Below are 106,956 nucleotides of genomic sequence, written 5' to 3'. Positions count from 1 at the left end.
AACAATTCTTTATCAGGAAATACGCTTATCATAAAATTTTGGAAAATGGGCGTGGCACCGCCCACTTATGATCACATATATGTATCTCGGCAACCGTTCTACCAATTTGTACCAAACTCGGTATGGTTATTGTGCTTGCCACATAAAAGCGAAACGTTCAAAATTATTGAAATCGGACTAAAATCACGGCTTTTCATATAACGGTAAATTTTAGAAATGCTCGAAACGTCAATATTTCGAAATTTAAGGACGCTAATTTATTCAAAATTGATACACCCCGGCTTACCATGTAGCGGTAGCTTTCGGAAAGGTGAAAAGGCATATATGTAATACTTGCGCCGGGTATTTAATGTTCGGCCACGCCCGAACTTAGACTTTCTTACTTGTTATTTATCAACCGATGTTTTTCTTTTCAAATTACTACTTGTTTTTTTTTTTTTTTGTAAAAAAGCAGGCTTTAATACAAATAAAAAAATTTAAAAAAATCTATGATTTCTTAAATTTTTTCTCTCTGTTGCTTTATTCCGACACTATAGAACTTGATGTTTTTTGAAATGTTTTAAGTTTTTATTTGCCTTAACGTATGTATTTGACAAAAAAAATAATAATTTTTGATATTCCAATAATTAGATTTGTGTTATAACGTTAGATAAGTAGTTATAGTTTCCCTCACTACCAGCCTAATACTTTTCAGCTTTAAATCGGCCTGGATCTTGCTTGAGCAACCGAACTAATGTCTGGCAAATTAATTTTAGATTCATTAGAACTTAAACAACATCATATTAAATTTTGAGCTTTACTAAAATGATTTGAAAAATCTTTTTTTTTTTATAAAAAATAACGTCTGGCACAATGTTAGCAACAACGGAAAAGTCTGGCAATAATAAATCTATGTTTCTAAAAGTTAGTTAAAGCTAATGAAAGGAAAATTTGCCTTACTAAAATGACTTAAAAAATTAGCATTTTTAACTGTAAAGATACGATGCGCACTAGTCAACGCACCCATTACCGCCTGCCAGATGGTACTCACGCTAACCGAGGTAGTGAGAGAGATATCATATCAAAAAATCCAGCTGACCTGAAATTCCTGCTAGAAAACGTTGCTAGCTCTTAGACTATTAGCAAAATCCCTTAAACTCCATATCTTGACTAATTTAGATACACTTCAATAACTGTGCGTTTCAAGGGCTTGATAAATTTATATAACTCCAAACTGTATATATGTATGTCGATATAAATCGATAACTCGATAAACTTTGGATACCTTATAAATGTCGATAACTCGGTTAATTTTGATAGCTAAATATTTTTCGAAACCTATCGCAATTTCTCTGGTAGCACGATAAAATTCGATAAGCAGTGATAACTCGATAAACTTATATAACCTTGAAATTTCGATGACACGATATATTTTGAAAATATCATGTGTTGTCATATCATGCCATGTGATATCATGTGATGTGATAACAAATTATGTGCTGTCATATCATGTGATGCCATATCATATCACGTGATTTAATGTGATCTGATGTCATATAATGTGCTTATATGCCATGTGCCGATTATTGTATCGATTACAGCGACAATTATATCGAAAAATAAAACGATTGCAAAATCGATTAGTTTATCGATAAATATGTCGATAACAGTATTTATTATTATATCGATAACAATTGCCATTATTATACCGATAACAATATCGATTATTGTACCGATAACAGTATCGATTATTATACTGATAACAATATCGATTATTATATGGATAATAACATCGATTATTATATCGACAACAATATCGATTATTAATTGATAACAATATCGAGTAATATTGATCTTCATCCCCATCCCTTTCTTCATATTTATCTTTATTTTTGAATATTCCCTTTCCCCTTGATATCGAAGTGTTTAAATTTAACTTGGTCTTCGATTTTGCCTATATCTTTACGCATCTTTGTTTTGGTTTTTTAGTTTTAGCTTTGCCTTTATCCTTTTCTTCATCTATGTACGTACTAACCCTTACCAACCAACCACCCGCCGCTAAAGGAGTTTCACTTCAAAAATTCAATAAATTTGCTTACCCTTTCAGTTACCCTAATTCTTATGGACTTCTCATTGTGTTCATTTTCGTCTTTGTCTTTAACTTTGCCTTCACTTTTTTGTCTAAATCGTTATCGTTTATTTCTTCCTCATCACATTTATCTTTATTACAAATTTTTTAACCATAAAAACTCTCATCTGCAGAAAACTACCTTTCCAATGGTGTTCGTGGTCTTGGAATCGATTCGATACAATCGCCAAACTAAGGCGAACACAATTCATGTTATCGTATTACCTAATATATATATATAGATTTGTAATCATAATGTCCGAACTACCGTCAACATCGACCGAGTCATCGATTCAAACAGAGTTACAAAAGAAGGGCCCGAATTGCTGCTAGATGCAAGTGGGCATGATTTTTCGGTCACCGCTAAATGAAAAAATTAACACTTTATTACCCCGGCTTTACCTCCTGCTCTCGAAAATGCTAAAGTTTCCGATGGAAAAGCAATCCTTATTTTAATTGCGGCTGTCAAAGCATTAGGACATCCACTCTTCATCGTTTTCGTCAAGAAAATCTTCTGCAAGAACTCGAGAGAATTCAATTGGGATGGAAAATTGGTGCGAGACTTTACCGGCGAAACCAAAGTTGAGAGAATTATAGTTCTGTATTCTGTTCTATATTTAACACCAAGTCATAAAATTTGTATCGTTCGTTCAATTTAAAAAAAATTAAGTGTCAAATTCAAATAATCGCTTCCGCAGATTTTTACGTTAAAAATTTAACACCAAGTCATAAAATCTGTATCGTTCGTTCGATTTTCAAAAAGGATGGAGGTGTCAAATGAAAGGGCTTGCCCTGTACATGTGTAATATGGTTTTAGTTTTGTGCCATATGTATGTAAGAAAATCAAAATCAAATTATTTAATAAGTTAAATAAATTACCCCAATATGGGTATGAATCGAAATGGTTTTGAATAAACTTTATTTTTTAATTACATTTAGGAGGGGTTCCACCTGTTTGAAAAGTCGAATATAATTAAAAAGTGTTGTGCTTACATTACTATGCAACAATTAAAATATTTTTGAGGTGCTTCAAGAGAGTGGCCACCTGTCTAAAAAGTTAAACTCAAACTACACTATGGCTCAGCCGAAACCAGCCCGGACTTTGTTAACATTCTCTGAAAGTATACCCAGCCAGTAATAAAACACTCGGTGGATTTGCGAAAATTAGCTCGTAGTTTTATTTCATGGCCTACTAAAGTTTTCATGTCTTGGCCTAAGTAGTTTTCAAAAAAGTCGAAAAAATTGTTAAAATAAATGTCTGAGCGAAATCAAAGTTTAAGACATATATAACAAAATTTCATGGGAAATATTTTTGTAGGACATTTTAACCCATTAGCTCGCGCCTAAAAGGCTTATTTTGACCCTTACTTCAAGAAATCCCGCCAAAAGCAAATTTGGAAGGTCGTTAGAGGATTTATATATTCTAGAAAATTATTCTCTGGGAAATTTTACTAGCGGTATTCTCAGGTGAAAGCTTCGTGGCACCAACGTAAAAGCCTCTACACATTTAAAATAAAAAATCAACAAAAAAACTAGTTTTGTACAAAAAAAAATTTAAATTTGAGTTTGGAATAACAGTTCCTTCTAGGCACAGATTTTTTGTCCCGATGCATCAGTTCGAAACACACACACACACAGTGATGACAAATTTTGTCAGAAAGAATAAAGTTGAAGAGTTGATTTTTTTGGAAATAAAGATGAAATTCGATTTTTTTTTCTAGAAATTTCGATTTTATCCGAATTTTAGCAACACAAAGTTCGATTTCAAAAATTCGCCATTTCGGAGCTAAAATTCGATTAAAATCCGAATATCGAAGCTTCGAATATCGAATTTACCCATCCCTATTCTGGTCACCATCATGGATTATGGAAATTTCTTGGTTCTCTAAAACTTATTTCGTCAAGCGGATTAAAAATAGCTGAATCCGATTACGATTTATTGCTCAAATGGAACATTTGTAATCGAATTCTCATAAAGCAATACGTTTCCTTATAATGGTGCGGGATTTCACTTACAACGAATACTAAATATAAAATTAATCAACTTACCATGTCGTCATCACATATATCAGATCTACTTGCTTAGCGTGTTTGATGTAAATTTCAAAGTGACCTAAGCCCCGAGGTTCCTATATTCGACAGATTTGCTAAAGCATGAAAAAATCTCGATCATACTTCAATCAAAAGTGGCCTCGACGATGAGTTTATTCGCTCTAAATTAAGGGATCAAGAATGAATATGAAGACGTGAAACAACTTTGATGTTCACAACTGGAAATGAATCATAGCCGTGCGGACTATGACAAGTTTTTAAAATTAGTTAGTTAGTGGTGATGGAGGTAAATTCGAGCGCCTGGTTGGATGTCTAAGGACATTTATTCGTTAACAATTTTATTATTTCGAGAACAATATAATTTTACGAAAATACAATTGGAGGGACTATCAAAAATATGTATTTTTAAATGTACGACTCTACATAAAAGCTTGGTTTGAATGCTCCAGGGCAATTGAAGCTCCAAATCAAGATCTTACATTTATAAAAGTAACAGTTGCCTATACATATTTGGCAGAAGAAACAATAGCATTAGCATTTTTCGATTCAAATGTTTCATCAAATGTTAAGAAAACAAGTAAGAAAGTCTAAGTTCGGGCGGAGCCGAAAATTAAATACCCGGCGCAAGTATTAAATATATGATTTTTCACGTTTCCGAAACCTAACGCTAGATGGTAAGCCGGGGTGTATAAATATTAAGTAAATTAGCGTCCTTAAATTTCGAAATATTGCAGTTTCAAGCATTTATGAAATTTACCGTTATATGAAAAGCGGCCGTAATTTTAGTCCGATTTCAATAATTTTCAACATTTTGCTTTTATGTGGCAAGCACAATAACCATACCGAGTTTGCTACAAATTGCTAGAACGGTTAGCGAGATACATATATGTGATCATAAGTGGGCCGTGCCACGCTCATTTTCCAAAATTTTATCATAAACGTATTTCTTGGTAAAGAATTGTTGCAACCATCAATTTCGAATAAATTAGCTTTAATATTTACTGATTTATCGAAGATTTGTATTTCTCTAAATTACCGTTATATGGGATGTGGGCGTGGTTATTGTCCGATTTTAAAGAATTTCGGCCATTCGGTATGCTTTACCAAGGCCAATAACTGTGCCAAGTTTGGAAGAAATTGGTGCAGCGGTTACCAAGATATACACATGTAACCATAAGTGGGCGTGGCTACGCCCATTTGCCAAAAATTTGTAATATTCTTATTTTTCGTCTAAAACTCATTGCAAATATCAATTTTGAGTGAATTATCTTCAGTAGTTACTAAAATATCGCAGTTTTCGTATTTCTTAAAATTACCGTTATATGGGAAGTAGGCGTGGTTATTATCCGATTTCGCCCATTTTCAATACCATCCGTCCCACGCCCAAAAGAAGTTCACGTACCAAGTTTCGTTAAGATATCTCAATTTTTACTCGAGTTATCGTGTGCACAGACGGACGGACGGACGGACGGACGGACGGACGGACGGACAGACAGTCACCGCTTAATCGATTTCTCTTTTCATCCTGATCATTTATGTATACATTTGTCTATATCTATCTCGATTCGTTTTGGCTGTTACAAACAACCGTTATGTGAACAAAATTAATATACCCTTGTGCACAAGTGCGCTCGGGTATAAAAATGTTTGGACGGCTAAACTCAACAAAACCAATTATAAAATTACTCGATGACCGCAAATTTATTAAACCGGAAACGTTGGCGGACTACGATTTTAACGATTTTGTTTCGAAAGGGACCCGAAATTTCTTTAAAATCTTCAGCATATCTTCAAAGTTTTTGAAATTTCGTATTTCAACATGGGAAACGAGTGAACATCAGAGTGTCCAGATTTGGCGATTTCGCGCCAGTTAGGCGATTTTTTTTGGATATTTGCGCGTAAAAATTTAGGAAATCGCTATTGGCGATTTTTTCCCTTCAAATAAATTTTTTCCAATTATAAAAATATATAAAACTTACTTTTCCACGATAATTTTACAGAAGAAGCTAAGGAACTGCGTGATAAACTTGACTTAAGAAGCATATTAAAAGACTGTCAAAAATGTTTAATCACCCTAATCGAAGAACTCTAGAAACGATAGCTTAGTCAATTAAATACTTTTAAAAAAGCTTTGATTTTGTCACCACAAAAGTGTGTGAATCACAAGAGGGCGAGTTTCAGGGACCTGCCAATTCACTATTTGACTTTGAAGGAAAAAAAGCAGCGGAAACTGAATATTTAAATCTTTTAACTGTCCCATGGAATAACTTTTCTCAGAACCATTCCATCTGACTCTGAAGAATTTTGAATAATTGCTTACGGAGTGAAAACCGCAATAAACAGGCAATAAAATATTTGGAAATATAAGTAAATTCATATTATTATCCTTGCCGCACTCTCATGCTTTGTTGAGCGCATTTTTTTCGTAATCATTTCAACAAAAACTAAGATTCGAAATAGGATGAGATTGGAAAGCCTTAATTCAATAGTTCGAATAAAGTGTTATATGAAGACTAATAGTTTCTGCTGCAAAACGTTGCCCATATCAATCAGTATGTTATCAAGGTTGAATAGCTCAATATATGACAACAGACACTATAGGTGATTTTGAAGAAATTGTGAAAATAGATATCCTCGCCTTATTTTTATTTTTTAATTTTTTATTTAATTTTTAGCTCCGAGCTCTTAAAAGCGGATTGTGCGATTAATCAATTAATATGAGTTATAATAAATTTAATAATTGCGCAGTCCTATTGCAAGATGTTTTGAAACAAATATTTTTAAAAAGTATTCGTATTTTAAAGAAAATTGTTTGTGCATCACTATTATATAAGACATTTGTGTTATTTATTATTACCCTCTGAAGGTATTATATTCGTTTTTGGTTTTAAAAACTATATTATAACGAGATCTCATTTTTAAAATAAAATATTTGATAAATCGATTTCACGAATTTTATTTAAAAATAAATTTGCGATTTTTTTCAGAGATTGCGCTTTTTTTTAAACAATCTGGACACCCTGATAAACATTTCTAAAATGACCTCCAATTCTGCCGCGATTTGTTTGTTATTAATGACCAGGGCTCAGAAAAATATGCCAGAAAAACCTGAAAACATGCGCTATAAAAAGCTCGATAAATTACCAAAATATACTCTTAAATATGCTAAATCAATGAGGTTTTTTCTAATTTTTACAGTATTTTTATTCAATAATTTCGGAATTACAGTATAAAATAATATGCCCTTTTAAATTACACAGGACCACAAACTTTATTTTTTTTTGTTCTCCAGATGCCACTATCCAATTTATATGCAGAATCTCTCGCTGATTCCAAAAAACGAGTTAAGTTTTTTCTTTATGGATACATTTTCGAGATATTTTTAATTACCGTTATTCAGCTTAAAAAAAAGAGTGGTTCCACTTAATCACGTATATCTTACGAACGAATTAAATAATCGTAATACGAGATAAAACAAATGAGAGCAAAAATAATATTATCCATAAACCGTATATATGTACATTACTTTTCGATAGCCCTTTTAGTTTCTAAGAAATTAATTAATCATTCCAAATTTTTTGTTTTTTTGATGAAAAAATTCAAACTTTAACAGGGGAAAAATTAAAAAATAACAGTTCCTTTGTAAATGTAATTGCACTTGTGATAAAGCCTGTTCCTTTAGAAAAAAATAAGCTACTAATGAAGAAAATTGATGTTCAAATAAGAAAGTAAGGATTGATCAAATGAAAATGCGCAAAAATTTGTTGTATGAAATATGAGCAGAAAAGAGTATTACTCATACGCCATGTATACCTGAGTAGGTAGAGATGTCAGAAACGAATACTTATGTAATTCCACAAAAACTATCAAGCTATCGAAAACTGATGTACATACATATTTTGAATTTTATTAGCTTTCATATTCCGCATTTCGTATTACGATTATTCAATAGGTTCGTGAGGGCACCCTGAAATTGTGCATATGGAAACTGTGCATACGAAATAATGCATATGAAAAAAAACGAAGTAATGCATACATGCACAGTTTCGTTTGAAAACCGAAATAATGCATATGGTAAAAACCGAAATAAAGCATACATGCACAGTTTCGGATGAAAACCGAAATAATGCATATGGTAAAAACCGAAATAAAGCATACATGCACAGTTTCGGATGAAAACCGAAATAATGCATATGGTAAAAACCGAAATAAAGCATACATGCACAGTTTCGGATGAAAACCGAAATAATGCATATGGTAAAAACCGAAATAAAGCATACATGCACAGTTTCGGATGAAAACCGAAATAATGCATATGGTAAAAACCGAAATAAAGCATACATGCACAGTTTCGGATGAAAACCGAAATAATGCATATGGTAAAAACCGAAATAAAGCATACATGCACAGTTTCGGATGAAAACCGAAATAATGCATATGGTAAAAACCGAAATAAAGCATACATGCACAGTTTCGGATGAAAACCGAAATAATGCATATGGTAAAAACCGAAATAAAGCATACATGCACAGTTTCGGATGAAAACCGAAATAATGCATATGGTAAAAACCGAAATAAAGCATACATGCACAGTTTCGGATGAAAACCGAAATAATGCATATGGTAAAAACCGAAATAAAGCATACATGCACAGTTTCGGATGAAAACCGAAATAATGCATATGGTAAAAACCGAAATAAAGCATACATGCACAGTTTCGGATGAAAACCGAAATAATGCATATGGTAAAAACCGAAATAAAGCATACATGCACAGTTTCGGATGAAAACCGAAATAATGCATATGGTAAAAACCGAAATAAAGCATACATGCACAGTTTCGGATGAAAACCGAAATAATGCATATGGTAAAAACCGAAATAAAGCATACATGCACAGTTTCGGATGAAAACCGAAATAATGCATATGGTAAAAACCGAAATAAAGCATACATGCACAGTTTCGGATGAAAACCGAAATAATGCATATGGTAAAAACCGAAATAAAGCATACATGCACAGTTTCGGATGAAAACCGAAATAATGCATATGGTAAAAACCGAAATAAAGCATACATGCACAGTTTCGGATGAAAACCGAAATAATGCATATGGTAAAAACCGAAATAAAGCATACATGCACAGTTTCGGATGAAAACCGAAATAATGCATATGGTAAAAACCGAAATAAAGCATACATGCACAGTTTCGGATGAAAACCGAAATAATGCATATGGTAAAAACCGAAATAAAGCATACATGCACAGTTTCGGATGAAAACCGAAATAATGCATATGGTAAAAACCGAAATAAAGCATACATGCACAGTTTCGGATGAAAACCGAAATAATGCATATGGTAAAAACCGAAATAAAGCATACATGCACAGTTTCGGATGAAAACCGAAATAATGCATATGGTAAAAACCGAAATAAAGCATACATGCACAGTTTCGGATGAAAACCGAAATAATGCATATGGTAAAAACCGAAATAAAGCATACATGCACAGTTTCGGTTGAAACCGAAATAATGTCTAAATGCACAGTTTCCATATGCGCAATTTCGGTGCCCCGTTCGTGAGATATACGTGATTAAGTGAAACCACTACTTTTTCAAGCTGAATAACGGTAAATTGCAAATATCTCGAAAAGTTATCCGTAGAAAAAAAATTATTTTTATATTCGGAATCACAGAGCAATTCTACATAGGAATTGGATAGTGGCATCTAAAGAACATGTAAACTAGCGTTATCAATAATTCGGCATGGCAACCACCAAAATAAAACAGGTTTATTGTTTAATCGGAATTACTCGTTCGGTCGGTCGCGCGTTGATCGTTCATATATATGTACATAAAATCCTACATGCATACATATTTACACGCAAGTCTTGAATTCATATATTGTCTTAAATTCGCCTCGCATTGAATCAAGGCCAATTCATACAAGGTGGTAGCAAGAGTATAAAAAGCATATGTATGAATGCGCCTTGTTTCACCAATCTATCGTCTTTTTTCGCCAAATATGCAAAAATATGCACGTAAGTCGAATAAATGCAAAAATAAGCAAAATAAGCCTTTTCAAGCATTTGCATTTTTTTGCCAGCCCTGCTAATGACACCCCGGAAAGAGGAATTAAAATCACGAAGAATTTCAATAAAGAATGAAGAAGAGAAAGAGTTTTTGTTCCAAATTGTAGAATCCTATAGGAAAATTTGTCCTACATATAAAAAACAAACTTACTTTAAGTCGAAAACCCTGCAGCTTAGTTATCTTGTAACCGAATCTATAACATATAGATCGTTGTACAGATAATTTACCTAATAAAACAATTTTATTAAAAATGTATCAAAAGTCTAACATTTACAAAAATAAATTTTAACGAAAATCGACAAAAATTGATTTTTCGTCCGTGTAAGTACATATTCAACCTTTACTTGATTTCCGCGTCGACTTTCCGTCGTCCAATTTACACCGAATTTCATTCCAGCTATATTTAGGTCGAAAGGAGAAAACAGCCCAATCCAACCATCTGGAACATATTTTGAAAAATTGTAATACATCAAAAAACACGTCTAATGTACATAAAGTGTCGAAAAGAAGTATTTGCACAGGGAATTTTTCGCAATATATGCAAAGTTTTTTATTCTAATTTATTTTCGATAATTTTTTATAAAAATATAGTTCATTCTACACCAAAAAACATAATAATAAAATTTCTAAACTTTGTGCAAAACTCAGGAAAATTAATTAAATTTGCACACTAATTTGAAACTTTTTATTTATTCAAATTTAGTATAGCAAAGTGCAAGTTTGAAGTCGCTAGAAAATCGCGTTGAATTTTTCAATTTTTTTTTCACGCAAGTTTTTCCATACAAAGCATATTCGACAATTATTTTTCGTATGGAGAAAATGAGCAACACCTTCCACTAAAAAAATTGCCAAAAATAAACGCAACTTGCTAGTAACTTTAAACTGGCATTTTATGGACTATAAAACTGCATACTTAGAATTTTCAAATTAGTGTGCAAATTTATTGAATTTTGCTGAGTTTTGCATAAAGTTCAGAGATTTTATTTTTATGTTTTTTGGTGTAAAATGAACTATATTTTTTCAGGGACGCGAACCGGTTTTGAACCGAACCAGTTTTGAACCGGAAAACCGCTTTTTTCTATTAGTGAACTGAACCATTAACCGAACCGAAATTTTCTACAAATGTTTGATCCGAACCAAAAACCGAACCACTTTCGATAAAGACTTAAAGGTTCGTTTCAATCAATTTTCAATAGATAAATGCACCCACTTTTTTACCATGTGACAACATCAAATGTAAAGGCAACCCATCTCATTTGACAGACACTTAACCCTTAACTTTGCGCGTTGTTGCACTTGACACTTGATACTTATAAACTTGCGCGTTATTCTTATGTTTTTCGAACCATTGAAATGAACCGAAACCCCGGTTCAAAGACCAAAAAACCGATTTGACGAACCAATGCACTTTTGAGTGCAAAAACGGTTCGAACCGCTGAATCCAACCGACCAAATTTTCATCCGGTTCACGTCCCTGATCCTAAATACATTTTTCTTAGCCAGCAGCTTAAAAATTATCGGTCTACTTATAGAATTCCCGGAAGAACACTTTTCCCTGTATAGTGTCCCCGCTGTTCGGAAATGCATCAGTGCAAAGTATCAGTCTCTTTTTTTAACCTACGTCCAAAAAAAGAGGAGGTTATCAGTTCGTCGGAATATTTAAAAAAAAATTTTTTTTATGTTACCGCATAACTTTGGACCAGGGTTGTTGCGAATATTTTTCCGAAATAAAAGTCCTTTCCGGATAATAAACAAACCGCCTGTCCAAATTAAACAAATTTGGTATCATATGAAAGGATCTCCATTTATATTTTTTTTTATAAATTAATACTAATGAAATTCATATACCTGACAAAGGTTTGTTCTATGGTAATTAATTAACATTTTTTTATTGAAATATTTGGTCGGCAAAAATCCTCTTAGCTATATCCTCCCCGCGGGTTCCGACTGGGCAATGGGCGTCGCTGCTGTAACCGCGATGGCTTAGCACCTAGGCTAGTACCTAGAGCGGGTCTTGGCGGTGCGAGCAGGCGGCGTCTAGCGAAGGCAGGAGTATGTATCCATCCTTCACTTCCTAGTGCTATGCTCTACTCTGCTCTGCATATGAAACTGGGGGAGAGGGGTGTATGCCTACTTCTGCCATTGCTAACGAGGTACCTGGCGGTAGGTATAAAACGCTAGGTGTAGAGGTTCCCTGACACAAAAACTCACCATGGAGGCTAGAAAAGAAGAAGAACGGGCTGGGATATCAGCCCAAACGTCGGTGCGAGAAGTGGCTACTACCACCGGCGGGCACAGCGATTCTACTCGCTGTGTCGCCAGCGCCCACACCTCTGCTGTGGAGGGAGCGGTTCACAGCGGTTGTAGTGCTACCGCTAAACTGACGCTACAGCGCATGGGTGCCACAGTCCACGAAGACTAGGACCTCGAAAGCGTTACCACCCAAGAGGAAGAAGCCTTGCTATGCTCTCCGGGGGATGCCAAAGGTGCTTGTTCGGCATCAAAGAAAAGGCCTAGGGTAAAACCCAGTAAGGAGGGATTGAATTCTAAAGCCATATACAAGGCGGCGGTCAAAGTCCACGAGAGACTTAGCTGCAAGTCCAACCGGACGAAGGAAGAGGAGGAAAGGTTGGCTTGGGATAAGGGGAAAATGGAGGAAGGCCGGGCGTACTACGCGGCAAGGCCACGATTCAATGCCACGGACCCGGGATTCGTAAACCGGATCGAGGAAGCAATCGCGGCTAAAAGGCAGCGGTCTGCTGAAAGCGAGACAGCAAGGCCGGCCAAGAGATCTAAGCGCAGAGACGACGCTGCAAAGCCAAACGTCAGGCTCGATCAAGAGAAAGCGACAACACCGAGAGCGGCGGTAACGGCCAGTGAGATAGCCAGGAGACATCTAATCGTGGCACTCATAGACCGTAGCAATCCGCTGGGACAAATGTCTCAGGAGCGCTGGGGAGCAGTGGAGTTAAAGCTGCTGGATGCGCTCGTCGAAAAAATGGATGGGGACCCTAACACGACCATGCCAACTTTCGATGGTGCCAGGTGGCTAAACGGGGTAAAAATATTAAAGTGCAAGGACGATCCAACTCTACTATGGGTAAAGGAAGCTGTCGCGACGCTTCAAGGCCTGTGGGAGAGCGCCGTCTTGGAGGCTGTGGACCGCAGCTGCATACCGTCCATACCAGAAGCGAAGGTGCTCATACCCCGCACGGTAAAATCGGAGAATGCGCTGCGGCTTCTGCAGAGACAGGACGGGAGATTGGAGGGTGTTAAAGGTCAACAACTCCGGAAAGGAGGATAGCAGCCAAAACTACATCTTCCAAATAAATAAGCCGGCCGAAGACATATTGTACGCTAGGTTCGGGAAGATGGCGTGGGGCGTAGGTAGCGTATACCTTCGCCTGAAGAAGCGAAACCTGGCCGATAAGAATGAGAACACGTTGGAGGAGCGAGAGGTTGAGAAGGATCTGGGAGAGATCCTGGAGGCCACCTTGAAGCTCCAGGATACCGAGAAGGGTGAACCGGAGACTCTACCCGACCCCGAGAAGAATCCTGATCCTTGCAGTAAAGGTTCTTCAGATAAACTTGCACAAAAGCAAGGTCGCCTCTGCCGAGCTCCTCCTCAATTTAGAGAGGATCGGCTACGATGCGGCGTTAGTCCAGGAGCCATGGATAGCATCGGGAAACGTGGTATCTGGACTAAAGTCGCAAACATACTACACGCACATCCCGAGTGCAACAAATAGGGTAAGAACAGCTATACTGATTAAGAAAAGTATACACTCTTATATTGATCTTAATTTCTCTTCAGACGACCTGACGGAGGTAGCTGTGAAGGATGGCAAGGATGACACAATACTCCTTGCATCTTGTTACATGCCTCACGATGAGGAGGCGCCACCAAGCGGACTCCGGAGGTTGGTGGCAGAGGCCGAGAAGGTGAAACGTCCACTCGTCATAGGCGCGGATACCAATGCGCACAATACGGTTTTGGGGAGTGGAGGTACCAACGAAAGGGGTGAGTCTTTACTAAACTTTATCTTAACAAGTAATTTAGATATAACCAACCAGGGTGAGGAACCAACTTATATTGGCCCTACCTCGAAGAACGTTCTTGATATAACACTCCACACTAGTGGGGGAATCGGAGTAGGAAACTGGGAGGTGCTTAGTACAGCCTCGTTTTCTGACCATAGGTATGTAGGATTTTAGGTAGAATTCTCAGCCCGTACAAAAAGCGAAACTTTCAGAAATCCCAAGAATACGAACTGGGAATTGTATGAAAGGGTAGTGAGGAAGAATTTAAACAAGTATAGGGTAAGTGACTCCCACTCTGAATTGGAGGAACTGGTAGTAACACTTACCAACACTCTAAACAAAGCTTATCGCATCGCATGCCCTCCGCTACATGCAAGGCGAGGTTCAAAGCCACCTTGGTGGAACAGGGGTCTCGGAGCACTCAGAAGAAATGTCAGAGAACTCTTCAAACTGGCCAAGATAGCCGATGACGAGTTCTGCTAGATGGAATACAAAGATATACTTAAGGAATACAAGAAAGAGATTCGCAAATGCAAGCGGGAGTCGTGGAAGGGCTTCTGCGGTGAATTAGAAAAAACAACCGAGGTAGCCAGGCTAAGGAAATTGCTATCCAAGAACCCGACTACTCCAAGGTTGCTACGCAAAAAATGTGGAGAGTGGACTGTAAGCTAGCTAGTGGACTAGTCAACACACATTTTCCGGGGTGTACAGACAGCATAGATCTACAATTTTTATGGGATAGCATGGAAAATGTCCCCCCAGACATCATAACGGGAGAAAAAATACGGTGGGCTATCGGCGGATTCGAACCGTTTAAGTCCCCAGGCACAGACGGTATATTTCCAGTCATGATGCAAAAATTTTCCGCAGTGCTGGCACCATACTTGAAAATAATATACGAGGGATGTTTAAGGTTAAACTATGTGCCTGTCCAGTGGAGAGAGGCGAGGGTCGTATTCATTCTGAAGGCGGGCAAAGGAAATCCCCTCTATTCGAAAGAATAGAGACCAATTAGTCTAACCTCATTCCTTCTAAAGACGCTCGAAAAGATTCTGGACGCATACATTAAGATAAGCTGCCGTCGGCCAGCATATCAAAGGCGCAGCATGCTTACACGAAGGGTAGATCCACTGAGACTGCACTTCACTCAATAACCACGGTAATAGAAAGAACTCTGGAGCTTAAGGAATATGCCCTAGGGGTCTTCCTGGACATAAGTGGGGCATTCAATAATGTCTCCTATGAGGCAATAGTGGAAAGTCTAGAAGCAGCTCAGGTAGAGTCTGCCATCCTACTATGGATAAAGAGCCTGCTGAGCTGCAGAAAGATTAACTCCTCAGGGTGGCGCTCTGTCACCACTCCTGTGGCTACTCGTAGCGAATGAGCTTCTGGGGAAATTCGAAGGGAAAGCACCCAGACTAATTGCCTATGCGGACGACATAGCTATAGTTGTTACGGGGAAATTCCTAGACACCATCCGTAACGTAATGGAAAGCGCTCTAAGGGTCGTACATCGATGGGCGACAACAGAAAACTTAGAGGTAAATGCTGACAAAACGGATGCGGTACTGTTCACAAGAAGGTACAAAATCCCCGCGTGGAAACCCCCGAGGCTCAACGGGGAGGAGCTATCAATCAAGGATCACACCAAGTACCTGGGAGTAATATTGGACAGCAAACTGATGTGGAAGCTAAATGTAGAGGAAAGGGTGAAAAAGGCCAGTGGTGCCCTTTATGCAGGTAAAAAGATGCTGGGTACCACATGGGGCCTATCCCCTGGCCTCATGCATTGGTGTTACACAGCGGTAGTAAGGCCGATATTGCTATACGGCGCTCTGGTATGGTGGACCCCTGCCAACAAAAACTCGTATAGGAAACCATTGGAGCGAGTACAGCGGCTCGCTGCACTGTGCATAACAGCGGCACTTGAAAGGCTACTTGACCTACCGCCAATCGACATCGCAGTGGAGAGCACTGCAGCGAAATCCGCCATGAGATTGATGGCCTTAGGTGAATTCTCCGCTAGAACCTTCGGGCACAGCTCGATATGCAGGGGGGTGGAGGGCAAAATTGACCACATACCCCCACGCTTCATCTGGGAAAGAAGGTTTAAAGCTACGTGTAACGTATAACATCTATACGGATGGATCAAAAATGGCTGATGGAGTGGGCGCCGGAGTCTACTGCGCCGAGCTAGACCTCAGGCAACCCTTCAAGCTGCCAGAGTACTGCAGTATCTTCCAGGCGGAAGTCTTCGCTATAGGGAAAGCTGCTGAGATTGCTAACAACGCAGGACACTATATAAAAAATATAAACATATATGTCGATAGCCAGGCGCGATTAAGGCTATAATCGCACATCGTATTTCGTCAGAAAATGTTCTTAGAAGCAGGGAAGCAGTAGACAGGGTGGCCGAGGGTAAACGGTTGCATATATACTGGGTTCCAGGCCACAAGGGCATTTTAGGCAACGAAATAGCTGATGAATCTGCCAAAAGTGCCATCCGTCTTGCTAGCGAACCAGTACAGGAAATACAAAAGTCGCTAAAAACGATCTATAATGAAATTTCCGAAAGGGCTGAGTGCCGGATCCGGGTGAGATGGAACGCTTTAACAACATGCAAAACCACCAAGATCATGTACAATCGCAGCAAAGGAAACCCCCATTTCTTGCTTACACGGTCACGCAGGGATTGCAGGACAGTTGTTGGCCTAATGACCGGCCACAACCTACTGGCATCCCATGCATGCAGAATGGGCATTACTAACAGTGACGCATGCAGGAAGTGTATCTGTCCGGCCTTAGCTAGAACTCGCCTTACATATCTCGGAGCTTCGCAGATCAAAGGACTAGAGGAGGCTTCAAAACTGGATATTAAGGCTCTCTTGAACTTCGCAAAAAGCGTTGACGTCCTATACGACGACTACTTTAGATCGCAGTAACACGGACCTCCATCTGGCACTACAAAGGACCAATGGGTCTATGTAAGGCGCATCAGCCGGCCAGTGTAACCTAACCTAACCTATTGAAATATTTTTCAATGTGTGGCTTTCCTCGTTTAGACATTTCAGTTTTGAACCTATTTAAGTCCTCTTTTATTTGGTACCAAATTTGTTTAATTTGGATAAGCGGTTTGTTTATTATTCGGAAAGGACTTTTATTTCGGAATAATATTCGCAACAACCCTGCTTTGGACCACGTCAACCGATAATTCTTTTTGCATCGGAAAGGTAGTGTCTCAGAGGTGGTCCCATACTAATCTGGTTTAGATCCGATCATTGGATCATGAAATATATATATATATTTTAAGTCGGTTTTTTTTTTGCTAAAAATTACTTGTTTATAAACTATAATTGACAGAAATGCCCAATTTGCACTACTAAGTTACAATTCGGCATTTAACCGTGGTTGCTCATATTGCACGTATCCATCAATTACACTGTGATACAAAATGGTTCATGTCTCCATATTTGATGAAACCAAAAGTAAATGAAAGATAACACTTCCCATAACAAAATTCCAAAAGGATTTTTAGCCCATAAATCGATTTTTAATGTGTATTTAAGTTGTTTACCCTGTATAAACGAAAAATTGAGTAAAATTCTATCAAATAATGGAGTTATTTTGGAAAGTATGGATTAATTCAGTTTTGATATGCGCTGTTGAACAATTTTTGCTATTTTTTATGGTTTCTCATTGAAAAATAGTACTTCTAAGGCTGATTAATCCATTTTTTATACCTTTTTCATGGTAGAACTTATGCTGTATGTAAATGTTTTATTAGAAAAAATAACTTTTTGTATAGGAAAAAGACTTTTTAATATTTTTAAAAGAATTCTGATCACCAACTTTAAATACACATTAAACAAGTAATTTTTAGCAAAAAAAACCGACTTCAATCCTCATATAAATATATATATATATATATATATATATATCTCATGATCCGGTGCTCGGATCTAAACAAACCAGTTTCGTATGGGACCACTTCTGAGACACTACCTTTCCGATGCAAAAAGAGTTATCGAAATCGGTTGACGTGGTCCAAAGTTATGCGGTAACATACATAAAAAAATATTCCAACGAACTGATAACTTTCTCCTTTTTTGGAAGTCGGTTAACAATACCAGATCGATAGGCTAAAAATGCTTTTGAAATGCTTGTATGGGAGGTGTAAACTTTCATTTGGTTTAAACAAATACGTAAAATTTTTTTTTTTTGGAGAAAGGGGTTTCCAATATTTTTTTAGTGCGTAATTAAAGTAAGTGTGCTTATTACCCATAGTCATATAAAATAGCAACCAGTTATGAAACTATTTATTAATATAAAATAAACATTCTAAATAATCGCAACAATGAAATAATGTTTTATTTAAATACTTGTCATACAATACATTAACAACAACAGCAAACGGTATGCCATGTGCAAATAAGTAGTATGTAGTATACGAATGCTCGTGAATATTTTTAGGGATGTGAACATTTCCAAAGAAATACATAAGTACACATACATACATTTATAGCACATTTATATACTTACACATAAAATTTTAGTGAAAAGAGATGTATTTTGAAACCTAAGGTCCCAAAGTTACTAAATATTTAAGAAATCACTCAATATAGCAGTTCTGATTACAAACAAACATTAGCAGAACACAACTAGATAAAAAAGTACAGTAATAATATTCTCGAGATAAGGCACCCAATAAAAGCGTTATAATCTTTACCATATTTTTAATATAATATTGCTTAATGACCACCAACTTCGCGAAGTTCACGGTTACCCAATGGCAATGGTGGGCGAAAATTGTTGATCACTTTACCGTTTAATTCATTGCATGGACACTCTTCTTTAACAGCGTAGCAATTAAGATTACGCATGGCATTTAGTTGATCGCGTGATACTTCGATTGGCGTTTTAAAAACAATCCAAAGGACCGATTCTGAGCATGGAGGAGTGGTTAGCGAACCCTCATAGGTCCAATAAGCAGTGGAGTTGGGTAACAGTTTGCCAGGATCGCAGGCATTTGGTAGAGTGACGCGATCACCTTTGTGCAAAACGAAAGGCAAAAGACTAGTAATTTTCTCCAATTCCGGATGGGAATTGTCGCTGGCCTGAAAAATATGACAATTAGTAATTGGTGTTTGTCAATACGCATTTTTTTTACCTTAAGGAAAACTCCCAACACAGCTAAGCCGTCTGGCGCAGAGGCTGCCTCACCGAACGTCTTGTACTTGGTAGTATTCCAGTGAACGAGATGCAATTCGCCAGCGTATGAGACACCGTCAACAGTGTGCTCTGAGCCTTTGTCGTCTGTGCATCCCCAATGGCTGTGAAATTGCTCCAATTTGTAGAGATCCGTACCCAGTGGGCCGCCAGTCAATTCGGAATCCACCCCTTTGACTTCTACTTTCCAGCAGTAACCTTTTGAGAGAATTAGTAGGCGGATTATAATAATATTTAAAATAAGAATGTGGATTTATTGATTGCAAATCTTGAGCGAAGATGTATCAACTACTCATGGGGGTATGTCGTTGTAATGACAAATTTTTACAAAATGATGCTTGAGATCTTTTTCTTTTACTGTAAATATGTATGTATGTGTATTAAGGAATCTCATCCTTCATCCTGTAAATGAATGTTTTCTAAGTGAATCATAAAAATTCGTATAATTCAAGTCTTTTTTGCAAAATATTTTAATCCAACTTAGGTCTTTCGTGAATACAACTTATAGCAACTTTTAATCATATTTCCTAAGAGCTGAGCTATCGATACGCCGATTTTGTTATGAAGATTTCAGAAAGGTAGAATGTATCATCATTATAATATAAGAGAGATTAAATTAACCCAGTAACATACCAAACATTACATGATGTATCAAAATTAAGAATTTTGCACGAATATTTCATAAGTGACCTACTAAAGGTAATAGATCCAGTCGAATAAATCGTAAAATTATGTTTTCACGTTTTCTATTTTGATTAGAATTGAACTGAAATAGTGTCGAAGGAATCAGCAAAAACATATTAGGGAAAATCTAAACTACTAAAATTTCTTATAAACAATGGCTTGTTGGCAAAAAATTTAGTTTTCATAAAATTTTAGGAAAATCATACCATAACCGTAATTTTTTTATTTAATTTTTTGGGCCATAAAATATTTAGAACCACCATAAAAATGCAGTTTCCTTTAAAACGGTTAAAAATTATGGAAAAAATTGTTTATCCAAAATACATATATGTAATACTCCTATATTGGCAGTAAGAGCTAGTACCGTCCGAAAACACTACAGTACAGAAATATCAATAAACACGGACGAAAGAAAAGGAACACATACGTTTATAAATAAACATGTACACAACACATATACAAAAACGGCACTCAAGTACACAATCCATTGACAAAAACGGTACTAGACTGTCTCGCTTTGATTTCGGAATGCTTACACATTGAGAAGTTAGCTTACTGCCAATATAGAAGTATTACATATATGCCAAAATAACGATTATTTTTGATAGAAAAAAAACGATTGAATTTGAAATAAAAATCAAAAATAAAGATTTTGTAATGATCTAAAAATCAAAATCTTGATATTTAACTGTTATTTTCGGTCCCTGTGCACTTGTAATTATTTATATTTAACACTCTATTTTATTCTCGGACAAATTGTGTTGGTGTATATGCGTGTATATTGTTAAGAGCATTTCGCATTTCTTTTGCAAAATTGTCTAATACAATTTTCTTGGCAATGAGTGGAAATCTCTCAAGTGGGCCACCCAAAATTGGACGGTCAAGATTTTTTCGCACAAATCACTTTATTCGGTTTACAACCGTAAAAAAAATATAATTTGAGCAATTTTGCTAAATTCGAAGTTTTACAAGAGTTATTGTTACTAACTTTTTTTTATGAATTCAGTAATTATTTATTATCCACTAATTCATAGCATGTATCTTGCTGATTAGACACGTTTTAGCCTGATTGTTTCATTTTTTCAAATAATGATTATTTTGAATAAATTTTAAAATTTTTTTTTTAATTTTTTTAAACAAATGGAAATAATTATTACTTCTCGATCAGATTTTTTAATCGCTTACATTGAATATCAATCCTTATTCTATAATACATTATTTAAAAGAAAAAAAAACGGAAACTTGCACGGAGTCGCTAGTTATTAATTTATTTCGCTCCTGCCACGGGTGCTCTTTTCTTCATGGCGCGTGCCGCTCGGACTCGCAGCGAGCGTGCTGCAACCAGGGTACACAAAAAAAAATAAAATTTATTTATAAACATAAGCATATATTATTTCGTATAATCTTTTTTAAAGTTGTATACATAAATATGTACATACATAACATGCATATTTATATATGTACATAACTTGGTATATGTCTTGGAAACCACAATTTGTGTGTATTTTAGAGCTTTTTCCAGTCACATGCCGAAATTGTAATATTTTTCCATATTTTAATTGTATGTATGTATGCTACGTGGGTTTATCACCCGCACTTAACCTACCTGGGAAGACGCATGCAATATTACCGACAGTTGGACATAAATATGTATGTATGAATGCATTTAGTTCACCCAATCTGCCGCTACTACCTACATAAAATGTATAAAGTGCCACTGAGCAAAACTACTTGAGAAAAAAGCATTAGTGTAATAGCACGAGTGCAACACCGTACACGTGATAGAAGTAAAACTTCTTAAAAAAGCACATGTGTGCGCCCCACACCCGGTAGAAATCTTAACAAAAATTGAACTACGAGGCAATCAGACGAATACAGTTGTTTATTGTATCCAAAGTCGGTACCAAGTTGATAAGTTTTTATCAGTTCTCACAATTTTTTTTTAATTTTTTCGAATACAAAGGATATGATCATTATTTTTTGCTTTATTCCGTATTCGAAAAATTATGTTTCAATGGACACATCGATTTGAATATTTGAACATTTTTAGCAATTTATTTGACAAAATAAAACATTTAGATTACTGTTTGTATTTTCGTCGATTTTAAATTTGCTACCCCAAAATAATTGATATCAAATAAATCACCTCTGTGAGGTAAAATTTTCGAGTGACAAAAGCTGAACTAGAAAAACAAAATTTATGATATCAATTTCGTGACGAAAATTATACACATTTTTTAACTGCCTTGGAAACGCACGGAAAACTTTTTTTTATTTATTCGGAACGTGGCGAAATTCCGTCTACTGCTACAAACACAAAATAAAAAACAGAACTTTTGCAACGATTTGTATGAATAAAAAACATTTTCCGTACGTTTCCAAGGCATTTAAAAAATTCGTACAATTTTCGTCACGAAATTGATATGAGTTTCTAGTTCAGCTTTCGTCACTCGAAAATTTTACCTCAAAGAGCAGTTTTATTTGATTTATGTATACGACTTTAAAAAGGATATAAGGAATTCTATTTTTTGCGTTCCCTTGCACCGCGAATCTTTTTAGTGGTAACCAAATTCCTTCAAAAAAAAAGGCTAAAAAAGGCGTTGTGGCTGAAAATGGTAGCTAAAATTTTTTACTTACATATACATTAAGTATACATGCAAACATTTTCAATAAGTAATGGTATAGAAAAACAATGAACTCTGGAAAAAAAACTAATATTTTATCCAACCAAAAACCTTTTTGTATAAAAGGGGAAATATATGACACCAGCTTGCTGGCTCCATCAAGTGATTGTACCATCAGGCTCCAAGTATATAACTTGCCAGCATGCTGGTACAATATTTATTTCTTTACAAAATGAGGTCGAGGAAAGATCGAGACGATTAGAGCCGAAATTTCATAATTTTTCTACAATTTTATTAAACAAAATTCACAACTGCAATATCATGAACTTAATCTTCGACAAACACGGCTTTCACTCATATAGTGCAAGAAATTTCCGCCCAAATACTTTTTACTTAGAAAATTGAGCTAATTTCTCAACTCATGACACCAGCATGCTGGTACAATCATAAAATTTTCAAATAGTCAATCGACTTGATGGGCCATTTAACAAATTAAGCATAAAGGGGCCGTAAACTTATCTATTTTAAACTATAGTTAAATCGTTAATAGTTAAGTTAACAGCCCTAACACTTTTACAGTATGTATGTATAAAAACGTAAGGAACAGTCTTTCTTAAATAGTTTAAATTAAGCAAATATACAACTTTTTCATGTCAAGTATGAATAAATTCTCCAAAGGGTTAAAAAAAGGTCTAGGGGCAATTTTAAATTTATGTGGCCAAAAAAGGTAAGTGGTCGCTAAATCTAGCCACCAAAGGTCTAAAACGGCAACACTGCAAGCGGCATGAAGGCAAGAGCAACCGTGGCAGGAGCGAAAAAAATTAATAACTAGCTACTCCGTGCAAGTTTCCTTGTTTTTTCAAATAATGCATTATAGAATAAAGATTTATATTCAATGTAAACGATTAAAAAATCTGATCGAGAAGTAATAAATATTTCCATAAAAAAAAATAAAATTTTATACAGAATAATGATTATTTGAAAAATTGAAACAAGCAGGCTAAGGCGTGTATAATTAACTATTATCTTGGAAAAAATCAGCAAGATACATGCTATGAATCAGTGAATTCATCAAAAAAACAGGTTAATAACAATAACTCTTGTAAAACTTCGAATTTTGCAAAATTGCTCAAATTATATTTTTTTATGGTTGTAAACCGAATAAAGTGATTTGTGCGAAAAAATCTTGACCGTCCAATTTTGGGTGGTCCACTTGAGAGATTTTCACTCAATTTCATTATTTCTGATAAAAGTAAAAGGATTTCCTTTCCAAATCCTTAAAAAAAACTCAAATTTCTCAACAAAACTGTTTAATACGCGAAGTATGCATGACTTTTGATGAATCAGTTGAGAATTTCAGGATATTAGAAATTATAATGTAGCAGTGAGAGTGGCAGTAATCAGCTGTTATTTTAGGAGCAATACGTACATGTGTTTTAGTGGTAACTCTCTCATAAGAGCAGTGTCAGTTAGGGTTGCCAACTGTACTTTAATATATAGTATTGCATCTTTTCGGTCTGCGAACTGTATATTGTTGTAGTATGCAAAGGTACTACATTTCTTCATTTATAAATATAAATATACTAGCAGACCCGGCGAACTTCGTCCCGCCCAAAATAAATTTTTTGTACACGGTCAAAAATTTGGGTTTAATTTTTAAACCGCGCTGGGACTACTGCCTTTTTTAATCTTTTATAGTCTACTTTTTAAACCAGTCAATAGTTTTAAGCAATTTTTAATATATTGTGGTTTAAATTTTAGTCCAAAAAGTTCGTGGTTTAAAAATCAAACCAAAATGTTTTAATTCTAGTTTCTAGGTTTCATATATAGAAAATTTGGTTTAAAATCTAAACCGAAATAGAAAATGTTTGCACACAGCGAAATGTGGTGTTGATTCAAACTCAACATATAAAAGCACATTTATGTATATGCGTGGGTGCAAATCTGCTTGATACAATTGGTTGCTACTAAGGCTGTCCGGATTCAATCCCCATCAGACGGAGCATGAAATTTTATTTTTATTTTTTATTCTTAATTATGAAAATGTTTGGGTTTAAAATTTAAACCGAACTGTTTAAATTCTAAACCCAATATATTGGCCCTCTTTTTTTAAATTTAGAAGGTTTGTATTTGAAACTGAATTTATGTAGTTTGGTCATATATGTAGTCTAAAAAGTTTAAAATTAAAACCGAAATTTTTAACCGTGTATTGAAACATTTTGGTCCAACATTTTCACCAAGAGTTCACGTTCATGATTTTTAGTGACGCATTTGTCTTCTAATATTACGGTTTGGTGGTTGTCAGAAGGCATATTTGCCGTCTTAAATAACTTAGCAAAACCGTACATGCATACAAAGATACGTAATAGTTTCAGTGCGTTCGAAAGGGGCCACGTCCCCTTTTCAAATAACCCAAATTTTCTCTAAGAGCATCGGATTGATTTCATATATCTCTATACCATTTTCGAGTAATTTACCCTGGTAGGTGCCACGTCCCTTTTTCCAATAGCCCCAACTTTTCTTCATGACCAGTCGCGTTTTATATATTTTGTACATACCAAGTTCCAGTACTCTTCCTAGAACACATTCAGAGATATGCAGTATGAAAAATTCGATGTGTATGGGAAGTGCCACGCCTCCTTTTCCGATAGCCACAATTTATCTCCATGAGTATGCGATTGCTTTCATATATCTCCATACCAAGATCGAGACCTCTTCCATTTACATTTTCCGGGATATGCAGTATGAAAAATTCGGTTTGTATGGGAGGTGCCACGCCCCCTGTACCTAGCAGTATGAAATATACTTTACATCCGATTCTCATACCTACCATATATAACACAAAAAATTTCATAAAGATCGGTCGAGCCGTTTAGGAAGAGTTCGATTTTTATTAAATCATTATTTTTTAAAAATATTTTTTCTCGGGTTCACAACCATTCATCTTTTAAGTTGGAGCCAACAATACACACTCACAAAATTTCATTGAAATCGGTTAAGCGGTATCGGAGATTAGCGTAAGCGAACACAGTGACACGGGATATTTATATATTAAGATACCCTACTATAAGCACCTACCATAGATACGTTTGCGTACCAAATTTCAATTTCATTTGACTTATGGTTTTGAAATTATAGCTGATAAAATTTTCCACGCCTATGGGATGTGCCACGCCCCCTTTTACAAACCCATTTATATATAAGCACCTACCATTGATATATCTGCATACTAAATTTCGGGACTTATGGTACCAAAGTTATAGCTGATAAAAAATTCCATGCCTATTGGATGTGCCATGCACTCTTTTCCAAACTCAATATAAGTACCTACCATTAAAATGGCTGCGTACGAAATTTCAAGTTCAAGCGACTTATAGCTCCGGAGTTATAGCTGATAAAATATTCCAGGTCCATGGGATGTGCCGCTCCACCTTTTACAAACTCACTCATATATAGCCTACTATAAGCACCTACTTAGATACGTCTGCGTACCAAATTTCAATTTCACGTGACATATGATTCCGAATTTTCCACGCCTATGGAATGTTCCACTCAGTTATATATGCCTTACTTAAAGCGCCTACCGTAGACATGCCTGCACACCAAATTTCAGGTTCTTGGGACTTATGGTTCCCAAGTTATAGTTGATAAAAGAGTTCACGCCTATGGGATGTGCCACGCCCCTTTTTACAAACTCATGTATATATAGCCTACTGTAAGCACCTACCGCAGATATGTCTGCATACCTAATTTCAATTTCATGTGACTTGATGGTTGTGAAATTATGGCTGATAAGAATTTCCACCCCTTTATATATACTTTACTGTAAGCACCTTTACTGTAAGCACCTACCTTAGTTATGTCTGCATACTAAATTTCAAGTTCATGTGGCTTATAGTTCCGGAGTTATAGCGGATAAAATATTCCTATGGGATGTACCTTTTACAACCTCATTCATATATACCCTACTATAAGCACCTACCATATGTATGACTGAATAACAAATTTCAAGTTCATATAATTTATAGTTTCGGATTTATAGCTGATAAAATATTCCACGCCTATTGGATGTACCACGCCCACTTCTAAAAACTCATTTATTTATACCATACTATAAGCACCTACCATATATATGACTGTATACCAAATTTCAAGTTCATGTGACTTATGGTTCCGAAGTTATGATTGATAACAAATTTCTCGCCTATGAGATGTGCCACGCGCACTTTTACAAAGTCATTTATATATGCTCTACTGTAAGCACCTACCATATACAATGTACTCCCTAAATCTTTTTTTATTTCAAAATAAAGAAAATAGGGGCATACTTCCTCAAATATATAGTAGATATATCCTTCTCTTAGCGTAAAATAATTTTTGGGGATGTCTCGGCCACAGGACCACCTATCGTGTAAGTTTCAAGTCCAAATATTTCTTTTAAATTGGCTAAATTGTTTTCTAAATATGAGCCAAATCAGCAAGTAAATGCAATTTTTATGACAGCGCCACCTAGCGATTAAATTTTTAGCCGAAATATTTCTCTTCAAGGTGCTGAAATATGTTCCAAATATGAACGAAATCGGCCCAGCCGTTTAGTAGTTTAGTGACATTCAATATACGGAAAACTCTATGATATTGTGAAATCGTGACGTCTCGGCATTTTTCGGCAACAACAACAAAAAGATTAAAATTTTGTTTAATCGAAAACCCTTCCACACAGAAGGTCCAAAAAAGTACTTTTTACAGAATTGAAATCGGTTCTGCCGTTTGGTCAGGCATCGCCGTCATACGGAAAACTTTTCATTTTTATATATATAGATTTCAGTAATTTGCAAGAAAAATGTGTATTAAAATGGATGGCTTTTATACACGAAATAAAAATATTAAAAGAAATATTCTTTAAAATACAATATCGTAGTGAGTGAGTTTATTAATAGAACCACAGATCAGAAATTGCAACACTTAAAAATACTTAGTTATTTAAAATTATTTCATTTCTGCCCTCTATTCCTGCAACTTCAGCATACGCAGAAAGAATGTGAAATGGCGAGATGAGGAAAACCAAGCGACTTCCTCACTAATAAAAAATGAAGTTTTGATTTATATTAATTTAAATATTGATTGCGATAAAGCATATGATACTTTCAAATAAATATATTTTTATAGAGAAAATGCATAAGAAATATAATGTATGTATACTTAAAAAGCGTTTTTACTTTTTGTTTTAAATAAAAAACTATATATATTTGCAGTATACTATATTTTTTGAGATTTTTTTGAAAAAGTAATGTGCTATAAATATCTTAGAAAATGTTGGCAACCCTAGTGTCAGTATTCTTTACTGCCACTTTTAGCGAAAAATATATATTTACTGCCGCTACCGAAGCACTTAACTAGATACCACGATTATTTATAATTTTTTAGAGAAGTTTCTAGACGTTAAAGTAGTCAAATATACTTCAAATAAAACACCAACAACGAAAATGAGAATCAAATAAACTTCGTAAACTCTATAAACATGTATCATATTTTTGCCAATTTTTTTGTTTTTACCTTTCCCACCTGTGCTACTACTTATGTATTGTAATTGCACTAACTAATCGCCGCTTGGCGCGCAATACCTCGTATCCGCCAAATGCAATACCACGTATGAGTGGCATAGAAAAAAAATTAATTTTGGTTACCCTGTCTCAATGCCTCCCTACTTCACAAATTTAGTAGTGCATAGTTATAGCAGTAGCTCATATTTAGTAAGTTTAGTTAGGAACAGGGATGAAAAAGTAGGTACAATTGTGCCTTTTACTGCCGTTTGCTGACCTAATGGTACATTAGCTCCAATCACTAGATTTTAGGTACAATCGTCTTTTCAGGTAAATTTTAAATTTTCTTTTTTTTTTCTCCATTACTGTGCGAATATATTTAGTTTATTTCAAAATTCGAAAAGAAAATTGAACACTTCAATTAAAAAAATGCATTATTTATTGCATTTTTTTATTCGCATGCAGCTGTGCATCCTTCACACAATTTTCTATTCCTCGAACAACAAGTGCGTTTTAGTGCTATTCAAGACCAGATTCTGTCGAAAGCGCTAAGATTAATTCGCATGGAATATTCAAAAAGCACAGTTTACATTTATAAACAATATATAATATAATAAAATAAAATGTCTATCAAACTTGGGCGTACACAATTTTTGATTCTTGTTAGTAAACTTCGCAAAGTATGTTTCTAGTTTTTTTTCGCCAATATTTATCAGTAGTCCAAATTGGGCAAAAATAAAGCTTTTTCGATTCCCATAAGACTAAAGTCTATATGTACACAGATATAGGCTCAGTTAAAAATAAATCTAATCAAGTTTAAAGTACATCCACCTTTTGTATTCGTATTTTAAAAAATTTGAATAAAAAACTACATACGAATGATGTAACTTTTTTAGGAACAATCTGTTTCATTTAGGTGCATTCATTTGATAATAGGTGCGTTCGTTTAAAATCTCCAGCAGAAACCAACCAACTGCCAAATTCCGGCGAAATGTCATCTGTTCGCTCACAAGAGAGAAATATCCCAAATAGTACGCGAACAGAAAATTTGCAGAAACTTGCAAGTTAGACGAACAGCTGATATAATTTTTGTTTACATTCAAAAGTGTAAAATTTAAAACGTACGAAAAGTTATCACAAAGTGTTATACTGCCACAGTTTATTGATTAAACAAATAGCTACTTATTTCTTACAAGTTTAATTAGTCGCATTTTGTAATTTTTAATGTCCAAACCATCAAATTCAATTTTGTGATTTGCGTAAATGCCAACCAGCTGTTTTTGATCAGCTGTTTTCCTGTTGGCAAATTGCTGTTGGCAAAAATTTTTCCAACAGAAACCAGCAGCTTCCCCTCAAAATGAAATGTCACTTTGCTCTCTCAATTTCCCCTACTTTGCAAGTTTTTAGCGTACGCGAACGCAAAAACTTGTAAGTTTTGGTTAAACATGAACAATTAACAGCTACGCGAACGAACCTAATATTAGGTACAATCTGAAATTTCATGTTTCTTCCCTGGTTAGGAAACCACTCAAAAGTGTTGAAGAAAACGTTTTTTTGCGAAATTTTCGGACTATGTTATTCGTGGTATTGCAGTTGACGCGCAATACGCCAAGCGACGATATGTAGTTTCGAGAAATTACGCGATCAGACCTGTGCTCGTATCCACCACGTCGAGGTTAGAAATTGTTTAAATAAATTAACCTTTATAATTATGCTTTGTAAATGAAAGTCAATTACTAGAGGTTTAGCGGATATACGGCTGGTTTTTCGTTGGAAAGCCGCTGTTTGAATACTAGTATATAGGTAATTAACTTGTTTATTCATTACCTGGATTTGTAAGACTGAGTGTATGTTCTGGAACATACTTCCACTTGAGAGCCGGTGCATTAAGTTGGCTTCCCTTTTTGGCTGACGATGGGGTAATATTAACAGGCGACTGCCTGTGCCCCGAAGCTTGCGGGAATTGTTTTGCCCAGTGAGCAGGTCCTGTAAATATATTAAGGAGAGATATTGCCTTTAAATATTAAATTTAATAAGATTTAAAATTAATTTTCATTAGGATTTTAAATTTTGAAATGTAACAACTACGTTTAAACAACGTAACGTTTGGTACTTTAAAAATCCTTGGTTCCATTTTAAAAGCCAATCTTAACTAATAGCCAAATATAAATTTAGTCTAGTAAGTAGCGTGGAGGACTAAACTTACATTTTATTGACTTGTTTTCATACAAATAGAAGAATATTAACAGGAAATATGAAATATGACTACTATTTTCTTGCTACAAAAATATGTACAATAGGCGTATAAAAAATAAATGTGAAGTAGATACATATCGTCACCCTTATGTCAGAAGCATGAATGTGCAAATTTATCAATTTTGAGTTATTGAGTTGACAGGATTAGCCTTTGGATGTACTATGTNAATAAATTAACCTTTATAATTATGCTTTGTAAATGAAAGTCAATTACTAGAGGTTTAGCGGATATACGGCTGGTTTTTCGTTGGAAAGCCGCTGTTTGAATACTAGTATATAGGTAATTAACTTGTTTATTCATTACCTGGATTTGTAAGACTGAGTGTATGTTCTGGAACATACTTCCACTTGAGAGCCGGTGCATTAAGTTGGCTTCCCTTTTTGGCTGACGATGGGGTAATATTAACAGGCGACTGCCTGTGCCCCGAAGCTTGCGGGAATTGTTTTGCCCAGTGAGCAGGTCCTGTAAATATATTAAGGAGAGATATTGCCTTTAAATATTAAATTTAATAAGATTTAAAATTAATTTTCATTAGGATTTTAAATTTTGAAATGTAACAACTACGTTTAAACAACGTAACGTTTGGTACTTTAAAAATCCTTGGTTCCATTTTAAAAGCCAATCTTAACTAATAGCCAAATATAAATTTAGTCTAGTAAGTAGCGTGGAGGACTAAACTTACATTTTATTGACTTGTTTTCATACAAATAGAAGAATATTAACAGGAAATATGAAATATGACTACTATTTTCTTGCTACAAAAATATGTACAATAGGCGTATAAAAAATAAATGTGAAGTAGATACATATCGTCACCCTTATGTCAGAAGCATGAATGTGCAAATTTATCAATTTTGAGTTATTGAGTTGACAGGATTAGCCTTTGGATGTACTATGTTATACTTAATGTGACCAACTATTTCATAGCTCAAAGAAGTACACGTTAGGTTGGGTTAGCCCAACACCGCGAGCCGATTACGAAATTTCGAATGCAGCTAATTTCGGTCCTTAAGAGCTCAGTGTTTTTTCAGAAATGCGAGCCAACATGCTTCCATCTTAGCCTCGCGAAGGTTGGACAGTCCAAAAGAAAGTGTGGAGATGATTCCACTTCATCTTCCTCTTGACAGCTGATAAAAAAAGACGTGTCAGAACCCCCATCACAAGTCCTTGAGGCGTAACGTGGTACTCGGAACCTTGACACCTTTAAGGGGTAGCGCTGGGTCACTCGTGTCTTACGCTGCAAAAAGTATTTTAAAGTGCCCTATAAAGGCATTTTCTGTAGAAAAGAAACGTCTTCTTTTCGTTTTTTTATGTCACAAATGGACCCGGTTTCCCTTAGCCTAATAGCAGTTCGTGCTGCGAAAATTTTGTCGGCAATATCCGCAACATACGTTAAGCGCCAGTGTAAGTGTGGTTCCTAATGCTTCGCTAGTTCCTATTTCACAAGTGTAGCCTTCTCTAGTGAGTTCCACCAGGCAAGAGTTCCGTGAAACAAGTTAGCCTTAAATCTGGTTTCCTAGAGGTAATGAATTAATTCGGGCGAGAGACCTAACCTTTTACCGATCGCCCTCTTAAAGCAGTACAAGGCAACCGACCCTCTCTTACCCTTTCCTCAATATTAGGTTTCCACGACAACCGCCGTTTATCACCCACCTAGTTACATGGTTCAGGTAATCTTGAACCATATCAAAAAGGGTGTATAGCAATCGTCCCTTAACCAAAAGTTCTACATCATCTACATAGGCGATCACCCGACAGCCGACTTTTTCCAGTTTAGCTCAGACAGTCACGAACAATCGCGTTTCTTATGTACGGGTCTATCAGTGTGTCTAGGGTTTTTAGCAAAAACGAAGAGAGACTGATAGGCCCAAAATCCGTTGGGGAAACATGAGAGCTTTTTCCGGCCTTCGGGATGAACGCAACACTGACTACCCTCCAAGCCTTGGGGATGTACCCGATCCTCACGCAGTTCGCATAAATACGATCCAACCAATTGCACGACACCTTCAGAGCCCTTTGCAGCTGCGCAGTTATGATGCCATCAGTCCCCGGCGACTCTAATGGTTTGAGCGAATTTATCGCCCAGGCCGTGTGACGGTCGTCCAGAAGATCGGAGAAATACAGAACCTGAAGTTCAAATATCTCAAAGAAGTACATTTGACTGTACTTCGAAGGACGAAGTACAAGAGCGAAAAAAGAAGTACTGTACTTCCGAAAGAAGTACGGTTGGTCACATTAGTTATACCAAAACCCAGACTACCATGCGTACACGGTAACCACATATTTAGTTCACAATGTCAATTACATGCTGCATTCATGTTAAGTTTCGTAAAAAAATTTCCCAAAATTCTCATTTTTACACATACATGCTTCTGACAAGCGGGAAACGTTATGTACTTGCTGATTTGTTTTACAAAAATGATTTAAAAAGCGGACGTCTCGGTTTCTCAGCTAACCGGTTAATCGTTTCTGCAATTATTTCACGTTGGTTCTCTAAAACAAATTTTCGATGTTTGCTTAGGATGCATAAACCTAGAGGTGAATTTTATAAGAATTTAAACTGACAATTTATTATTATTATTATTTGTTGGGGATTGATACAATATAATCATAACTTAATTAGTACACTGGCTGCTAGGACCTTCGGTGCTTATCTATTGTTTTGATTACAAAATGATTTATTCAATTCCAACTGTATATTTTTAAATATTCTCTGATATATTAATACTACAATTCATAAAATTGTATAGGTTAATCACATTGTCGTAGGTAACATTATTTCTAAAAATTTATTAAAACTAGTAGTAACCCCGAAATTCAGATGAATGCAGTAAATAAATACTTACTAATATTAACACTGAGAGAAAAATCAACCAAAAATTTGTTAATATTACCAAATTCAAACTTGAAAAGGAATCAACGTGATCGTTGAAAATATCAACCAAGGTGTTGTTAATATTAACCACAATTTTGTTTACATTAACCAAACTTTTGGTTGGCGATTTTTCGTTTGAATACGTTGATGTTCTGCAACTCACAGATGCTTTTTCATAATTCGGAGATACAAAACAAAAATTTTTACTGTCATTTTAATATGTTACCTCTGACGGAATTAGCAAATAACAGCAACCAGCTCTACACACTCAGCCACTGCCATACATACGAATTTGTTCTCAAATGTTCAACTTGAGTCACATTTCTTACAATCGGCTTATTGTCCATGAAAAAATCAAACCGTAATGGTTGAAAAAACCATTGTGAAATGAAGAATTTAAATTTTAGTAAGACAACAATTAATCCTGTATTGCTAGAGACCTGATAACCCAGAATAATTTTTAAGTTCTTAAAGTATTTTACTCTACCCAAAGCTTCGTATAGTGAGCCGTGAGAAAACAGTCTTCTTTAAGGTATAGTCCAACTTTTCACAATATCTGTCCGCCGGTTATGGTGAAAAGCATTTAGACACTTTTAAACTAAAGCCTTCTTAACCCTTTCAGTACAAAAATTTAACCACTTGGATCGTTCATTTCAAAAATCACATCATCAAATTTTTAAAGCTTTGAGCTTTGCCGCCATTCAGGGTCCTTTATAATGTTCAGTGATATCCTAGGTGTTTAAAAAAGAAAGTGATCTCAACTCTTTTTATTTTTTGCTTTCGTGAAATATAATTCAAAACTATGAATAATACCTAATACCTTTTCCGATTCTCAATTCTCAATTCTACGGAAAATTGGTTAATATTTTTCAATAGATTACCAATTTTTACTTTTGTGACAAAAAGGGTAAACTGCACTTGAATTTGATATAAAGCTCAATTCGTGGCTGCTACAGGTCGCCCTAATTCTTCGTATTACTGAGCAATTACACTATACGGCAAAAACAACTTTTTTCTGGGTATTGGACCAGACCAATTTTTTTAAGAGATTGAATAAGAAGTAAAAAAGCAATTTCTCTGTTTTCCAAGTTAGCCTCCGAAATGGAGATATGGGCTTTCGATACTCGAAATAGGGCATTTGGTAAAAAATTAGTATAATAGGTTCTTTCCCTAACAATCCGGACCGGATCCGCTAATTAGAGAATAAGCGAAAAGTTTGCTCTCAAAAATGGAACATAATCCAGAAGTACGGGAACGCAAAAAAACACATTTCGTGCCCAGAATTTGAGAAACAGCTGCAAACTCTTGGAACTTGAATTTTTGTTTTCCAAATTTGATTTTAAGAATATAAAGATTGAAAATACATTCACTATTCCTTAAAAGCACCAAGTAAATGCAGGCAACATGTAAACACAAAACAGCTGATATGCACTTTGACACTTTATCCATTTTTACTCGGAGAAGTCCGGCTGTTTCGGGCAGAAAGAAGAAGAAACTTTCGATCCAATACGTTCCAGTTTTCGCTCTCTATTACCCATTTTGTTGAGTACGGGAATGATTTCTGGGCTATTTTGGGCACCCGCGGGATCCCGCGTACGGGAAAGAACCTAATGTTACCATTAATGTTACCAATAACGACTTTTTTGGAAATATTTTAGCAGTTGCCCCATAAAGAATTACGTATTAAATAAACAATTTACTATTAGTTTTAGAGTCTAAGGAAATCGAAAAAATATAGTATAGTACATTTGTGCATCTTTGGCCAGCTTGCGCATGGCCAGGATGAGTAACATTGATGACAGCGCAACTAGCAATATATGAGTTTCAACCGTCCAGCTCTACATCCCTTTGGCAGTAGCTCAGAGACAGTTGTGAAATTTGTAGGGCGGAACTAGCGCTTTGTCAGACTGTCCCTAAATTTTGCTGCAGGGTAGCTTTTTGCCTAGATTAACATATATGATCCTTTTCTCCGCGCAGTGGACCAGGGACCAATCTAATCGAAAAATCATATCTATGATCCAGCTTTTTGCCTAAATAAGGATCCTGTTTTCCAATTTTCATGCAATTTCGAATATAAATAGCTTTGGGCAAGTTTTTTTGCGACAATCAGAAACAACAGATACAGCCAAAATATAATAATAATATAACATATCTATGCTAATATATATTTTGAAAGCCGTTTTTTAGTGTTCGCAAAGCTCAAGAACGGCTGAACCGATGTTTTTTAAACTTCAGACACCTGCCGCACGTGCCTCAAGGATGGTTTCTATATGAAAAGGGGGTGTGGCACCTCCAACACAAACCGAATTTTTTCATACTCGATATCTCTGGAAGTGTTCATGGTAGAGTTCCGGAGCTTCGTATGGAGATATACGAAATCAATCGCATACTCTTGGAGAAAAATTGGAGTTATTTGAAAAGGGGGCGAGGCACCTCTCATATAAACCAAATTGTTCATACTGCATATCTCTGGAGGTGTTCATGGTAGAGTTCTGGGACTTGCTGTGGAGATATACGAAATCAATCGCATACTCTTGGAGCTATTTGAAAGGGGGCGGGGCACCTCCCATACAAACCGAATTTTTCATACTGCATATCTCTGGAAGTATTCATGGTACAGTACTGGAGCTTCATATGGAGATATGTATGTATATGAAATCAAGCCCATACTCATGGAGAAAATTGGGGCTATTTGCAAAGGGGCGTGAGGACGTACCGACTTTTAGCTATCTTTGAATGTATTTACAATTCTTCTGTAGGTACGTTTGTGAGTGAAATCTTCCTAAAGTTGTACGGATTTTGACAAAATTTTTTGTGTGTGTTTGCGTGGGCCTCTGGATGGTTTAGTGTAACAATTTAATCCGCCAGTTGGCGCTGTAGTTGAGTTATTACTAAAAATCTTATTTATGATCCGATTTGGCTAATATTTTATATATGTATTGGTAATGGTAAGAGCAATACTATTGCAAAAACGTGCTGCCAAGTGGCAGCTAAAGTCGAGTTATTACTAAAAATTGCCACTCACTCATATATTGTTGCCGCCAGGGATTGAAGAGGCAAAAATTCTACAAATTTATTTCGTTTCGCGAATAACTGTGCTATGAAATGCTGCACAGCTAGAGAATCAAGAACTTCTTCATGGATGTAACACTTTCCTTAGGTTATTTAAAGCGGCAAATGACCACCAAACCATAATCTTAGCAGATGAATGTGCCAACGAAATTCGTAAACCTGAATTGTTGGTGAAAATGTTGGACCAAAAAGTTTCAATAAAAAATAAAAATTTTGTGCGGGACAAAGTTCGCCGGGTCTGCTAATTTAATATATAGCTCAATTCTGTAGCTACTACAGATCGCCCTAACTAACGCATGGACCGTAGCAGTTACAGCTTTTATTAAAAAATGTATTTTTTGACTTTTATTTAATTACTCCTTAAATTACCGTTATTTCTGACTTTTATTTTATAAATCAAAAATAACAATTATTTTTGACATTTATCTAAATAATCTGCAAATAACAGTTAATTTTGATTTTTAAATTATATGTCTTAGATACCAGTTTTCCGAGACTTTTATTTATAAAAGTCTTAAATAAAAATCTGTCACTAATCTTTATTTTTTAAATCATATTTATAAAAGTCAGAACATTTCTTACATAGCGAATTTTTCGATGCCAGTTTTCATCCATAACTTTTATGGTCTGATTATGGCAACTTAACGTAACTTACGGCTCTCTCTTAAAAATTGTGTTAAATGGGTGTTGCTTATAATTGAACAGCCGAAACTTAGCGTAACTTAATGTCAACCAACGAAATCTGTTTCTGGCGGGATATCGAGCCAGTGCACATCTTCTATCAAATCTAGTCTATGCTAATCTCCCAAAAATGTGTGATTAGATATCACTTGGTATTCGAAAATTTGAAACAAAAAAATTAAAAAAGGGAAAAAGAATTCAATACATCCTTTGCCAGTTATTTCGATATACATAATTTTTCAAATTATAAAATAAAACGCATGTTTTCCTTCTAAAGGCCAATAAACTCACACTCACACTAGAATTGTTCGGAAACAAGTTTCTCTATATAGAGAATGGTTCTATACCGAACTGTTTCGTGTGCACAAACTAAAAGAGTTTACAATTTGTATCTCAGTAAATACACAAGATTGAGTAAAACGGGTCAAAAACCGTCTCCTAAAAGTCGGTCAAAAATACTGTTGACTATTTTTATCACTGGTTAATCCATATTTAATTTATTTTATTTATGGTTAATACATATTTTATCAAAAACATCGTTAAATTATGACATATTTTCATCTTTTCTTAGCGGGTGGCTTTACATTTTATACAATTGTTTAGTATCGTGATTTTTACACATGTGCCGCTCTATATTTGTATCTGTAGATAAAGAAATAGTATATATTTAAATTGGTGGGGTATGTATAAGATATAATAAAGAAGAATTGTACAGTTTTTCAACTACTCGAAAGACTTTCGGAAAACGAAATTAGTTAGCCTTTTGTAGCTAATCAAATGACTCAAACAAACATTCAGCTATTGAGGTTTGCTCACAGCATTGCAATAGTGCTAATTCTTAGTTATTGACACTCCCAAAACTTATAAGTTAAAATGATCAAATTTCTTGGCACGTATGACGTTTTTTAATCAGGTGATGTGTTAATTTGTATTAGATGGTTACTTTATTGGTTCGCAAATAAATAATTTGCAACTTGCCTAAACAATTTTTTACACGCCACTTTTTTAAAATCTCACGAAATTAAAGTACAAAGATACAAAGCAGCAACAAATACAAATTAATGATAATTATCATGTCGTAAATCGTGTGAGTAAACCACTTAAAATATTTACAAATGTACGTACATATGTACGTATATACTTGGTTACATACATTATTTTATATTCACACATACACATGTATGTATTTGTGCCTCTTCCTGACATGAGAAGAGATATGCAGATTTTAAAATTATATATATAAACTTAAATGCAGAAAAACAAAGCAATTTGGAAAAATTTACAACTTTGTGTTTGTTACTCGTATGTAGCATAAGAGGAGTAAACAAAATGTTTGTGAAATTTTTGATAGAACGCTACTGAATAATTACAGTGGTCCACAAAAATTTGCGTCATAGTCAATAAGAGCTGATTCCTATAGTTTTTTAAATGCAGAATCAGAATCTGACCTTTGGAATTTTGGAATGGCTGTATTTTTGAGATATTTTGACTTAAATGTGTCAAAAAATTATTTATTAGTATATGTTGAACCGTTATAATATAAAAACATTACATTATGGTAGTAGTTGTTTTTGAAAAGTTTTTAAAATGCATAGGTAATAAAAAAGTCGAACATTACCGCATAATTCTTCAAAAACGTTTAAATAACTGAGAAAATTTCATGTTATAGCTACACGATGTGTACAGTTTTTTAAACTTGTTTTTGTAAATTATGTTTATAAAAGTTACATTTTTACCTTTTGTGCTAGAAGAGAAATCCTTAGCTTTTTTTACATCTTATTCAAAAGATTCTACCAGACCTTGTTATTCCATTATAGATGTCAAAAGAATGAGTGCCAAAAATGAGTATTTTGCCACTTTTAAGTCAAAATATCAAAAACTGGAGCCAATCTAATATTTCTTATCTCAGATTCTCACTCTACGAAAAAAATCCCATAAGAATCAGGGTTCAATTTCCGTGCTGAAAACATTTTTTGAAATTTTGTTGACCTGTCTTGAGCTTAGAATCCAGCTCTCAAGAAAAATCACAAGAAATAATTTTCATTATTTCTGTTGCTTGAAAAGGCACTTTGCCTTTGCTGTAAATTTTCTTGAAGAAATAAATTTACGAACATTTTTTTCTCGGGAGCTGCAAACTGATTTAAGAAATTTTGATAGAAGAAAATTTCTTTCCCGTTTTTTTTTTCAATTTATATGTATGTATGCAAGGCGTATTCAATAAGGCGGTATCGGTACGCCAATAACAAAATGTACATGTATTTTGTTTTTGCTTTTGCGGCGAGGACTGTCAAAAATTTCATACGAAGGATGTGAAAGAGAACAGAAAACAATAAACAATCAACTGTTCTAACCAATCAACAGCAGCCATTTGACATATGAAGCCGTGAGGCGAAGAAAAGTAAAAGGGTGCTGCTATAACCTGTTAAATACGCCTTGTATGTATGTATGAATTTTTCATTTTTCTTGAGAGCTGTAAACAGCTCTTCATAGTAAAGCGAAAAATCCCTAATCCCTTTAAACAACTTTTTAAGAGGTGGGCCAAATTTCTTTTGAGGTTAGACTATCTACCACATTTGGATACTACTAACTTCTAAAGCATGCTGATTGAGGCTGTAAAAAGGTATGGAGTTAGAAAAAACGTTCGCCATCCTTGTTTTCAAATTGGCAGCGGTTCCACTGCACTTGGGTTCCAAAAACCAATTTTTAATTTCCTTGCCACTAGTCTCAAGGTACTAAAATATAGTGCACCACCCCTGCAGGGAAACCGCGGACTAGTGAATCAAATTTCTAGTTCCGTACTAGGCCTTTATCGCCAAAAAGGAACTAGCCCGATATGAACTAGATCCCCACCAGTCCAAAATCGGCGAAAAGTGGTACTTTTAAAATACCAATATTTTCAGTTTTTTTCACTAGAAATCGATATCTAAAGTGACGAATTTAGAAATGGTTCGGAACTATAGAAAAAGGGATGTAGAACGAACTAGATCTTATTTGTCGAATTTAGAACAAGTTCGGAACTATCGAAAAAGGGATGCAGCGAGGGGCTTGTTTACTTTGCATAGGTATGTGTTCAGCGGCTTTTTCGTTCAAATACGCTTCTATTCTGCGCCTCGCAGATGCTTTTTCATAGCTTGGTAATACAAAACTAAAATTTGTGTTAACATTTCAACACTTGGGGCCGTCTGCAATCTAAGAAATAACAGCGAGCACCTCTGCAAACTCAGCTACAGCTAAAGGTATGTAAACGTACATTTCTAACAATCATTCAAACAAATTTAATTTCAAATTGAAAACACATTTCTTCCAAAATAACTTAAAATCGCACACACGGAAGAACCAAAAAGATTGAAAAATCATGATACTTTTTTCTTTCGTCTGTCGATTTTAGAACTGGTTCGGAACTATAGAATTTAGGACTAGTTCGGAACTATCGAAAAAGGGATGCAGCGGGGGGCAATTGACACTTCCTAGGACATCGCCATGTTAAATTCGCCAGTTGCTTGCATGCAAAAGAGATTTATCGCGAACCAGTACTGGGTCTAAATGTACTAGAAGCGCACCAGTTCAGAACTAGAGATTTTCCCCACAGGGACTGTGCAGACAACATCAATCATACTCTTATTTACATATGTATGTATATGTAGTTCCAAAGAATGAAGGAAATAAGTATTTATGTGCATAGAATGTACTCGTACATACTACATACATATACATAGTATGTATGTATGCATTTATCAAACAGATTTTTGAAGCTCTCTCGCTCAGGTGTGATGATAGCATTTTTATGTCGAGGGTTTTATTTGCTCTGTGACGTTAAATGTTTATAAATGAATTCAAGAATAATAATCTAAATAAGTACCATTCATGCCTGAAAAAGTTTGGATGTCATAACGTTTGATTTATTTACAGAACGATATCTCTATTTTTGGCTTGAAAACACCCCTTGGAACGGTGTTTGCCACGCTTCAACGTATTCAAATATTTACAAAACTTTATCTGTCATTTGCGCGGATGACGTTTTTATTACTCGCTTAGAAGAAATAACCCAAAGGAACCGAAATAAGTAAAGCAACATATTTTTTTACGAAGAAGTGATTTTAAGACTGCAGAGATGGACATTGTTACTACCCAGCATCTTACATTTGGATATCAGCGGCAGTGATCGTAAAATACGGACAATTAGAAACTTAAAAAATAAAAATGTGTTGCATATGATCGCGTAATTCGTGATGGGATGATTACTTACTACTAATCGAATAGAATCAAATAAAGTTTTTTTTTTTAAACAATTGAAGTTCACGAAATACCAGTTCACGGCGATAAGCTGATAATTGGCGATAATTATCACAGATTGTCAAGTTTTGGCTTGCAAAATTGGGGACATTGAGATATTGAGACATTCACATTTTAGTTTATGGCGAAACTGCTAAAACCTCCTCAATTTTCGAAATAACGAAATAGTTTATGAAGTATTTCAAATTGAAATTAACTAGCTACGGTTCCAAACATTTAGAAAGTAAGGAGATTTTTAGTCTTTCACATCTCCTTAATAAATTTTTTCAGGAAAATATTTAGTAAATAATATTTATTTGATGTTTTATATTTCCTGTTTTTGTATATAGAGCAAGGCGAATTAATATTTAAGGTTCATGTATTTTTTTTTTTTTTGCTTTGTCGGCATAAATTATCAAAATCTGTAAGAGTGTGTGGAAATGCAAACAAAATTTTTCAATTTGTCATTCGAAGCCGTGAGGCGAAAAACATACACAAAATCAGAATCAGCTGATCTAGTAGCACCACCTTATATAAATTCGCCTTGATGATAAGTCGACCTAAGCGAATATTGATTTACACCACATACATATGTATCTGTATAAGTGTGTATATAAGTATGTAGATATAAATAGGTTCATTTGTAAGAGATCGGTATGAAGTAGTACCAATCCCATACGGATTACTCCTATTCAAATACTATCGCAATTTACCACAAAGCCCAAGTCAACAAACTGTTATAACAGAGTGAAGCACGGCCTTGCTATTAAAATGTTTGATTAAGTGCTCGGTCTTTTGTCTTCATACATATGTGTATGAGTATACTAGGCTGATCGGCATATTATTAATGCGGGTTCTCCGTACTTATTCGTACTTGTTTCTTTAATTGATTACAATTTTAGGATCAGATCTTTAATCTACAGTAAAATGAAATGTAAAGTATTAACAGAATTTTTTATTGAATTTTAATTGAGAAATCAAAACATTGTATGAGCGTGGAAAAAAACTCTCGATTGCACCCAAATATGTTTCTTTCTATATTCTGTTATAATTTTGAAAGATTTATATTTTTCGAGTTTAACAAATAAAAATTATAACTAAAAGTTGAGTTTTAATTTCTTGCTCAAAATAAAATTATTATTTTCATGTGCCAACCTAAGTGAAAAAAATGGTTAAAATAAATGTCTAAGCAAAATTAAAGGCTGAAACATATACATACAGTAAAATTTCATGGGAAATATTTTCGTAGAACATTTTAATCCATTAGCTCCCGCCTGAAAAGGTCGTTTTGACTCTTCTTCTTCTACTTCAAGAAACCCCGCAAAAAGAAAATTTGCAAGTTCGTTAGAGGAATGATATATTATAGAAAATAATTTTTCCCAAAATTTTATTAGGGGTCTTCTCAGGCAAAGGCTTCATGCCATCATCGCAAAAGTCTCTAAAAAATTAACACTAAAAATCAACAAAAAAACTTGGTTGTTTTTTACAAAGAAAAGTTTAAAATTGAGTTCGGCTGTTATTCCTTTTTGGCATTGATTTTTTGTTTTAATTTTATAGAGACTTTTACGTTGGTGGCATGAAGTTTTTGCCTGAGAAGATCCCTAGTAAAATTTTCCGAAGAACAATTTTCTAGAATATATTAATCTTCTAATGACCTTCCAAATTTGCTTTTTGCGGGACTTCTTGAAGTAAGGGTCAAAGCGACCCTTTCGCGTGGGAGCCATGGGTTAAAATGTTCTACGAAAATATTTCCCATAAAATTTTACTATTGTAACTAACTATTAAATTTTATAATTTATTATAAAATTAATACAACAAATAATAACAATATTTCTTAACCTTTAATTTCGCTCAGACATTTATTTTAACCATTTTTCCAATTTTTTGAAAATTACTTAGGCTATGACATGAAAACTTTAGTAGGCCAAAAAATAACGAGCTCACTTTTGCAAATACATCGAGTGTTTTATTACTGGATGCAGGGGCGGATCCAGCGGGGGGTTTTGGGGGTTAAGCTAAGTGTCAGTCAGTGGCGGACTAACGGGGGGTGTTTTAATATGGCGCATATGTATGTATAAAATGGTGTCTATGTATTAAAACACTCCCCGTGGGTCCGCCACTGACTGACACGTAGTTTAACCCCCAAAACCCCCCCGCTGGATCCGCCACTGACTGGATGGGTATACTTCCAGAAAATGTTAAAAAGTCAGGGCTTCGGTTTCGACTGTCGCACAGTGTTACTATTGAGTTTTACTTTTTCACTTAAGGATAATGAGTATTCAGAAAACTCAAAAGCTATACTATCGGGAATCCAATGTATCCTTTCAGAGGTAGTGACACTGTAATAAAAAACATGAGTCTTAAAGTTTTCAGGTCAATATTCCAGCTGCTTCCGCCTATGTGGCATTTTAAGTTTTAAAAATATCATGATTTTCTTTTAAGTGACAAAATAAAACTCAATAAAAATTACACAACAAAATTTGGACGAGTTTGGTTTCGAAAGCCTCATCTTATGGATTTTTGATGCTGATTTCAAATCCATGTAGGTACATCATTTTTCCAGCACGTTTAGTTTTTGAGGAAAAAATCTATTGAAGTGACAAAGAATGGCGAAAATGGCCATTTTCAAAAATTAAAAAATGTTCATTTGGTCAGTTCAAGTAACTTAAGTGAAACACATTTTTTTATTTGACTGACAGAAGGGAAAAATTATTTTTCATGCAAATTTGCTGGTGAAACCGACAGTAAGTAAGCAAGCTTAATGAAAGTGTTTAATGGAATTTCTGTTGACATAGTTAATTCAAGGCGCATCCATATAAGGTGGTAGCAATTGTATATATGTAAGTAAAAATCCCGTGTATTTTGTTATTGCTTTTTGGTATATCAGGATGTCAAAAGGAAAGAGAATAGGAGATAATTTTCGCCATTTCGTTTTGCTGAAATCATAAAGTTGCACCATACATTATATGTATTTGGCACGGGGAATTTTTCCCAATGTACATATGGATTTTTTTTACTTAAATTTTTTCTCGAATTTTTTATAAAAACATAGTTCGTGCAAACTTCGTGCAAAACTCAGGAAAATACAATAAATTTGATAACAAGTTGACACTGTTGTATAACTAAGTGCCAGTTTGAAGTTGGTAAAAAATCGCGTTGATTGTTGGCAGTTTCTTCCAAACAAAAAAATGTCGAACATACTTTGTGTACTCATTTTGTTTAAGCAGCCACGGCTTGAATTCTTTGTTTAAAATTAATTCGTAACTAAAATTTTTGACTTTATTGTCAATTAAATAGCATATTTAAAATATACATATGTATATGAATGTATGTACATTAGGCTGGGCCAATGTTTATTTTAATAAATAGCATGGTATTTCCTGATTCTGCAGATAATTCTAGGAGAGAGTATAGAAGAAACCATGGCTCGGAAATGAGTTTCATGCCAGCGCATTATTAAATGAAAAAATTACCTTTTAACAATATTATTTTTTTTTTAACTTTTCTTAAAACTTTTGCATATAAAATGTCTGTATTTAAGTTTCTTACATTTCCTTTTTTGTATAAACCATTTTTAAAAAGCAAATCGTTACCCAAAGGTGAAAATATGCCAAGTCCATTTTTTGAAGTTGTTCACGAGAGACGAAAAATCGATATAGTTTCGCATTATCTGTCATTCTGCATCAAAAACTAAGTTTTTAATAAAGTGGACTTGGCACGTTTTCACCTTTAGGTAGAGAAATACATCTGTTTTGTTAATTTTTAACTTAAAAGTTTAACAAACATTAAAAAGAAACGGTTTTTGTATTTTACCAACAAAAACTTGATATGAAGGCGTCTAGGACTTACCATTGATTTTTGCCTCTTCCATACAAAAATGACTTTTTTTCAAAAAAAAATTATAAAAATCGACGGTAAATCTTAGCTAATTGCACTTTATTTTAATAAAATTGAATGTACCATGAAACTCTATACTCAAAATCTTTCTAAGAAATCCATCTAAAAAGGCTTAAATTTTTACAAAAGTTTGCTAATTTTTTTCTAAATATTGCACAGAGTTTGAAACTTAGATCTATACGACTGTTGTTAAAGAGTAAACCATATCTTAAAAAAAAAACTAAGATTAAAATGATGGTGCGTTTTTAATTTTGACACGGATTTTGGACGGTAAAAGGAGAACACTTTCTAAAATAGCATATAACGGAAAAATTTAATTTTGAGAACTAGTAAATTTTTCTTTTAAAAATGCGCAGGCCCATTTCCGACTTATAGTTTCTTTTAAATTTTCTCTTAGAATTTTCTGGAGAAACCGAAAATACCATGCGATTCGTCGAAAAACTGTCGTCGAAACAATTTGACCACCTTAATGTACATATTTTAAAAGTTCTAATTTTTTTCTTAATGAGATGTATAAAATTTTTTCTTCCCAAAAACCGGGACATTATGCGTCCCGGCATATATTGTACCGGGACCGGGACATAGCTCTTAAATCCAGGACAGTCCCGCCGAAAACGGGACGGTTGGCAACCGTATATACCAAATCAGCTGTTCTAGTAACACCACCTTGTATAGATGCGCCTTGCGTTTATTCAATCAATATTTTATATCCGAGCGCACTTGTGCACAAGGGTATTATAACTTTGTTCACATAACGGTTGTTTGTAACAGGCAAAACGAATCGAGATAGATATAGACAAATGTATACATAAATGATCAGAATAAAAAGAGAAATCGATTAAACGGTGACTGTCTGTCCGTCCGTCCGTCCGTCCGTCTGCGTGCACTTATTTCGGGCGTAGGACGGATGGTATCGATTGGCAAAATCGGACAATAACCACGCCTACCTCCCATATAACGGTAATTTTCAGAAATACGAAAACTGCGATATTTTAGTAACTAATGAAGATTATTCACTCAAAATTGATACATGTTTACAATAAGTTTTAGACGCAAAATAAGAATATTATAAATTTTTGGTAAATGGGGAGAGCCACGCCCACTTATTGTTACATGTGTATATCTGGGTAACCGCTGCACCTATTTCTTCCAAACTTTGCACGGTTATTGGCCTTGGTACAACATACCAAATGGCCGAGAATTTTTAAAGTCGGACAATAACCACGCCCACATCCCATATAACGGTAATTTTCAGAAATACGAAAACTGCGATATTTTAGTAACTAATGAAGATTATTCACTCAAAATTGATACATGTTTACAATAAGTTTTAGACGCAAAATAAGAATATTATAAATTTTTGGTAAATGGGCGTAGCCACGCCCACTTATTGTTACATGTGTATATCTGGGTAACCGCTGCACCTATTTCTTCCAAACTTTGCACGGTTATTGGCCTTGGTACAACATACCAAATGGCCGAGAATTTTTAAAGTCGGACAATAACCACGCCCACATCCCATATAACGGTAATTTAGAGAAATACGAAATCTTCGATAAATCAGTAAATATTAAAGCTAATGTATTCATAATTGATGCTTACAACAATTATTTACCAAGAAATATGTTTATTATAAAATTTTGAAAAATGGGCGTGGCTACATAAGTATCTCGGTAACCGTTTTACCAATTTGTACCAAACTGGGTATGGTTATTGTGCTTGCCACATAGAAGCAAAACGTTGAAAATTATTGAAATCGGACTAAAATTATAATATAATGGTAAATTTCAGAAATGTTTGAAACTTCAATATTTACACCCCGGCTTACCATGGAGCGGTAGCTTTCGGAAAGATGAAAAACATATATTTAATTATATTGCGCCGGGTATTTAATTTTCGGCTCGGCCCGAACTTAGACTTTCTTACTTGTTTTTTTATATTTTTTTTTTGTTTTTCTGTGATTTTGTTTTCTCATTCCTACTTAACTCATCCACATGAGGTAGAATAAATCAGACGCAAAGGATTTTCGTTGATTACGGTCTCTGACAGAATACATAACTGCTCGTCATTTTATAAAAATAGAGCATATTCTATATGGAAATCCGATTTTAAAACCTTATATAAATTAAAAAAATTGCAATAATGGGGTGCGATATTCACTGCAGGTTAATAATATTTCTGTGAAATAGCGTTGATTTTTTTAATTTTTGCTGCTGCGCATTTTCTTCCATACAAAGTATGCTCGACAAAATTTTTAGTCAATAAAAGATTTTTAATAAAATTATGTAGCATTTACGTTTTAATGACAATCGGACAATTTGGCATAAACAATTAGAAAATGAGTCCCTGGCACAATGGTATTTTCTTCCATATGAATGTTCCGTTTGGAGACACTTTTTTCATTCAATTTTAAGGATGCTATTTTCAAAAGGATCGATAAAATATATACTTATTTATGTTTATGAATATATTAGAATAGCTATTACGTTTATGAATCGCTTTTTAAAATGAAAAATGTACAAAACCCTCAAATGAGTCAAATGCGTCGATTTTACTCCAAAATTTACGAATTCAACGCCTGTTTCACGAGTTACCATTCCACATTTTCTTCTTAATAGGTCTTATGTCTTATCTATTCTCTTACAATGTATTAAAAAAAATACTCGTATGTATGTATATACATATAAAAGGTTTCTCCAAAAAAAAAACAATAAATATGTAAAACCCGGAAAAAGTGTAAAATAATCAACCACCTTAATGAGTGCATACAAATACAAACCAGCATAAGAAATATGTACATACCCTGCAGTGAAAAATTATCAATTGTTAAAACTAACCAACTTATAGTTAGCTTTTTGGCGAGATTTCGATTAATACCTCACTTTTAATTAGCTATGACAAAACCAACTTAAAGTGAATTGTAAAGTCGTGCAGGAGTCATGCAGACGCAATCGGGAGTTGGTTTTCTTTACAAGTTTCTATTAAATATCCTCATACAAAAATTACTTTCAATACACTTTTTTTCTGAACTTCGCAGATTCTTTTTCATATTCAGGACAAATAAAAGGAAGATCGAAATTTTATACTATCATTTTGAAGTTATGTCTGACGGTGTTCGAATATGGGGCCACCCAGAGCAGAATATGTAAACAAATATGAAATGTAATAAAATAAAGTAAATAAATAAGTAAATAAAAAAGTAAAAAAACAAAAAAATATTTTGTTTTTCTTATTGATATTTTATGTCCAAAAGTAGTTAGTTACAAGTTAGTTGACATGTAATGCAGAGGTATCCAGGTCTGACTTTTTTGCGGCCATCGCCCCACAAAAGTAGTTAGCTTTTTTCGAACAAAATACACAGTTAATAGTTAGCACTAGTGTTCGCGTAAACAGACTAAAGTTAGGTATAAGCTAACGTCACTCCCTGCAGGGTAGTTTAATCTGCACTATGCGTCGTGTGTTGCTGTAATAAATAATAAAGTCTGAGTAAGAAAAATATACAAATGTATGTACATTTTATCACGTGCTGGAGTCCTATCATGTGATTGAAAAGCAAAACAAACAAAAAGTAAATGACAAACAAGAAAAATATGTAAACAAATACATATTTATATGTACATATGTACATAGGTATACGTCCGAAAAGCGAACATTGTTTAAATTTTTTATAAAATTTTATATATTTATACATACGTGCGAATAGATGCATTTCTTTTTTCAAGAAGCGAGTTTTTATCTGGGCTCGAATCGTAATCGTTCACCGATCGAAACCCATACGAAAGAAAACTACGTCATACGTCAGTCGTATAAGCTGAATGGGAGTACGTTCACGTATGTCATAATGCGAAAAATGTTTTTTTCTTTTTTACGTAATGACTAATACGAAATCGTACGCGACGATTCGAGTTCTGGTCTTGGTCTGGTTTTAATCGCACTTCAAAAAAAGGGAGCAAAATGAAGAGGGCACCTTTTAAGGGTTTTTTTAAATGAGGCTTAGGGGCTGTCCATATATTACGTAATAAATTGTCCCTCACATAATAAATTGTAAGATTTAATTGATCCCCCTCCCCCCGCCGCAGATCTTACGTAAGATTAAAAATCCCCTAGACATGTTTTTTCAATTGAACATAAAAAAGATAATATTTCCATCAAACAAATAAAGGATGTGTGCCTAGTCAGTCTTAAAAACTTCATTACATAGTTATACTAGTCATTCTTTTTTGTCGTTTTCTTTGGTCTACGGTCCAGCCAGCCAATCTGAAAGAGGAGTAGCCACAGGAATATCTCGTACATCTTTTTCACTCAAAGGTATTTCATTTTCACAGTCCACTGAAATTTCTTCTTGATTCACCCACTCAACAATATCCTATCAACCCAACGAAAGCTAAATGGCATTTTTAGTGAAAAAGTGTGAATTTGTAGCTATTGTCTTGTGGAAATTGTTTTATGTAAACGCCGTGTAAGAAACGTATCGTAATTTGTTTGAAGTCACGGTAGAAGTGAGGGTCACAATAGTGTTTGAACTGCATTTTTCGGTTATAATAGACCACGTTTTTTTCATAAAAATAGAAAAATTAAAGCAAAATTTGTAAAAAATTGTAATATCCTCCGTATTTAATGTATATTTTTCATTTCAATGCAATTTAGTACTTTAATTCGGTGGATTTTCGTATTTTATAAAGAACAATTTTGAATAAGAATACAAGAAAAATAATATTACGTAAGAATCTACGGGACGCCCCCTCCCCCCATATAAGAAAAAGTAAGAAAATTCGAGACCCGCCCTCCCCCACAAAGGTCTTACGTAATATATGGACAGCCCCTTATTGATAAACAACACGAAAAATATGCATATTCTTTTATATTATTTATTATTTTACGTGTATACAAGGAAATGATTAGATTGAATCCATATAAGAATATCATTTAATTTACTTATCTCATGCTAATGCTATTCAGTAATATGTCGTTTATTATAATATAATATATATTATATATATATAATATAATATTATTATGTATTTGGAGTTAATACTGCCATAAAATATTTTTTAAATAATGAGGCTGTCTCCTCTGGCATGAGTCTCTTTTATTTCCAAATCATTACTCATATCAATATCCATCATTCACAATCATGAAGAAATACCAATTTCCTAATAAGGTTGCGCAAATTGGATATTTTTTTCTCGTAAGATTTATGAAGTAAAAAAGACTGACGCTTTACATTAATGCGTTTCAGAAGACAGCCTTCATCTCACTTTTTACCATACTTGCTATCGTAAAGAGAGACTGCCGACAACTATATGGGCGTAAAATCTGAAAAAAAACCCCAAACATTTTCCATTAAATTTTGGTTCGGCAAATAGGGCGACCGCTGCAAAAAAAATTAATATTTTGCAGGGACGTGAACCGGATGAAAAATTTGGTCGGTTCGGTTCAGCGGTTCGAACCGTTTGGATTGGTTCGTCAAAGCGGTTTTTTTTTTGGTCTTTGCACCGGGGTTTCGGTTCGGTTCAACGGTTCGAAAAACAAAAAAATAACGCGCAAGTTTAAGTGTAAAGTGCAACGACGCGCAAGGTTAAGGGTCAAGTGTCTGTCAAATGAGATGGGTTGCCTTTACATTTGATAATGTCACATGGTAAACAAACACGGTGGTATTACCATGTTTAACAAGAAGAGAAAAAGTGGGTACATTTATCTATTGAAAATTGGTTGAAACGAACCTTTAAACCTTTATAGAAAGCGGTTCGGTTTTCGGTTCGGATCAAGCATTTGTGGAAATTTCGGTTCGGTTAATGGTTCAGTTAATTTATAGAAAAACAGCGGTTTTCCGGTTCAAAACCGGTTTGGTTCAAAATCGGTTCCAGTCCCTGATATTTTGCCTCGTTAATTCTTGTTTCACACCTCCTTTGGGGCACTATTTTGTTATTACTTGTATATTTCTAGAAATCAATCCAACAATGTGCGGTAGTTGTAGGAAGGAAATAACGTTTACTTGTTTGAATGCGTATTAGAGGTTTACGCCGAGAGGCTTTGCGGCGGCAGCGTGGTCAACTTCAAAAAGAATCGGCGGCGGCGGCGACGCCGGCGCGCCTGGAAACGCGCAACTGCCCATAAGGTAGATACCAAAGAGGCATGAGGCTACTAATCTTATCATGTCATCAGATTATAATTCTATTTAATTCATTCATTGAATTCAAATAATGAGTGACTGCTGCTGATGGATGGGGAACAGAAGAAAGTCTATATAGTACATATATTAGGTTTCCCATCGAAAATGTTTTTTTTTTTTTTTTAATTTAAAGACCCTACCCCCTAACTTGATTCGTTTTTATGAGAAATATTATTGCCTATTTTTATAGATTTTTTAAAGGCCATTTAGAGGTCGCGGCCTGTCGATTTAGGTCAGAAAATACGATTTTCTAGACTCATGAGTTTTTGAATGACTATTTTTGGTTGAATTTCAAAGAATTTTTTAAATTTTGACCATCGATAATTTCCACAATTTGAAAATAACTATGTAGTACCAACGCACAAAAAAACGATTTTCGATGGGCACCCTAATATACATACATCTCTATGTACTCTACAAATCCGTATGTACTATTCCAATTTAAAGAAATAAAAAAATTAAAGGTTAAGTTATTGGGGTAATTTATGTCGCTATCAATAAATTTTTGCAATAAGCTTATCAACCGTTATGTTAAATTACGAAGTTCTTACGATTTTTTGCGGGTTATATATTGAAAACAAGGTTGGCCTACTTTTTTCCAAAAGTTTAACCCATCAACTCCCACCAGAACGGGCCTTTTTGACCCACTGTTTGAAAAATGGCTTATAAATAGTTAAAATTTCCACTAATATATTAAGCGCCAAATTTTTCTAAGGAAAACAGAATGTAATGCAAAATAATAGTAATTTTTACCAAAAAAGGGCACTTTATCTTTGTGTAGAAAATATTGCGATGCGGAGGAAAACCTTCCTGGGGTTTGACCACTACTTAGGAATACTAACGTAATTTTCACACAGCCACCTAGTTCTTGTATATGTCTGTGGGGCCCCAGAATAAAGTAACNCTAATCTTATCATGTCATCAGATTATAATTCTATTTAATTCATTCATTGAATTCAAATAATGAGTGACTGCTGCTGATGGATGGGGAACAGAAGAAAGTCTATATAGTACATATATTAGGTTTCCCATCGAAAATGGTTTTTTTTTTTTTTTAATTTAAAGACCCTACCCCCTAACTTGATTCGTTTTTATGAGAAATATTATTGCCTATTTTTATAGATTTTTTAAAGGCCATTTAGAGGTCGCGGTCTGTCGATTTAGGTCAGAAAATACGATTTTCTAGATTCATGAGTTTTTGAATGACTATTTTTGCTTGCATTTCAAAGAATTTTTTAAATTTTGACCATCGATAATTTCCACAATTTGAAAATAACTATGTAGTACCAACGCACAAAAAAACGATTTTCGATGGGCACCCTAATATACATACATCTCTATGTACTCTACAAATCCGTATGTACTATTCCAATTTAAAGAAATAAAAAAATTAAAGGTTAAGTTATTGGGGTAATTTATGTCGCTATCAATAAATTTTTGCAATAAGCTTATCAACCGTTATGTTAAATTACGAAGTTCTTACGATTTTTTGCGGGTTATATATTGAAAACAAGGTTGGCCTACTTTTTTCCAAAAGTTTAACCCATCAACTCCCACCAGAACGGGCCTTTTTGACCCACTGTTTGAAAAATGGCTTATAAATAGTTAAAATTTCCACTAATATATTAAGCGCCAAATTTTTCTAAGGAAAACAGAATGTAATGCAAAATAATAGTAATTTTTACCAAAAAAGGGCACTTTATCTTTGTGTAGAAAATATTGCGATGCGGAGGAAAACCTTCCTGGGGTTTGACCACTACTTAGGAATACTAACGTAATTTTCACACAGCCACCTAGTTCTTGTATATGTCTGTGGGGCCCCAGAATAAAGTAACTTACGAATGTAAAAATTAGCAAAAAAAGTGTTTGCTTTTTATTAAAATTCTGTTTAAAATAATTAAAGAAACACACAGGAAAATCAACTAGTCTTTGTTTTATCTCCAATAATTGAGGAGTTAGATGTAATAAGGGCGCTTCTGTTAAATCGTCAGATTACCAGTATTCGACCCTAATTCAAATGTAATAAACGCTTTCGATCGAAAAACGTGTTACCTATGTTTTTTTCTTAGTTACGCTTTTTTTCGAAATGTTCAGTGGCCCAAATTAGGCAAAAAACTTATTTTAAAAATGTAATTCTCATTTCGTAAAATAGTGTTTTTATACGAGTAGTATTTAGTTCCTTCAAACGATGTATTTCAATACAACATGAAAATTTTGTACAAAATTTCTTAGGCGCCGAACGCCGCCGCCGCCGAGTTACGAAAATATCGTGAGAAATGACAAAAAACGGCGGCGGCGGCGGCGTGGCCCGGCGGCATATACCTCTCATTTGTATTTTTCGATATTCGAAACACAAATCATGGAAATATTTATTAAATCTACATATCGAACCTTAACCGCCAAAATAACGTAAGCGACATTATTTTCAAAATATTCTTTTTGATGCAGAAATGTATCTCGATGCTCTAGTAATATTTCTGCATCAAAAACAAAATTTTGAAAAACTTGAAAGCTAAAATTTCAGTTGCAACTCAAAGAAACGCTGTGCATTTTTTAACTTTTCTTAGATGGTCCGCGTTGTTCCAGGCTTGTTGTTTTAGCAATTTTAACACACGCTAAATTAAATCTTAGAAAAGGATTAAAGGGCTCGAGCTAGGTTTTTTTTAATATGATCAAATCCAAACCCTTTATAACGGAGAATTTGCCCACATGTATTCATAACACTAGCTTAGAGTGAAAAGTCGATAATACCACTTTTTATCAAGTTACATTTTTTTGTAGGAAGCAAGGAAAATTAAAAATCCATGAAGTAAGAACTACTTGCTTTATTTCTACGCGTTTCTACCTGTATTCAGTCAAACGCGAATTTGCTAAGTTCAGAGAAGGAACAAAAAAATTCGATCATACGAAATGGATATGAAAGCAGCTTGTGACTGCAATAAATTGAAGGTTTGCAAAATTGGTTAACAGTTAATTTCACGAAAGCAATTTAAATGAAAAATGATTTTAATTTTTTGGAATTTATATGGCAATTGGCAGAAAATAGAAATAAGAAATATTTACTTTCGGGAGTTTCTTTCTCCTGTACAATTTAAAAAACTGGACTGCAACTCTTCACTCTAAACTAGCAATATATGTACACTGAGGGAAATAATGCATAGTAAAAATGAATACTTTATATTTGATTATCGTTTAAAAATGTTCGTATTTAAAAATAATATTTTCATACAATATTTATTACGCACGTATTTGACTGTTCACATCTGGGTATGAATATGTAAGTGTACATACGCACCCCAAGCATGCAGAGCGCCGCTCTGAGAGCGGTGACAACACACACATCCATACATAGTACATACATGTTTAATCGTACAAATCGCGTGCTGTGGTGTTGATGGATATTCAACATTTGAAAGCAAATTTATATGGCTGGGTGTAACTGAGTGCGCAAAGATGCTTGCCACAAGTTGTTGATAGCCGGAGATGGTCCGGTTCAAATTCCACTGCAGGCAAAACATGCAAATTATTATTTTTTCTTTAGTTTTTGTCTTGATTATTCACTTCACGGATGCTTTTTCAGTACGAACGCGGTCATTTTAATATGCGCTTAGTTGAATTGAATATTTACCAATATACAGTACTTTCGTTGACGTTTATAGTAAGATCAATTACGTTTCTATTTGATTTTAATATTTTTTTCCCTCAGTGTAGATATACGTACATATCGTTACCTACAGGTGAAAAGGTGCCAAGTCCACATTTTTTCAAAATTTAGTTTTAGATGCAGAATGACAAATAATGCGAAACTACATCGATTTTTCGGCTCTTAATAATTTCAAAAAAACGGACTTGGCACCTTTTCACCTTTAGGTAACGATATGTACATATATAACATGTACATCATCCCAATGGAACGACTGGCTTAATTTATTGAACAAATTAAATTTATGTATGTATGTATGTACATAGTATGAATACCTTCTCCTAATCCTCTTGTTTATTGCTTACAGTACTGTGCATTATTAAAATAGTGTTATAAAATGACACATCCAATGCTAAAAATTAGTGAAATGCAAACATTAATGAATAAATAGGAAGTCAAGTGTAATTACAAAAGGTCATAAATTTACACAGATGCATTCAGAGAACATACATATGTATATACTAACTATTTGTACAACTATAACATGGCAGTTAACGTAGCATACATTTACCTTGAAATTATTTTCTTGTTTATTTTTGGGAATTTTTTAGCGAAATTTTGAAAGGGATAAAAAATGTTTCATTCGTTTTTTTTTTTATTAATAACTACATACGTATGCTTAGTAAAAGGAAGACAAAATACATCTTATTCGAGTAAACTTAACTTAACATTAACAGAATATTAAATTATAATCTATGTTTCCAAAAAAATGCCTAGGGATTATAAAGAAAAGTGCATTAAATAAAAAAAACTTTCTAAACTAAAATCGTTGACGAAGTGGGTATATTATAAAAATTCCCATGAAACCTTCATTAACAAACAAGTTTTCTTTATTTCCATCATAAATTTAATTACAACCTTTCTCTTATTTCAGTACAATCGTACTTACAAATGACCCTGAATTATTTTAAGTATGTTACATATCTTCTGAGAGGTTCAATTCTTGACTTATGGAGATTATCTTCGTACTCCGAAACGTTGTTTTTTTTAATCGAGTATTTTAGACCGAAGAGATAAAAATCATAAAATATGTATTTTACCATGATCTTAAAAAATAATAGATATTATTCCAAATAAAAATCGCGGTCCTTGGGGCCTATTTCATAAAGCGATGGTGATAATTTTGTAACGACAGGCATTTTCCATGGTGTCAGTGACAATTCAACAGTTTGGCGGGTGTTTTGTTTCATGAGAAATTCCATTGAAAAAGTGACAAATTGTCATTGTCGTGTTTTAAGATTGACGTTGACAAAAATGTCGCCAGTCATATGAAATTTATATGTAAATCGTATGTAATAATTGCATTTGCGTTATTTTAGTTTTAGGAAATATTCAAAATTGTTGAAAGGTAATGAAATGTGCTCAATTACCATATAAACAAATTTACAAAACTCTCCTGTGAAAGCTTTCCAACGGAGCTATTTGCTTTTGTCGCCATTGTCACGACAACTTTGTCTGAGTGGCAATTGTCAGCACAATTGTCGACAATATTCCACATTATCACTGTCATTTTCCAAAATTGTTCAAAGTTGCCTACAAACGTATATGAAACAGGGAAAATGTCGCCAACAATTCTGGCAGTGAAATTTTATAGAACAATCGACAATTGTCGCACCTGTCACTTTTATGAAATAGGCCCCTGGTAACTACATACTAACATATGTATATGAAGTATATACGTATGTACATTTATAGATGCATATCACATCTACAACTTTTCTGACAATTATTTAAGACAGTTAGGGCCGTTTTCTGAAGTAACCATCAGCTTTTAAGCTCACTTTATATTTAAAGGTTGGATTACAAATAAAGCTATATCTAAAGTTAAGCATTTCTATTATCTGTTTTTGACGTATGCTTGTTTCTTGGCTGTAAACCAATTTTAACCCGATAATAAAATGCTTTACTTTAGACACAATCATAAATTTTAATGCAACCTTTAAATGTAAAGTGAGCTTTAAAGTTACAGGTTACTTGAGACAATGGCAAAAGTATTCGGATACAAAAATATTCTTCAGCGCAATAGTAAAAATTTGATGAAATATTTGTATGTATGTATGTATGTACATAATCAGGATACATGTACATGTCGGTTATGATAAAATTGATACCATCTTTTTTACTATACACAGCAAAACAACATTTTTAAAAGCAATCGTTAAATTAAACAATGCTATTAGCACATGAAACATATTGGCAAGCATTCTTAATTCAATGCAATTTTTTCAGCTGTGACAATAGAAATTCCCAGTATAAATTGAAATCATGAATCGATTGTTCGATAAGTACTCCCCTTGTGAGTCAACGGTTACTGCCGATCGGCTTGTTAGCTGTTTAGTCTTAAGGGAGTACTCCCATTTTAGAATAGCGTTGATTTTTGACGATTTCTTTGTTGACGACCATACCAAGGGCTTGTATTCAATGCCCTCTATCTGCAATTTTCACAAAAACTACTTGGTGTTGTTAGAACCCATCTGGGCCTATCATCACTGATGTTAATTCTAACTTGGCAATTCAATACTAAATTCTTCTGTCAAGCGTTGTACAAGGACAGCATTAATATCACCGATGACAGTTAAGTCTTAGGTGGATTTTTATATCAGATTCTCATTTTTGTGAAAAGTCCAGATATAGGTTATTGAATATAAGCCCTCGACACTTTGTATGGAAGAAAATGCGCATCACCGTCTAGAAAAAAAATTGTCAAAAATCGACGTCATACATATAATAAAATTGTAACAGGCCGATGTCTGTACATTAAAGATATTTAAAAACAAGTAAGAAAGTCTGAGTTCGGGCGAGGCCGAACATTAAATACCCGGCGCAAGTGTTAAATATATGTTTTTCACCTTTCCGAAAGCTACCGCTACATGGTAAGCCAGGGTGTATCGATTTTGAGTAAATTAGCGGCCTTAAATTTTGAAATATTGAAGTTTCAAGCATATCTGAAGTCCGATTTCAATAATTTTCAACGTTTTGCTTCTATGTGGCAAACACAATAACCCCACGGAGTTTAGTACAAATTGGTAGAACGGTTACCGAGATACATATATGTGATCATAAGTGGGCGGTGCCACGCCCATTTTTTCAAAATTTTATCATAAGCGTATTTCTTGGTAAAGAATTGTTGCAAGCATCAATTTTGAATAAATTAGCTAATTAATATTTACCGATTTATCGAAGATTTCGTATTTCTCTAAATTACCGTTATATGGGATGTGGGCGTGGTTATTCACCGATTTTAAGAAGTTTCGGCCATTTCGTATTTTATACCAAGGCCAACAACTGTGCCAAGTTTGGAAGAAAGTGGTGCAGCGGTTACCAAGATATTAACATGTAACCATAAGTGGGCGTGGCTATGTCCATTTTCCAAAAAATTTTAATATTCTTATTTTTCGCCTAAAACTTATTCAGCCCAATTCTTAATATTCCCGGGGAGTTTGTGTTCAGAATTGGCCTGAGTGTAAATATCAATTTTGAGTGAATAATCTTCATTAGTTACTAAAATATCGCAGTTTTCGTATTTCTGAAAATTACCGTTATATGGGAGGTAGGCGTGGTTATCCGTCCTACGCCAGAAAGAAGTGTACGTACCAAGTTTCGTTAAGATATCTCAATTTTTACTCGAATTATCGTGTACACAGACGGACGGACAGACAGTCACCGCTTAATCGATTTCTCTTCTCATTCTGATCATTTATGTAAACATTTTTCAATGTCTATCTCGATTCGCTTTGCCTGCTACAAACAACCGTTATGTGAACAAAGTTATAATACCCTTGTGCCCAAGTGCGCTCCGGTATAAAAATTAAGGTGGGGGGCCTTTATTACAGCAACAGAAGCCAAATCAACCATTTTTAGAATTTTTGTCTGTCTCTCTGTCTGTGTGTTTGCACGCGCATCACTCGAAAACTAATGCATGGAATTGAATGCAGTTTCGCAGTTAGAGAGTTGCCACCGGGTTGAAAATTGCAGGCAAAGTAAATTGATAAGAAAAGGTGAATATTGCTATATGGGCGTCAAAAGAAAGAGGTTTAAGAAGCCTTACAACCGAAAATATTTTTTTGAGGGTTGCCACCTGTTTTAAAATTTTAATTTAATTAAATTTATAAGTTAATTTGAATATTGTAATATGGGTATCAAACTGAAGAGGTTTAGGAAATTTTAGCGCCGAAAATATTTTTAAGGGGGGTTGCCACCTGTTAGAAAATTTGTATTGCATTAAATTAATCAAATAAATGAAATCTATGTATATTAGACTGCGTGACCAAAAAAAGTTGCGGTTGTTCCGCCATGATTACAAAATGTATTATATTTTAAGACGTCCACCAAAATATTTCGGAAAATATTAAGATTTAAGTGAGCTGGACCGATTTGAAAATACCTCCAAAAATTTAGTTTTTATGAATAAAAATAGTTCCTTAAAGAACTTTTTGAAAAAAGGACCCTCAGGAAGGAAATGCTGTTTTTTTTATTTATTTTTTCATTTTCATTTGTTTTTTTATTTATTTTTTCAAAGAGTTATTTACGAAAAACTTGAATAACTGGACCAAAACTATTCTGATTTAGACTTACGGGATCTCAGTAGAAAGACATTTTCACACTGTTTTTTTTCAAATACCAACACATCTCAGTTCAACTTTGAATGACGTTCGGTCATCCTACCTTTCTCTTTAATCTTTTGAATGAGTTTATTAGCAAAGAAATAAAAAGGTTGAGAAAATACCTTTCCAATGACAAATCTTAAGTCTAAATCGGAAGAGTTTAGGTTCAGTTATTTAAGTTTTTCTTTGAGAAAAGTTAGAAAATAGCATCAAAAATCTCATCATTACGATTCCGTTCAAAATTTTTAAAATTTTTTTTGAATATTTCTCTGCGAATTGTTTAAGCTTAAACCGATTTGTCATTTGATATTTGTTTTCCGAAATATTTTGGTGGACGTCTTAAAATATAATTGATAAATATAAATATAATACAATTCCAATGGAAAAATAGGACCGATGCAGACTAATGTATATCTATACTTATAATAAAATTGTAACATGCCGATGTCTGTAAATTATAGATATTTAAGAAAAAATAATATGGGGGTCTTTATTAGAACTACTGAAGCCACATTAACAATTTTTAGAATTCTTGTCTGTCTGTCTGCCTGTATATTTGTGCGCGCATCACTCGAAAACTAATGCATGGAATCGAATTCAGTTTTCACCGAATATAGAAAGAAAAAATTAGAGAGTAGCCACCTGTTTGAAAATTTCAGTTTAAGTAAATTGATACGATAAAGTAAATATTGCAATATGGTTGTCAGAAGAAAGAGGTTTACAAAGGCGTTCAGCTGAAGATATTTTTGTGGAAAGTTGCAACCTGTTTGAAAACATTTATTTCGTTTAATTGATAACATAAATTAAATAGTGCAATATTGGCATCAAACTAAAGAGGTTAGAAAATTTTAATGCCGAAAATATTTTTAAGGGATCTACCACCTGTTTGACAAATTGTATTCGTTTAAATTGGTAAAATAAATGAAATATTACAATACGGATGTCAAACTAAAGAGGTTTAAGAAGCTTACTTTCGAAAATATTTTTGAAGTGGGTTGCCACCTATTTTAAAAATTTAATTCAATTAAATTACTAAGATAACCTTAATGTTGCCATATGGGTATCAAACGAAAATATTTGAGAATAATAAAATTGTAACAGGCCGATATATTTACATAATAGATATTAAAGAAAAATTAATATGGGGTTTATTAGATCAACAGAAGCCAAAAATTGTTAGAATTTTGGTCTGTCTGTCTGTATATTTGTAAGCGTATAACGCAAAAACTTATGTGTGGAATTATATGCAGTTTTCCCCGATGTACATATTGCTAGAGGTCTAATTGAAAATGTAGAATCCATTTTTTTTTAGTTTATCATCGATCTTTATTTTTAGGTATTTAAATGTATTAGCTTTTTCCAGTGATTCGTTGCTTATATTTAGAGTTAGCACCGCGCTGGTCTCAAAATTTCGCCTTGATGTAACCACAAAATTTGTTTTATTGGCATTCAATGTCAGTGTGTTCAGTCATAACCAATCGCACTTTTGTGGAACTACTGGGTTTTCGCTAAAACAAAATTAAAGCTTTCTGTTGTTTCTCGCAAAAATTAAGAAATCTGAGACGTCACGGTTTTACAATTTCATATAGTTTTCTGTACATTGTATTTCACTACTAAACGGTACCGATTTGGTTCATATTTGGAACATATGCCAGCACCTTGAAAATAAATATTCCGACCGGTATGTGGCGCTGGGGTCGGGGCATTCCTAAAATTTTTATACAGGCTAAAAAGTAAAAACCATTATATCTCTAAAACCAATTACGCTGGGGAACTGAAACTTAGCATGGAAGCATAAATTGCAAATACTCTACTTATGGCGAAAACTGGTAGGCATTGGAAAGGGGTGCGTGGCACCTCCCATACAAACTGAACTTCTCATATAGCTTATCTCTGGAACCGCTTACTCTAACGTCCTGAAATTCGACACAGCTCATATCTTATTAATACCGTACTTATTGCGAAAAGTGGTAATTATTGGAAAGGCTGCATTTATGTACATTTACGTAAACGCGCAAGTATTACTCGATTGGGAACAATTTTTCTCCTAGATTTATAAATCCCAGTGAATTATTGCAACTTTGATTTTAATTTTTGGTAAAAGATACAATTTTTGAAAAATTTAAAGAATTTTTTTTAAATTTAGCACAAAGTTTGAAGCTTTGGGTTTTATGAGATTCGTTATAGACTACATATGTACATATATACACAAAATGATAGCCCTTTTCGTTGTTCGGAGTAAACTAAAAAACCACTGAATAGAGTTCCGTCAAATTGTCGGAGGTTATACCTTACATATATGGTCTTATTATATGCTACTAGAAAACTCGCTATGTGGTGCTGGAGTAGAGTTATTTGTATTAGTATATTTGTATTATTTGTATAGTCGTATTTATTAACCGACTTCGTTCAAAATTTAAATGTGAGCTATGTACATGTATGATGAAAAATTCTTTTGACCCGCTGAGTGGCACTGGAGTCGATGTTTAAATTCATAATACGTATTCATTTTATGGTAAGCAATGGTTTTGCAGAAAATGGACCCAATGGATGGCGCTGCAGCCGAAATGTATAGAAACCCCATGTGGTTGGTCTGCTTTGGCCCTATGTTTAAGTTATACGAATTTAGTTTCAGATTGCTAAATGAAGGATGGGGTTAAGATGCATTGCAAGACCACAAAATTGTGTAAGCGCATCTTTGTCTGACGCCATCATGCACCCTCTTCACCCTGTGGGACAGCGAGGATGCTTGGCCCTCCTACAACAGAAAACGCACAACTGGGCTCTTGAGTCTCCTCTTAAGGACTTTTATTGATTTAGGCATCGGACCAATGTTGTAGTTGCAAGATCATAGAAAAATATTACGCATGCTTGGCAAAGATCTCACAGGTGGAAATAAGACCATCGGTAAAGCTCATGACATCGAAAGGGATAAGTATTCCATATCGATAGCTGAGTGGAAGATCGACTTATCTCTGCAGCCAGTTCGAAAACACCCTATGTCAGAAAATTTTTCAACGACGCCCTACTTCAGAATTTTATTGAAAAACGCCCTATCTCAGAATTTGGTTGAAAACGCCCTATCTTAGAATTCGGTTCAAAAACGCCGTATTTTAGCTGCCGATTGAAAAACGCACTATCTCAGATAAGATAAGATAAGATAGGGCGTTTTTGAACCGAATTCTGATATAGGGCGTTTATAGTGCAAGTTTTAAGTAGCTAGGTCTTACCGTTAATTTTTGGCTTTTTTTTGTCGAAGGTGCCACGCATTTTTATCATACAAAATTAATATGCTCGACAATTTGTTGAAGGGAAGCAAATGAGCAGCACGTTGCACTTGCACTTTATTATACTCAATCTTAATGAGCTACAAAACTGCAACCAACTTTTTTTCTAAAGGTTCTGATTAAAAAGTGTGAAATTTTGGTGAAAATTTGCAGAATTAATTCTCAGCTTTTGCACAGAGTCGGAAATTGTGATTATGTATGGTTTTTGTTAGGAAAAGCTTTACTTAAAAAAAAAATAATAAATATTAAATAAACAAAAGAAAAATAGCGAACCTTGCTAAAATTTAGAATCGCAATTTATATTTTGGTCACTGTATGTGTTCCTCTATTCGAAGCACAGGCATTCAGATTAGAAAATAATAACTTTTTATGGAGAAAGTTACGATTATATTCCACATCATTTAAAACTGGTTCATAGGTATGCCATTTTTATGAGCTTTTAAAGCGTCGAAATACCGAACCCCGAACGCGATAAATACAAGAAATTAAAAGAAATACAGAACATTTGGCGTCCCGTATAAAATAAATTATTTGCCAGGACAATTGGTCAAAAAAGAGGACGGATGGTCACCGTAGGTACATATACTCTCCCATATATCCTAAGTGGCACTTTTAAGGCCACTTGTAGGTTAAATATCGTATGCGGTCATTTGATCCCGATTTTACTAGTTTACAACTAGAATTTCCTGACAGAAACCGAACTAGTTCGAAAATGTCCAGACTTGTACCAAGTACAAAACGATTTATGTATTCATGTCCTGTTTTATTTGACTTCGACAGTTGAATACAATAGAGTTCACAAAATATTATAACTTTTATATGGGTTTATTGTAAACCGTTAAAGCGAGTACCATACTTGTTAAATAATGATTAATATTCATAATTAAAGCAAGTGTTGATTATTAATTAAAGCATGTTTTCAATGATTAACATATAATTACTTAAAAAAATGTTAATTACATTATTATTTATTATTTTCGAATATTTTTAATTAAACGATTATTATAATTATTTATTTGATTAATTTCTATTATCAATCAACAAGCCGAACTATATACAAAAATTAAGAATATTTAATAATTGCTTGAATTACTTATTTATTTTATTGTTATCCAAATCTCAAATTTTAAACATTAATTATTACTTTTATAAATTTTTAAAAAGAATAGACTGAAATGTGCAAAGTTAATGAATTGCATTTATTTTAATGACAACTTTTATTTTTATTTAGTTCACTCAAAAATGAACTAAAGTATTCATTTTGTTTTTAACTAAAATGTACCGGTAACCTTTTGCTTTTAATAACATTTAATGAAAAATGCAATTAAATTCATGCTCGAAAGTTTGAAATATTTATATATTTAATTTTGCTTTTAATTAATAGATACTCAAAAAATTCAACACTAATTATTAGCAAATCTAAGGCTGCTAAATAAAAATAAGTAATATATTAAAGTGGTTTTGGTCCATAATTGGACTAGTATTTTTCTGTCTATTTTGAACTAGTATGAGACTGGTATATTTCTGACCGAAATCTGACAATTGCCATCTCGTAGGACATCCCCATGTTAAAAATACCAGTTGATTGCATGGAAAAAAGATAGTTGGCTGACTAGTTGGGCATGCGGTTCATACTAGTTGTGAGGTAGTTTACAACTAGTACATTTTACTACAGGGAAGCTATGTATGATGAACTTTACATACTCAAACTATTCAGAGCATCTTTAAAAAAGCAACGAAGTATAGGAATTGTAGACAGTAATAAGTGAGCTTCACAATACTTTTGTTGAAGAGTGTTTTTAGAGTGTCATAATAAGTAAGAGGCAATGAACTCGTTTATCTGCAAGTAAAAAAAGATTCTTCAGATTGCTCTTTTGAGTATTATACATAAAAATCGCGAGCCTTCCATTGAACACACAAAACGCCAGCACTATCCAGTTTTGCTCCACTTCCTACATAATCAACATAATAACTGGAAGATGAACTCTGTCAGGTAGCATGGATTTTGGAGTTATGCAATTTTGAGAATATTACATGCTTGTGTGAAGAATTAACAAGACCGATATCTTTTTAGCGCAATTTAGTCATTGAACTTTGATCGAAACATTCAATGCATCAAGCGAAAATTAAAATAGAGTTCAGGAAGAAGTTGCAAAAGCATTCGGGCGAATATATTTGATTCCATTTATGCACATCGTCGTTTAAAGTACAAAACCGCGAATTGTCATTCTCAAAACTGCGTAACTGACATTTGCCGCCAAAAAGTGGATTTGCTCACACAAGCTCTTGGCTCAATCTTCTGCATTCGTCCTGAAATATACTAGCCAGAAATGCGATTGCTTTAAAAAAAAGAGAATCATTTTGAAGAATGAGTGTTTTTACTCTGTTGAAAATAATTTATGCAACCTCACATACGCGGTTTTTCATTATCTTGGTACGCGGTTTTGCATTTTGTTGATATGCGGTTTTGTACTTTAAACAACGATATGTATAAGTATAATGTATGTAAATATGTACTAAAGTATTCATCTATATGTATATGTAAATATATCCGGACTTTACATCCATAAATACATATGTGCGTACAAATATGGTATATAATGAGTACGCAAGTGGAAGAGAGCCTGTTAAGGAGAAACGAAACAAAGGAATTCTTTAACTCTGATAAAAAGAATATCTACTCACTTAATTGTTATGAGAAGCAGTTTTTACCCGAAACTGGCAAAAATGGGCATATGCTCATTCATTTAAGTATGTACATTAGGGTGGTACTTAAATGTAGTAAGCAAATTTTTACATCAGATTTCCTAAGTCTCAACCCCTACGTCGATGCGAAATATCACATATTAATTTTGGTTCCGATTTTAGACGGTTAAGGCGTGTCGCACAGGGGTCAAACTTCAAATTACCCTATAAAAACGTCTTAACCGACTGCAATCGGGACTAAAATTTACATGCGATATCTCCGATATAGTAGTACCGATTTTGGGTATTAAATGAAAAAAATATTTTTAATTTTTTGAGTCTCCATAGAGGCTTCTGGCCTTTGACCCCTTTACGACACGCCTTAACCAACTTCAATTGGGACCAAAATTTATATGTAATATCTTCGACTATGGTAGTATCTGCTATGTCCATGGCTGCTTCGTGTCTACAAGCAGATGGGGAAGAATGGCTCCGCCTGACCGGACTGTTTTCTTTCTTTTCGCTTCCTTTTTTACTCTTGAATATCCCTCTTCCAGAACAAGGCATGACTCTACTTAATTTCGTTAATGTGGTTGTAGGTGAGATAGGTGGTAATTTAATTTTTTGAGTATCTATAGAAGAATCTGAACATTTCCTCCTTTGCGATACGCCTTAACCGTCTCCAATCGGAACCAAAATTTATATGTGATTTCTGTGATCGTTGTATTACCGGGGGCGAGACTGAAAACAATCGTTCATTTGATTATAAGGACCACCCTAATGTACATAAATGCACATGTTTAAATATGTACGCACATACTTACTTACATACGGGTATGGTCACACTTTTCCACTGTGCATGCGTGCGTTTGTATTTTTTTACTCCCATGTGACGTTATTCATATCGTCGTTTAAAGTACAAAATCGCGCATCGTCATTCTGCAAAACCGCGTAACTGACATTTGCTGCCAAAAATTGGATTTGCTCACACAAGCTCTTGACTCAATCCTTATCCATTCGTCCTGAAATATACTAGCTATAAATGCGATTGCTTTATAAAAAAGAGAACCATTTTGAAATATGAGTGTTTTCACTCTCTAGAAAATAATTTATGCAACCTCACATACGCGGTCTTGCATTTTGTTGATATGCAGTTTTGTACTTTAAACGACGATATGACGATATGCAAATCTTTTCCTGATCTGCTTTTAACTGGAAGCTGAGTGTAGCTTTATTTATTTTATTATATTTTGATTTCATTGCAAATGCGACGAAAACTTATTTCGGTCGCAGCTCTTTTATTTATTCTGAGAATATGTATTTTCACACTTGAACCAATTTAAATAATTTTTAGAACGATTGATTCGCGCAATTGATATTCAAAGACTTACAGATTATTTCACTTAAATTTTCCTTTAATTTTAGAATTCTTTTTTGTTGTCTACGCATTCAAGTGAGGGGTGTCCCAAATATATTGTCATCGAAATATGACTATAGTACCCGGATAATTTATCGAGCATAAAAGTTTTTCCTACAATTTCTCTTGCTCAATTTTACACATTTGTACCCATTCAGAACCTCTCTCTTTACATAGCATTTTTGGCTCAATTTAAAGTATCTCCAGAACATTGGCCCATGGTCAATGTCGTGAGTTGAAACTCCTTCTTGTTACAATACAGTTTTAAGTTTAGAATAGATTCTAAAGTTGGTTGAGATGAGAGAGAAGAGAGCTATCCATATGAAAAGAAAATTTTTAATCGGCAATAGTATAAAGAAATAGATCGAATGTGGGTGTTACTGAGTTTACTACTTTAACACTAAAACGAAACATATACGGGCAGGTTCTGGAATTCACTTCCATGTGAATTTCAACCCCTGCCCATTTAAATTCTAAGCGAATTTGACTCAAATTCACTTGGAAATGAATTGCAGAACCTGCCGGATAACCTTATTTTAAAATCTCGTTCTCCTCAATTTAAAGTTAAAATTCTGTGTTCGTTATAAAAATGCGTTTTGAGTTGACTATGACAGAGTTAAAATCGTGATTATTATAAAACACAATTTTAATCGTTGTGACCTTTTTATAAGTTATCTACGACTACGGGCCATTGAATTAAAACGGTTTTACACATGCTCTGTAAAAAAAATATAAGATCAGTGTTGTACGGCGAACGGCCTATTAATTTGATGTTTTCATTGGATAAATGTGTTGGAATGCGGAGGAAAGACTCGTGATTTGAAGCAGGGTTGTTGCGAATATTCGCATTGGAATTCGCAACCGCGGAGCTTCCGCATTAATTTTAACTTTCGCATTCACAATAATCAATGCGGAGCTTTTGCGAATGCGAATGTGGTGCAAGTGCACCGATGAAACGTATATGTGGCAAACAAAATGACAAATTGTAGACAATATTTTTGCCTGTGGTCGTGGGAGTATTTGTGTAACAAAACTGGGCAAATGTCATATTTATCAACTTTGATAAAAATGCCTTTAAACTTATTATTTCTTAAGCTTTATAATGGGCAGTCAAACAAGTTCCACTTCTACTTGACCTTAGATCATAGTCCTTTTAATAATAGTTTTGTATAGTAACCAATAGTTAGTACTAATTCGTACTGGAATCTGAAAATTTTTACTGGAAAAGTTTATGATAACCCAATAAATTTGAAAGAGAGCACTGAATCGAGAGCGTAACAACACGGGACAGAAATTTTACTAGGAGAAATTAGCTAGCAGAAGAAGAAGAAGAATAAATGTTAAAACCCGCCATTTGTTCAATTGGTTTAGCACAAACAAAGTTAAAATGAGTGGAAATCGAAATATTAATATGTACTGGACAGTGTAAGTGCTTGTGTGTAAAGCAAAGAGTTTAAAACTGATTTATAAATAGTAAAATGTTTACAGCAGAATGTCAAAACAGTGCAACAACTGTTCACTTGCAAGTTTTTGCTAGTTTTGTGTTCAATAACTTATTCTGCTAGTTTTCTCTTCTTCTAATTTTGCGCTCTATTTTGCTTTTACGCTCTCGCCGCAATGTTTTACTGGAGAATTTACTATACGAACCTAATATTTTTTTTCTGTACTTTAAATACGTGCATTGGCATCAGATTGTATCAGGTAATACTAAGTTAGAACTCAACACCAATATCTTCAGGGGTTGTGGCTTTCGGAAACATATAAATCTTACAGCTGAATATAACGCTTCTGAAATGCGATCAACGCCTGAAAAGCTTGGTCCTGAGTTCTAACTACACTGAGAAAAGAGCTATCTAAATATATTCCCCTCACCATTTGGTTACTATGACTAAATCATGTAACTATAACTAAATCATGTGTTGAGAGAAGCATGTTTAGTTGACACAACGAAACTCTTTTTTCTGTATAATGTTGTGCCTAGGCCCATGTTTAACTAGTAACTGCCATACTTAAACAAAAGCGTCAGCTGTCAAAAAATTCTCATTAGGGATGTCGGAAAAACATCGATGCATCGAAAGTTTTCCACTCGATGTATAAATAGTCGATGTATCGACATCATCGAAAGGTTTTTTCTTAACAGCGGTCGTCCCTCGGCAGGCAATGGCAAATCTCCGAGTGTATTTCTGCCATGAAAAACAGCTTCTCATAAAAATACAATCGCCGTTCGGAGTCGGCGTAAAACTGTAGGTCCCTCCCCTTTGTGTGACAACATCAAGGCGCACACCACAAATCGGAGGAGAAGCTCGGCCAAACACTAACATATGTGTAAGCGCCAATCTATTATTATTATTATTATCGACATCTCTAGTACATTGAACCGTCGTTCCAGTTTTTCAATTGTACAAAAAACAAAAGTGACTTTGACCAAAAAATTAAAACGACCGTTAGAAACATAATAAGCTCAGTTGCAGTAGTTTATTTCAAATTTTGTACAATTTTAGTAATAGCATATTTTGTTGTGAAACATTGTCCGAAAAATCCTATCAAAAACGATGCATCGATGTATGCCCTTCGATGCATCGAAAAATATCGGTGTACATTTCGATGCATCGAATCAAAGAAAAACATCGATGTACATATATTTGCCACTCATATCCCTAATTCTCATGCCCATACAATTTTTATGAAGCATACCGAAATAACGCGGCGTCGAGCGGTTGGAAAATCCGATTTTGACAGGGCGTTAGGAAGTGAAACCTATGCTATTGCCAGTGTTATTTCTGCATTTGACGTAGCGTTATCGATTTGGTTTAGATATGGCACTTCGGCGTTAACGCTAGGCGTCAGAAAACGCTCTACCCAACGCTGTTGTTTATGTACGGCAACGGTGACCAAATTGCTGTGCACAAAAATTTGTAATGCATCGAATCTNTAATAGTTTTGTATAGTAACCAATAGTTAGTACTAATTCGTACTGGAATCTGAAAATTTTTACTGGAAAAGTTTATGATAACCCAATAAATTTGAAAGAGAGCACTGAATCGAGAGCGTAACAACACGGGACAGAAATTTTACTAGGAGAAATTAGCTAGCAGAAGAAGAAGAAGAATAAATGTTAAAACCCGCCATTTGTTCAATTGGTTTAGCACAAACAAAGTTAAAATGAGTGGAAATCGAAATATTAATATGTACTGGACAGTGTAAGTGCTTGTGTGTAAAGCAAAGAGTTTAAAACTGATTTATAAATAGTAAAATGTTTACAGCAGAATGTCAAAACAGTGCAACAACTGTTCACTTGCAAGTTTTTGCTAGTTTTGTGTTCAATAACTTATTCTGCTAGTTTTCTCTTCTTCTAATTTTGCGCTCTATTTTGCTTTTACGCTCTCGCCGCAATGTTTTACTGGAGAATTTACTATACGAACCTAATATTTTTTTTCTGTACTTTAAATACGTGCATTGGCATCAGATTGTATCAGGTAATACTAAGTTAGAACTCAACACCAATATCTTCAGGGGTTGTGGCTTTCGGAAACATATAAATCTTACAGCTGAATATAACGCTTCTGAAATGCGATCAACGCCTGAAAAGCTTGGTCCTGAGTTCTAACTACACTGAGAAAAGAGCTATCTAAATATATTCCCCTCACCATTTGGTTACTATGACTAAATCATGTAACTATAACTAAATCATGTGTTGAGAGAAGCATGTTTAGTTGACACAACGAAACTCTTTTTTCTGTATAATGTTGTGCCTAGGCCCATGTTTAACTAGTAACTGCCATACTTAAACAAAAGCGTCAGCTGTCAAAAAATTCTCATTAGGGATGTCGGAAAAACATCGATGCATCGAAAGTTTTCCACTCGATGTATAAATAGTCGATGTATCGACATCATCGAAAGGTTTTTTCTTAACAGCGGTCGTCCCTCGGCAGGCAATGGCAAATCTCCGAGTGTATTTCTGCCATGAAAAACAGCTTCTCATAAAAATACAATCGCCGTTCGGAGTCGGCGTAAAACTGTAGGTCCCTCCCCTTTGTGTGACAACATCAAGGCGCACACCACAAATCGGAGGAGAAGCTCGGCCAAACACTAACATATGAGTAAGCGCCAATCTATTATTATTATTATTATCGACATCTCTAGTACATTGAACCGTCGTTCCAGTTTTTCAATTGTACAAAAAACAAAAGTGACTTTGACCAAAAAATTAAAACGACCGTTAGAAACATAATAAGCTCAGTTGCAGTAGTTTATTTCAAATTTTGTACAATTTTAGTAATAGCATATTTTGTTGTGAAACATTGTCCGAAAAATCCTATCAAAAACGATGCATCGATGTATGCCCTTCGATGCATCGAAAAATATCGGTGTACATTTCGATGCATCGAATCAAAGAAAAACATCGATGTACATATATTTGCCACTCATATCCCTAATTCTCATGCCCATACAATTTTTATGAAGCATACCGAAATAACGCGGCGTCGAGCGGTTGGAAAATCCGATTTTGACAGGGCGTTAGGAAGTGAAACCTATGCTATTGCCAGTGTTATTTCTGCATTTGACGTAGCGTTATCGATTTGGTTTAGATATGGCACTTCGGCGTTAACGCTAGGCGTCAGAAAACGCTCTACCCAACGCTGTTGTTTATGTACGGCAACGGTGACCAAATTGCTGTGCACAAAAATTTGTAATGCATCGAATCTGAACATACAATTTTGTTTTTAGAATAAAAAGACATAACATCTTTTAATACAGTTTTACTTAAAACAAAGAAAAAAAACTTGAAAATGATCGCAAAAATTAATACACATAATATATACGGTGGCGAGAATGTAAATAGGGAAGAGACATTTCGGCTACTTTTCTTTGTTTAAAAACTTTTTATTTTTTTTTTATCAAAATATAGCTTACTATCTAAAAAACATGTAAATTAAAATTTCAATTGAGTTTTAGTATATTTTTTTTCGCGCTTTTTCTTCCACGCAAAGTGGAAGGTTTATTTCTAAACCTCACCAAATTGCAATGCCAAATGGTCGCAACCACGGTAAGATGCTAATTATCTACTAGGTTGCGCAAGTTAGAACTTTTTTCTAGTGCGGTTTAGAAATTAAAAAAAAAAACTGATGCTTAGCATTTTGACGTTTATGAATGCTTTCCATGTTCGACAATTTTTTTGTATGGAGTAAATGAGAAAAACCTTCCACAAAAAAAAATACCAAAAATCAATGTTAAGTCCTAGCTACTTAAAATTTGCACTTGAAATTGAATGCGATACAAAACTGAACACTCGGAATGTTTCTAAGAAATCTAATTAAAAAGCTCAAAATTTGTATGAATCTTTGACGAACTTAGCTATTTTTTGTACGACACTCGAAATTTTGACTCGCATTGTCTTTGTTAAATATCGAGCTACACTTTCTTTAAAAATAATAAAAATTAAATAATCGAAAGGGTAATAGCCGAAGATTGCTGAAATGTATCTTCCCTATTTATATTTTTGCCATTGTATCTACAANCGACTCCGAACGGCGATTGTATTTTTGTGAGAAGCTATTTTTCATGGCAGAAATACACTCGGAGGTTTGCCATTGCCTGCCGAGGGACGGCCGCTGCTAAGAAAAAACCTTTTTTCTATATTTTTTTGTGATGTTGCTTTGACCAGGGTTTGAACCCAGGTGCTGCGGAGTGGAAACGCGCACTGCTTACCACTACACCACAGCGGCCGACTCACTCACATTCACTAAATTCATGAAAAAAACAAAACTTAACAAATAATTATAATATATATATATTATCCCTTATATTCAATGTTCTTTATGATAACGAAAGTGCTGCCACGTTTGTAAGAAAAATTGTTTTTGGGTCAGAGTACATCGGGACATAATCGGTAGAAATATGAAAAACCGGGACTCTTATACGTCCCGACTTTAAAAAAATATTTAGCGGAACAATTTTCTCAAAATCGGTACTGTACCACCAAAATCGGTAAGAGTTATCACCGAAGCTATACATATAATGCATTATCACAATAATATAATTTAATATCCATGCTACGTTCAGTTAAAAGTGTCAATTTATTAGCACTCTCCTATAAAATCAGAATTTGATTGCAAATGACTATTTATTGAATGTACATATGTTTGTACGTACATATATTTAAATCAGTCGTTGCTCAATCTGTTCTTATTGACGACTCGTGGCTCCGCTCAATTAAATTATTTTATTTTGGCACTATTGATGCGATAAAAACGTTTGCATTCTCTGCCTTAATTGATGGTTTATTTTTATTTTTAATACAATTTACCAGCAAACGATAATGACACGCCAGTCAAATCGTTAAAGTATAAATTACTCTACAATTGCTGGCGTCACACAGTGTGGAAAATTTACTTTTTTGTGACAAAATATAATACATCGAGAACGAAAACAGATAGCGAAACAGAATTTGGGAAAAAATTCCCTTTTAGATAAAATAACCCTTAAGCTTACTTTCAAAAGTTAAACACCATTTCAATGGACGCAAGAACAACAAAATAACGCCTAAAATTTTCTTACAAAATTCATGACATGCATACAGCTCAAAAAAGAAAAAGATTCAAAAATTCTACATTTAGAGGTCGTTTAAATGTACCGTAAAACTTTAATGCAACGAGTTGATGTTTCCCGAATTCTTCATCATATTATTAATAAAATACCATTACGTTCATTGAGCTACCTGTTCTCGTTCCCAATCTATTAGTTTTTGATACAAAAAAGTCAATTTTTAACCTGTGCGTCTTATCGGGTTTTACAAGCTTTTATTGAACTGGCTATGTATATTAGGGAGGGGATTTTTTCTCTTTTTACGATACCGGGATTTCCGGGATGTCGTTATCATAATCCCAGGATTCCGGGATTGATCCCGGGATTTTGATATTCATTACTTTTCAACAACTTAAATCGAAAAAAATGCTTCTATATATATTGTTTGAGAAGCTCTCCTACAATAAAATAAATAATAAATAAATGGGCTTGAAGCCTACTTTTTTTTAAAGTGGCGTCTTTATTTTTCTCTCCGACGTCAGGATTTATTTTAAAGCACTTTGTTATTTCAAAGATATTATTAATTCCAAAAATTATTTAAAAAATTCAATGTAATGTAGAATAAAAATATGGGTACCAAATGAAAGAGGAAATCTCTTTAGAATTAAAAACAATTGAAATTTTTTGGATTCACAAGGACGAATATGCCCAGTTCCCATTAGGAGTTCGGATAGGCGATTCTCGAAGCTCCGGTTTCTTTTCTTACTTCGTGGTACGCCAGACAGAATAATTTGTTTGGCTTGAAGCAGACAAGTTTTGAAGAAGCGAGGGCGTGGGCGTGTGCAACACACAACCTAAAGCTGATGCCAGATAAAACTTTGTAGCTTTGCGTGACATTTATAACTTTGCCAGCAAAGCGCCAGACGCAAAAGGTATGCCACAATGAACGCCAAGAAAACAATTTTGTACTGCTATTTTACTCGTCAAAATTGCTGTGGATTTTATACATTTTGCTTTAAAAATATTAGCTATGTGATTAAGTTTTATGTTTCTACATGAAAACTCGAATTTGGACGAAACAAAATAAACATTAAACCGGCTGATTGTCAAAACGCGCAAAAAGATGGGAGTTGGCCATCTCTTCGCTTCGCGCTACAGCTTCAACGATCTATGTGGCATGCTTTGTGCATTTTTATACAATTCATCTTATCTGTCAAAGCGAATCTGTCACGTAAAGCGCAGCAAAAGTTTTATGTGGCATCAGCTTAATTCTTTCTTACATGGATTTAGTTCCTGTATAACACGAGAAGAACGAAGTCTCTGCCCTTCTCTTCGCAATTTACGCTTTTTAAATATTAGGGTAAGAATGCTTGGACTGTGCTCGTAATGGCGGGATGAAACACGATGTTTGAAAGAAGCATCCTGAGTTGAGTTTTCTGCAGCTTTTGCTAGAACATCAGCTAGTTTTTTTGGATGATGTATCGATTTATTGTTCGAATAAAAATATTCGCGTCAATATGTGAGCTGATACACATTCCGTATTTAAGCCAGTTTGTTTGTTTATTTGTGAGTAGTTTTTGTTTTTCTTCATATTTTATGAACACGTGCAGCGCCATAGCTTACCTGTATGTAAATAATACATTCTGTTCGGTTTAAGGGGGCACATACGCCAGCGGCACATCTATCCCATGGGGTTCATAAATCAGCAGCGCATCTACGCCATTTGCGGTATTTCACATATAAAAAAAAAAACTATTTAGAGCACGAAAATTAACAAAATTGTTACGAAATATATTTAGCCACAAAACGTTTCCCAGCAACGCAAAAAAGTGGATAAAAGCGACTGCCCACAACCACTTGCATAGATGAACTGTCAAAGTAAATAAGTAGAGATTTGATCGACTGAAGCACAAGTTATCAATTTTCAAAGATCGATAGCACTAGTAACTTTGAAGGAAACGATGGGTGGCAAATGTGCCCCATTGGCGAATGTGCTCCCTTCTACCCTACTGACGTCAGTGCGAAAAACTAAAAACGCAATTTTACTATATTTGGCACATAGCACTATGGTCTGGCGACTATCATTTGCTAGCCAAAAGTCGAGAAGTAACCAAATTGATTTGAAACTAATGGCCTTATTCATAGAAAAGAAACTAACTTTAAAAAAGGTTTATAAACTAAAAAATGTATGAAAACGTCATTTTATAAAGCTCTTTAAACCTACTTTATTTTTTATGAATAGTGTTTGGGGGTTTTTGAGGTCGTTGATTTCGAAATTCGAATATAATGTCAGATTTTCGAAATTCAAAATGGCGGATCCAATATGTCCACCAAATTTTATACTTATTTCGCTTTCATCAAAAACTTGTACAGATTTTTGAAATTGATAATGGCGGAAAAAATTTTAGTTTAAAAAATTTGTTTTGTTTTTGCTATATATTTTTTTCTAATCATACTTTTTCCTTTAGGTATAAGCTGAAACGACACTAGATAATAATAATTAGGCTAGATATAAAGTTGAAAAAATAACGTAACGTACAAGTTTATACAAAAAATGCAAGAATGCATTTTTCACCTACGTACTTGCATATCATTCTTGCTATCTCCTTTACGTAGATGTTATATTCTTTGGATATGCTCCCTCTAATAATATTACGTAGCAAAATGTTTGAAAGAGCAGTTTTATTGCACCTTTGTTGACTGCTGCTTTTCAAACATCGAAAAGCATGCAAAACACACGTGGAAGTTTTCTAAGAAAAAAGCCCATTATTCAAAAGATGCAAAAAAGTGCAACATGATTCTCAGCCCAAAAAAACTATATTGAACATTTTTATCACCCACAAAGCTTGAAGACCGCCAAATGAAGCCAATTTTTTCTAGCTCTACTTAAAGTGGAATATTATTAGATACCCAAATTAGAGTCCATTTTGAAAATGAGTTTTATTTTATTTAACAAGCTATATGTTAATTTTCTTCTTTGTTAATCACACAAATATTACTTTCGTTATTCATTTCCATTCTCTTTTTTAAAGTATCTTTCTCACTCGAAAACTTATACCATTTCGAACTACAAGAATACTGACTACGAAAGAAACAAATATGTAAATTTTTAGTCGAAATGTCAACTATAACGGCTGATATCTCTACGGGAAAACTCTTTAAGAAAATAATGAGTATGTACTTTTTTACTCTGGAGAATTAGTTTAGTGAAGGGACAAAAAAAATCGATTTATCGATATTTAAAAAAATTACTTTTGTCCAGCAAATAGTAGCTACCAGACCATAGTGCATGGTTTCGCGAATATATTGACTTTTGTGTGTAAAATTTACTATCGCACGGTGTTATATGTATAATGAGCTAGACATTTATAAAAAATATTATTTGTTAAATAAAAAAAAAATAAATATAGTCAACACTGGTGAAGAAAAGAAGTTCCTATTATTGCCATCAGTGCAAATTACAAATCCCGAAAATCCCGGGACTATTCGCCAAGAATCCCAGGATTTTTGGAACCTAAATATGTATTTATGTAACTTGATATTTATTCGCTTCGATATATTTAATATTGGGACGTATGCATAAAAACTAAGCAAATGCTTTTTCTTAAAATTTCATACCTTCTATTCGATTTGTTCAAATAAATTTAAGTGAAGGGTATTAAATTTTAAGAAAAAGCAATTGCTTAGTTTTCATGCATACGACCCATTGTTTTTGCTTACTCAATTTTCAATTCGTCTTGAAACATTGAACAGCTGATGGTTTGACACTTTGCCAGATTTTACCAGCAAAAATTCTTAGGGCAAAATCTTGCAACTTCTGACAAAGAGAGAACCGATTTTACTCTACCATTTTCCTCTACTTTGGCAGAGAACCGAGTACGGTAACGCTTTCTGCTAAATTTTTGCAACTTCTTACGAGTTAGAGAACGCAACTATTATTTGGAATGAAATGGAGTGTAGTTTGCAAGAAGATATTGTAAGGGAATTTAGAGAGGTATGAAAGATAAATGCAATTATGTACCGTCACTTGCGATACAGCAAGTGTTTTTGCCTACCTATGTTAAGGGTAATGAGAATATATTTAATATATATTATTTATAACAACTTAGAGGTATTACTAACTTGAAAATGTACTATGAACATAAATATGTACGAGTATCTTACGGAAGGTTCCAAGATCAAAACACAACTACTGAAATTTCATTGAATCACGATCAGGGTATGGCTTAGAATCAAGAAAGATCACAAGATATATTTTTCATTATTACTGTTGCTTGAAAAAGTGCTTTGCCATTGCTGAACATTTTCTTGAAGAAATAAATATACGGGCATCTTTTCTTGAGAGCTGCAAACTGATTTAAGAAATTTTGATAGAAGAAAATTTCTTTTCCATTTCTTGTGGTGTTGAAGTACAAAATGGATTTCGCGATATCGAGATACCAAAATAGCAAAACAAGGGACTAAATCAATGACAATGTCTGCAAGCAAAAAAATAAAAATTTATCCTGCTGATTCATTTGGAAAATTCCTCACTCCGAAATATGATTCGCTTGGGAAATCGAATGCTTATTCAACTTTTTTGTTAAAAAATATCACCTTACCACAATATCTACATATGTACGCATAAAATAAGTGTCGTCATCATTACATTATTTTATAGACGTAGTCCTTCGATAATGCGTATCGTCGTTTAAAGTGCAAAACCGCGTAACAACAAAATGCAAAACCGCGTATCAGCAAAATGCAAAACCGCGTATGTGAAGTTGTAGAAATTATTTTCTAGAGCGTAAAGACACTCATATTTCAAAATGGTTCTCTTTTTTTATAAAGCAATCGCATTTCTGGTTAGTATATTTCAGGACGAATGGATAAAGATTGTGCCAAGAGCTTGTGTGAGCAAATCCAATGTTTGGCAGAGAATGTCAGTTACGCGGTTTTGCAGAATGACGATACGCGGTTTTGTACTTTAAACGACGATATGTGTTATATGTATTAAATATTCTGTTAGTTTGCTCTAAAATACAGTACCGCTACAGAGTTTAAAACGGCAACTTAAAAAAATCCGAGATATAAATATTTACATCTGCATCGTCCAGACCGTTAAATATACATATTTACATGCAAATGAGATCATCGGCGTAGCCAGAATGAAAATTAAGGGGGGGCTCGACCCTATTAAGCTGGCATTTCAGGGTACTATTTTATATATATTTAAGGACAATTTTAAAGCTAGGGGGGCTCGAGCACCCCCCTGCCCCTACCTGGCTACGCCCATGAATGAGATAATAAACAGAGGGATTCGTAAAACACCTACATATGTATATATGTACATATGGAGTACAGTTAACAATAGGATCACTTGATCGCAGTTGCAACAGATATTGAGATCGAAGTTTATTGGCCAGAATACTTAAAGCATTTAAATGTTACTAAACATTCAATAATAAGGGAATTACACGTGAAACAGACAAACAAACCATCTTGATGCTTCCGATTTTAATTATAGGGAATTTACATGATTCAACTTTCACAGGTGATTAGTTGAATCAAAAGTTGAACGAAAGTTGGCAGCTGGCCAACTTCATTGAAAGGGATTAGTTGAAAGGCCGTTTACACCAGGCGATTGTTGCTTTCAACTAAAATTTGCCTGAAAATCGCCTCATGCAAATTCTCTATAATATTCAAATAAGTTATTTGTACCTTTTATGTACAGGGTGCGCNTTCTCTTTTTTTATAAAGCAATCGCATTTCTGGTTAGTATATTTCAGGACGAATGGATAAAGATTGTGCCAAGAGCTTGTGTGAGCAAATCCAATGTTTGGCAGAGAATGTCAGTTACGCGGTTTTGCAGAATGACGATACGCGGTTTTGTACTTTAAACGACGATATGTGTTATATGTATTAAATATTCTGTTAGTTTGCTCTAAAATACAGTACCGCTACAGAGTTTAAAACGGCAACTTAAAAAAATCCGAGATATAAATATTTACATCTGCATCGTCCAGACCGTTAAATATACATATTTACATGCAAATGAGATCATCGGCGTAGCCAGAATGAAAATTAAGGGGGGGCTCGACCCTATTAAGCTGGCATTTCAGGGTACTATTTTATATATATTTAAGGACAATTTTAAAGCTAGGGGGGCTCGAGCACCCCCCTGCCCCTACCTGGCTACGCCCATGAATGAGATAATAAACAGAGGGATTCGTAAAACACCTACATATGTATATATGTACATATGGAGTACAGTTAACAATAGGATCACTTGATCGCAGTTGCAACAGATATTGAGATCGAAGTTTATTGGCCAGAATACTTAAAGCATTTAAATGTTACTAAACATTCAATAATAAGGGAATTACACGTGAAACAGACAAACAAACCATCTTGATGCTTCCGATTTTAATTATAGGGAATTTACATGATTCAACTTTCACAGGTGATTAGTTGAATCAAAAGTTGAACGAAAGTTGGCAGCTGGCCAACTTCATTGAAAGGGATTAGTTGAAAGGCCGTTTACACCAGGCGATTGTTGCTTTCAACTAAAATTTGCCTGAAAATCGCCTCATGCAAATTCTCTATAATATTCAAATAAGTTATTTGTACCTTTTATGTACAGGGTGCGCCATCTTTTACGCCTGTATGTGAATATTGAATAACTCAAAAAAAAAAAAAACATTTTCGTACATTTTCGCTTACACTTTTGCTAACTGCGTGTGGTGTGCGTCTGGTTGTTGTTACACAAATTAAAGGACCATTATGCCATCTCCAAATGCAAACGGATTTTATGAGAAGCTTTTTTCATGGTACAAATAGCTTAAACAAATAAAATACAATAAGGGTATTCAGACTATCCTCGTTAATGTATTAAATCATTATCTGGTAACTCGGTAACACTTTCAACTTCGAATTCCCCTTATTCGTTTTCTGGTAAAAATTACTTTCGAATCAGCTGACGTGAAGTTCTTTTATTTATAAATAATTATTAATTCCACGACAGAAAGGTTTATTGAACTTTTAATAAAATGTATGCACTTTTGGCGGGAGAAAATTCCAGTAAATAAGTGACGGAAAGGAATCAGCTGACATTTTAACGCGTGTGTTACCACATTATCAGACTTGTCACCTCGTTAAATTGGTAATGATATACTCGGTAATTTACAAAAACAAAACAATGGTGGAAGTTACCCAATACCGAATTAAGACTTTAACGAGTATAGTCTGAGTACCCTTAATTATTGCTTTCAAATAACATCATCTTTTTCGAACGTTCCCCGGATACGAAAATGAATGATAACTGTAATCGTTTTCTATTCGTTTCCGGATGCGGAAAATTGTACTAGACCGCACTGTCGGCAAAATTTACGATTCTCTGCTGGCTATTATAAGTTTGGAAAAAGTGTTGACATACGAGTATGAACTAGAGTTGGGACTTTTAGTTCATTTAGATGATCAATTAACCTAGTTCAAGTCACTCAAGTGAACTAGTTCATTTAGTTTATTCTCGTTCAGTTTAGTTCACAATTTAAAATAGTGAATCTGAGAAATAAAACAACTAATTTTTTATAAAAAAAAAATATATTTTATTTAAAATTACATTCAAAGATAGCATAAATATTACCTTTCTTATAAGCAATTCACTTGAGACACATATACTAGATGTAGGCTTTGTAACAATTCAGTAAAGATAATTCCTTTAGGTACATACATAGATATGTATGTAAGATACAGCGGTGGTAACGTAATTAGCAACCTATAACTTTTACAATATTCACAAATGAGTTTTCCACTTGCAAAGTACTCTATGTAAAATTTTTTCAATTTTTGGTTTTTGATGGTTAACGTACCATTATTTAAAGTAATTTCATGTCCACTAACAATACAGTGCAAAATTCTTATATATTCTGAAAAAAATAGCATCAAATGTTAGCTACTCTAGCAAAAGTCGCTATAATACTTACTGTATGTATATATGTATACACTTTCAAAAGTCGCTATAATATTTCTTGTACGTATTTATACAAGTTCAAAGGTCTCCATTTTCTGATGAACTTAGAAAACTACATGAAAACGTGTTAGTTTCGGTGCCTAGTCGAAGATGTCGTAAAAAAGAAGCAGACCCATCTTCATGGAAGAGAGAACGCGAAAGGCTTAACAAAAAGCTAGCTGCCGCTGCATTTATTTGTAAGCGAGCGACAAAAAAAAACGCTCAGCTCGGGTAAAATTTTATTTTAGCTACTTAAGCAACCCTGTTGGTGGCTTTTAAGAAACATGTGGTTAGTTTAACGGGATTTAGACACAAAACCAATTTAAATTAGTATTTATGCGAGGTATTTGCGTAATATACATATATAATAATAATATTAATAATAATAATAATAATAATAAATTGGCGCTTACACATACGTTAGTGTTTGGCCGAGCTTCTCCTCCGATTTGTGGCGTGCGCCTTGATGTTGTCACACAAAGCGGGGGACCTACAGTTTTACGCCGACTCCGAACGGCGATTGCATTTTTATGGGAAGCTGTTTTTCATGGCAGAAATACACTTGGAGGTTTGCCATTGCCTGCCGAGGGACGACCGCTGTTAAGAAAAAACCTTTTTCTATATTTTTTGTGATGTTGCTTTGACCAGGGCTTGAACCCTGGCGTTGCGGAGTGGAAGCGCTCACTGCTTACCACTACACCACAGCGGCCGATATATATACTTATTTATAATATAAGGAAACAACAATTTCCCTCTCCACTTTCCCATTACAGGCCTGTATGCAGCTCTCAAGAAAAGCAAAAACTCCATATAAAATGACGTGCAAGAAATGGCTAAGAAATTTTCTTGAGTCAAATTTCCTTCAGGCAGTACGTAGTTCTTAAGAAATTTACTACGCTTTCTACTACGGTTTTCTAAAGTTTTTTGTGAAAAAATAGTACAAGGCAACCCAGGTTTGCAACAGAAATATATGCCCGTTCCATTATTTCTTGAGGAAAGAGTGAGGCAACAGGCTGTGAAGTATCAAAAATGTCAAAATTCCTTGGACACACACACGAAATAATGGCAAATTTTTCTTGACCGTTTTCTTGAGAGCTGCATACACGCCTTAACAATTCACAATAGAGCAGTTTTTTCTTTTACCAACACTACCCTTCAGGTCCCGTATTTTTTAACCGACCTGGCTGAGCTCGGATAAATAGCCGGATTTGTGTTGTTGTTTTTATCTTTTCTATGGCATAAAAAAGAAAACATTCAGAAAATGTCGGTGATAAATACCTTTGATTTTGGTAAAAGTAAAATATAGGGCCCGATGAGCTTGAAAAAAAGAAAAAGGTGGCGTGGCTCGCCCCTTGTTCTTGATTTAGATGATATGAATTTTGTCTCGTTTGAAAGGTAATTGAAATACCTATAATTAAGTATGTATATCTATATAAATAATATATACATATTTCGAGAAAACCGAGATTATGTCCTTTTTAAATCAAAATGTATGTTCTTCTTAAAAAATACGTAAACGATTATAAGATATGTATGTATATCAGATCAAAACAATATTTAAAAAAATGGTGAAAACTTGAAAAAAATCTATCTTTTAATATAGTTAATTACGTATTTTTTATGAAAAATATAATTTTTATTAAAAAAGTTGTTATAATTCCTTTTTTTTAGTTTTCTCGATATATGTGTACATTATGTATATGGGTCTATCAATTCCCTTTCTAACCATATCCTTGTTATGAAAATCGTTTCAGACGCCGAAAAATTCGGCATAATTTCTGTCTGAAACACACACTTAGAAAAATCTCTTACTAAACAAATCCATATACGCTGAGGATGTACTAGGTATTAGTCCCGGGATTAGGATATTCATTACTTTTTAACAACTTAAATCGAAAAAATTGCTTCTATATTGTTTGAGAAGCTCTCCTACCATAAAATAAATAATAAATAAATGGGTTTGAAACCTTCTTTTTATTTTTTCTCTCTGACATCAGGATTTATTTTAAGGGACTTTCTAATTGCAAAGATATGATTAATTTCAAAAATGATTTAAAAAATTCAAGGCAAAGTAGAATAAAAATATGGGTACCAAATGCAAGACGAAATTTGTATAGAATTTAACGTAATTAAAATTTTTTGGATTCACAAGAACGAATAGGTAGGTAATTTTTTAAGCTGATAAAGTTAGAAGGACGAAATTCGAGTTTGTTATCGAGTTTATATAAGTCCTTAACATATAATTTTTCAAAAACATATATTGCGAAATTGCAAGGATAACATTTTAAAAGGACATTTTCAATACTTACCAGTCCTTCTGCGCCAAAAACTTGAATCTGTTCAAACTTTAAAGAATTTCCTCTTTAATTTGATACTCATACTTTTTCTGTAAGCACATTTCTCTGAATTGTTTAAATCAATTTTGAATTACTGACGTCAGAGTGAAAAACTATAAACGCAAATTTACTATATTTGGTCCATGGTTTCGCGAATATATATAGATATTTGTGTTTAAAATTTACTATCGCGCGTGTTATATGTATAATGAGCTAGAAATAAAATAAAAAAAGAAATATAACCAACACTTGTTAAGAAAAGGAGTTTCTATTATTGCCATAAGTGCGAATTACAAATCCCGAAAATCCCGGGATTATGTGCCAAGAATCCAGGGATTTTTGGGACCTTAAAAACGCCGGAATTAACATTCCTAGCATGTACACATAAATATACATAACCGGTTTCAAATAGTCTGAAAAGACTGGTGTATTTTCGCATGTTGGTCTGGTCCGATCATTTGAAAAGACCAGTGTATGCAAGCGCAAGCAAATATTAACTTATGCCGATTTCGTTTCTACCGAAAAATGCAGCCCACTGTTTGCCCTCTACGCAAAAACGCTAAGAAGAGGTCGATGAGAAGGCAACATTTTTTTGTAGAAACGAAATCGCTATTAGTTCTGACGCAGCATTTAGTAATTTTGTTGAGTTTCTAGAAAGGAATTGAGATAAGAGTGAAACGATATTTGAAGAGAAAATTAATTATGGGCTAATTATTTCAGTTTGAATGAACCACTCATACCGAAATAGTATATTTGAATCACACGGGCACGCGCAAGTAAGTTGATATGTGCATTGTAACTACATACTTGTTTAAAGTTATCTACGCCTTATGAGGGACATTTTTTTTATTGTCTTCAAAACCAAAGAGTTCATTTTTTTGTTTTTTTTTTTTGGCGCCACTATGCTATTAAATACACACATATATATGTATATACTTATGTATGTATATAATATTATTATGAATTTAATGATATTTTTATTATCTCCACCAAAGTATTTTATACATACTATATAACAAAGGATTACCATGGTGCAAAGTACACGCGTATAGTACGTTCTAACTTCGAAAGGTTTTTACTTATCATGTGATTTCCATTCGCTTTTCATGTCTATTTTGCAAAAGTCACACGTCGATCGATCTGACTTTCGCGGAAAGTATAAATCTTTTCTAAGACCTTTCGGAATTTTAAATCAAGTGCAAAGCATGAGTTTGATTTTCTACACCTCATTCCCTCGCTGACCAAGAGTGTGAACACTTTTATCAGGAATTAGTACTTTAAAATCAACGATGTGTCATTTTGATTAATTGATTTCCTGAACCTACATATGTGTATGCTTTTATAAACTTATTGAATTCAACCACAAAAGACCTGTATTTTCACCTGCGATATCGTACATTTACAGTTTTTACAGCTCTGTAATTCTTTGTCATACATACACACGTACGTATAGATAGCTATGTATCTTGAGACTATCATCATTCCATTCATTAGGCGGACGTAATCAGCTGTAGCAAACAAACAAAAACAATAAATATTATTTAACAATCGGTCATACTAATTAGAATTACTGTTAGTTGTCATTGTTCAATTGAAATCAGCCATTTGTAGTTCGTGTTTTCGCACTGTTTTCAATTTTATAACCTTTAGAAACAGAACATTTTTGCAATTTACATAGATTCATACATATGCAATTTTTTGCCTGCGCAGGAAGACGACGAACGTTTTTTACTAAAGTTAGGCAACCTTCAGGGAATAAGTACCCTACAAGAATTGTGTGATGGAAACTAACACATTCTCATTTATCTTACTAACACATTTGCAAATTTTGCGTTGGTTAAAAAGAGACCAATATATAAGGCCATAAGTTGGAAGAAGACGGAAGATCATATGTACACAAATGTTTACATCAGATTTTTCACACTGCCCTTTAGAATGTGATAGAAACTTGTAGGTAGCCAGTGACAGAAATCTCTATCAGCCTTGCCAGTCAAATGATTTGTCAAATGATGGTCACTGTTCTTGCAGGGTACCAATTCATATGGTAATGTAACTTTGGACTGATGTTTTTAAATACCAGAAGAAGAAGAGATACACCCATAAAAAGAGTAATACCGAAATTATCAGAATGGCGTGCTGAAACGATGTACCCATGTCTGTTCAGATTGGTATTTTCGTTATAACTCCTCCACTTAGGCAGCTATGGACATGGAATTTTTGCACTCCTTTCACTTACCATCAACAGAGACCTTACAGTGAAAATCGTTAAGATCAGGCTTTTGTGAAATAACTCCTACATTTAGACAGCCATGAAATTTTCTCCTAAAAAATCATGACGACCGTTCGACCGTACTGATTCAACTGATTTTCAGGTATACGGTTTTGCTTTGCAGCTGCTTAATTTTAATATGTAGCTAAAACCATGATATTTTGTGAGCTATTTCTATAGTAAGTCATTAAAGGTATACTGAGAAAGTTATCAATTAGGCAGGTATGGGCGAGCGAATTGGATATGACTGGATAAATTTGTAATGTGAAAACTGGGTTGCTTCGCGGACTGATCAATGGGTCTCAAAAAGTACTTGCATGAATTATGAAATGTGTAGGTATGAGAATCGGATGTAAAGTATATTGCATACCGCTAGGTGCGGGGGCGTGGCACCTCCCATACAAACCGAATTTTTATACCCGAGCGCACTTGTGCACAAGGGTATTATAACTTTGTTCTCATAACGGTTGTTTGTAACAGGCAAAACGAATCGAGATAGATATAGACAAATGTATACATAAATGATCAGGATGAAAAGAGAAATCGATTAAGCGGTGACCGTCCGTCCGTCCGTCCGTCCGTCTGTGCACACGATAACTCGAGTAAAAATTAAGATATCTTAACGAAACTTGGTACGTGCACTTCTTTTGGGCAGAGGTATTGAAAATCGGACAATAACCACGCCTACCTCCCATGTAACGGTAATTTTCAGAAATACGAAAACTGCGATATTTTAGTAACTACTGAAGATAATTGACTCAAAATTGATATATGCAATGATTGTTAGACGAAAAATAAGAATATTAAAAAATTTTGGAAAATGGGCGTAGCCACGCCCACTTATGGTTACATGTGTATATCTTGGTAACCGCNTTTTAGACGAAAAATAAGAATATTATAAATTTTTGGAAAATGGGCGTAGCCACGCCCACTTATGGTTACATGTGTATATCTTGGTAACCGCTGCACCAATTTCTTCCAAACTTGCCACAGTTGTTGGCCCTGGCACAGCATACCAAACGGACAATAACCACGCTCACATCCCATATAACGGTAATTTAGAGAAATACGAAATCCTCGATAAATCAGTAAATATTAAAGCTAATTTATTCGAATTTGATGGTTATCACATACATGTATCTCGCTAACCGTTCGAGCAATTTGTAGCAAACTCGGTATGGTTATTGTGCTTGCCGCATAAAAGCAAACCGTTGAAAATTGTTGAAATCGGACTAAAATTACGGCCGCTTTTTATATAACGGTAAATTTCATAAATGCTTGAGATTTCAATATTTCGAAATTTAAGGACGCTAATTTACTTAATATTTATACACCCTGGCTTATCATGTAGCGGTAACTTTCGGAAAGGTGGAAAACATATATTTAATACTTGCGCCGGGTATTTAATGTTCGCCTCCGCCCGAACTTAGACTTTCTTACTTGTTCATATTGCATTTCTCTGGAATTGTTCATGGTAGACTACTGGAACTTGGTATGGAGATATATAAAATCAGTCGAATAGTCATAAAGAAAAATTGGGACTATTTGAAAAAAGGGCGTGGCACCTCACATACAAAACGAATTTTTCATACTGCATATCCCGGAAAATGTTCATGGAAGAGGACTCGAACATGGTATGGAGATATATGAAAGCAATCGAATACTCATGGAGAAAAATTGTGGTTATCGGAAATGGAGGCGTGGCACCTCCCATACAAATCGAACATACTCGAACGTGGTATGTACAAGATATATAAAATCAGTCGCATAGTTATGAAGAAAAATTGGGGCTATCGGAAAAAAGGGTGTGGCACCTCCCATACAAAACGAAGTTTTCACACCGCATATCTCCGGAAGTGTTTATGGTAGAGAACTCGAACATGGTGTGGAGATACATTGGCGTCGCTACGTGGGGGCTCCAATTTGAAAGTGTGATATTAAATGCTTTTCCCCATAAACGGTGGCAATTTTCAATGATTATTGCGTTTCAGATTAAGACTAATACCAGATATTGTGAAAGGTTGGACTATACCTTAAAGATGACGGTTTTCTCATGGCCCAATACACGAAGCTTAGAGTAGAGTAATGTCTTTTAAGTACTTAAAAATTATCCTGGGTTATCAGGTGTCTAGCAATACAAGAATAATTGCTGTCTTTCACGAAGTTCTTTAAATAAATTTTGAGCTAAGTACTCACCCGTATTTCGGGGTTAATTAGAAAACTCATATGAACCTTAATAATATTTTAATTCAAAAATTTTACCTATAATTTTCTGGAGGATTTAATAAGGCATCAATATGAATATCCTTCTGATCGAACAATGCGTGTTCTCTCCATTCGTTACCGAGATTTTGCAAGTTGAAAATACAACGATGGAATGAAAAAAATTATCGCTAAAATTTTGAATATTTAGCAGCAAATGCAGATGTGCTTAAGAGCGAAAAACACCTAGGGTTCGAAATTTCAGACTTTGGTATCGATACTGAGTACTCATTCTGGCATCGAGCTCATGGTATCGATACTCTAAACGTATCAGGGAAAAAGTATCGATACTACTCAGTATTATTAATTTATTTTTTAATTCATTTTTAATGCTTTCTTCTGTGACTGGTCTGATATAGGGACCGAAACAGTTATTTTTTACGAGTTAAATTTGGCCCAATATTTTTTATTCCGTCTTTTCCGGATAACAAACAAACCGCTTATCCAAATTAAACAAATTTGGTGTCATATGAAAGAGGACTGAAATAGCTTTTAAACAGAAAAATCGAACGAAGATTACCACCTCGATTTATATTTTTTTTATAATCTAATACTAAAGAAATTCATATAAATAAATACCTGACCCAAGGTTTGTTCTATGGCTATTAATTAACATTTTTTATAGAAATATTTTTCAATATGTGGCGTTTCTCGTTTAGACATTTCAGTTTTAAAGCTATTTAAGTCCTCTTTCATTTGATACCAAACTTGTTTAAATTGGATAAGCGATTTGTTTATTATCCGGAAAGTACTTTTATTTCGGAATAAAAATATTTGACCAAGTTTAACTCGTAAAAAAACTGTAAATTTCGGTTCCTTCAATATTCGCATTCGCAAGAGATCCGCGTTGAGTTTTGCAAATGCGAAAGCGAATGCGAATGTTAAAATTAATGCGGAAGCTCCGCGGTAGCGAATGCGAATGCGTATATTCGCAATAACCCTGATTTGAAGGTTTGACAAGCCGTTCGAGGAAAATGTTAACGAAAATCAAAATTTTTAGATTTTCTGGCCGCCATGTTGACGTTTGATCAAGCCGCTTACGTTGTGTATGATAAAATCGCCTCATTCGCAATGGAATGAGGACGCGAGAGAGAAAAATCGAAGAAAACCAAACCCTTTACATTGTGAACCAGAAGAAAACTAAAATTCTTTGCTTGAACGAGTCATATTTGCATGGTGTATGACAAAATGGGAAAACCAGGTTTGAAGAATGTTTGACAAGCCCAAGTGGCTGTGGTGTATTTCGCTCTTTATAAAACTTCGGAAAGCTTTATTCCAAAATTTGCAGGTCGATTTAACAGCTCTCTTCTGTAAGACATGGCTACATTTGTTATCTGCAAATATATCGAGAAAAAATTCCGCAAAATAAAAATCCTCAAGAAATACTCAAGCGTGCCCGAAATTTCTTACGTTTTGAGGAATTACTCACAAAGAAGCAACACTGATTTTAAGAATGATTTTCAAGAACTTAACCTAATTAAAGAATAAATTGTGTACAAGCATTCAATTAAGGATATCTTCCTTATTTGAGCTAAACTCGAAAAAAGCCATTACCTTGCATTTGGTTTTACGCAATAACGATTTAAGCTGTCGCACAGTGTTATTGTTGACGCAAAGTAAGTGCTGAAAGCTTCTAAAGACAACACATTTCACTTTCCAACAAAAGTAAATGTTATTTGTTTATTTGTATTCTTATTTATTGTAAATTTTAAGACGCTTCATTTATTGCAACTTTGACCCATAAAAAGATCAGAGATAATATTTGCAGTAAGATGGAAAATTTTTCATCTGGATCGGCTGTATAAATATCTACATATATACATATGCACATATGTATGTTAATCAAATTGAGCAAACATGACACATGTGTTCTGGCAAGGATTTTTTTATAAAATTTTTATTTTGTCTCGGCTCTTTAACCGACTTCAAAAAAAAAGGAGAAGGTTATCAATTCGTGGGAATATTATTTGTATGGCCTTATAACTTTAGACCACCTTGACCGATCCGGTCATTGGAAATTAACGATAATCTTAAATTTTTGTATAAGAATTGAAGTCAATTTCTTTTTTTGCTTAAAACTTACTTGTATTAAAATATTTCGGAACCACGTCCAAAGGAATGGAAGTGGGTACATTAAAACCATTATATTAATAAAAAAGTAACTTTTACCTTCAAAATTTAAATCGGAAGGAAAACACAAATTAAATAACATATGTATGTACTTTTATTATTTTGAACAAATTATACCAATTTTTTTAGCAGATAAATATCGGCAATGTTTTCCTTTTATTTTTCAGACATTGATAAAAATCAAACTTGCGACTTGAATTTTCCGGCTTTATCGAAAGGGGCGTATAACCCTCTCAAAAAATTAACATTTTTCATTCGCTTGTTCCTACGTGAGATTCTTGGAATTAAAATTTTTCGGTATTGTTCATGCTTGCGAAAATTTTGGGAATATTTCGTTTTTTCTATTTTCGAGATTAATTCCTACTTCGGGTGTAAGTCCTGAGAATCCCGAAGTGGTCCCGAAAATCTCGAAAGTCACGAGAAACTCAAAGTTGTCCCGAAAATCGGTAAATAACACCAAGCGTCCCGAACTGGTCTCTAGGATTATGAAGCAATTCCGAAATAGTCCCGGAATTCCCTTAATAGAGCTCGAGGATACGGAAATAATCTCGAAAATCCGGAAATAGTCCCGAGACATAGACCTCCTGAAGTAGTCCTGAAAATCCCTAAAAATTTCGTATGATCCAAAACAATATTACACGAAGTATCTCGCAAAGTGCCGGGAAAATCGAATAAGAACATTAAGGGCCAAATTCAAAGTCATGGTTACCACTGCAAAACTTTCTTTCCTAACAAGAGCTGGTTCAATAACCTACCAAAATGGCTTCGTTCCTACCATTTAAGAAAACGCCGTTTGACGGTAATAAATAATTTTTTTTGCTGGTTTTCAAACTTAAAATCAGATTTCCAAGTAAACAAAATGATCGGAATAATATCTGGTATATACATTATTTAAGTACATATTATACATAGCACACAAAAAAGTCGTCTGTGCTTTTAACCAGACCCACCTACCGACAAGTAATTCGACCCGCTGAACCCGAATCTGAGGTCTGTTCTACTTCTACTCCCTCAAAATTTCTAGTAAATTGCACACATTTATTATGAAGTATATATATGTACATAAATAAGTAAGGTAAAAATAAACCTCACGGTTAGGCTTGCCAAATATCCGGGTCTAGGAGCCGCAGGGTTGGGGGAAAAATCTGCGCGTTGTGTATTTGCCATTAATTTCTTCGAGCTACTGGAAATATGTATGACTCAGAATAAGTTTTCTTTTTAATTTTCGTGTATAAAAAAAAAATATATTCTGTAAGCACGTAAATATATTTGTTATGTAGTAAGCTTGTGAATTTTTCTTCTAGTGCCATTTGAAATATTTTAACAACCTTGTCATTGTTGAAACAATTATCGATTCGAAGAAAAATATTTGATTTATAAACCCGCCTTTACGTCCATCAATTCAATCAATTAATATCCCTTTAGATACCCAGTGGATACAAGTTTTTATAGCGTATACGGAGTTCAAAGAATGGCCGAAAGTAATGGGTGAAATCCTGCCTATGCCAGTAAGCAACGAGTTTTTTAAGGTATTTCGCAAACAGTTGGGGCCATCCAAGAAACAGAATGAGGGTAAAACTGATATTGTCCCTATTTTACATGCCTACTCACAGTGCTAACAAAGTGACACACTACTACAAACCAGAGATGTTTTCGGTTTTATGAGCAAAGAAACCTACCATCCTACCAACGATAAAAAAACCTACCAATTTTGGTAGGAAAAGCCCAAAACGGCAACCCTGTTCACAGTGCGTAGTTAACTCAGAATCGGCAGTTAACTACTGATTTTTGTACTCAAAATCAAAATCACTGTAAATTTGGCCCTAAATCTCGGAAAGTATAACACGAAGACTCCCGAACACTTTTAAGTCCAAAGATCTCTACGCAGCATACGATTGCAAATGACTCAATGACGCCGAGCCGTTAAAGAACTTTTGGTAAATAAACGTGCAAGAAATAGTTCCGGTATTAGCAAGTCAATATTCTTATTAAGTCTCATCAAAAAATTCCTTGTCGTTTAAAGGATAAAGGGAATGCCGCATTATACTAAAGCCAGCTTCTCGACATAAGCTACAATTCCATACGAACACAGATATATGTACATATGTACATGATAGTAGTACATGTTTTATAGTAGCAATTTGGCCTAACACTGGTATTTAGTATCGAGATAGATAGGCTGACTTCCAAAATGTATCAATACAATGTTTGGATACTGTTATACTGCGGTATTCAAACTGTTTTTATATGCAGAGTTGCGACACATTGCAACCATATAGATTGCATATTTTAAATATTCAAAATAGCAAGAACAATTTTTCTGAATTTTCCATTTTTAAAACATCAATGGTAACCAATAACAAACGAAGCATCAACTGTGTTTCTGATGCGCTGATTGCTCTAGCGATGCGTTTCGATAACTTTTCGGATGCGTTTTGGAAAAGTATACATTGTCAATATTGTGTAGCTCAGCGTTATGGAACATTATACGTTGTACGTATGCAAAGCAACTGACGTTTTGGAAGTCAGCCGTACTTTAAAAAGTTTAGTATTTGGGTACACACAGTGCAGCTTCTATTTCGAAGAAGACGAAACATTCACATCGTAAGTTTCATTTTTATCAATGCCTGAAAATTAAAAAGCGAACATTACCGATTGTTCTCTGTTCAAAAAATACCGGCGAATAATCGGTATTTTTTGCTCAAAACAATAAAAGTAAAAAATTAACTTAAATATTTTGTTTTTTAATTTAAAATGCATTACCGGTACGGTCTCTGAAATACACCCATCTAGCATAGATATAAATTTTGAATTGACAGCTTTAATCTTGAAGGGCACTTAATCAGCACCCTCACCTATTTTGTAAGCAGTTCGGAATAAAATTCTGCCTTAAAACATGCATAAGTACTCAGGCAATGCGAATTTTATGTTCAATATTTTTTTTATTATCAATAACAAGACAAGTTTAATGAAAGGTTGTAAAAAATTTTCCACACGCAATGGAATAAAAGCATTCTTATCAAAATTATTAATGTGTATGCATGTATGTACATATGTATTTTGTATGTAAATAATGCTATACAGTTCTTAAACCACATAAATTAAAAGGAATGTATATGCACATGTATGTAGGTATATTTTTATTGAATTGGCAGAAAACATTTGATTTGTTATGAGTGATATGAATGTCATGATTTTTCTCACTTCGGCATTTTATAGCTTCCATAGCTGATAGCTTACTTTAGCAATAAGTCGTTATTACTGTCAGTTCAGATTCTGGGGCGACCGCCTTTACCAAGAAGCTAGAAGTAAGCAATTCTACTCTGTAGAACCCAGGTTCGATACCATGTCAGCGCATGTGTACAAGCGTAATTCTCAGTGAAACTTAATCGTATTTCGTTTCATTTCTAGTTTGTTTCATACTGCAGAAATTCGTATTTATTTTAACCTTAGTAAGAAAGGTGTAAAATATCCACGATCTTTCTTAAAAAAGACAGTCTTTTTATAATAAGAAGAACTTTTTTGATATGCCTACATCTTTGGCTTCGGTAGGGGTAAAATTTGCGAAGCTGTAACGCATAGCCCTGCAGAAAATTTCGAAGGGCTGATTTGCCGTTATTTAAACTTGACGGCGCGATTGTTATTGTTAATTCTATACATTAATTTGTTAGTTTGTTTAAAACCATATTAAAAGCCAACTGCATAAAAACGTTCGGAAATGCGTCACCAAAAAAATTTTTCGTATCACTGCACCTAAAAATGCACAAAGGTTGCAGCGGAAAAGGAAGGAACTACGCGATGCGCCATTGCACAGCATAGGTTTCTGCCGGACACTTTAGTGGGAAAACGGAACGTCAAAGTATCCGAAAATGGATTCAGTAAACCGACAAAAATTCGCACTTCATCCACTTTTTGCTCTTTTTCGGATCGGTTTTCAGCTTTTCGGTGGTTGGCCACTGGCAACTACGCATGCATGCTTTCAAATGTTTAGCTTGAGCAAATAAAATACAATTATTGCTTTCAAATTACATCATCTTTTTCGAACGTTTTCCGCATACGAAAATTGATGATACTGTAGGAGTTTTTAAATTCGTTTTCGGATACGGAAAATTGAACTAAACTCACTATCGGCAAAATTTACGTTTCTTTGCTGGCTGGGTATGCATATGCCTAAATGTATGCAACCATTTAAAAAAGCAAGTAAACAAAGGGTGCTTCTAATGAAATTAAAAATTTTTTGCTGAAATTTTTTGCTTCGAAATTTTCTGCTGGGCTTCGCAAATTTTACCCCTAATTGTTTGATTAAAATTAGTTTTGAAATGCTTGAAATTAGCATCCCATTCATTTAGCAGTCTCCCACACAAACGTATTGCAACCGAAAAATATTTCCATAAACAGGTGATAGAGATGCACTTTCACTTTTAAATTGGTCATTGTCAGAGTTATATGACAAAATATGTGTGTATACACTGCAATCATTTAAATCTTTTTGCTTTATTTCCGGAAAATATTGGTAGATTTTTAGCCTTTGTTCGTAAAAATTTTAGAAAATAAAATACAGATAAAAAGTTGGTAGATCTACCAATAAAGTGGTAAAGTCCGTGCACTGCCATCGGCTGTTCTAACGATTTGAAAGTTGAATAAGCAAAAACAAAATTCCATCTGAATTTTCACCTTTTAAATATATCGTAACGAAGTAATATCGAGTTTTATAAGTATTTTTGTTAATTTGTTTGTGTATATGCGTATAATATATACATTAGCGCACACAAGGGTGGGTTTTGGGGTTCAAAGCCGTCCCCCCAAAGCTCATAACCTCAATTACAAACTGTATCTTAATGCTTGGAATCTAGCTCTCGAAAAAATCACAAGTAGTACTTTTTATTATTTCTGTTGCTTGAAAAGCAAACTTTCCTTAAGAAATAAATATAAGAGCATTTTTTTCTTAAGAGCTGCAAACTGATTTCAGAAATTTTGATAGAAGAAAATTTCCTTTCCCTTTCTTGTGCGTCATTTTACATGAGTTTTTCGTTTGTCTTGGGAGCTTTTAAAAGTTTAACTGCGAATGAACACATTGGCCTAAAAGTATGCAATGCATACTCACTTACTGTTGTTTTTTACCCTTTACAGCCTAAAAGAGTTTACCACAGATATGTACTTAACAAGGATTAGAAGATTTAGTTTGCCAGCTTCGAATTCGTTCTACAAAAATAAGCTACATAATAAAAATACAAGTTCAGTTAATTTTTTGAGTATTCGAAATATTCAAGAAATGGAGCAATTGTAAAAATCACCATCTCCATCGAAAACTAAAAACCAGAAATCGAGGAAAATGAACATAAAAGTGTAAAAATTTCATGGAATTAAATAATTTATTTATATTAAAATTCTTTAATAACATTTTTTATTACTTTTGAAAGTTGAGCGCAGCTTGTGTTTATAGAACTTTTTATTACACAAGTATGTAATTTTTAAGCAAAAAATACAACCGACTTCAATTCTCATATACAAATTTAGGAGTACCGTTAATTTATTCATGATCCAATCATCAGACCTAAACTAAATTACCAATTAGGTACCTTCTTTACGATAAAAAAAAAAATATTGAAACCGGTTCACGCGGTCCAAAGCTATACGGTGGCACACATAAAAGAAGAAAGAATACTCCGAAGAATTGATAACCTCCCCTTTTTTGAAGTCGGTTAAAAATGTTTGAGTTCTTTGTCAATTTATGTATGTAGTTTTAATTTTATGTAAATAAAATGCAATTTATGAAACTTAAAGTTTTTTTTATTACATACCTAGTGAACATAAAACTTGCATAAATGTATTTTAAAAAGCGTATTATCTAAAGCAGTATTTGCTGATAATATATATTCAGAAGTATAAAAATATATACCAAAAAAATATATTCCTGGGTGCGCCCCTGAATATATAGTTTTACCAGTTTTTACCCGAAAAGCTTTCCCGTACTTTTTGGTTTTTCTCTCTTTCTCTGAGAGCAATTTTGTGTTTTGATAGTTTAACAAGTTTTATCCAGAAAAGTTGAGGAACGAAACTATTGTGTGACTTCAGCGAATGGGTGGATGCTATCAAATCGACGAAGAGAGGGTTAGCGGTCCGCGAATGGCGCCACCTTCATTTTCTGCATCGTGATTTAACGCTGGTACAAAACATATTTGGATCGCTCACACTTGCCTGGTTATCAGGTTATCTGATTATGTGGTTATATTTTGTATTCAGTTTACAACAATAACATACACTACAGAATAATAATTTTTAACCAGATAAAGAATAACCTGGCAAGTGTGAACAACCCAAAAGATAATTTCTTGACATAACTTCCATGGAACTTATGTCACTGTTCCCTGGATGTTATGTTGAAACCCCGGCATGCAATGGCAAACCTCTGCGTGCATTTCTGACATGACTCCGCCAAATGTACATTAACCTTCCATCAAGAGCGGAATATTTGTTGGAAAGAAAACCACATCATTTTCTGCCAAATTATGTAAAATATTTTAGTTAATGCACTTTCTAAGAACGTGTGCGATATATAATCTTGAACTTTTCTTTTGTCTGCTTAACTAATTAATAAGAATTTTGTAACTGTATTCCTTTTTTATATTTCGTCTAAGTGTGTATGTATGTATATATGTATGTATGTATATAACACCTGTAAAGCACCGCTTAAACTTATTCTAAAAGTCAATAGAAACGGAAGCAAAGGTTGCAGTCATTGCCGACCACACTTTTAGTCACGAGATTTATTCACCTACAACATGTTAGCACATACATATATGGGTTCACATTAGGCGGGTACGGTTTTTTAACTCACGACGGTATATAGTAGTAAAACTACAGTCCTCTCTACGAACGAAAATCACACTTTATAAGTCTCTCATCATATAAATACAGCGTATGTGATGGATAGGTCATGTCGTACGGAATGATGCAAATGCTCCAGCCATGAAAGTGGCAGAGCAATAGGAAGACCACCACCATTCCGAAATCAGATGGAGAAGCACTTGGCTTCAATTGGAATTTCTGATTGGCACCAGTTGGTTTAGGTGGCCGCTGTTGTTCAGCGGTTAGAAGGGCGCACTACCATAGCGCAGGGCCTGGTTTCAAGCGTAGTTCAACCCAACATCAAAAAATAAAAAACAGAAAAGTGCTTTCTAATATTGATCGCCCCTCGGCAGGCAATGGCCAACTTCTGTATATTCGGACATGAAAAACAGCTTCTCATAAAACTGCAATCGTCGTTAGTAGTCGGCATAAAATTTTAGGCTCCTCCCATTTGTGTGACAACATCATGGCGCACGCCACAAATCGGAGGAGAACCTCGGTCAAACACTAACATTTGTATGTATGTATGTTTAAGCGCCAATCTAATATTATTATTACACTTAGCACATAAGAGAAAAGACTGGTGTGATATGTTGAGCCGAGCAAAATCGCTTAAGCGGTTAGAGTAGAACTCCGCAAAAGGCATTTTAGACGCTCCACACTTTTCAGGCTTTTAGAACTTTATTCAGCTATAAGTTGCATATGTCGGCGCGAGCGCTGAAAGCCATAACTTCTAAAGGGCTTGGAGTGGAGTTTTACTTTAGAGTAGGGCTCCAAATTGCGGCCTTGTGCAGTCATATCTAGCAAACAACTTCAACGAATTTTTTAAAATCGTTTAACCACAAGCAGTTTCCCTAACATATCGTCAGCTGGGAGGAAGACCGACCTATCTCGGCAGCCAGTACGAAAACGCCCTATCTCAGAAAAATTCTCAAACTTTTCAATATATTTTAAGTTGAGATAGGGCGTATTGAACCAAATTCTGAGATAGGGCGTTTTTGAATCAAATTCTAAAATAGGGCATTCTTCAACCAAATTCTGAAATAGGGCGTTCTTCAACCAAATTCTGAAATAGGGCGTTCTTGAAAAGTTTTCTGAGAAGGGCGTCTTCGAACTGGCTGCCGAGATAGGTCGATCTTCCACTCAGGTGTCGATATGTAGTATTCTTAGTGACCCTCCCTAATATGCATGCATATGAACATATCCATATACATACATATGTATGTATGCTTACAAAAACATTTAAGCACATGCAATAAATATACATACATACATATATACGCTCCCAAGTCGGGTTTATGCAATGATCGGGCGTTTAATGCCATAGAAGTGAAATCGGCGGCATTGCAGCGTGCATTATGCGCCGACTAGCTATTGAGCGTACAAATTATAATCACTTTGCACAATCGCACGCGACGGGCGCGACATGTAAGATAACGTGTGAGTGAATGCTTCAGACTTTTGCCTTTCTTCCAATAAGCAAGCTTCTGATTGTTTGCCTTAAGTACATGCTTTACTTCCATATCGACGGTGATACTCCAAAACGGTCTATGTCTATTAGTACCCTTGACACTTATGTAGATGGTATCTTACTTGCAAAGGAATGCATCTGCAAATCGTTCCACCCTAATAAACGAATGTCAAAACTGTCTATCTTTGGCTGATGAAGACTAACGTTTGCTAGAAGCGGTCAGATACAGATAACAGATCAGTCAAGCACCAGAGGTAATAAGAGACATGGAACGTTTTACAGTATCACCGACGATATGTACAAATTGTACATTTCACACAAATTCATTAATAGATCTGTAGAGATCGGACTTACCATTTTCAGCGGTGTAACCCCAGTGTGAGCTCATGTTTTCTGCGTTCTGAGGGTGTAGATTTTTTTTATTTAAATGCCCTGTTTATAATTCAGACACTTTCCCAAGCTGAGCAACAAAAAATTGCTTCGGCAATATCAAGAATGTTTAACCGCAATAAATAACAGTAATAATAGTGTAAATAATGACGGCGAAATAGTCGACTGATTTTTTTTTTGATGATCTGTTGTTTATTTGAGAGCAGCCGTAAGTCAATTGAATTGCTGTATGACAGTTAGTGAGCTTTAAAAACGCGTTTGACTCTTGCCAGTTGGCAGGTGTGTATGTACCGTGATCAATGGAAAGTATATGGAAGTAAAAAGCCGCGTACTGATGAGCGACGGAACATGAAGAATGTTAAGACGTCTCGCACGTTTGTCTGCCTAAAGAAGACTGTTGAGTGCGAGGTCTGGTTGCCTGCTGTTTGCTTGCGCCGAAACTGAAATGAATTAAACTAAGCTAGCTACCGAGCCAGTCAGCCAATCGGCTAGTCTTATAGTCAGATAGTCTGGCGTTTGTTTGAGCGTTGAAATAGTGCACAATTTCAGAATGAAACTACTAATGAACGAGTACTACTAAGCTTACACATATGTATGTATGTACTGATCTATATATTCAGGTATCTACATATGTACGTATTATGCATATAGGAATCTGTATGTCAGTACAATACAAATACGGACGGAAATGCGAATGAATAACAAAATGACAGACTGCTTTTTCCCCCAGAAAGTCTGAAATTAACTTGCGCAGCAGCAGCGACTTTTTCCAAAATGCATTCGCATTGGTCGCATGCAGTAAAGTTTACTGAGAAGTTTCGAAAACAACAGCTGAGAGCGTCATCAAGAACGTTGATGTTAAAGTTAACGCCAATGCGGCTGAGCGCAATCGTAATTATACCATTCACGCAATGCAATATTTACATACGCATACATACATACACACATTGCTCTCTATACACAGTGGTCGAAAAAATTATAGCCGCGCCATATATTGACAAGTTTAAACATATACTTTTTTTTGTTATTTAATTTAAGTTATTGTTTTATAAAAATATAGTTCATTCTTTAACAAAAAATGAGTAAATCCAAGGTTAAAACTGTGTATAATATTTAAAAAAATTCAACAAACTTTCGTAATAACTTCGATCTTTTTAATTAGATTTCTTAGAAATATTTTGAGCGTGCAGTTTTGTAACCCATTGGATTCTATTTTCTCGAATAAAATGCCAGTTTCAAATTGCTAATCGCGCGGTTGACCGAAATGGAAGCAAACAATAATTCGAATTTATTATAAGAATAATTCAAATTTAAAAGGGGATGTATAAAGAAAGCCAGCCTTTTTTCACTTCGCGTCAAATGAATTATACGTTTATACCTGTTTTCTAACCGATGTGAGAATTAAAAAACCGATTTGAAAACAAATTCGAGTCAACACACTTTTGAATTTCTGAGCGTATTGAAATTTGGTTTATGCTTACGTTTTGAATCACGGCGAAGTGGGTTAAAGCGCTTTATGTGTCGGTATAAACAAGGTATATCACAACATGATCGATTTGGTTTCTCGTTTTTCGATCCGGAGACAGCCACGTAGCTCCTTAGCCCGTATCTGCGTACGCTCATAACCACTGTGTATAGAGAGCTATGAGTGTATGTATGTATGTATACTGAGAATCTTTCTGGCTGCCGTCCCTAAATTGGAGCGCTGAGCGTTGTGTTTTCTATTTGTCAACGAGTGTCAGTGCGGTATCCCTAAATCAACGCGACGTTATTTTTGAGGTTTTGCTTATTTCCTCTCGTTTTTGTTCTCGTCTCCTCTTTCACTTTTTGTCCTTTCTCTTTCTTTCCGTCTTCTGCATCCAACTTCAACACGTAACCCCCTGTCAAAAATTAAAATTCCATTTGCTCGGCGCTAACGCCGCGCTATTGTGGGACGTTTCATACAAATTGTATGGGCATAAGAATTTTTGGCAGTAAGAAATCTAATAAAAGGGCTCGAAATTTTTACAAAAGTTTCTTGAATTCTTTTTAATATTGCACAGAGTTTGAAACTGGGATTTACAAAGGTTTTGTTAAAGAATGAACTATATTTTTATAAAAAAAAATAACCAAAATTAAATAACAAAAAGAATAATATGTTAAAACTTGTCAAAATATGGTGCGGCTATAATTTGTTCGACCCCTGTACTAGGGCTGAGAAAGAGTCTATTATTTTTTTTGCAACTTGTTGGATTCAGTAATTTTGAGAACAATTTTACGAATAAATTCAAATACTGTTTAGACCAGAGGTTCCCAAACTATTTTTTCTCGTAGACCCCTTTCAAAAATTTACTGGTCTCGGTGGACCCCCTGCTGATACATTTCTAAATATTCCCAAAGCCCGTAAAAAAATTAAATGTGAAAATTAGATCTAACAATGTAAATTTGCATGGTGGGTGAATTCAAAAACTAAACTCAGAGTGACCAAAATAAAAGTAAAATATTTTCTTGTGTTCTATTTATAAAAATAATAATGTGATTACACACTTGTAGATTTAAAAAAAAATAGAGCTCGTAAATACATCAAAATACTCTCTCGCTCGGAAGAGTTATATTTTTTACGAGCACTGCGATCGCTAGCGTTATTTACATTATCTTCACTATAAACTCATCAAATGTTCGCCTCTCTCATGACTTTGCACGTGGAGTATATGTAAAATAGTTTATTTGTGTTAATGGCATCATTTTTATTTTTATCGCTCCGAGTTTTAAAGTGAGGCGAAAAATATTTGTCACATTTTTAAAACACAAAACTTAAAACATCAAAACGGTTACGCTTTTTACGCCAAACTTTTAATTCAGAAACTGACAATAGAGATAATAACGAGTTTAAAAAAGTCGATGACAAATAAACAAGCAAGCAAGAAGCACAAAAAGTGTTCCACCGTCTCATCTTCTTCAAGGCAAGATGGGAAAATGGACTTGTCATTTACGCCTATCACAGTCAGGTGTTTGTTCCGCGTAGTGACCAATCAGCAGTCCAGCAAGTTGTCTGCAGTGTCGTCTGCTCAGTGAGAGCAAAAAATTAGATAAACCTTGTGAGATTGAAGGCAACATGAGTTTTGCCCACCTGCATCCCCTCGATGCCTCTCAGCCATTTCTGAGCGAAGTATTCATCCAGTTTCTGATGTTGGCTTCGGTTGCCGAAGGTGGGAGTGTTCACACTGGTTGCGGACGGCGGAATGCCTGGTCTGAGCCAACTCTGGCCCCAGAGTAAAACAACCTCGTTATGTTCACCATCATATTTTAGTCGAGACTTGCATTGCCGAACTAGTTCGGAAGTACTTAAATACAGGGCTGGTCAATGCCTTAAGTGCAGCTTGGTTGTCACTGCAGTCACGTAACCTCCTTCCCCTCCACCCTTAGTCCATGGCTTTGAGTAATGCAATTACCTCAGCCTGGAAGTCCGAAGCATATTCCCCTACAGAAAAGTGAAGCTTATCTCCATTAAACTCGAAAAAGACCCCAGATCAAGACCCATAGTCAGTTTTGGAGTCATCAGTGAAGAATCGACAATGTATGAGTCCGGTCTCAGCGATGGAATCAAACCAGCATTCAGTCTCAAGCAACTTAACATTATAGAATCTCTTCAATAAAGGCGTACTATCCTGTAGCATTAAAAAGACACAAGTGCTTAAATCTCTGCCGCCAGCAATTTTCGCCGCGCCCCACTCATTGTCATACCAGCGTCCGGTTCTTTTTAGTCTGCAGGTGGCCATTAAGGCATCCCCACGTTTGAAAACACAAAGTGACGGTAAGTACAGCAATGCCTCAAGAGCACTATACACCACTAAAAAAATTTAAGTTAAATAAAGAGGCTATCAAGGAACCATTTTGGTTCTTTATATCGAAACCAGATAAAACTCCGTGGACCCCTATTTACAACTCATGGACCCCCATATTTTTTTTCACATCACCGTGGACCCCCGTCGAGGCTTCCGTGGACCCCTGGGGGTCCACCTGGACCACTTTGGGAATCACTGGTTTAGACTATCCAGATATCCGGATAACCAAGTGAACGGATATAAACCGATACCAAAATTAAAACTTTGCTGATTGTAAATTTTTGTACAACGTTTGAAACTTGGATTTATAGGGTTTTGTTATACAATGGAACTATATTGTGTATAAAAAACAATAAAAAATAAAGAGTCAAAACTTGTCAATATGTTGTATAGCACAGTGACTCAAACAAGTGCTCATGTGCTGATGTTTATTCCGAATATTCACAATGTTCTTCAAGTTAAAATGTTTTCGTTATTTTTTTATAACAAGTATTTTTTTAATGCAAAAAATCCTCATATAAAGATTTAGAAGTACCGTTAATTCCTTACAATGATTCGAAATAAACGAAACTAGTGTGGGACCACCCTGAAGGTATCACCTTTCCTATAAAAAAAAGAATAATCGAAAAGGGCTCACGTGGTCCACAGTTATGCAGTAATATACATAAAAAAAACTTCGATGAATTGATAACTTTCCGCCTTTTTTTTGAATTCGGTTAAAGATGTTGTTCATTGTAGATCTAGCCGAAAAATAAATAAACAAGCGAATTTCCAAAACTTGTCAATATGTCGGAGTCGCATTGTTATGACAAGCACTGTATACAAATAAGTGCATGCAAATGTACGAGAACACCAGAACTCGTCTGTTATTACTATGTATGTGCTAAAGTCATAATCTTATATTGTTTGTATGTATATTAGGGTCACCCAAAAACTAACCTAATGAATTTATGTCCTTGAAAGGGCCTATTTACTGAGAAGAAAATTCTCCCATTTGGAAATATTTTTATTCCAATTATAAAAGGTGTCGGTGAGCAAATTTTTTTTAATTTCACTTTTATTTCAACATACTTTGATTAAAAGAAAGATATATTTTTTTAATTAATTAAATTAAATTTAATAAAATTTTTAAAAAGTTGGAAATTTCCACGAAAATTTGTTGATTTTTTTTAAATTGCACAAATTCGGAAACTTGGATTTACACGGGTTTTGTTAAAGAATGAACAAATTTTTTATAAAAAAATAACAAAAGTTCAATGACAACGAAAATAATACGTTAAATCGTTAATCGGTGCAAGTGGCTTTGTAACTTAGCCATGGTTACGCTACAGGAGATTAACAGGTCTATTCTGCGCTGGTAATAAAAAGTTTGTAACCGGTAAATAAAGTTCCTGTCAATTTTTAAACCCTTTTCGCATTCTGTGTATTCTTGTATCCGGTAATTTTTGTTACCATCTCATAAGCTGGTAACAAAGTATTGCCCCGTGAAATATGCAATGCCAGAATTTGCACAGTTCTTCATAGCTGAATCGCTAAATATTTTAACTGCATTACCAATGTACCTAGAATCGCGGTGACAACAACTGGTAACATTTTTTGGTAATAAAATTTTCCGGTTACAAAATCTTCGGTAACGTGCAGAATAGACCTGTAAATGTAATCCAAATTGAGGCTGCCATTTTTTTGCTCCATTTTCACTATTTATCACCATTAAAATGGGATATTTACCACCAACAATGCAAGCAAATTTTGACAGCTGCTTTTGTTGCATAGCGCCACTTGCGGATACTAAAATTTAGGCTAATCTATTTTTAGCGAAAAGCGGGTCAGAACACCTACAACACCGCCCCTTCCCCCCTTTAATACGGCCTTGGTTACACCGTCAACAAAAAAATTTACAAAAAAGTCTTAGCGATATCAGAATTACACTTAATAATACTAAAATTTATCGAATTATTTAACAAATTTCGCTGGGTGAAATTCTCGAGAAAAATATCCCACAAATTTAAGATGTTTCTATAAGGATGCTGTTTCAGGGTTAATAAATCTAGGATCTTGGGCTTTAAGATCTTTAAGTTTTTGTTGAATAAATTTGCAAAATTATTTTTTGTCCCGTATTCGGCTCCCATAAATATGGTCACCGTACCTACATATATGCAATACATTTTGTTCCCGCAGAAACGCCTAAAGTTAAAACGCATTGTTAATATGGGCTACAAAACGTCATATATGTAAATCAATTAGCACCAAAATTAGTCATTAGTTATTGATTAGCACTATTCATTTCAGATTGTATGAACTTAAACGTAAAAGCTCTCGTTAAATTATGACAAAGATGGAAGTTACGAGTAAAGCCTTGCGCGCACACCAACGCGATAGCGCAAACGATAGGGATAGAAATCGAACACAACACGTTTTGCGAATGGAAGCGTGCACACCAAGCGTCAATCGCCGCGATAGATCGCAAGCACTGGCATAAACCGATTCCAGTAAAAATGCATACAGGTAACTGGATTGTCGGTATACGCCAGTGCCCATATGCCAGCATAAATGAAATTGTGTAAATTATTTTTTATTACATATTATTAAATTAATTATTTTTTTTTTATTTTTTTCTGTCAATCAGTGACAGTTCGGACAGGTGCTTTCGAAAAGTAGAAAACAAAAGGATTAGAAAAGAATAAAGCTCCTGTAAAAAAATAAATCAATTGAATTTTTTAAATAATTGTTACATAGTCGCCCCTCAATGGATTCGATCGAAAAAAGTATATAATATCCGCTACACTTTTATCTATAAACCGCAATTTTTTCTAGAGTGGGGTCTCTAATAGTTAAAAAAATATTAAACGATTTCTGAGTGAGGCAAAATGTCCTATACAACAACTATATAACACATACATACTGTTATGAAAACATATATACTAGATCTGGGGATATTCGGTTAATCGATGAACCGAATTATTCAAATATGACTGAAGTCGACTACAGTTAATCGGTTAACAATATTCGAGTTGTCGAATTGTTTATAGTTAAATGGTAAATATTTTTTGGCTCCGTTTTCTGTATAAAAATCTGCAGTCTAGTGATACCAGTCTTTTTTTCGAGAATGAGTTACATACATACATACATATGTATGCATAAGGATTTAGATTCAATAAAAAAAGAAATAATTTTAATTTTTTATCAACCTCATCAACAACTTCTTGCAACGCTAACAATTGAGTATCTTTAAAACATTTTAACCGCTTTTATCTTCAATTCATGGACACCGTGGTATTCATTTTACTGGCTTTACTCCAGTCCAGCGTTGGCTTGGTTCACTGGACTAATATTCTATTGGAATAATTTAAATATATATTTTTAATATGTATTTTTAACTGAACTGTGTTCACAAATATCTCATCATTTCAGTTCAACACTTCACGGGGAAGAATAACTTATTGTATGTAAAGCGTCAAATTCAAAGGGCGTTGTTATTTTTTGTGGTTGCGGCTGAGCGGTTTAAAAACACGAATATGTATCTATGTACATTAGACTGCATCACCAAAAAAATTTTCGGTTTTTCCGCCGGGATTTCAAAATCTATTATATTTTAAGACGTTCACCAAAATATTTGGGAAAAATA

The 106,956-nt window shown here is 34.5% G+C and overlaps 2 protein-coding genes and 1 long non-coding RNA gene across 3 annotated transcripts; 2 read left to right on the top strand and 1 right to left on the bottom strand.

Moving 5' to 3' along the window:
- Positions 1-12,501: 12,501 nt before the first annotated feature.
- Positions 12,502-14,248, top strand: LOC108376841 (uncharacterized). Its single transcript, XM_017633122.1, has 2 exons — positions 12,502-13,998; positions 14,063-14,248. The coding sequence occupies exon 1, from the start codon at positions 12,899-12,901 to the stop codon at positions 13,550-13,552; it is 654 nt and encodes a 217-aa protein (XP_017488611.1). The 5' UTR covers positions 12,502-12,898; the 3' UTR covers positions 13,553-13,998; positions 14,063-14,248.
- Positions 14,249-18,632: 4,384 nt separating this feature from the next.
- Positions 18,633-99,956, bottom strand: CAH1 (carbonic anhydrase 1). The gene is made up of 4 exons (XM_017629834.1): positions 99,472-99,956; positions 30,924-31,082; positions 19,457-19,713; positions 18,633-19,403 (listed from the first exon to the last, which is right to left on the bottom strand). Exons 1-4 carry the CDS (start codon positions 99,503-99,505, stop codon positions 19,038-19,040), a joined length of 816 nt encoding a protein of 271 aa, XP_017485323.1. The 5' UTR covers positions 99,506-99,956; the 3' UTR covers positions 18,633-19,037.
- Positions 93,960-96,063, top strand: LOC108373960 (uncharacterized). Its single transcript, XR_001849008.1, has 2 exons — positions 93,960-94,105; positions 95,928-96,063. It is a non-coding gene; the product is annotated as an uncharacterized LOC108373960 (long non-coding RNA).
- Positions 99,957-106,956: the final 7,000 nt, after the last annotated feature.

Source organism: Rhagoletis zephyria, unplaced genomic scaffold (assembly GCF_001687245.7).
Source record: "Rhagoletis zephyria isolate East Lansing unplaced genomic scaffold, Rhagoletis_zephyria_1.1 Rzeph_scaffold_00005, whole genome shotgun sequence".
In the NCBI taxonomy this organism is placed as follows: Eukaryota; Metazoa; Arthropoda; class Insecta; order Diptera; family Tephritidae; genus Rhagoletis; species Rhagoletis zephyria.
Note: the sequence above shows the minus strand (reverse complement) of the source record. Positions and strands in the feature narration are given on the sequence as shown.

Bases quoted from the DNA above. Each gene is read 5' to 3' on its own strand.
- CAH1 (XM_017629834.1), bottom strand. From the start codon at position 99,505: ATGAGCTCACACTGGGGTTACACCGCTGAAAATG. The intron at 31,083-99,471 runs GTAAGTCCGATC...ATATATTTACAG, and splicing joins GGGTTACACCGCTGAAAATG to GACCTGCTCACTGGGCAAAA. The intron at 19,714-30,923 runs GTAATGAATAAA...TTCTCTCAAAAG, and splicing joins ACTCAGTCTTACAAATCCAG to GTTACTGCTGGAAAGTAGAA.
- LOC108376841 (XM_017633122.1), top strand. From the start codon at position 12,899: ATGGAGGAAGGCCGGGCGTACTACGCGGCAAGGCCACGATTCAATGCC.